General features: G+C 40.1%; 4 protein-coding genes and 2 long non-coding RNA genes across 10 annotated transcripts; 4 read left to right on the top strand and 2 right to left on the bottom strand.

The window, feature by feature from the left end:
* The first annotated feature begins 27,630 nt into the window (after nucleotides 1-27,630).
* On the top strand, nucleotides 27,631-47,735 carry slc37a4b (solute carrier family 37 member 4b). 2 transcript variants are annotated; one of them, XM_031311055.2, is made up of 10 exons: nucleotides 27,631-27,869; nucleotides 29,225-29,759; nucleotides 31,762-31,994; nucleotides 37,156-37,402; nucleotides 41,646-41,798; nucleotides 42,600-42,685; nucleotides 42,780-42,893; nucleotides 43,542-43,607; nucleotides 46,553-46,691; nucleotides 47,315-47,735. In XM_031311055.2, exons 2-10 carry the CDS (start codon nucleotides 29,612-29,614, stop codon nucleotides 47,479-47,481), a joined length of 1,353 nt encoding a protein of 450 aa, XP_031166915.1. In that variant the 5' UTR covers nucleotides 27,631-27,869; nucleotides 29,225-29,611; the 3' UTR covers nucleotides 47,482-47,735. The 2 variants fall into 2 exon arrangements, with proteins under 2 accessions (XP_031166915.1, XP_031166916.1); XM_031311056.2 differs by lacking the exon at nucleotides 27,631-27,869 and adding an exon at nucleotides 27,915-28,030.
* Nucleotides 47,736-51,837: 4,102 nt separating this feature from the next.
* On the top strand, nucleotides 51,838-52,856 carry LOC116058180. The gene is made up of 2 exons (XR_004106977.1): nucleotides 51,838-51,886; nucleotides 51,919-52,856. It is a non-coding gene; the product is annotated as an uncharacterized LOC116058180 (long non-coding RNA).
* On the bottom strand, nucleotides 52,191-55,459 carry si:ch73-1a9.3 (non-histone chromosomal protein HMG-like). The gene is made up of 6 exons (XM_031310888.2): nucleotides 55,219-55,459; nucleotides 53,664-53,681; nucleotides 53,461-53,490; nucleotides 53,323-53,364; nucleotides 53,129-53,236; nucleotides 52,191-53,036 (listed from the first exon to the last, which is right to left on the bottom strand). Exons 1-6 carry the CDS (start codon nucleotides 55,234-55,236, stop codon nucleotides 52,989-52,991), a joined length of 264 nt encoding a protein of 87 aa, XP_031166748.1. The 5' UTR covers nucleotides 55,237-55,459; the 3' UTR covers nucleotides 52,191-52,988.
* A 21,269-nt stretch (nucleotides 55,460-76,728) lies between these two features.
* Nucleotides 76,729-90,588, top strand: igsf5a (immunoglobulin superfamily, member 5a). 3 transcript variants are annotated; one of them, XM_031310886.2, is made up of 9 exons: nucleotides 76,729-76,963; nucleotides 77,683-77,764; nucleotides 80,078-80,386; nucleotides 84,156-84,446; nucleotides 87,944-88,063; nucleotides 88,222-88,246; nucleotides 88,376-88,470; nucleotides 88,633-88,697; nucleotides 89,634-90,588. In XM_031310886.2, exons 2-9 carry the CDS (start codon nucleotides 77,698-77,700, stop codon nucleotides 89,724-89,726), a joined length of 1,065 nt encoding a protein of 354 aa, XP_031166746.2. In that variant the 5' UTR covers nucleotides 76,729-76,963; nucleotides 77,683-77,697; the 3' UTR covers nucleotides 89,727-90,588. The 3 variants fall into 3 exon arrangements, with proteins under 3 accessions (XP_031166746.2, XP_035864903.1, XP_031166747.2); XM_036009010.1 differs by having other exon boundaries at nucleotides 80,075-80,386; XM_031310887.2 differs by having other exon boundaries at nucleotides 76,730-76,963; nucleotides 80,075-80,386; nucleotides 88,388-88,470.
* A 7,141-nt stretch (nucleotides 90,589-97,729) lies between these two features.
* Nucleotides 97,730-120,448, bottom strand: LOC116058179. Its single transcript, XR_004106976.1, has 4 exons — nucleotides 120,438-120,448; nucleotides 112,455-112,461; nucleotides 100,770-100,774; nucleotides 97,730-98,119 (listed from the first exon to the last, which is right to left on the bottom strand). It is a non-coding gene; the product is annotated as an uncharacterized LOC116058179 (long non-coding RNA).
* Nucleotides 106,141-139,210, top strand: pcp4a (Purkinje cell protein 4a). 2 transcript variants are annotated; one of them, XM_031310889.2, is made up of 4 exons: nucleotides 106,141-106,382; nucleotides 131,121-131,172; nucleotides 135,701-135,724; nucleotides 138,060-139,210. In XM_031310889.2, the coding sequence occupies exons 1-4, from the start codon at nucleotides 106,374-106,376 to the stop codon at nucleotides 138,191-138,193; spliced, it is 219 nt and encodes a 72-aa protein (XP_031166749.1). In that variant the 5' UTR covers nucleotides 106,141-106,373; the 3' UTR covers nucleotides 138,194-139,210. The 2 variants fall into 2 exon arrangements, with proteins under 2 accessions (XP_031166749.1, XP_031166750.1); XM_031310890.2 differs by lacking the exon at nucleotides 135,701-135,724.
* The last annotated feature ends 4,969 nt before the right edge of the window (nucleotides 139,211-144,179 follow it).

Raw genomic sequence — 144,179 nt, 5'->3', positions numbered from 1 at the left:
GGGTTTTTTCTCTTTTTTTTGCCTTGTATCACCATTATCATTGTTACTAGTAATACTACTGTTATTACTTATAATTATTACTATTTGTTTGGGTGTTGAGTTATAACTGCAATTGCCATTACTACTGTCTTTATTTCCTTTCCTGAGCAATGCAGGGTTGGGTTTGGGGGGTTAAAAAAAAAAATGTTAAAATGACATGGTCTTTTGTTACACCCTTGTGTTATCACTTCTTTTATAAGAATGTCAATAAAGAAATTGGTTAAAACCGCATGCGTGGCATCTTTAAAATTGCACCAGCCTCATGTCACCCTTCATTACCAGACAACAAAAACATACAAACCCTGGAAGCGTCTCTCATCTTCAGCCATCTTGGTCCTTAAGTGTCTTAAGTTATGCACATGCTCAAATTGAAAAAGCACCCCCCCGACCCTCTGCTTTTATTTCCACTTCCTCCCACGCCATAAGGAAACAAACAACCTTGTGTTTAATAATGAGAGTAGGAGCGAGAAGACCTTTATCTCGGGAGGAGACTGCGGAAATAATGGCAGTAATTAACTGAGCGTTACTCCTCAGTAAGACCTACTGAGAACTCCCACAGTCATTCCAGTGTCTCAAGACTCAGCCATTGGTCTCACCAAATATTCTAGTGGGTCTCAACAGAGTCCAGCAATATATGCTTTTGTTCTAAAGTAACTTCCTCCTTTATAACAAAACCATTGATTAAGCACACTCGTTCAAAAAAACGGTATTGGTTTAATTCAAAATCCATCTAGAATGGGCGTTGACATTGGTCGCCTGGTATTTGCTAGGGGTGGGACTCACAAGAGGCCTCAGGATATGATATCATCACGATACTTATGTCACGATGCCATATTATTGCGATTTTAAACATATTGCAATAATCTCCGATATGTTGCAATTTATTACCTTTTTTCCAACTTCACATTTTTCCCAATTTCAAATGATCTCCAAAAGGAAAACTTTGTCAACGTCTGTTTTATCTAAAAAGATACATTTCTCTGTTTGCTCATCTTACTTCAATTTTATTGCTGCAAAATGGGACTGTCAAGCAGACAAACTGACCAACACATATATAATAGATTGATACTTTGCGTCTGTATATAGATTTTTTTACCCACACCCCGAGTATTTGCCCGGCTGCGTCATATACCTCTATCATCAGGCATCTGTATGTTTCATTTAGGCAACAGACACAATGTCGGCGAGCACTTTGTACTCTGGATTCTTCAGGACTCGCTGCCACTGTGGGTTACCGTCAGCACAAATCACCGCCAAGACAGACAATTTACAAGCAACAGTATTTATTCTGACTGCTCACACACTTTTAACATAGCTTTCCAACCATGAACCGTGCGCCTCTGTGTGCGCGGCAACTGTCAGGCACACAGCCCGTTGCTCACAACTTTTTAACAAAGAACAAACAAAACAATATCTCACAGTAAAGCCCTGCATTTCAGCCCGTCCCTGATGGAGCCCGACGTGTGTGTGTGTGTGTATATATATATATATATATATATATATATATATATATATATATATATATATATATATATATATATATATATATATATATATATATATATATATACACACACACACACACATACATATATATGCCCCTTGGGTCGGGCTTCGGACCAATTTTCACATCAAAGTTCACACACGGGCCTGCATTAGGCTCCTCCTTTATGTTTTAATTAATTAAACTAAATACACTAAATAAACGAAATTGTATGTAATTTAAATAAACTATGAGGTTGGTGATTTCAAAAACAAAGATAGAAAAAGGTTTTATAACTTATCACACTGACACAAAGACAGCTCACACACACACGGGATGTCAAACCTCTGGACTTTTTACTGCTAATAAACGTTTAAACTAACATTTTTATATGCCTAAAGTGTTTTATATTTATGGGTTACTTACTGTAAGTGTTGATTTAAGAGGCTAAATTGATCAAACAAACAAACAAACTAGGGTCGGGCCCGGGCCTGACATCTCAGGCCAGGGCCGGGCTAGGGCCAACATTTTAAAGGCGAATTCCGGCCGATTTTTACCTGAATCTTGATTGCTAGTCTCGCTCTGATGTCTCAGAGTACTGTTGATAGGAAAAAAAAAACGACCAAAATCGGTGCTAGCAAACTGGAGTTGCTGCAGCTAATGGCCAGTGCTCCCACTTAGCTAAAATGCCAGTTGTGGGGGCATGTTCTAATGAGGCCTTTGTGCCTCTTAACAGACACAAAATGCAATTAAAATTTCTGTGCAACATGATCAGGGCCCTTACGTGACAACAAGATGCGTTTTCAACTCAGACATTGTGAAGAAGCCGTTTAAATTCAAAGTTTGTACTGTCGCCTACCTTGTCTCTGGTAGCTAGCTCGGCCTGCTAGCTGCACAGCGGAGTCTGGGATGAGGGGGTTCAGCCAGGTTTCGGTGATAATCATCACGCAGCAGTTCTGTGTGTAGTTGTTCGTTGCTATGCTGAGTTCCAGCTCATCCATTTTGCGTGCGATGGATCTGGTGTTGGTGAGTAGGAGGCTTGGCAGTGGAGGTACAGTGCGGTAGTTTCCTTAGCCGGGCTAGCAGGCCCGACCGGCATCCTCGCTTCTGCTTTCTCTCCCGTCGCCGCCTTCGAGACATCTGGCAATCAAGATTCAGGTAAAAATCGGAGTGCTCCTTAAAGCCCATGCAGGGCTCTATCTCACAGCCTAGTGTCCTGTCTCTGTGTGCTGTAGGGGCCAGCCCGCTACTGCATATAAAGAGAGAGTGTAATTAGTCCAACAAGAATCAGCTGAGACAATTAATTCACCTGGCGCTGCTCTCATGATCTATCCCCACACGTCTTTCCATTGCAGCTGATTGCAGACCACGGCCACCTCCACAACAAGAAGTACATTTTTCTTCTTATACCCCGTTTACACGAAGGGAAGACCCAGATATTTTCCTGCAGTTTGGCCTCTCATTTACACGAAAACCCCATTTTTATCACAGAAAACGATTATTTCTAAAAACTCCGGCCAAAGTGGAGATTTTGGAAAACTTCGTTTGCACATTTGCATGTAAACTGAGACAAACGGAGGTTTAGGCAGCCGAGAGAGAGAAAGAGGAAGTGATTCGTTGCTGTTGTTGCTATTTTCGGGATTGTGATTGGCTAACATGGGCTTGAGCTTCTCGTTACAATGCCACCTACAGGTGTGGCATGCTCTTAACGACATTGACAGCATATATACACAGGTACATGTACACGAACACTTTTCTGAAAACTTAGAGGTTCTAAATGTCCGTTTATGAAAATAGCCGGCCACGTGTAAATGTAGTCTTATACTTAAAGTAAGTAATAGGGCCTAATTCGATCCTACAGTGTGATTACCCTGAACTTGCTTTTTGATCATTACAAATAATAAAGCAAAATGTTAATCTTATAATAGAAGATATACTGTCTCTTGCATCACATCAATTATCAACAGGTAAGTAAAACCTGAGGAGGGTTATTTTCTTTCTGTACCTGCCTTGACTGCCTCTCACTTGGAGTTAAAATCCCTCAGACTAATGTAATAAGCTTTAAAACAACAGTCTAAAAAAACTTTATTTCCCACACTAGGACTCGTACCGCGTTGGACTTGCGACGTTCGACTCGTGCTGGTCTTGGACTCGACAATGGTGGTCTTGACTAGAGCACTGCATTGTGATTTACTTCACTTTCTGTCTCAGTATCCAGTAAAGCTTCTCACAATTAAAAAAAAAATCTATACAGAATTTATCTACATTTTCAACACTTTAATCGTTAAACAGGCATAAAAGGAGACACCTCAGCATCACTGTGGACTCATCAACTTACACACAGCGGTTCATTTAGTGCTGTACAGTGTGAGGTTTTAATCAGCATGAAGAGTAAGTGTCCCAGGGTTCCACTGTGGAAGCCTGCAATAACTCACTATGCATTAATGGATACCAGCAAACGGAGGCGTGATCATTATGCTTTGACAGCTTGCCCATACTCACAGCACATATATTAGATCAGCAGCTTAACACTTTCATCTCCGATCTTTGCCATGACAAATTGCAGTGCACAGCTGCAGGCCCCTTCAATAAGGAAGATAGGATTGAAGGGGCGATTCCAGGATCTTTTAAGTGGGGTGGCACGGGGGGGGAGGGACTGCTTTTAAATATAGGAAATATTGAATAGGATAGAACAACATGATGCGATTCTGCTAAATAAAACATCACATTCAATAGTAGTTTCACTTGTTTTCATTTTAAACAAATTATATAGTATATCTGAATACAATACACATTCTTCTATAGGTTCAGTCTGCCACAAAAAAACTATTCCAGTGCTGGTTCTATGGTGTCAGAATTTCGTCGTCATGGAAACATGAACTGGTCATGTAACAAGGGCTGGGCAATTTGATAGAACATGCAGCCAAGTGACAGTACTCTGATCCAATGGAAATCACATTTTTTTTCAGATTGACAGACAGCACTCTAGCCCAATGGTCCTTCTTGTCCTTATGGACCTTTTTCACAGCAGACATTTTGACTTGTCATAGTAGGAAAAACACAGCTGAAATTGATAACCTTAACGATGGCTCAATTCCATCAAGTGTCCCAGTAAGATATTTCAGTGAGTCAGCATGAACAATACCAGGGCCTCTCCTAAGTGGAATGCAGCCATCATTAATAAACCTGTGCTTTTCCTACTATGACATGTCAACATGTCTGTCGTGAAATAGGTCTATAGACAGTATATGATCATGGTATGAGGATGTAGTATTCAAATATTTTCTCCATCTGAGCTCTGGATATTAAACTTAAACAGCCTATTATTTGCTTTCTTGTGGTAGTAATTCACAAAAAATTGCAGCTTGAAACCTCAGAAGCTCTTTGCAATTTCTGCTTGCAGGTTGGTTTGATACCAGCTTTTGAGCAGCAGGTTATTGTTGACAGGACAAACAGCCCCTGCTGTTTCGTAAATTGCTTTGCTATCAATGTTGAAAACAGGTTCAGAAATCAACTTGACATTTTCCCTCCTACTGCGAGTGGTATTCTTCTGAAACACGTTTATCGTCTACTGTTTAGCATTGTCATCGCCCTGGCTTTCTCTTATTTGGGCTTCCTGGAAACTGTTGCTACTGTTGAAGCCTCACAGCTTGCTCTGTAATTTGTCATTTCAATAGCATCCCTGGACTCATCGATTTGCGTGACTCAACATGCAATATTTTTGTTATAAGCCCTCATGTTGTAACAGATCAGATTTTTTTAACGCAGCTCTGTCAGCATCTTCTTTTAATATGAGAAAAATATACCCCCACAAACAAGCTCAAATGTGTCTTGACTGTTTCATGCTGTGACAGCAGCAGTCTGCCTGAATCTGACTTCAAGTGTAATCAGTCAGATGAGAAAGCCAGCCAGACAAGCTCTCCTGACAACCCTTACATCACTGGCTTGACAACAAACAGATACCGCTCATGTGACGTTTGTTTTCCTCAGGAAATCACACAGGAGGAAAACAACTGAATTATTACTTTGCACAAAAAGTGGTTAAAAATAAAAACCAAGTGGTTGTGGAGGTGGGTGTGGTCTGCAATTAGCTGCAGTGGAAAGAGGTGTGGGGATAGATCATAGGCTCGTTCGAGATGAGCCAGGCCTGCGCAGGCGATCGCTAGATCATTAGATTTGTGTCCGACTTGATCCCGACTTGCTCTGACGTCATGCACACGTCGGCAACAATAACCTCAAAACTCAAGGTTTGAGAGGCAGGCGCCGCAGTTGCTTTCCACCGACTGCAAGACCCAGGCGGACCCAGGGCATGCTGGGAAACGCCTGGCTCTCAGCTGATCTAACAGCAGATTGGTTCAGAATAGACTCAACATGATGACGTTTTATATAAACTTCTTATTGTTTTTGAATCGGAGGGGTTTTAATTGCTATTTGTCTGATTAAAAGACTTAATCTGTACAGAACACATGTAGCGTGGCTGATAGTTACGTTTAGAAGACTAAATCCGTTCAAATTACGGAACATCTAGTCTGTCGTTTATTACCATCAACAACAGATCACATGTAGAGCATTTTGACAGCTACTCTGTCATAATAAAACAATAGTGTACAACTGTACGAGCTGATATATGGGTCTGATATCATTTTATTAAATCAGAATTGGACCTAACAGGATGTGAGTGTTTCTGTGACTTCCTGTTCAGCCTGAAGCCTGCTGGAATCGGCTGGAAACTGTCCGACTTGACTGTGGCTTTTTGTCACCGCCCCCGGCTGCTGCCGCTTGCTCTCGTCCACTTTACAGACGAGCCTCATGAGAGCAGCACCAGGTGAGTTAATTGTCTCAGCTGATTGTTGTTGGACTAATTGTACTCTCCCTACATATCCAGTTGCGTGCTGGACCTTCAGATGACTGCCACACACCACAGAGACAGGATACTGGGTTGTGAGATATTGTATGTATATAAACATAAATACACACACACACACACACACACACACACACACACACACACACACACACACACACACACACACACACACACACACACACACACACACACACACACTTCTCTCTCACTTTTTCTTCAAGAAAATCCACATAACCCAGTTGATCTAATGTCACTGCACCATTCAAAGAATGTGTTGTGTTCAGGACGGTGAGGGCTGTTGGTTTGACTTCATCTTTTCACTGAAGGAGTTTGGAACACATGATCTGTAACATGGGATGTTACAGATAACATCCCATATTTCCACTCTGCAGCCCACTGAAGTCATGGCAAAATCTTCAATCAAAGTGAAATTTCACAGAATGCAGATTAATAATAGTTTGTACTGTGAACCTCTGTTTGATTTCATACTCTGAATTTTAATAAATTGCAGCTGTGTTTATAAAAGTTACAACAGAAGCCACACACACATATTGCACCCTCAGCTGAGTACACGGTGAAGGTTCTCTGCTTCTTTAATGCAGATACACCAGCTATGCACACTGGATACTCATTTATTCATTTATTCATTTAACTGCATAAGTATATCGTGTCCTTCATTCTAACTAATGCAGAGTGATCTTTCTTAAACGGCCTGCGTGGGAGGATTGTGAGTTGAATTTTTATTTAGTAAAGGGTAAGTTCACCCTGAAATCAAAAATACATGTTCTTCCTCCTGCCTGTAGTACTAGTTGTAGATTGTTTTGGTGTCAGTTGCCCAGTGTTGAAAATATCGGCTGTATATATGTCTGCCTTCTCCCCATTTTAATACAACTAGATGGCACTTGGTTTGTGGTGCTCCAAATGCCAAAAAAATACATTTGAAAAACTCAACAGCAATATCCCCTATAACCCCCCCTAAATCTACGCCTATGAGCAAAACTAAGGGCTGGTCCAAGGCAAACCTGACTATAAGCTAAGACCCTAACTATAAGCTTTATTAAAGAGGAGAGTTTTAAGCTTGCTCTTAAGGCCCTGACACGCCAACCCAATAATCGGCCGTCGGACAGTCTGGTGAGGTCAGTGACTCGAGTCTGTTTGGTGTGTTCCGTGCCGTCGTCAGTCGGAAGAGCCGTCGGCCTTCATTTGGACCGATTTGACATGTTGAATCGGAAGGCGGGCAGTCAGACTCAGTGGCCAATCTGATTGGTGGAGCGCTAACCCGGAAATGACATGCGGGATGAGCCTGACTAACTCCTCTCAAAATCTGACGAAAATCTTTTAAACTGACCTTTGTTGATCTGAAATGAAGACAGATTCAGCAACTGCATGGCCTGTTTCTCGCTTAAAATGTTTCGGTGAACTACATAAAATATGAGATCGTATTCCGAACAAAGCCACCATTATGCCCGGTTGTAAAATCTGGGAGCAGCCAGACCCACGTGACACGTTCGTCCAATCAGCTGCCGTTTAGAATTTTTTGGGCGACAATACAGATTAGCGCCTCCTGCTGTTATGGAGACGTATTACGTCTCCCGCACGCGCAGAACGTACGCTCAAGTCGGCATCGCTTCAGTTCGGGGAGGCAGTCAGTCAAACTGCCTTTTCTGCTGACGGTCGGCCCTTCGGGTTGGTGTGTCAGAGCCATTAAATGTGGAGACGGTGTCTGCTTCCTGAACTAAAACTGGGAGCTGGCTCCACAGGAGAGGAGCTTGGTACCTTAAAGTTACACATCCAGTCACATTATCCCCGCAGTCATCGTTCAGAGATATCATTTAGTCAGTATGGAAAGTTTTAAACAGGACATCATGGCTCCTCTGCCTGTAAGCCACTTTGTTACACTCACTAACTGTACTTCCAGGAAAACAAGGGCCAAGTTGCCAGAGGCGAAATAAACGATACTACTGATAATTACTACAAAATTATGTGATTGTGTCCAAAAAAAGCTCTTTCTTGACTTCAATAAACCTACCCTGAAGGCCCATCCTGGCTTAAAAAACATTTCTGAGCAGATGGTTGAGCTCTGGTACTTAGAAATGTGTGAATAGTAAACAGTGAGCATGTCAGTGTGTGGAATAATCAACCAATGTGACTGAATGTGACTTTCCCTCGTGACTATCCAGAGAGTGTGCAAAGTAGTCTTTGCACGGGCGTGAAATACACACACCTTTCATCAACCTTACAGAATGTGTGTCTCATGCATATTCAACAAGCAGTCACCTGTGTGAGTGTCACATTCTTATGATTTCACATCTTCTCACATCCAAGATGTGGAAAAAGTGCCTGAACTGAAATGATAGCTCACTTATGCAGTATGAAGACACATTTTGCTCATTTCTTATCCTGACTCTGAAGCATCAACAGTGGTATTTAATATAAAGGAGACAAATGATCGGTTATGGCATTTAACATATTCATATATTGAATGTAAAGATGTAGGGATTTGAGGATTTACCAGATGTTATGGAACTTGACCTAGGTTAGTGAGTCATCCTCTCATTGTAAATGACATTTAGCTCAGCCGGTGAGTTTGATGGTACACCACTCAGTCTTCCTTCTTCCAGACGACATGTGAACAGCTGTTCCTGTGGTCCATCGACACAAGGCTATGAACAATTATGGATGAGGAAAATTAATGATTGACTTCATTTACAATTTGCCTGTTGTGCCTGGTAGTAAAACTCTAGTTGTTAGCCTTTTAAATTGATCAGAAGACACAATGTTAAAGGACAATTCCAGCACAAAATGAACCTAGGGGGTCTGTTCTCTGGGATATGTTTTTATGCTAATCGAATGTGTCTCTAGCTTGAAACAAGCTAGCGCAAACCGGTTATTAGCTTATAACGCTAGTCTTCGGGGCAGAGAGTAAATTGCTATTTCTACACCACTAACAAGGCTCAAAATAGCAGCACACTTCAACGGTAGCATAATGAGGGTCCCTACATGTAAACCGAAGCATTGAGAACTTTGTAAGTGTACAGGCAGTTTATTAAAAAGATAGATTAAAAAGACTGTACCGTTCACTATACAGGTAGGCGCCATCTTGGGAAAACAGTCATGACCAGTCAAACGACGAACGCCGTGCAACCAGTAACCAGTAACATAGCTCAAGCAGGGCATTTATAGTTCGACTGCTCATGAATGTTGTGAATGGTACAGTCTTTATAAACTATCTTTTTAATAAACTGTCTGTACACTTACAAAGTTCTCAATGCTTTGGTTTACATGTAGGGACCCTCATCATGCTACTGTTAAAGTGGTGCTATTTTGAGCCTTGTTAGTGGTATAGAAATAGCGATTTACCATCTGCCCCAAAGGCTAGCGTTATTAGCTAATAACCTAATAACGCTAGCTTTTTTGGGGCATTTCCACCTTTAATGATAGGACAGCTCAGACATGAAAGGGGAGAGAGAAGGAGAAGACATGCAGGAAAAGCGCCACAGGTCGGACTCGAACCCTGGACCTTCTGCATCGAGGAATAAACCTCTATATATGCTCTACCAACTGGCCACAAATATGGGTTTCTTTTTAACCAAATTACCCAAAAATACAGTACAATTAATGATTGAATTTTTAGTGTTTTATTCAATTTTATAGCATTTGAAAAAAATAACTGACTAAACTTTGACATACACCAGTCTCTGATTATCCATCAACGTGCGCTCCTCTAATATTAGTCAAAATAATTCATAAATTCAGCTTTTTTAATTGAAAAATTAGGTATAATTTCATAAATACAAGGTTTATTGACCATGAGTTCCAAAAATAAGTGTAAAACTATAGTGGTTAGAAGTTGCTGGTAGTGGTGGTGTTAGTGAAAAAGTGTGTCAAACGTTGAAAAAAGCGACAAAAACATTTTTAAAAAAGTGTTAAAAAAGGGACAAAAACGTCAGAAAAAGTGTTAATTTTCTATTTTGACCCGAGAGGACATGGTCGGTGGGAAGACAACACAAGGGTTAAATGAAAAGAAAGTATACCCACATAAAAAGCTGATAGTCTAAGTACTGATAGCCAGACAGAGTCTTCTAAGAGGATGGAAGAATGAAGGGGAGCCTTCAATCCACGAGTGGGCTAATAAGATGGCTATTGTGGCGGCATTTGAAAAGATGTCATAGAAACGGTTTGCCAGGTGAACACTAGAAAATAGGGAAAGTAGCTGAACTTTCTGGAGGGCTCCTAAGAAGCTTTGTGCTGGGGAGAGATGTGTATGATGGGCTTAGCTCTGGGGAGTTTACTCCACGGAGTCCTTATGTTTTTGTTTTTTTTCGCCCAGCATATTTCCTTGGATTAGGATGGCACCAAGATCTTGGGTGCAGCTGTCGCCGTGGTCCTGCTGCACTCCCTGCTACACCCTGCTACGCTCTGCGGTGCCCTGCAGTGTCCTGCTGCGTCCTGCTGAACCCTGCTGCGTCCTGCTACGTCCTGCTATGCTCTGCTGTGCCACGCTACATCCTGTAACGCCCTACAGTGCCCTGCTATGACATGAACTACTACGACTACCATTTGTAGTCACTGTTCCATTATCTTTATTGTGACTATTATTGCCACTGTTCATCACACCCCCAACCGGCACCGTCAGACACCGCCTACCAAGAGCCTGGGTTTGCCGAGGTTTCTTCCTAAAAGGAGTTTTTCCTCGCCACTGTCGCACTAAATGCTTGCTCTTGGGGGAATTACTAGAATTGTTGGGGCTTTGTAAATTATAGAGTGTGGTCTAGACCTACTCTATCTGTAAAGACTGTCTCGAGATAACTCTTGTTATGATTTGATACTATAAATAAAATTGAATTGAATTGAATTATGGTGCTATCACTTATACATATGTTTATGTGGTTTATGGTTTATTCTCTATTTTGTTACTATTTTGTTGTGTGGTCTTGAATATTGTAGTTACGGTGTCATCTTGTCTTGATTTTAGTCTGGGTGGGTGGTGGGGTATGTTTTGTATTTTGTTTAAAAAAAAATGTTAATCACACAAAAAATGTAAAGTAAGTGAAAAAAAGGTACATTCAAATAAAGTAAGTCTTTCTTTCTTTGTCTTAACCACACTTTTTTATACTAATGGCCTGGGATGCAATGCAATTAAATGGGTTATCTTCATTGTGTCACCCTGATATGGATAGACTGTAATACCAAAAGCCTGAAACATAAGAGCCTCCTTAATATTCGTTAGAATTTATTTTGCAAGATTAGCTGATTAGCTGAGGTCGTTTGAACCTGGATCATTTCATTCATTTTTATTCATTCATTTTGATAGAATTAAAGTCAAAATATCTTATATTATGTATTCACTTGTCTTGAAAGACAGATGGTAATGGAAGCTAAATAAAAAAAGTCCCATTAGGGAGGAGGCCCTTTATTTATGTATTTTAAACACATGATGGCACGAGACACAGGGATAGGGATACCAAAGGCATGCATGCACTAACCAAAGGCGCAGTGGAGCATTTTATGTCAGGCAAGGGGCATCTTATCTGAAAAAAGGTTTACCAAGCTTAAAGGAGTAATTTTCCATTTGGGGAAATTAACTTATTTGCTTTCTTGCTTAGAGTTAGGTAATAAAATTGATACTACTCTCATATCTCTATGCTATAAAGCTAGAGCCAGGTGACAGTTAGCTTAGCTTAGCATAAAGACTAATAGCAGATCAAAACAGCTAGCGTGGCTCTGTCTAATGATAAAAAGAATTCTACTCATCATATGTGATGCCTTCCTGGAGACTTCTCTGGTTTCCTGGCAACCTTAAGGTAACGACAAGTGGTCCCTCAAATGCACATAACCCCCTGTAAAACCATAACTTGCTGTCTTTGCACTTCCATTTTTCTAAACATTACAGAAACAAGATAAAATGTATTAATTGATCAGCTTTAGAGGTGCTGGTAGGCTGATTGTTTTTATTATCTTTGTTACCTAGCTGTTTCCAGTCTTTATGTTAAGCTCTGGAGTGAGAATGGGTTGGTATCCGTGTCACATTCTCATTAGGGGCTGAGCCCCCCTAAAGGTTGGATCCTAGAATCGCCCCTGCATGTTATCAACGATCCAATATTATCAATACAAAGTAAAAAATATCATTACATTATTTTGAAATTCCCACTTTATATTTATTCTTTTTATTAAAAAGAGTAGTTTGTTTTTAATTTAAATCTCTGAAAGAGCTTAGTAATGAAATTGTCAAATCATATTTTAGTTGCTTTTTATATATATATTTATATAAACATGTACTGTAATTGATTGTGTTAAATGGCCTTATGTATCGTCTCATGTCGATCGCAGGCCCCTCGCATCGAAATCATACCGTGGCAGACTTTGTGATATCAGTAAATATTGTAAGAATCAATATAATATTGTATGGTGATATACACCCCTGATGTTAGTGAGACGTGAGGGTTTGATATGTGGTGGTTAGTTACAACACTCCTAATGAGAAGAAACTTTCTTAAGCAGCACTTTACTGTTCTCCACATTTCATCAGCTCCACAACAACAACACTTCCTGGTTTCTCACTCACATGTAGCTGAACCCACCAATCAGACGCTAGCTGAACTTAGCCTGAGGTAAATGTGAGGAAAACCACAGAGATAGATTCTGGAGATTGGAAATAAACGCGTAAATACAAACACAAATATGTAAATAGGTAACTGTATGTACATTTTAAATATGCATGTATTTAGTAAGTTAAACCTTAAACCTTACATTAGGTTTGAATGCAACATTTCAATTTAACTTACTTTTCCGATAGTTTCTCACAGAATCAACCTTCAAAAGCTTGTCCATAAATCACTGGTTTCGATCCAAGATACTTATCAGATCTCCTGAGCCAGTATGAACCTCGCAGACCGTTCAGGCCGGCTGGTTCTGGATTACTGGCTGTTCCCAGAGTCAAAACTAAAGACGCCGAAGCTGCCTTTAGCTTCTATGCTGCTCAAATGTTGAACAAATTGCCAGAAGAGCTTAGACTTGAGACAATGCTGATTACTTTCAAAACCCAGCTAAATACCCACATTTTTTCTTTTTCTTTTTTACCATTGCTTTAAATTCATTTGTTTTTGCTGTTTTTATTCTGTGTGCATTTTAATGTTTCTTTTTGTTATGTGTTTTTCTAATTGACTCTGTGCAATCTGTAAAGCACATTGAGTTGCCTTTGGGTATGAAATGTGCTATATTAATTAATACATAATCATTTTTTTGACTTCATGTTTATTTGAATCAGGGCTGTAGTACTACCGAGTCCTGACTTGAGATGCTTTTCTGTTGTCTTGGACTCGTCTTGGACTCGTTGGTATTTGCACTCAGACTTGTCTTGGACTCGGCCATTGGTCTCGCCAAATATTCTAGTTGGTCTTGACCGCGTCCAGCACTATATGCTTTTATCCTAAAGTAACTTCCTCCTTCAAAACAAAACCATTGATGAAACGCACTCTTTCAGAAAACCGATATTAGTTTAATTCAAAATCCATCTAGAACAGGCGTTGTGATTGGTCGCCTGGTATACACCTGGCTGCATCATATACCTCAATCATCAGGTATCAATCATTTTCATTTTGGCCACAGACACAATGTCAGCGAGCACTTCATACTATGAATTCTTTAGGACAAATCATAAGTTCAAGAATGGGAACATTTCCATTTTATATTTGAAGTAAGTAATATGGCCTCATTCGATCCTATTGTGATTACTCTGCACCTGCTTTTTGATCATTACAAATAATAAAGCAAAATGATCATCTTCAATTAAAAGATATACAGTCTCTCACATCACATAAATTATGAACATGTAAGTGAGTGATCTTGAAGAGGATTCTTTTTTTTCTGTCTGGGTATTGCTGTCTCTCATTTGGACTCGGTCTTGACTTGGACTTGAACCTCTTTGCACTCGGTCTCGACTAGACCTGGTCTTGGACTTGTCTTGGACTCGACAAAGGTGGACTTGACTACAGCCCTGATTTGAGTATGCTACGACATAGACATTTGTGCAACAAATCTCCAATGTACAGCATCGCAGCGTTCAAAGCTAGTGCTATAGTTTCCAATGCCCGTCCCTAGAAGGGCTTTTAAACAGTCATAAAAACAAACATTAAAGATTTCCACATTAAAATACATAAAGCACATACACATACAAGACACATCCATCTGCTTGCCTTACCTAGTGTAACCACTTCTATAAATGTCAGCTCACTGCCGCTGGATGGAGAGCGACGTGTTTCATTTGTTAAGTCAAGAAAAAAAGGAGTTCATGTGACATTCACCCTCAGCACTGCTAACATACTCACTGTACAACAGTGTGAGGCGCTGCATGACATGTCAGTCCGCCCTCTCCCCTGACATTTAAAGTAAGCCCTTAGTTTGATCAGTGTAATGGGAACACGCTCTCACTTTGCATGGCAATTATGTGACAATATCATTTCTCTCTGCACACAGTGATTTAGTGCTGTATGCTTTCTAAAACGTGGAACAAGGACACGTTCCTCTCATATACATTCCACTGATTCATAAAATGGTGACTTACAGAGTGCATTTTGGCAGCCTGAAATTATATGAGAGATAGTTATGAATTATGCTCTGTGAGTGTGTGAAAAAAAAGTGGTTCTGCGTGTCTCGAGACGACTAGAAATTGAGCGAAAGCTACTGCACTCTAACACTCTCTGGAGCATTATTCACTTCCACTCCAGTCCACTCTGATTAATCGTCTCATTCGTTTAATCTGTTCTAATTTACATAATAATTGTGCCAGCCTGTGATTTTTCTGCATAATTTAACAATGGTTAACAAATTTATAATGATACAACTATCCGGCAATGCGGTCTAATCATAATTGTGCTTCCTTTTTATCATGCATTATAAGTTGTGAAAATAACCTATCGACAGTCCAGCACATGTCTGATGTCAAGACAGGCTTTGAGTATTACTGGCAGGCATCTTTATATATCACAGCGTCTCACTGAATGCATGGCTGCACTGTCTATGGCAGTCCATCCACACGTCTTTGTTTCTTCTGTCGGTATGAAATTCCACGTTCACACTGAACACACCAGGGTTTAGTAGCTCAGAGAGCTAATACCAAGATCGCCCGTCAGCGTGCTTGTGCCATCCAATTATCCAAACGTTGCTCTGCAGATCCTCAGATTGCTTCTTATAATGCTTGAGAGAAATTGACATTTGTATTCAATTTCCATCTTTACTTGTGTGTGTGTTGCCTCTGCACCTGTGATCTGCTTCCTTACCTGCCATTGGTCTCTGCCCCGCAGCTTTAGGACGGAAAGTGTATTTTCACTAAGGGCCACACTGGAAAATGAGAATCACATCAGGGGCCAGACGTGGAGTTTATTGACATGCTTTTATTTATTTATCGAAAAAGTCAAAATATCTTTGACTGTATTATTGCATAGTCTTCTCACTTACAGTTTGGTCCACATAAAGGCCCCAAAAAGTTCCTCAGCCATCATAGAAAAAGTGACAAAAATTTACACCACATTCCAATCAGGAGAGACAAAGGTTTATTGTACATGAGCATAATAAAGTGTACAGAGTCTTTGGAGATTAGACTCCATCGTTTATACTAATAGTTTTCTTATAGTGGTAGAGAACCTGCATAACCCCCCAATGGAATCCAGACACCGGTGGTGGCGGAGAAGGAGCCCGAAGGCCAGACCGAAGGAGGCTCCGGAGCGGTCAGCCGGAGAAAGACGATGACTGGAGGTGGAAGGGGAGGTGGAGGGTTATACACTTTGCCTGAAACGACAGCTGATAGCACAGGGAGAGAAACAGATTTAAAGCGGGGTTGTGACGCTGTGATTGGCCCTTGGAATTCGTGGCCGATTCTGATTGGTTTAACAGGAAGGTGAACGCCTCCATGAGCTGATCGATTTAGGAAGAGAGCATTGATAAAAAGTTAGGTCTTCCTGAAAAAATTTACGCTGAGCTACATGCTTGACACATGTGGTGTAGGAGCTACCTTTGAGAGATCAACCTCATGCAGAGTCGATTGCACAGTGAGTCCATCTGCCTTTGATGCAGAAGAACGAGGCTTTACTTTTAATAAATATTGCATGAATGCAGATTTATTTGTATTTTTATATTTACTGTTGGTTTGTTTGTTTGTTTATTTGTTTGTTTATTAAGATCCACATTAGCTTCTGTTTGTCTTAAACAGAAGCTACTCTTCCTGGGGTCTCTATTATTTCATAAGAATATTACATAAGCTGGAATACATAAATCCATAACATTCATACTCACACTACATCAGAAGAACAACAAAAACATACATCAAACGTACAACAAAGGGCGCCCGGATAGCTCAGTTGGTAGAGCATAGGTATATATAGAGGTTTACTCCTCGACGCAGCGGCCGCGGGTTAGACTCCGACCTACGGCCCTTTGCTGCATGTCATTCCCCCTCTCTCTCCCCTTTCATGTCTTATGTGTATATGTCCTATCAAAATAAAGGCTGAAAATGGCCAAAAAATAATCTTAAAAAAAAAAAAAAAAAAACATAAACATATGTGCACAACATTCATACTCACAACATGAATAAATACATGAATGAATACATGTGTTCACATGTATTGTTATACATGTGACATACATACATAACATACATAATCATGTATGTCTTCAATAGTTCACAATGGAATGAAAGCAGTAGTCTAGGTCAGTGGTTCTCAACCTTTTGCGTCGCGACCCCCCAGAATAATGAGGTTGGTGTTCGTGACCCCCCCCAACCCCTCGACAACGAGAAAGAGAGCTGCAAACTGGTGTAAACAGCTGTTTCTACGCGACTCCCCCTGCTGATTTTGAGTGATTTTTGTGAATGCTCTAAAAAATAAATGTAAACAAATAATGCTGTGATTTAATGACAGTTTAGTTTAGTTTTAGTTTTAGCAGCTAGCACCTAGCCTTGTCCGATGTGCTCCAGGCTCTGTGGATTTTTGATTTGATTGCGTATGTGACTTTATTTCACCCCCTGACCCACCTTCAGACCCCTCTCTGTGTTCCAGGACCTCCTGGTTTACAAATGAAGCTCTGACACATGAAATGTACGAAACTCACACAGTAATGTTAAAACCATTCCCCAGTTTAGAATATGTTATTTCATTTCTTTCCCCCCAACCATCTGGCGACCCCCAGAAATGATCTCTCGACCACCTTGGGGGTCCCTACCCCCAGGTTGAGAACCACTGGTCTAGGTCGTAAAAAAGAGAAAAAAAGAAACTGAAAAAGTGCTTTCAACAATGTATTTGCATAAACCCACCCCTACACACATTTGAATTTGCATATGGAGAGCATTGTGTATTGTATTGTATATTTGAATTCTCTCTTCTGAAGTCTGCGTCAACTCCCAATTTCCCAAAACACGAATAAATTGAGTGATTTTGAAAACAGATGAGGATGTGTGGCATTTCCTTGACAGTGTCACTGACACAGTGCCTCACAATGTGAAATTATATTTCTGCAGGAAATAGGTGGAGCCCTAGGGGGGAGTCCCTCATTTGTACAGCATACAGCAGGGAGATAGGAGAAAGGGAAGGACGGCGAGTTGTAATGGTTCTGCCAAGTCTTCAGCAGCAGGGCCTGAGTTTGATGCATTAATTGGGTTGTGAAACTATTTCCTGCATGTGGCCTGTCCCTCCTGCTGTGAAACCCTGACGGCTGTTGGTAAAAGTCGATTGAACAAGCTCAGCTTTTTCTTTTCCTAGAAAAAGGTGCTATGATCCGAGACTCCTTTTCGTTCTGTTCTTTTGTGTGTTATTTGAAGCATCAGTGTTGTTCAGGAAGCTTTAGATCAGGGGTGGCCAACAGGTTAGGTATAAAGAGCCACAAAAAAAACCGCACCATAGCAAAAAGCCACACAACACATGCACGTCCACACTACAACAGCAATAGTGTCTTCCAGATCTAATGACAGTCATAATACATAGCAGTTTTCATAGTTTTTTTTTCTCACTTAGATTGACTCAGTGGGAAACCTGACAGTCTTTGTTATCCACAATCCTTTTCAGGTCTTGCTTGAACTCGGTTGTGGCCACTCGAAGCAACTCTCTCACTCATTTGTCACTAAAGGGGCTTTCTGAAATACTGTATGTTTCAGAAAAGTTAAAAACAACAATCAACCAATGACACAGCCCCCAGCCACACAGTAAGAGCCTCACAGGAGCAGGCAAAGAGCCGCATACGGCTCAAGAGCCACAGGTTCGCCACCCCTGCTTTAGATAGATGCAACTGAAAACTAAAACAGTCCCAAATTGTATTCAAATATCAGTGAGTATAATGAGTGTCCATAATTTCAGTTTGATTTGCAGTTAGTGTGGGTATAAATCCTGCCATCTTGCGTGTCTCTCATGCGGCATTTTCCTTTCCATCTATGTCTATTTTGCTAGGGTACCATCGCTGCATCCAGGGCTAAATGTCGCAAAAGATGAACAGAACAGTGCAAGTTAACTTGTATGTTAAGTAGGGCTCAAACGATCATTTTTTTTAATCGCGATTAATCACTGAAAATTGCACGTTTTATCACATGATTAAAATTCTATTATTTTGCATTTCAGAACTGTTTTTAAGTACATATTAACAATGGAAAGCCATTCTTACCAGTGTATCTTGATTGGGAATCAAATGAATGCAAAGAAAGTTACTTTATGAACTTGACTTTAAGATTTGTATTTGTTAATTATTTATTTACTGTAAACAAAAGAAAAATGTGTGACTCTGCCATTATTGCACAATTCCTCCAAGTACCTAACTAAAAAACTAAAAATCCATATCCTTACCAGAGTCAATATAGTGTGCAGTAACTCCTAAATAATGTTGATTACTCACTGACGTCCAGTGATCACCGGTTAATGAGACAGCGTTTGCACTTTGCAGCAGTTCCAGTTGGGCTGCTTTCTCCGTGTCGTACAGGCTGTGTGTGCGTGAAACTACTGTCTCCCTCGACGGCAATGAGACGGGTCAGAACATGCCAACCGTAGTACGTCTTTAAGACCCGAGTCCTCTACGATGCTGACAGGTCTGCAGTTAGTTGCCACCCATTTCGCAAGAGCGGTAGTAATTTTTTGGGGATTTGGTTTCATCAACAGGTCGGTGAGAAGCACTCTCCAAAATAGTGCTTTGCCTGAGCCCACTAGCATCAACCTGAGTCACGTTAATTAGCTCGTAGGTGGTAGCTCAAGCTTGACATGCTTCGGTGATATTTTAATTCGGCTTTACACAATGTGCATATTGCTTTCGACTTGTCTAATGAGCTGTCCAGGAGTTTTGGAAAATAAAAAGCGCCATTCAGAGTTGTGTTGCTGCTGTCTTTCTCCATCATGCCTGCAGCCTGCAGCAGCAGGATGTGTTACGAGGAAGTATCGCAGCTTGATGATAAGTAAAGGTGCGGCAAAGGGTCAAAATAGTAGCCTGTTGCGAAGCCGAGTGAAGTGTAAAATTAAATTAATAAATGGCGGCATGCGATTAATGCAATTCAAAAAAATTTACCCGTTATGCTCGGCCCTTAATCGCATCACGATTAACGCGTTAATGCTGACAGTCCTAATGTTAAGTAACAGACATACTTATTTGAACCCAAACCACAATCTTTACTATATCAAACCAAGTAGTTTTGGTGCCTAAACCTAACCCTAACCAAACAGCGACTGTATCACAACGTTAAAGGTGCACTATGAGGTTCCAAGTAAATACCAAACAAAACAGAGCAAGCTCGCCCCTCCCCCCATGTTTCCGTAACTGTCATAACTGACTAACTGTCACTAAACCCCACCCCCTCCCCCAACCATCTTGTCGGTGATTGGCTGGAGTGGTTTGTTATATTTTGGTGCACAGCCTGTGCCCCTAGTATTTGTTTGACGTTTACGACCTCTGTGTTGTCTCCCGAGACCGGGCTTTTTCACAGTGTATTCAGGGGGCAGGCAGCTAGCGGATCAAGGAGAGATGCCTACGTTTTGAGACAAAAATTTAATTGCGCTGAAACTGTGCAGGAACTCATAGTGCACCTTTAAAGTGGCCATTTGTAACTTTCAGTTTGTGTTGATTCTAGCGGCCCCTTTGGACAAAAGCGGTAGTGTTTTTACGACACCTGCTGTCGTAAAGGTCTTTTCTTTACGGTGCTGTATTGCCCATTGTAGATTACTGAGTTAGCGTTACTGGGACGTCATATAGTTGCGATGAATATTTTGCTCAGACAGAAAACCATTCATTTACAATAAGATAATACGTTACAGATGCATCGTGTTGCGTACGGTAACTTAGCCTACTTTGGATGTATCGTGAGCTAAGCCAGGTAATGTTAATAATGTCACTGTGTCACGAGCCAAAGCATTAAGAGATTGTTGTAGCAACCAACGTAATAATAACTTAGATTCATGTATCGCATTTCATGAAACCCATGGACGCTAGTAGTAAGTAACATTACAGGGGGACAAGGGAAAAGAAAATAGTAAGCTAACACAAACATGGACTAAAAGGAATAAAACCTCCGCGCTAAATGGAAGGGGGACCTAATTTAATGTCGGCTACTGACATATAACGACATTGCGCAATCTGAAGTTATTTTATGAATGAAATAGACACGTATACCTGAGGGCCAATTCAGGGACGTTTTTTAAATGTAATGTTCCATCTGATGATTATAAATGACCTGCAACAGCAAACGAGACTAACAGTGAAAAGAACGCTATTTGTATATAGTTTTTATTAATGCACATTTTAAAGCAACACTAGAGAACTTTTCCCGCTTCGGTCCCCCTACAGGTTGGAAGCAGAATTGTCCCATTAAGTCTCATTGGAACTACAGACCCGCTACCCGATCTGGCAAACTTGCATAGTGCGGTTATAGCCGGTAGAGAACCGCAAAGCGAATGCAGAAGTGCCGTTCACCCTGTTACGAGTTGATGAACCACTGAAACGATTTTGGAAACATTATTTTAAGGTACAAAAAGTTCTCTAGTGTTGCTTTAAGTTGTTATATGGAAATCGTGGAGCTTTCTTAGTTGGTATACTGGGTATACTGCATACCACGTAGACTACACCACTGGCTATAGGACTATGTGTTGAATCATTTAAAACTAGGTTGAGGTGTGTATGTAGGTTGCATCATTGCAATAGTGTTTAAACACGGTTGCCTCCCTATTGACCAGCATATAAATTGTGCATACTGTGTACTCAAAAGAACAAGCACTTTGATGCAATGCAGTACACTCTGTCTCTCTGTGGATAGTGCAGGCTGCCAATAATCAATGCTTCAACTCTGCAGGTTGCAGAGTAGAAACAAGTGTAATGGGATTACCCGGGGTCTTTTAGAAAAGTCAAAATGGTGCTGTCTTCTTGGGCGGAAAGAAAAAAAGAGGGTCTGGTCCACTAAATCACATTTATAACACTGAGAGTAACATTTAAACAAACCTCCTATCCACATGTTAATGTCAAAAACAGAGATAGAAAACCAGCCAATGAGTGATTGAAATACTTTTAATTGTGAGTATTACATAATTGAGCACACTCTATTTACTGTTACCTTGCTTTTTTTTTTTTTTACTTTGCAGTAAAAACCTAACCTGGCTCCGCCTGATGGATTTGCTCGTCATATCCATCTGGGAACTTTCCGTTGGAGAACTTTTGGGAAGGGGTGAAAATACTGGTTAGCTGATTGGATAAACCATCTGTCTATCACCACCTATGTTGGTGATAGACGGGCTAAATCAACCAATCAGATCAACGATATATCAAACTCTTGCCGAAACCAGTCGGGAGAAGAGCAAAAACATCTTTTCCTCCGAGAAAAGCCTCCAGTGCTGTTTTTCGCTCTTCTTCAATGAAGGAATATTTTCTAATTCGGATAAAACTTCCGCGATAGCTACGCTCATCTCATCCGTGGAAGCCGCCATGTTGTTTAGACTGAACAGTCGCTTCTCGTTGCGTCACACCTAAACCCACCTCAAAACCAACGCTGATTGGTCGGTCGTTTGGCTAACGGCTCCAAATTTTCTCTGTCTCAAGATGCCAGACTGATCTGCGAGTGGAAACTGGAGCTCGCGAGATCAGGACGGTCTCACGAGGCTAGTAAAAACCACCAGGTGTAACTTCATTCTCTGTACCACGAATACGCCACCAATTGTTCTGCATCCTACCACAAAATGAAAAACACCACATCTGTTAGGGTTTGAGTGATTGATCAATACAGAGCAGTGAGCCCAGTGTTTGATTTCAGACTCTGAATATGCGCTAAACTGAAAAGCAGCAGAACTCTCAGCTGTGAAAGGCATAACGCCTCACTCTCAAGCCAACAAGAACAAAGAAGGTATGCAGCAGTAGCTCATTATATCAATAGACCTAAAACATCAGGTTGTTTCAACACAGGGACCTCCAGTGTTTTAACAGTCTAACCTGAACATGAAACATGTCCCTCTGGCACAACCCGATACAGATAACACATTCCTTTAGCTCCATCTGTTGGCAGGAAGTGCATGTGCACATACATTGCTGTAATAGAAATGCTTTAGACAAGGAACAAGACATTTCACAGAGGTGGAAAGAGTACAACAATATTTAAAGTAAAAGTACTATTATTTGATGCACTTTTACTCAAGTACAAGTAATATTACTGGTATAAAAATCTGCATAAGTGAAAGTAAAAAGAAGCTAATTTACAATGTACTTTGAGTAAAAGGTGGAGGGGGGGTATACTTTTTTTTTTATATTTATACTTACTTGTTAAAGGCACAAAGTCAAACAACTCAAAAAAGCGACAACAACCTTTAAAAAAAAAAGCGACAAAAAGAAGAAATATGCCAAAACTACATATTTTTTTTACTCAGTAATGGATGTGATTCAAAATGTAGCAAGGAACAATACTTCAAACAAAACATACTTAAGTAAAGTAAAATTACAGATTATAAAAACTACTTTAAAAAGTAAAAGTACACACAAAAACTACTCAATTACAGTAACGTGAGTAATTGTAATTAGTTCCTTTCCATCTCTGGACATTCATTATCTAACCAAAGAGTTCATACAAAGACGAGAACAGAATCCTCCTCTCTACATAGATTTGGTACCAATTGAGCGTACAAAATGAAGAGGCCCTGCACATTATTGCAGCTGATTAGACCTCTGCTCTGGTTAAAGTTAATAGAATAGAATAGATCTTTATTGTCATTGTTTTACAACAACAAAACAAAGTTTAGGAGCTCTTTGGAATGACAATAGAAATAACACATATATAAAACAGCAAAAAAAGTCAAATATAAAAAATCTGGATAAATAAACACAATGGGGTGACGCTATATACAAAAATGAGGTTATTGCACTTTCAGTTCAGTTATTGCATTTTCAGTTCTTAGAGAGGAGGGAGATGGAGGGGAGGGGGGTTGTGCATTTTACTGCATGTGGGAAGAAGCTGTTTTTCAGTGTGTTGGTTCTGGATTTGATTGTTCTGTATCTTTCCTGGGGGCAGGGTGGGGGGGATAAAAGGTGATGTCCAGGGTGAGTGGGGTCCTTTAAAGTACAGCTGGTTTGCTTTTGGAGGCCACTAAACTAAACTCTGTGTTCTATGATAAAGGTATGAGGGTGTAGGACAGTGGTTGTGTAGGGGCCTTCAGATTGCCAATAATGAAAGGTGTTAAGGAATTTTATTTGAAATTGAAGGAATTTGTTGATGTCTTTTGTCAGCCATTTACCATGCTTACTGTACTTACTGTGATGACTCCATCATGGTTAAAAAAAAACTAATTTTACACAGTGACAGTCATCTTACACAAACACATACTAACAACAAAGGAGCATAAATTATATTATCATCATCATCATCCTTATCCACATCATCATCATCATCATCATCATCATAATCATCATAATCATTATCATCATCATCATCATCATCATCATCATCATCATCATCATCATCATCATGACAACTTTGTTGAGTGGTCTGGTAAGAATTACCTGCTGCTGAATGTGGATAAGACCAGAGAGATGGTGATTAACTTCAGGAGAAAGGGAACGGCTCCGCAGCCCCTTTGCATTCTGGGTGGAGATGTGGACATGGTCGAGGAGTACAGATACCTGGGTGTCAACAGCTCGATGGTGTTTTTTGCCCCCAACGGCTCCTTCCAGGCAGCGCTGCGACCGCTACCTCCAAGGCACCTAACCCTAACCTTAACCTTAACCCTAACCATAACCATAACCAGTGCCTAATTGACTTCAAGGCAGCGCTGCGACAGTTGACTTCAAGACACCTAACCCTAACCTTAACCCTAACCCTAACCCTAACCAGTGCCTAATCCTAGTGCCTTCCAGGTAGCGCTGCCTGGAAGGAGACGTTGGGGGCAAAAAACACAGATAAACGTGTCAACATCGACAACAGGCTGAAATGGAAAATCAACAGCACTGTTGTTTCCAAGAAGGGGATGAGCAGACTGTATTTCCTGAGGAAGCTAAGATCATTCAACGTGTGCAGCAGAATGTTGGAGATGTTCTACCAGTCTGTTGTGGCCAGCGCTCTGTTCTCCTCCGCCATCTGCTGGGGCAGCAGCATCGGAGCCAGCGGATCGCTACAGGAAATCATTCCTACCACAGGCAATTAAACTTCATCACTGAGCGTAAGATAAGCCTCTTAGACATCACAACTGCACTAATTGCAACTTGCACGATAGGTTTATCTACATCTTTATCAATACTAGTTAAGTAATTGTACATTTTTATTCCCAATTTGTATATATTTTAAATATTTGTTCTTGTATTCTATCCTATTATTATTTAATGTATATTGTATCCTATTATTTAATGTATGTTCTGTATGTGTGCTGTGTGTCTGATATTTTGCTGCTGCAACACTGTAATTTCCCATTTTTGGGATCAATAACAATCTATCTATCTCATCATCATCATCCTCATCATCCTCATCATCATCATCCTCATCCTCAATAGCCCTGTCGAAAAATCACAGGTTTAAATAATAAAAAATAATGTGGAATTCCATTCAGCTGCTTCAGTTTACTACATGGTGCACTATAAATAGAATATTTGCCCTTCACCATTCTATTTTAATCTCCGAAGTCTTTGTATACAGTGTAGCATACTGACTTTTGTTATGTTATACATAACACCTGTGCTGTTCCTACTATGACAAGTCTGCTGTGACATTTTCCAATAGGAGCAATGAATCATCGATACAACTTGGAGAGGTCAATTTGAAGAGTGGGAAAGACTGTGCAAAGACTTGAAAAAGTGGGACTTAAATCAGCTGTATGTTTTCAGAAATAATAAATAAATCAGCTGTTGAAAGCCACTCACTATTCCCATTATAATTAATTTGTTTAATCCGTGCAAACACCAAAGTGTAAAAATGATTCGCGATGCGGTAAAAAAACCATAGATTGTGCAGCCCTAGTTCCATGTCTGATACAGGGTTATGTTTTTCCTCAGCACTGTTAGCCATCCAATCTCATTAATCCTGCTTTGTGAGACAGGCCCAGATGATGTGTTTGAGGACATCCCACTTTTGAATCCTTACAAACACCCAGGAGACAACATTTGCCCTTTTCTTGCAGTGATATAAGCTTTGAAAAGGGCGTAATGAAGGTGACCTGCTACAGCATCGTTCCAGCTGGCAATGGAAGCTAAAGTGAATCCAACAACCTTGGTTGCACTGTCTCCCTGCTAAAGCTCAATTTCTGGTTTGAGATCCTCTCATTTCAGTGTATTAATACTCAAACTTTATATGTGTAACATATGCCTCATGCATGTTACATGTAACACAATTTAAGTTTGAATGGTTTTGGTCAGTTATTTTACCTTCATTTGGTAGTTGTAATGTGTACATATTTGTCCTATTTTCATATTTGTATGATGTTATTTAATATTTAATATGGTTACTAGGTTACAGTATCTAAGGTAACGTTGGTAGCTACAAAGCCCATCACTGGGGAAACAAGTCAGACCGGGCCTGTATCCCTCAGGTGAGTGCTTGACTGTGATAAAAACTGATGAAAACCTGTCAATAATAATGTAGCCTATATATCTGAGAACAGTAACTACTGTCCAGAGTATTAAGTCTGCGCGCCTACGTAGAACCTTCCTTCTGCTTCTCTCCTTATAGTAGCGTGTGTCGAACACGTTGAAGTGGACAACAAAAGCTTGTCTGAAATGAATTTTGGAATGTTTCTTTAAGGCTGGTTTATGTTAGAGTAAGGAATAATTTCAATGTTTCAAGTTGGGATGGGTATCTGGATTGTTATCTTGTAGAATATGTAGGCCTACATACAGTCATTTGAGTCTGCATGTAGGACTATCCACACCTAAGAGCAGTCATTTCAGTGGCAGTTCAACTTCCTCCAGCCAAACAGAGGAGGGCAGTAGTGAGCAATGTGAGCTAAATGTTGAGATTATAGCCTATGGCAGGGATCTTCAACAGGGGGTCCGGGACCCTTGGGGGGGATCCTCAGAGTCAATGCAGGGGGGCCTCAAAATTATTGTTAATTGAAGTTTTTCCAAAAATGAACATAATTAAACCCGAATCCAACATATTATTAGCAAATATCAATCCCTACTGCTTACTGGATTTGGGGGTGTCATCTCTAAATCACATAAAGTCCCCTAGGTCAGGGATCTTCAACAGGGGGTCCGGGACCCCTGGGGGGGTCCTCAGAGTCAATGCAGGGGGGCCTCAAAATTATTGTTAATTTAAGTTTTTTGAAAAATAACACAAATCCAACATATTATTAGCAAATATAAATCCCCACTGCTTACTGGCCTATAGGTAAGGTAGTCACTAAGGCCATCCACAGATCCAGTTCATCCTAAGGGTTCACTGTGACACATGTATGTTTAACATTAAAACATGATTTATAAAAACCATGCCAACAATTATTAGGCTATTTTAAAAGCTTAGTATTCTATGCAAAACAAGCTTTGTATAAAGGCTTTAGACCGCCCACACGTTATTGTAGGCCCAGTTTAATATGCAACTTCATTTTATACATAAAATGTAGTAGGGGGGTCCCTGCTCCATCTCTCTTTCAGTTAAGGGGTCCTTGGCTTAAAAAACGTTGAAGACCCCTGGCCTACGTTATAGTTTATATCGGTAATAGATCTATTATAATATAATATAATAATAATAATAGCCGACCTAATCTGCAGGGTCAACTGTTTAATTCGAAACGATATTAGTCCATAAAAGGTTCCATGTTGGCTGTGTCGTGAGAAATTACACATTTAAAGTCGCATATTTTAAATGGAGATTGGCGGCGTGAGTGCATTGAGAATACCAGCAGCATGCATCCATAAACCGTGGTGCAACATTAACTCTTTTGCCACGGTGGCTGATTGGCTCGTTTCAGTCACTGTGTCACGGTGACGCGCTCAAGAGCTCCAGATTCATGAACGCGCGCCGTTCTTTTCAATGGATGGGACCAGGAAGAGGGACGCGGATGAAAGGTAACCAGCTAGCTTTACTGGCATTTCCTCATGTCAGTATAGCAGCGAGACGGTGAAGGGCGAACCGCTGTATCAGACTGCATCAAACATCGACGTGTCTTGCTTTTTATGTCGGCATTTGGTCAAATGTAGGCCTGAAGGGCACTCACGATAGCTGCACGGTCCGCCCCATAAATCAGTTCGCCATGAGTAACGTTAGAATGCAAAAATGGTTCTGTTTGGTGGGTTTATCAGTTCATTAGCATAATGCTGTTGTATGCTAGCCTATCTCTGTCACAGGCTTCCTCCGTCAGAGTCCAACTTCCGTATGAGTTGAAGTGTTTACATACATGAGTGAGCTGAGCATATCATCTAACGTTAAATGGACTGGAATGAAATTACGCTACCGGTAATTTGAGGTCCTTGGACTTCCTCCTAACTTTTATTCTTCTAAAAATACAACCTACTAACATTAGGTCTCCTAAGGTGAAGGTCCAGCTGCGTAGGCCACCTGATATGTTCACGGTTGCTGGCTGGAGACCTGCACACAGCCCACGCCAGTTAAAGGAACCAATTTTTATATTGTGACCTTAGACTGAAACAGGTCCAGAATGTCACTTTATCCTGAGCCTGGAACAGATGATGGTCTGTAAATAACAAGGTGGCTGGAGGGCAACTGACCAGCACACAGCATCATAACACCAACATGGAGAAAAGAAATCTGTATCTGAAGAAAAGGTCAGCCACATATTGCTATGAGAACAAAGTTAATACTGTTCAATCATTAAGACAAATCCCTTAAATGTTAACATAGAGTGTCAAGTCTCTCTGTCAAGGATCAGATTTGTAGTGTGTGTGCAAACTAGGGCTGCACAATGTATCATTATTTTTTTTTTGTTTATCGTCATTGCAATATCAACTGGCGCAATAAACGCATCGCGAAAGGCTGCGACATATCGTAATAGACACTCAGAGGTTTTTTGTGTAAGTTGAAAGAAAATATCAGCACTTTGTAATGTAACTGTCATTCTCTTTTTAGTGGTGCCTTTTTTCTATTTAATTCAATGTTTAATTTGTTCAATAAAAGAATGTTTGAAAGGATTTCCTTTTGTTTGTTTTAAATTCAACGAGCAATTGGTCGTATTTTAGCAGAATACTGAAAGCAGCAGAAATGCAGAACTACACTTTAATATCTGTTTATCTATCGCAAGTAATTATCACAATATTCAACGTTATATTACATACTTTCCTCATTTCGTGCAGCCCTAGTGCAAACATAATATCCTTGAATCATCTTTTATATGCCCTCTTAGGCAATTCTAGATTACTTACTTACTCATTACTTATGCTATTTATTATGCTGATTTCATTTTCAGATTGGTGTAAGGTTTCCCCCCTCTGTCATCACTTCTACAAGCAGCAGCCTAACAGACAGACAGACAGAGCATCCACCCTGCCAAGAAGAGTCCTATCCAGAGTGTTTCTCCTCATTGAAAAGATTTAATCAGTGCTGCCGAGCCAATGCGACATCTTATTCCATATTTCTAATGTCCCAGTGCAAACAAGTTCTTGATATCGTTGACTTTTTACCCAGAGCAGTCCAACAACAGCTGCTGATTACAGCGCGGTTCTCAGCTTGCCTGGCTATAATCTAGACGCCGGAGGACCCACTGAAGAAAAGACTCTGAGGAAATCATTTTTGTTTTTTCCTCGTCATCCTTGAAGTTGAGCGCCTTTTTGTTTTTGTTCACACGGGTGCAATCATGGGGGCCACAGGCTACGGTTACTACCGTGTAACCATCTTCATCTGCATGTTCATGGGCTACGCGCTGTACTTCTTCAACAGGAAGACCTTCTCCTTCGTGATGCCCTCTGTGATGGAAGAGATCCAACTGGACAAAGATGATTTGGGTGAGAAAGTAGCAATACTAGACTCTAGAGCTTATTGTTTTTGTTGGTGTGGTTTAGCAATATTTCCTTAAGCTATCATTAGGTCTGTAATGGGGCTATTGTTTGGCAAAATCATTGTGCAGTAATGCCTAAATCGGGGCTTATTTAGCTTGCCAAAAATACACAGTGCAAAGGCATAAGCATGCGGTGTGGCATACTGAACACTACTGGACATAGAGATACAACTGCTTCCAGCCTGTTTAAGCTTATTCACCCACTGCTTGATGATTTAAAGTACGCACACCCCACCTTCTGCACATGCACATGAATGTGTTAATGTCTAATACATTTTTAATATAAAGTGCCATTTTAAAATGTTCTTGTTAATCAGTGTGCCATATTAGCAGCATTAAGCCTGCCATCTACCTAGCCCGTTCAGGCAGTGTTATTTTTGTCCTTCGCGCTGCATTCTGTGAATGATTGGCTAGAAGTACTAGCCAATCAGAGGCAGTGTAGGGAGATTATTAGTAGTAGTAGTAGTAGCAGAGTAGTAGATGGGGGGATAAAGTCAATCAAACTACCGTAAACAACAGGCTGTGCTCGGTCAATGGCTGTGAAAGAGGTACTTTGGCATGCAGATGGGAACATTTCCAAAAAAACCCTCTTTTGCTAGTTGCTGACCCCTGGTCTAATACAATACAGTACTTTGCTATGTGACGTTTCTGTTTAGGCTCACCCCCATCATCAACCAGATTTCTAGTCTACAGCCATGCCAGCAGCTCTGTGACGCTGTGCTTAAACACAGTGGTGCTTTGAGCTAAATGCTAAGGTCATTATACTCCCATGTTGTCACCTGATCTGTACTGGAAACCCATTTTTAACCTATTACCCTTACCTAAAGGCTATCCGGACCCTAACCATTTGAAGCCAAAGGCTAACCTACCATCTACGCACATAGAGCAAATCAGGTTTCTGGTACAATGCTGATGTTTAGAAGCTGTAGTATTTACCATGTTCACTTGCTTAGTTTAGCATTTTGGCATGCTAACATTAGCGTATTAACACAGAGTACAGCTGAAGCTGATTGTGTTTGGTTATAACCCAAAGTATCTGACAATTTAGAATGTTGACCTGACGATAGTGCTGGATGAAAAGTCAGATGGCCACCAAAGTTATTACAATTCATCCTGTGGAGGACATGAATGTCTGAACCAAATTTCATGGCAACCCATCTCATAGGCTAGGTGTAGTAAGAGATATTTCACTCTTAACTACAAATGTCAGCCCCATGATGATGAGGAAAAGTCGGTGAAACACTAAAGTCAACCTCTGGGAACCATGAAATGAAAGTCTGGACACAAATCTGGACCAAAGTGGTGGACTGGCCGACAGTAACCAGCTGGCCTCGCCATCCCTAGAGCCTCTGTTAGTGTGGCTGATAAAACGATGACCCTCCACGATTTTATCAGTCTTTATACATGGTTGGTGCGTTTTCTATTGTCTGTTCTACTACGGAGGGCAACCTTGACACAAGCGGAGGGCGAGCACACTCAAAAAAACACAGCGGGCCTGCAGCGAATAGTTGAGACCGACTCAACTTTTGGACTTGTCAGAGTGTTGTGAGCTGTGGTTTGAGGCGGTGTGAGAGTCCCATACAGGAAACAGGAAACATCACTGCCTCTATCTCTGCCACGAGAACGTTTTAAAACACTATGGAGGGTAAAACACGAACCACAAGCACTGAACTGCCCGGGAGTTTGTGTTATAGCTGAATGTTTCCTGAAACAACAAAGCACTCGCTATGTCTCGCTCCTCTCTTTTCTTTCTCTTTCTCTCCTGTGAAATAAAGCTGCCTTCAAGTGCGGTCGGACACGTCGAGATCTAAACGATCAGACGGAAAACAGTAATTGTGAAATATGAAGTCTACTTGTGCTTTGTTTGGGGGGGGGGGGTTAAGAACACAACAGGACGTCACACAAATGGGTACATTGCTTTAACAGTGCCCTTCATGGTGTCTCTGCAGGTCTGATCACCAGCAGCCAGACCATGGCCTATGCCATCAGTAAGTTCATCAGCGGCGTGCTGTCAGATCAGATCAGCGCCCGCTGGCTTTTCTCCATCGGACTCTTCTTGGTGGGAGGCATCAACGTCGCCTTCTCCTGGTCCTCCACTGTCCCCATGTTCTCGCTGCTCTGGTTCCTCAACGGCCTGGGACAAGGCTGTGGCTGGCCCCCGTGTGGCAAAGTGCTGCGCAAGGTAATCCCGTCCTGCCCGCCACCTCATGCAACACAGATCCCTTATACAGTGTAATGGTCGGAGTAGGGCTGTGCAATTAATCACATTTTAATTGCAATTTTGATTTTGGCTCCTGATGATCACAAAATGTAATAATCGAGAAAAACAATTATTTTCCACATTTATGTTTTGCAAGTAGACTCTTATTTTGTCTTGTGTTCTGATTGGACAAAAAAAAAAAGTTCAAACAGGAAAATGGAGCCTGACCGATATATCAGCATTTATATTAAGCATTTTCCAAACTATCGGTATCAGCATTTATAATGGCCGTTAAATGAATATTTAAAAAATAAAATAAAAATGGATGAAACCCCCTTCAACCATGTTCTGAGTTAGCCTGGTCCTACCAGACTCTGGTACATTTCATTTGTACAGAGAGTCTGGCCTCTCTCCATTGACAAGTGTTAACTTCCTTGAAAGCGGGTACTCTGTTGAAGTTTAAAACTATTGGATCTGCCCAAAGCCACTCTGGATCTGCCATAACCAATTGCTAACATTTGGTCGTGACGTATGTCATGCGCATGTGCAACAAGAGGGGAGACCGTCAAGGCTATTAGCATTAGCACCGCTAGCGATAGCTTTAGCCAACTCCTTCACCACTAACGGAGCGAGCTGGAAAATCAAACTGTTCCCGAACCCCGTGGGGAGGAGGGCCACAACATCATGGCCACCAACACAACTCAGCAAAGATTGTTCTTGCTCGGGCTTTAACTTCTGGATATTCGGCAGCGTTGCTGCCACAACGGACCGAATGGCTTCGCTCGCATCTTTCTAGTGGACGTCCTCAACGTCATTGTTCACTGTACCCATTTGTGTGACGTTCACTGATTGGACCGGTAAATATTTGACCGGAGAAAACCTAAGAATATACCACAAACCCAGACGGAGTTCTGAAGGGAAATGAAAATTCAGTGGAAGTAAGTAGGAGGGCGGAGCCAGGCTAGTTCTGAGTGTTGGCGTTGCATAGTTTGTCCACCAGAGGGCGCTCTACAACGTCCCTGTTGGCAACACTCGTGTTCATATCCTTTGTATATTTATACATTTTATTTATCAGAACTTTAATATATTTTGATGTTCCTCTGTTCTGTTGTGACAATAAAACAAACTAGTTTATTTTTAAACTGCATTATCATATTAGTTTAGTGAGGACTCATAAATAACTACAAATAACTAATGTTAGGGAAATCTCTTTGTTTTGTTACGCGTTTCTGGATTATTATTTTTTTAATATATATCGCCCAATATATCGGAATATCGGATTTTAAAATCACCAAATATTTGTATCAATATCGGCCTTAAAAATCCTTTATTGGTGGGCTCTACAGGAAAAGTATTAAGGGAATACTTTTTTTTTTTTTAACCTATGTTTTTGTGACTAAGTGACTGATGGGAACAACAATCTTTGACATTGGTCCAGTATTAAGCGAGAACGATGCTGTTGGCAGTTAGAGAAACAAGCTTGTATTTACGTTGTAGTGCTTGTTCTGCCACTGACAGACTCAGATTAATATTCAAAGTGTCTGACAACATTATGGAAAGGATTTCTGCGGAGGTCAACCTTTCTGTTAAAGGGTAAGATCATTTTTTTTAAACATAAAAACATCCGCGAAATTGCGTTCACTAAACCCACCAGACTCCATGTAAATAAACAGTAATTTTAGCATCGGAGAATACACTTCATTCAAAGTCGACAGAAACTAAATAAAACTACGAAAAGCCGTGTTGGGTCGTCTTACCACTTTCCCAACAATCACAACTCTAGTTTTGGTTGAGATAAATGCATAGTTTACTGATTTACATGTGAAAATATGTTGGCTCTATACGTGCTAAAAGTGTTGTTGTTTTTTAAATGGAGTCTGGTGAGTTTAGCACTAGTGATCTCAGAGCTGTTTCTGGTTAAACAAAATGGTCTTAAAAAGGTCCATCTCTGAAGGGATCCTTTCCATAATGTTGTCAGACACTTAGAATAACAATCCGAGCCTGTCAGTGGGAAAAACAAACAGTCCTGTTACTCGACGGAATTGTCGATGCACATTTGCCCCATAGGGTTGCAACCCCGGGGTGGGAGCCACCTGCTGCCACACATATTGTGCTCAGCCTGTTGGTTGTTGGGAGGTGTTTCAGAGGAAACCTGTTCCTTGCTGTCAGACAGTGCTGACCTTTGGGCCAGAGGTGGCATTGCCTGGTTTGAGGAAATGTCAGCCTGTGCCAGCTGTCTGAGACACTGATTGTCCCAGTCCAAAGGGGTGATATCAACAGTAGTGGTGGTGGTTTGAGAGATTACAGCGTTGCCTAACAATCTGCAATGCCTCATTATACAAATACAGAGTTTTCCCTGGCTTTGTGGAAGAAGGTGCTCATATTTGGCAGGGGGGTTTAGGCATCCTCCTGTGTCTCTTTGTGGGATTTTGTCTCTTGTGGACCATTATCGTTGGAAAAGCTAGAGCAGATAATAAATAAATAACACTCAAAAAGCTTAAAAGACAGAACATGCTGAAGAAGTCCACTGGGGACCAACTACAATCATCAGATCTGAGAAAAGTCATTCAGTTTAGGTGCTGCACCTAAACCTTATAGTGGCAAGGAAGGCCCTGCAAATAGCTTTGGATCATAAAGGTCTGGTAAATGGTGTGCATTACAGGCAGGACTTTGAAAGCACATACGAACCCCTAACACATCCTGCTATTCTCTGCTCGGAGACAATTTAAGGCTCGTGAGAAGCCACCCTAAACGTAGCAGTGTTCAAAAGGTGGGGAATAAATAGGCTTTGGCATGTGTTCAGCATACTGAAGGGGATCAGATTACAGGAGAAAGTATTTATAGAATATCCTCCGTAGATCTTTCTAAAAGAAAAACACCTTTGTCCAAAGGTGTTTTCCTTGTCTATTGAGAGTTAACGTTAACTAGAGCCTGACTGATATATCAGCGGGCTGATAATAAAGGCATTTTCCAAACTATCAGTATTGGCATTTATAATGGCCGTTAAATAAATATTAAAAAAAAACAAAAAACGGACGAAACACCCTTCAACAATGTTCTGAGTGTTGGCGTTGCATAGTTTGTCCACCAGAGGGCGCTCTACAACCTCCCTGTTGGCAACACTTTAAGTTTCATATCTTAAATAAAATGTATAAAAATACAAACTTATCAGAACTTTCATATATTTTGATGTTCCGCTGTTCTCTTGTGACAATAAAACAAACAAACAAACAAACATTTTTAAACTGCATTATCATATTATTTTAGTGAGGACTCATAAATAACTACAAATAACTAATGTTAGGGAAATCTGTTTAGGTTTTATACGCGTTTCTGAATTTTAAAAAAATATATATATCGCCCGATATATCGGATTTTTAAATCACCAAATATTTGTATCGATATCGGCCTTAAAAATCCTTTATCGGTCGGGCTATAACGTTAACATCTGTTCTCTGTAGCTCCTGTTCCACCGAGAGTGGATCAGCATGGTGTTGAATCAGCCAGTAGGCTGCCTTAAAGACCGTTTTATGCTTCTGCGTCGAATCGACGGCGTACCCCCGCAGACAGCTCTGCGTCTACGCCGGACCCTACGCCGTAGCCTGACGCGCACCTCTCGGAAAAATTTAACTACACGTCGCGGCCACGCACGTCACTCAGCCATGGCTTGGTAGCGTTGCATTTCCCCCGACTCATTTCCTGGTTCTCCTTCTCCATAAACAACATGAAATCAAGGAGAGGGTTAACTTTTCCTACTAAAGATGTCTCACCTTGGTCAGAAAGAACAGGGGAGACACTTTGTTTCTCTCACTATGAAAGTCAGTACTCCCTCCGAAGCTAATCGCCGTCACTCTCTCACTTCTCCCTCTACCACACACACACACACACACACACACACACACACACACACACACACACACACACACACACACACACACACACACACACACACACAGACGCAGAAGCATAAAACGGCCTTTAGTGTTTGCCCAGTGGATTCTAAAGTTACTGGTTACTATGTTGGGTATGCTGTGTGAGGAATGCTTATGGAGGCCTTCAGCTGTATTAGCCTACATCCCTCATGATGTAGGCTAAGAGTGGTTCTGAAACGGAAAAATAAAAAAAAGAATCTGAACAGTGTTGCACTTTGGAAAAATGTGTCACGGATAGAGCTGGGCGATTTTTTTATTTTTTTATTTTTTATTTTTTTATTTTTTATTTTTTTATAAAAAACTCGATTTAAGATTCGATTTGATTTTTCCCCCCCTTCCATTTAAAACAAAATAACTGCGAACTGTAAATATATTTTAAAAATATATATTTATTGTATTTAATTAAAGTAAATCAACATAAACAAAATTGCAAAGGCAAACCCTTTCTCTAACTGAAAAGTCACTGTGCAGTGTGCAACAAAGATTGTTAAACATCCAAATTATTTATACTGTATTTGGATTGAGCTAATAAAACAACAAAAAATCCTGAGGTAACGCTTAAAAAAAAAAAAAAAAAATAAATAAATCTAAAAAATCGATTTTTATTTTTGAAAATATGAATCGATTTGACCTACCAGCTCGATTTTTAAATCAAATCGATTTTTTTCCCAGCCCTAGTCACGGAAAATGTATTTTATCTTCATTAACAACAATTGAATAAAAAACTATTTATTTGATTTTCAAAACAAATCCCACATCAATAATAACCAAATAAATACAAAAAAGTTCTTCAAATAAAAAAAACTAAGACCTAGTGACGTCTGAGGTCAAACAAGTGAATTCTAACGTAAATTACGCCCTAGGCCGTTTAAAAATTGCATTGTGATTTATTTTTTATGTAAACTGGTTGTAATCTTTACACATTTATACTGATTTTTGCATGCATCGTTACATCCCTATAAATGTTGATTATTAGTTCAAACTTTTGTAATGTTTCTGCTATTTTGTCCTTGCCCCAATTTCCTCTAAAAGAAAATTAAATGAAGCGAATCAGCATTATCTCGACCATGACCTGTGGGTTGCTTCAGGAAAGTGCAACATGAAGAGTAACCAACAGTATGTACAATATTATGATTGTTGCGTGCTCTGCCCGCATTGTAGGATTTGGGGATATGCTGACTGTTCTCTGCTTTGTGTCTCTTCCCTATCAGTGGTTTGAGCCCTCCCAGTTTGGAACGTGGTGGTCTGTGCTGTCCTGCAGTATGAACCTGGCTGGAAGTCTGGGTCCAATCCTGGTCACAGTGCTCCTGCAGTACTACAACTGGAGGACTATCCTGACCATGTCAGGCATTTTCTGTGCTGCCTTCTCCCTTGTCTGTGTGGCGTTTGTAAGGAACGAGCCAAAGGATGTGGGCCTGCCCAGCATCGAGGCAGCAGTCAAGAAGGGCGCTAAGGGAGGTAAGAAAAGAGAAGAGTTGGTGAGCAGTAGCGATCGACTGATACTGTTTTTTCAAGGCCGATACCGATTATCCGTAGTTTTTGAAACCGATATTTGGAACCCATATGCATTTACAGAGAAAATGAAAATCTTTAAGTCAAAGTTAAGATTTTGGAATAGGGCTGTCAGCATTAACGTGTTAATCGTGATGCGATTAAGGGCCGAGCATAATGCGTTAATTTTTTTTAATCGTATTAATCGCGTGCCGCCATTTATTAATTTATTTTCACTTCACTTGGCTTTACGTCGTGCCTAACAGACTACTATTTTGCCGTACTTCCTGGTAACACATCCTGCTGCTGCAGGAATAGCAACGCGGATTTCGGCGCCTCATTCTGGTGCCACTGATATGTCTGCTCTTCTCTCTGATGCTCTGAAACAGACGTTACAGGAAACAGAAACACCGCTGCACGTGACGCTAGTTAACACTACACTCAACAGCAGCTAACGTTAGCCTACCGCCAGCTAGTAGCTGGATTAAACACGGTTACAGTGCTGACAGCTAACGCTAAACGGTGTAAAGTGTGACTGTATTTCACTGTAGAGGATTCAACACCGGGATGTAACAATCTGCAGCTGCTGTTGTCGGAAAAACACAGTCGGTGCGTTCAATGAAACTGGTAATTTACAGCCTCGTGGTGCACTCAAAGTTGTTGTTAAATTCAAATGTGTGACTAGATTAAATATATAATCATAATAAATCAAGTTCATAAAGTCACTTTCTTTGCATTCATTTGATTCCCAATCAAGATACACAGGTAAGAATGGCTTTCCATTGTTAATATATACTTAAAAACAGTTCTGAAATGCAAAATAATAGAATTTTAATCATATGATAAAACATGCGATTAATCGCAATTAACTATAGAAATTCAACGATTAATCGCGATTAAGAAAATGTAATCGTTTGACAGCCCTATTTTGGAATGTTACAAACTCCAACACAAAACTTTGTTTAAATGCTTTGATCAATTGTTTAATAAATTAGAAACTTTCAACATAATACCCAGTAACAGAGAGTCAGATAGTGTTGTGGGCGGGACATTATGTCAGACTCAGAGGTGAGTGAAACCGAAGCAGAGGGACAGACACAGAGCTGTAGAGGAGCCAAAGTAGAACACTTTTTAATTCATTAACTTTATCAGTTATCAGGCAAATAAAACGGCGCTACAAGATAATCTGCAAACTGCCAAAAAACGGCGAGCAGGATTACAGTGGGCAGAAAGGCTGAAGATGGTTACCTCAAAGCATGTCATTCACTTGGTGCCATCCCTTTTACATCGAACATCCACAACAGTGGGTCTCCCCCCAACACCCACACTTGGGATATTAGCGATTAGTCAAATGCCTGAGTACCCAGGAGCCTGTTCAGGCTGCAGTGTGTGGAGGTTTATCAAAGCTCCCTGGGACACACTTGATTAATGAGGACATCCCATGGCTCGCGCCATGTACAAATACGTGGCTGATTTAAGCTCAAATACTTCATTGGTTTTTCATTTTCACATTAGAGCTGCAAAGATGAATCCATCGTCAACTATTAAATTAATGGCCAAATATTTGGATTATCGATTAATTGGATTGAGATATTTTTTTTAAATGAAAAAATGTAAAACATCTGTGATTCCAGCTTGTTAAATGTGAATATGTTCTAGTTTCTTCTCTCCTCTGTGACAGTAAACTGAATATCTTAGAGTTGTGGACAAAACAAGACATTTGAGGACGTCATCTTGGGCTTTGGGAAACACTGATAGAATATTTCCCCTAAATTACGCAGGTTAGAGCGGACAGCAAAGGAAAGAGGGCCTATACATTGCGCGATCATGGGGACGACCTTTTGTGGAGTAACAACCAGAACCTCTGTCTTATCAGCATTGAGCTGTCAGACATTTTCTGCTTACCAGTCCCTAATTGCGTTTAGACAGTCAAGAAGCCTAGATGACATAAAAGCCAAACAACGACAGTCCCATTCATACAGGAGTAGACTGGAGGTGTGTTTCCCAAATGACAACCATGATCACTGCTCCCACAACTGTAACCCCCTAACCTGTTATCACTATGCATGCTGGGATAATTACTAGAGATGGTCTGATACCATTTTTTGCTTCCCGATACTGATTCTGATACCTGAACTTGCGTATCGGCCGATACCAAGTACTGATCTGATACCAGTGTGTCATATATTTTATTATGTTTTAACAGCTGTATACTACTATCATCTGTATGGATGTGATATGATTTCTATCTTTGTTGTCAGTCTGGCTCAGGTTAAACTCTTTGTGAAACATGAACAAACACAAACAATGAATGCCATAGAACTTTTTTATTCTCCAGTTTGACAGTCAGTTATAACGGAAAAAGAACATAAATAAACTACTTTAATGTAGATTTTCTTTAGGGCTTTATTATGTGGTATCGGATGAGTGCATAAACTCCAGTACTTACCGATACCAGCGTTTTAGGCAGTATCAGAGCATCTCTAATAATTACTCAGATCAGGCAGAGAAGCGCTGCATCTCATGTCCCTTCCTCGCGTCTTAGTCCCTCCCACCGAGGAAATCATGGGAGACGAGAGGCAACGAGCAAATGTGTTTTTAGCTGGATGAGACGTCCTTTCCTCTGAAGCGTCTCGTGAATTCCTCGGCTGTACCGAGCGGAGTTAGCAACGGCTTTCAGCTGAACGGCTTCCAGGCCATGCTCAGGGCAGAAATAAGAGCTTTGAGACAGCCTTCACCGAGGAGGGACAGAACAACTTCCGGTTCAGCCGAGGAGTCGAGGAGCTATCAAATTTGGGCCAGAGATGCAGCTTAGGTCTTTGATGTTTCTGATGCTGACATCAATAATGTCCACCAGGCGGAGCAGTTAGGACCTCACAATTGACAACTGCTCTGTAGTCTATTTGTTATTTGAAAAGTACATAATACATATCAAATCTATCTTGCCCCAGCCTTTTTAACGTTTCACCAAGAGAGACTGTTACAGAGGTCTAACGTATTGCAACCACATACCGATCTGCCACCAAATATTTTGTCAAATGTGCGGTTGAAGTGAGTTGATGAGCATTTATTCATTTTGGCCTTCTATTTAACAGCATATTAACTTGACTTAACTATTTTACCAACAATATCACAAGACTTTAGAATACCATTTTGTTTATAGCATAGATGCTTTACAATCATTGGATCTTTCAGAAATGATGTACAGTATAAGCAGTCAGATACCAACATCAGCAGATAAATACCGGACACACATAATACTGATTTAGATGGGCCTGGACTACACCATGTGATGGGCATGCTGCTGTATAATCAACACATACTAGTGCACCTACTGCATACTGTACTGCATTTATATTGACCCATTGCTGATTTCTAGATATTTTAAGTGCGTGAACGTATCTCCCTGTCTAAGGCCTCTGAATTGCCTCCTTAGTATCGAAAAATGCCTTGTCATTCAATACCAAATTGCAATACTTAAGGAGTAAGTCTCGTCAGCGTCAGTGAGCCAATAAGCATGCAGCATGCTTCTACCAAGATCTGATAATGCACATACACATCGTAGAAACACGCAGGAGAAACTCTACGTTGCACAGAGACGGGGCTCACGCGTTTGTGTTGTATTTTGACAGGCTTGATACAGTGGTGGAATGTAACTAAGTACATTTACTCAAGTACTTTACTTAAGTACAAATATGAGGTACTTGTACTTTACATAAGTCTTTTCTTTTCATGCCGCTTTCTACTTGACGGAGCAGATTAACAGAGCTGTTTTTAATCGTTTTCTTTACTTTTAAGTACTTTAAGTACATTTTCCTGATGGTACTTACATACTTTTACTTAAGTAACCTATTTTCAATGCAGGACTTTTACTTGTAACAGAGTATTTTTTTTACAGTAGTGTATTAGTACTTTTACTTTAGTTAAGGATCGGAATACTTCTTTCACCACTGCTTGACTGCAGTGTGCGTCACATAGGTGTAAGGGAGACGAAAAATTGAAAAAGATTTGGAAATTGTGAGAAACAAAAATAAAAACTTGATTAAACAAGATTTGTACTGTAATGTTTGTAATTTCTTTTTGTCAAAATGGATTTTAAGTATCCTTTCGGAACCGGAATCAAATTGACGATATCGGTACCGGTGTCGGTATAGATTTTTTTCCTGTGATGATACCCAGCCCTGTCCCTGTCTGTACTTGACCTCCCCAGGGACCAGCGAGAGCACCCTGAGGGAGTTCCTCCTCTCTCCGTTCCTGTGGGTGCTGTCTCTGGGCTACCTGGTGGTGTTCGGGGTGAAGACGGCAGCCACTGACTGGGGACAGCTGTTCCTCATGCAGGAGAAAGGCCAGACTGTTCTCATGGGTATGCACTTTAGTTGTCCATTGCTTCTCACTAGGGCTGAACGATTCGTCGTTTTCAAATCGAAAATCGCCATTTGAAAGAATGCGATCACCCCATCGTGAAGACCGCGATTAATCAAATGCAATATTTAGTTGAATTTTTGTAACGTTTTAACATTTTTTATTCCTCTTTTTATTATTATATTTACTGTTTTTTGTTTTTTTTTAAGATAAATGCTGGAATAATGTTACATATCACAGATTATTAACATAAATTAGTTTCATTTAGTTAGTTTCAAAAAATAAAAAATAGTTTCATATTTTTTATGACTTTATTTAACATGATGGTAGAAGGTGTAATATGTAGAAGCAGCTGTTGAACTGAGGCAGATCAGACATTTCAGTTTACAGGACAGTACTAATATGTTTTTATTGGAATAGTTTTTATTATTATTATTATTATTATAACTAGCTTTTGTGTAAATGTAACACACAGTGTAAATGTTCTGTGTTTGAATGTTCAATGTTCCACACTTATTAAAAGAAAAACACTTCTATCTATCTATCTGTGTTCTCATCCTTGCATAACAATATAGAGCTGTTTTGGTGGTGTCTCATATAATGCTCCGTGACATGTTGTATCTGTTATACAGGGAATATTGCACTTTAGCTAAACTTAAAGAGAAAAAAAATAATCGCAATATCCGGCAGAAAAATTGCAATTTGATTTTTTTTCCCCCCAAATCGTTCAGCCCTACTTCTCACTGGTTTTCACTTCAGCTTGGCTGCTTCTGTGTACTGACACCGGCTGTGTTGCCCGCAGGCAGCACCTACATGAGTGCCTTGGAGGTGGGAGGTTTTGTGGGCAGCCTGGCAGCGGGCTTACTCTCTGACAGAGCTGTAGCTCGGGTGAGTAACAGGCAGGGATGGATTAGGCAACAATGACCGGGAGTATTGAGTAGGGTTCAGTGTTTCAGTCATCCTCTCTTTTGACTTCCTCCAGCAAGGCCTGAGCACCCACGGCAACCCTCGCCACGGCCTGCTCATTCTCATGATGGCCGGGATGTATGTGTCCATGTACCTCTTCAGAGTCACCATCACACCTGAAGTCCCACAGGTACTTGCAACTTGTTTTGTCATGGTTGTGGTTTTCTGTTGTGGTTTTTCTGTTATTTCTTTCCCTCTTTCCTCATTTGTTCAGTGTCTCCTGTGTTCCTGTGTTCTTTGTTTGTGTTTTCCTAGTTCCATCAGTGTATATTTCATGCTTTAGTTTTACTTTGTAGTGTCTGTTTCTCCTGTGTCATGTCTTTGTTTTACTTCCTGCCTTGTGTGTTTTCCCACCTCTGTGATTGTCTGTCCTGCCCTGATGTATCTCACCTGTTCCTCAGCCCTCATGTCATGTCACCTATCCATCGTTACTACCCTCGTTACCTCGTGTATTTAGTCTCTGTGCTTTCTTTGTCTGTTGTCAGATCATTGTTTGTTACCCCCCTACGTCGCCCTGTTCCTTGTGGTTTTTGATCCCCTAGTCTTTAGTTTTCTGAGTGTTTTGGAACTCCTTTTGCCTGCCTGCCTGCCTCAGGACATCCTTAGTTGTAAGCCGTCTTATTGACTAAATCTTCCACTGCCTCCTCATCTCTGCACTTTAGGGTCCAAGCCTGCATCCCTAGACATGATGTAATTGCTTTTATTACTGTGTAAAAATGCTTGAAATGAACATGCTGCCCGTGTTTGGAAAAATAACGAGCTTATTTTCTTTGCTCAGGAGGCTCCTCTTTGGGTCCAAGTCATTCACCCCGTCTCTGTCCTCATTGGTGTATCAGAAAAAGAGGTATGCTCGAAAATGTTAATGGGGCTCATGGGTATCATATCTTAGTAAGCTAAGCCCTATTCACACGGGACTAGTATTACCTAGGGCAGGGGTCTTCACCGTTTTTTTAAGCCCAAGGACCCCTTAACTGAAAAAGAGATGGAGCAGGGACCCCCCTACTACATATTATGTATAAAATGAAGTTGCATATTAAACTGGGCCTACAATAACGTGTGGGCGGTCTAAAGCCTTTATACATAGCTTTTTTTGCATAGAATACTAAGCTTTTAAAATAGCCTAATAATTGTTGGCATGGTTTTATACCGTAAATCATGTTTTAATGTAAAACACACGTGTCACAGTGAACCCTTAGGACGAACTGGATCTGTGGATGGCCTTAGTGACTACCTTACCTATAGGCCAGTAAGAAGTGGGGATTTATATTTGCTAATAATATGTTGGATTTGTGTTATTTTTCAAAAAACTTGAATTAACAATAATTTTGAGGCCCCCCTGCATTGACTCTGAGGACCCCCCCAGGGGGCCCGGACCCCCTGTTGAAGATCCCTGACCTAGGGGACTTCATGTGATTTAGAGATAACACCCCCACATTTGTGTCTCGTGCGGTGCGTTCGCACGGGATAAGTCAAGTCTGTATTTTATTCAGATTTGCTGACAATATCCCCCACATATGATGTGAAGGCTTTCATTTATAATTGGCAACGCAGCCAATACAACCCTGAATCACAGATGCCGATTCGCACAGGACTAATATTATCGCACAACCGCTGTGTTTGGCGAAATATGGTAGGTTATTTGCACACATTTGGAATTTTTACTTAACAAATTACAGACATGGCAGATTCGCACGGGATTAAGATCACATACGATATCTGCAATTCTTACAAATTACTAGAAGTCCCCATCTATTGCTAGTCCATGCAAATAGGGCTTAGAGACCTCTAGTAATTTGTAGGGGTGGGAATCACCAGAGGCCTCACGATATGATATCATCACGATACTTATGTCACGATACCATATTATTGCGATTTTTAAACATATTGCAAAATTCTGTAATATATTGCAATTAATTACCTTTTTTCCAACTTCAAATTTTTCCCAGTTTCAAATGATGTCCCCAAAAGGAAAACTTTGCCCATGTCCATTTTATCTAAAAAGATATGTTTCTCTCTTTGTTCATCTAACTTCAATTTACAGTTTTTTTTCAACTGCTTACACACAATCTTTTCATGTCACACGATTTTTTAAACCTCTCACTCAAAGTGCAAAACTACACAGCAAATCTCCAAAACCATAAGCTATTTCTCAGCCTTTCACTCAGTTTTCAATTGCATAAAACACTTTTTTCAAAACATTTCACACAATTCTCTACCTAATACACAAAAATCTAACAGGAAGTGACTTGCTTTCCTTTTCTAAACACAGCCAATCAAAATGCCACACTTATTTACCAGGGCACACACACACTCCTCACATGTGCAAACACATTATGTCAAAACTGAACACTAACCAATCACTGCTTTAGTATAGGCCTATTAGATCAAAGGTCAGATTACCTGTTTTGCACAATGGATGCCAACAATAGACAGAGAGCAAAGGGAGGAGGAGGGAGAGACAGGGGGTGATGAGGAGGAGGAGGAGGGAAGAAGAGGAGGAAAAAGGAGAGCCATCTCTGATGAGATCAGGGCTACACTTATTCATCATGTGATCAACCACGGATTGACCATCAGAGAAGCCCATCTTGAGTAGCTTTACAGTGGCGTGCATACTGCATGCAACTATCTAATGACTATTTCAGCATTACAATCAGACTTTGTTTTGCACAAAGTGCATACAATTCCCTCCCCCCAACACACAAGCGCACACACACACACACACACACACACACACACACACACACACACACACACACACATATATTCTTTATTCTAAAAATGATACCTTTGGTTTACATGTTTGTACTTTTGTTTTCTTGTTTCATGCTACTGTATACAACACTGTGCTACTCTTACAAATGTAATGTTTTGCCCATGTTTTACTGTAACATTACATTGTTTTTTTACAGTGCACTTTTCAACCCCGCTCAGCAGATTACTTTCTCTCTAGAACATTGTCATTGCAGATATAAGCCTATGAAAGACAAAAGAGCTTTACACAACAGTGTGTACATGGTATATCCAAAAATGAACTATTATGAAAAAATTGTTTGCCATTTGATGCAAATGCTTCATTTTGAGATGTTTTTATGGTATTTTGAATGCAGTTTTTCATTTTGAAGGAGATGTGAGGCATTTTGCATTTTGTGTGTGCAGTTTTAGGAATTGTGTGTAGAGTTTTGAAAAAAGGAGACATAGTTTTGAAAACGTGTGTAAGCAATTGGAAAAAACTGTAATTGCTGCACAATGGGACTGTCAAGCAGACAAACTGTCCAACACACATATAATAGATCGATACTTCTGTGTATCGATTCAGTATTACCACGGAAAATATCGCGATACTATGCTGTATCGATTATTTCCCCCCACCCCTAGTAATTTGTAATAATTGCGGGGATCGTCTGTGATCTTAATCCCGTGCAAACCTGCCATGTCTATAATTTTGTTAAGTAAAAATTCCACCGCCAGTTACTGACCATATTTCGCCACACAGAGGTTGTGCGATAATATTAGTCCCGTGCGTTTCGGCATCTCTGTGATTCAGGGTTGAATTGCCTGCGTTGCCAGTTGTGAATGAAAGTTTGGACAGTGCCTTCACATCACATGTAGGGTGGGGGGTGATGTCTGTAAATTTGAGTAAAATACAGACTTCACTTCCAGTGAGAATGAGCCGCATGAAACACAGACGTGGGGGGTGATGTCCCCTGGTGATACTAGTCCCGTGTGAATAAGGCTCTAGTAAAGCTTTCATGAACACTGTGTTGCACATTCTCTTACTGTCGTACACAGATCTGGATCCTGTTCCTCGGTGCTATGTTTGGATTCTCTTCTTATGGACCTATTGCCTTGTTTGGGGTGATCGCCAGTGAAAGTGCTCCTTCAAATTTTTGTGGAACATCTCATGCTGTTGTAGCTCTGATGGCAAATGGTAAGCAGTGTTGTGTGTTGTTTTTTTTATGTATCTGTGCTTCACTGCGTTATTTATATTTCTGGAAACTTTCACTTTTACTCCACTACATTTCCTAAATAAAAATGTATACTTTTACTCCGATACATTACTCTAAGGGTCTTCGTTACTCGTTACTTGCAAGACATGATTTTGTACGTTGGGGTGAAAGATTTTTCCTCCCAAAAAATGAAAACTGTGTTTTCCTCTGTGTTGATGTCAGACTTTGAATTTGATGTTTAAGAAGGTGTGGAAACCCTGAATACTACGCTTTACCATAAGAAAGCCACAGTGAAGTTCAAAATCAAAGTTTTTCTTCTAAAAATTAAGGACATTTAATATCAGAAAATTTCTTTTGACACTTAAGTACATTACATATCAGATAAGACTTAATTTAGTACTATTCTAAAAGATGACTATCTTCTACCAAAGTAATTTTCTGGTAAGATACTTGTACTTTTACTGAAGTATTGCGTTCAAGTACTCTATACAAGACTGATGGTAAGCTGCAGATTCACATGAGCAGCAGTAACGTGCTCCACTCACTGTAGTATTCCAGCATTGAAACCCTCGTATGACTAAACAAGCTTTTTCTTTCGTTGCAGTGGGGGCTTTCATGGCGGGGCTTCCCTTCAGCACTATTGCCAAACAACACAGCTGGGACATGGCTTTCTGGGTAGCCGAGGTGATAATGGCCGCCGCCACCGTCGGCTTCTTCCTCGTACGCAACATGCGCACCAAAATGGGACGGATCGCAGTGAAAATGGACTAATGTGTCTTCCCTGAAAATGAGCCGACCGTTGATGTCCTGTCATGTGACGAGACGGACTGTGTTCTTGCACTGTTGACGGCTCTGTGTACAGAATACTGCACATTAACACAACCATCAGTTTGACCAAACACTACCACTGTCGCACAGACTGATCGCCAACATTTAGTTTCTAATTAATTGGGTTGATGTACTGTAGATGCTCAGGGTGGGTGTGAGTCATTTAACAACTTTAGATTCACAATCAGGTACTTTTGTCTCTCACACACACACACACACACACACACACACACACACACACACACACACACACACAGCTTTTTCTTCTTTATCCGCACAACGATAGTAGATGATAATTGATTATCACAAGATACTCTGGCTACCACATGTACATTTTGGTATATGAGAAAAACGCTCTGGGTTGTTGTCATTAGTTTAAACCAATCACAATAGTTTTTGGACGCAGCGACGGTGACTCTGCAAAACCTTCTCGGGAAGGAACTTGTTCTGGTGGAACATTTGCACCCCGCAAAAGAAAACGCCACATATAATATTAAATGAAGCTAACTTCTCACACAATACAGTAACGTGAGCTATTTAAATTAGCTGGATAGATGGTTTAAAGTCATCTGCTCATTCGTCCACAGCATTCCCACCAATCGGTCCCAAAACGTCCCCGTTAAGAGAGGAAATGCCGTCAACATATTCTTTGTAAATCTTTGCAATCATTTCCCGAAAGAACCAAGCAGGCCTGCCTTGTTGCACCGTCCAAATTTCCATCCAAACTTGCCATTTTCAGCGTGTAACGTTAGCTTGATAGCTCGGAGGGTCTTCCTCATCGTCAAGTATGAAGAAGAATGATCTCCCGTTGATCCAGACTAATCACGAGCTTCACAACAATCACAATCACAAACACTTGAATGCTTCCACTTCATCCTAGAGGCAGTTTTCATGTAGAGACATTTACAATCGGCTGTATACTAAAAAGAACATGGACACGGACATATGTAAAGGTTCGAGGGGATTTTGTTGAGATAACGTGGGTGTGTGCTGCTCATAGACCTTTTTCACGGCAGAGAGTAAGAAAAGCACAGGTGTATTCAAAACCATTACTGATGGCTGCATTCCACTTAGGAGAGGTCCTGGTATTGTTCATGCTGACTCCCTGAAATATCTTACTGGGACACTAGATGGAATTGAGCCATCGTTAAGGTTATCAATTTCAGCTGTGCTTTTCCTACTATGACAAGTCAAAATGTCTGCTGTGAAAAAGGTCCATCAGATACCTTGCCTTCAGTGGAGGTCAGTTCTCTTTAACTTATTGAATGTTTACTGATGGGCCTGTATATTATAGACTATTATTTGTCTAGGTATTTGTGCAGATGTGGTAGCATGTATCATGGTCATTTTACTAATACCTCATATTTGTAAAAAAAAAATGCAATAGGCTCATTATTTCACTAAAATGAATTGGAGAGCATGTTATTTTTATACACAGTTGTATGCTACATGATCCAGAACTCCTTAGGCCTTGTCCAGTGGTGGAATGTAACTAAGTACATGTACTCAAGTACTGTACCTAAGTACAAATGTTGAGATACGTTACTTGAGTCTTTTCTTTTCATGCCACTTTCTACTTCTACTCTGCTACATTTCAGAGAGAAATATTGTACTTTTTACTCCACTACATTCATCTGACAGCTTTAGTTACTTTACAAAATAAGATTATAGCACACAAAATTGTAAATGAAACTAGCCAACAATATAACGGACTACAACTCCAGCTGAAATGATTAGTCCATTAAACACACAACTGTTTGGATCCTTTACACTTTCTACAATGGGAGGATTTTTCTACATTTAGTACTTAAACTTTTAAAACTTTAAGTACATTTTCCTGATGATACTTACGTACTTTTACTTAAAGTGCTCATATTATGCTCATTTTCAGGTTCAGAATTGTATTTAGAGGTTATATCAGAATAGGTTTACATGGTTTAATTTTCAGAAAACACCATATATTTGTTGTACTGCACATTGCTGCAGCTCCTCTTTTCACCCTGTGTGTTGAGCTCTCTGTTTTAGCTACAGAGTGAGACCTCTCACTTCTGTTCCATCTTTATTGGGAGTCACACATGCGCAGTAAGTACTGCTAAACCTATAACGTGCACAAAAAAGATATATAACACAATAAAGGAAAGGGAAAAAGCCAAAAAGCATAATATGAGCACTTTAAGTAACATTTTCAGTGCAGGACTTTTACTTGTAACAGAGTTTTTTTTGTTTGTTTTTTTTTTTACAGTGTGGTACTAGTACTTTTGCTTAAGGATCTGAATACTTCCACCACTGGCCTTGTCAGCTTTTGTGATCGGAGATGTTTTTAAGGATTGATTAACATTAAACCTGTGCTACAGGTGTTCTGTCACTGCCACTGTAGTTGTATACAGACATTACAACACTAGATTGTGTATTAACGTTCTCATCTCAAAAACCGGAGTTTTGTCATCTCCAACTACTGGGATTGTAAAATGGACTTGGAAGGGTTAAGGACATCTAATAAACTGGCAGTAGTTAAACTTACCAGCGGCATCCTTACTGTGAGATTGTGTCCCTTGCTTAGGCCAATTCTGAAAAAGCTCTGTGCACTAAATATGCTTAAACATTCCCACAGCTGGAAGAAGAATGTCTGCTCCTGTCACACCTATGGCTAAATGATAGGTGCACTTCTTTTTTTTTCTCAAAACAATACTCACATGCCCAGAAGTGAAAAGATTCCTTTTTCATTCAATTCCAACGTAAGTGATGCGGGACAAAATCCAGTCCTTGTTATGTGCACAAATTGGTTAGGGTTAGGAGTTATATAAATCATGAGTATCTTACACCTATGGTCATGAAGGCTGGGTCATGACCGAAAGAACGAGATCCAGGGTACAAGCGGCCGCAATGGGTTTCCTCAGGAGGGTGGCTGGCGTCTCCCTTAGAGATAGGGTGAGAAGCTCAGTCATCCGTGAGGAGCTCGGAGTAGAGCCGCTGCTCCTTCGCGTCGAAAGGAGCCAGTTGAGGTGGTTCGGGCATCTGGTAAGGATACCCCCTGGGCGCCTCCCTAGGGAGGTGTTCCAGGCACGTCCAGCTGGGAGGAGGCCTCGGGGAAGACCCAGGACTAGGTGGAGGGATTATATCTCCAACCTGGCCTGGGAACGCCTCGGGATCCCCCAGTCGGAGCTGGTTAATGTGGCTCGGGAAAGGGAAGTTTGGGGTCCCCTGCTGGAGCTGCTGCCCCCGCGACCCGAGACCGGATAAGCGGACGAAGATGGATGGATGAGTATCTTACAAAGGTACAGTATTGTTACTACAAAGGTTTGTCTTTGTGTTACTCTGCCTTCACTGCAGCTCAGCTTGCAGCACAAAGACGGATGTTTAATGGAAAGTCTGTAACTGTGGGAGAGAGACTGACTCACACTGCTGAATCCTCATAATAGCTTCAGTTGAGAATGCATGTTTGCATGTATCAAAAACTGGGCATTTGATCCCCCATTACTTAAAATATAACCGCATTAGGAAGGGATCTCTTCACGTTTTCATCAGCTGTAGTTACAGGTTACAGGCAGTCATTTTAGTTCTGTGTGCAAGTGGTTTAAGTAAGGTGTGCCGTGTTTGAGTGCTGCGTGAAAACGCGAAACCATCGGACAGCTTCACCGGGAAGACGAAAAACGGTGGAAAGAATCTTCTACGTTCTCTGCAAACCAATCACAGCAGAGCCGGAAGACAACGTGCTACCGCTATTACATCGGCGACACGTCAGGGCGCACGGCATCATATCTGTTTGTTTACCAACACAGAGGCTAAATATACTTTTTTTTTTTTTTTTTTTTTAAAGGGACGTAAATGCATCTCGATATGAGGACAAGTACAGTAAAAGGCAGTGCAGCTGATAGAGCAACGGTCCAATGAGAAGCTGTCCATGGTGCTGAAACTATTCTTTCATCTGTTTTTATTGGGATCGGTTGTAAAAGCCTCAAAACCATTACGAATGGCTTAATAAATGACAGGGGACATTATAAGGGGTTTACAGGAATAGTTAAATAATTCACGTGTTTGTTTAAAATCGTGCTTCTGATTATGTTTTTTTTAGTCCTCTGAAAGTGCCACACCATGGACTGACATCAAAACAAAGGCTTAGCCTATATGTGCCAATGAATGAAATGTTATACTAACATCCTCCAGTATGTTGTACTTTGGGTCCCTTAACCAAAATAACCTTAGTTTTAGTCTTTATATATATATATATATATATATAGAGAGAGAGAGAGAGAGAGAGAGAGAGAGAGAGAACCACTATTAATAAATATAACCTACTTTATGGCAGTATATCAGTCTTTTTCCCCCCCAAAGCCTCTGCAAATTATTTGTATGCCTTCTAACGTTTTCAGAACAATGGAGCACCGTCAAGCCTTTTTATTTAACAGTTAATGCTTCTACAGTCTTGTATCAGCAACCTTAATACTTAAGCAACTTTTTCAGAATGAAACGGCGTGCTGTAACAACTACCAACAGAGTTTTATTGGTTCGTTGATAACAATCATTACACAGGTACATCTATAAACAAATAAGGAACTGCACACTTGTACTTGATACAGAGATCTAAAACCCCACATGAATATTGCTACTGCTGGTATGCATTTGACATCTCAAATAAATGTACAGTTTGTTGGTTGGCCTTTAAGAAGCCAGTCTCAACAGGTTTCTTTTTTATGATTACACACCCCTTTAGCTTGGCTACGAAAACAAATTCCATTTTGACCATCCTTACAATGTACCACTACACACTGCATATAGAAAGATTGAAAACCCTTTTCACAGCAGCTTTACAAAGTTATTGCAATGCTATCACAGAACAGAGACACAACCAAACTAGCGACGCACAGCTCCAATAAGGAGAGCTCCAGTAATAGGGATTTTAGCTTTATTGATCAGATTCATTAAGAAAAACGGCATGAGTACAAGAGTTAACATATAGGAACAAAGCTTACAAACATTCTAAAACACTGTTCTTCATTATAAACAATAAAACAATGAGTTGCCCTGTGACTTTGTCCATCCCCACCCCGGCACAGATTACATACACTGTCCCTTATAAAGCATATGGAATGTAGTCCACGCAGACAAGCTCTTCCGGTTGTTGCCCCAGCTCCTGTGAACGATGTGCTTGCGCGTCGACACGGTAACCTGTCCCGCACCCTCCCCTCCTTCACATTTAAAACTGAAATGAAATCCACCGACAGTAACAACAATGACCGCAACTTTTATGGCGATGCAAAATTGTGGGATGTGACGAAATTCCCGACTCCAAAATGACTTCTTTTTTGTTTTTTTTCATTAAAAAAAAGTGTTCTCTACAATCAAACTACTAAAAAACCTGTATTTAGAAAATAGTTGATAAAAATATTCCCCTGAATTGTACAAGAAAAGAGGTACAGGGAGCACTGGTAAAAGATGTGGTTGGAGAGATGTTATTCTGCTGCCTCATCTTTTTCTTCAGCTGCGTCTGTAGCTGGTGCCTGGGAAAACAAATGTGATAGCGTCAAAGTTGAATCGCCGAGGAGTTGAGCTTGATTTTGCACGTTTATATATCTGATGCCGTGAGCCTTACCTCTTCCTCGGCTTTGGCTTCGCCATTCTCAGCGGGGGCCTCTGGTGCTTTCTCCTCAGGCTTGGCCTTCTCCACCTCCTTTGCTTTCTTGGGCTTAGCAGGTGCCTTCTGCCAAACAAAAAAATATTAACCACGTTAGTCCCTCAGTCGACATGTTGACAGTCTAATCACAAGTAATCAAAACAAGGTCCTACCTTTGGCTTAGGTTTGGCCTCTGCCTTTGCAGTTGCAGGTCTCTGTGGGGACAAAAAAAAAAAAAGCATGGTCAGCACTAAGAATGCAGTTTACAGCATGCATATTGTCTAGCACACTCTGGGCTCGGCTCTACTTACATCGCTTAACCTTACAGATCTCCTCTTGGGCTGCAGAGAGAGTGAAACAGGGTGATTACTTTTAACATATCAGCCAATATGGCTCTCACTGATGGGGTGTTACTGACCCCTGGTGGGTGAACAGACTAACTGTCTCCTTATTTTATAAATGAAGAAAACACAGATATGTTACAAATATGAAAATATGTTGAATCTTTCCTTACCGCTGATTCTTCTCCTGTCTGTGAGAGCGAGAGAGAGAGAGAGAGAGAGAGAGAGAGAGAGAGAGAGAGAGAGGAAAAAAAAAAAGGAGAATATCAGGTTATGGAAATTGTCTGCGTTTTAATGTGTGGGCTTTAAGTATTAGTTATTATGTAACTCAAAAGTGGGCGTTTCCAGACTGAACATTAGCCTATGGCTACACATCCAGCTGCATACATGATTTAGTTTAGACCAAGCGCTGTGATTGGCTGAGATTTGTTTAAAAAATCTTGAACAATGGAAGAGATAAAAAAAATCAGTACCCGTCAAAGACTCACTTCTCAATCAGCCTGTTTACATATCTAATATCCTATATCAACTAGGAACATTACTTAGCAACATATCAAAAATTGCGGAACGTTTGTCTACACACAAACAATAAAACAAGAAGGGGAAGTGTCCTTTGACCTGCCTTGGCTACGAAAGGCGTCTGGAATGGAATAACATAGAGATAGTTTAAACCATAAACAGCGTCATGTGCTCGTGCTCTCCCGGTCTACTGTAGAACTCCGGTGGAGGAGGGGGGCGGACTCCGCCTCCTCGCGACACATCCATTCATTGGTAATAAATGGGATTGCCAGTGTACGGAAAAAAAACCGAGCGGTGTAGTGAGCGTTCCCGCCATGAATTTGAAAAGAGTCACTCCGAGATGCTCAGCGACACTGTCAATCTGGTAGCAGAATCTACTAGAACCCCCCAGCAACAAGAGCAGCGCTTTGCTGACGGAGGCTCACCATTGCATAACCTACCACTGGCCTGAGCCGACAATACACACAGAGACACTCCGATAACACGACGAACGCCTTCCAAGAAATGCATTTTCCGCGGTGAAAATAAGGGCGGCCATGCACGAACAAAAACACACATGCACGCTAGGTTTAAGAAGCAGAGACGTTCGCATTATTAGCATAAAATTACATTTAAAAAAGGGTTTTGTTACACAAGAAAGCCGTAAACAAGTATTAGTGCCCACACAAAAATAACAACCTTAACATTAAAGCCAAACTCCCGCAGAATAACGGGAATAATATAACGTTTTCAACGTCAGTCCCATTTTTCTCTCAGGGAAACTTTAGTATCCAGCGTGACGACCCCCGTAGGAAACAATCAATATGCCGCCAACTTTCTCTGCAGAAAAAGCAATCCATCGTCAGAGAAAACGACCCTGCTTTGTCCTACACTGCAAATAGCCTAAATGTAAGTCTATTTAAAACACGATTGCATTTGTAGCCTACATGTCACCATTTGCGGAAAACCCCAGGCACAAAGATAATCACTGCACGAGAGATATGACCGAGAATCAGCCACTTGAGACAATCAAAACAGACGCTACATAACAACTAAAGTCCTGGCTGCAAGCCGCTACATTGTTGACATTCACCCGGAACAGAAAACGGACATTTGCAGCAACATTTTAACAACTCTGACCGCAAGCTGTAACAAGCCCATCTTACAAATTGCAATTGTGGGTTATAAATGCTGTATTACTGAATGCATAAAAGACGTCGGTCTACTCACTTTGCTCCTTTTAGGCATGGTTGGTTTGTGTAAAAGAAAACAGAGCTAAATGTTACTCGATACAAGAGAAAATACAGTATATTCTGGATAAAGCTGTACCAGTCCAGTCTAATACAGCGCAGCAAGACGTTAATGTTCCATTGGAAGAAGAACTAGCTCAAACCGGATTGGATTCTCCCCCTCCCTCCCTATTCAAACCGTTATAGTTCCTGCATGATTGACGGGGCTATACCCCGCCCCCGCTGCCCGCTGATTGGACGACTCGGTGGTCAGCAACACGATTTGAAATCTGTACTCTTACCTGTGTGGATACGTCACACGTCAGTCAACAGAAATGGCGAGCTATTTGTCTTTCTGTGCAGCCATCTGCTAACAAGGCAGGCAGGCAGAATTGTCATTTAATCTGCCTTCCTTCCAGCTCGTTCTGAAATGCTTGTATTTCCCACTAAATGCTACATTTTGACACACGTTTGAGCATTGTGGATAGCATAAACACAATCCCATTTTGCGCCTTTAACACGAGTGACAAAAGAGAATGTGGCTTGTGTATTAGCAGAAGATTGGGAGAGGGGTGTGTGCTCCCCCAGCCAAGTCTTTTGTATTTTAGCTGGGGAAAATGGCGACAGGGCAGGAGACGTGTGGGCAAAGCTCTTAGCATGTGTGCGCTCTTGTGCAACCTTCTCTTCGTGTTGTCACCGTCGTCCACTTGCTCCATTGTGAGTGTGCAGTCCAAACATGACTCCAGTGGAAACAACCGCGGTGGCGCGCCAGCTTTACAAGTGTTGGAAGTCATTTCAGACATTACAACACGGAGACTTCCATTCATTTCGCCCCTGGGTGAACGATAACAGTGTTCCCTCCTTTTTCTCCTCTGCCCCGAGAAAACTACAACACGGTTATTGTTGCAGATGTTCTCAGAATATCATTTATTTCTGGCTATCTTTCTTGCTTAGGCTACTCATAAAATAATAATATGTTAATACTAATCATACAGTTAATACAGGCTAAAATTATTTTCTCCCCTTCTATGGGAACTGTACCAAAAATAGCCATTATCATGTGTAGGAGATATTGACTTATTTAGCACATACTTTTGTCAATAATTTCTCTATTTATTTTGTATTTGGCTGGGAATGAGGACAAATATGAATTTATGTAATAAACCTTATTTTTATTTTATCCTCAGCTTGTGACATTTGAAAAAAGTGCCCACCTAGAGCTCTATTTTTATTTTTTTAACATTATTCAGCTCTTTTGCACTGTATTTCAAGAACAGGAGAATAGAGTAATTAACCAACTGACGATAGATAACCTCTACATTAGGGTATTCCCTTGCTTTGGTCGAAGTGTCATTATTAAAATGTTTGGCATGTTAGGATATGATTAGGCCTATGTTAATAATGACTTTTAGTATAGTAGGTGAAAAATTGAAATTGAACCTGCAAAACCATCAGAGATTAAATAATCAAGTGAAAATGCTTCTCTTCTTTGGTTAACCACTTGGCTTTTGAAATGATCCCTCCCTGCATTCTGGACGGTTTAACATCCTGTTTTAGCAGGAAATACATCACATTATGGAGACAACATGCTCTCAACAATGAGCTTATTTAAGTAAATGCACTTTGACACAACAGCATTTAGCTATTTGTATTGCAAATCAGGCAGGAAGAAAGGAAGATGCGGTTGAGCAGACTACATTTTTCTCAATGGGAACAACACAAAACTTTCTTAATTCAAACTTGGCTGTTCTTCTGACTGGATGAGGTGATATATAAAGCCCCCCTCCAGGAGCGTTTTAAAGTATGTAAAAATACTCTGCTATGGTTCTTTTAAGAATAGGTTGGATGCATTTTGCCTGTCAAAATGTGTAATGTATAATTATAAAGCTTTTCAGTAATTTATGTAACTTATTTATGAATTGTTAGAACATTTCAATCATGAAATTAATGTGTTTTATGAAAACATGTTAAATATATAACATGTTTTCATATATATATATATATATTTGTTTTGTGTTGCTTGAGTCTGTAATAGAGGATTTTATATCCTGTACCAGAAGTTTTTTCAATAAATTATGGTTGATATTTTGTTTAACATAGTTTTTCCACATAAAAAGTAAAAAAAAACTCTGAAAAGGAGCTTGAAGCACATCTACTCTTTCTCGTTGAACATTTCTGGATCTGGCCTTGCCCACTACCGCTACTTACGCTATGTTCACCGGTGAAAGAGCAGCTCACATCAAGATGGCTAGAAACATCGAAGAGATTCATGCCGAGTTTAGACAGGATGGACAGGATGCAGAAGCGTGGCGAAGCTCCGCGGGTGGCTCATGATCTGCAGCGATACTTTGGGCCTCCTGTGTGAACCCGGCGTCAGTCAGACACTAGTCTCGCATTGCCAGACCTTCCTTCGCAGCGCTGCGGAGGAGGGTCTGGCTAGTCCACGCGGCATTCCGGGATGGGAGAAAAACGTGCTCTGGTTTGGTGCCGCTGCAAAATAGCCTGGGAAGTCTGGGAAACCTAGCTTATCCGGTGTACGTTTAAATCTCAGATTTCAGGGAAGTGCACAGACATCTCCCCCTTCAGGAGAGGAATGTGAAAACACCTCTCTAGTGACAAACGTTGCACAGATACAAGTCAGTAAAGTCAAAGTTAGATATTTTAGGCAACATAAACATAAGGCAACACATTTTGAGTGGAGGGGATCTTTAAAACGACAGGTTACTGCAGCATTCAGTCCACTATTATTGTTTTAGAAGATGCTTATTAGTGCTGGGTATTATTAAAGTGATACTGTTACGAATAGAGTACCTCATTTGGTACCTTCTACTTCATTCAATACCCGTCATGTGAATGGAAGTATTCAGTCGCATAAAATGCCACCACCACTCCAACCCCATCCAAATGATTTTTACACAAATACATATTTGAAAGTATTCAAATGTGCTCGACTTCACCACAACACAGACTGTATGGGTCATAGCTGCTGCAGTATTGGGCCAATCACAATTAAAGTGAAGAACGCTTGCGGGGATTGGCTGCGAGCAAAACCATACAAATTGTATTGTTTGACTAGAGAAGTTTCCATACTATTGAGTACTTTTTTTGATTTTAATGTTTATTTGTATAGCAACAAGTATGAAGCATAAACCAATTCCTCAAACCACAGCATTTAAACCCTAAGCTTATTTGCAATGCCTGTCCCTAGATGGGCCTTTACAATAGATACATACATTAAAACGCAAAATGAAGAACTCAATAAGAAAATAGCCTACAAAGAAAACAATACAGGACAGACTAATACCATAAAACAAGAAGGACCAGTTAATTCATGACTACATGACTGCTCCCTATTTTGGTTGACTACCGATACCCAGACCTAATTCTTATTGCATTTCATTTTCATAAAGCCATATTTCTTTTTTTCTGAAATATGGCTTGTTTAGTGTTTATGTAAAGCAGTGATTGTGTACTAAGAAAGAAAATAATCCTTTCTATAGCTAAGACAAGCAGGCCATTGTATCTTTTTAAACAAAATTTACACTTGAAAAAGAAATTTGCATTTGGCTCGGTCACCTCCAAGTGGTCAACAATGTCATGTTATTGGTTTTAGGCCATTTGTTTTCAAGTAATTCCATACAGTAATACTTTACTCACGCCTACTTCTTTTCATTGAATTTCCCCAAGAGTATTTAATGAAGTACCTTTTGAAGGTATGTTGAGCTATTCTGCTGCTACTGTTACATCAAGCTCTTCTGTCTGACAACATCAAACCAACAGGCCTTATTCACTGTAAACTGGCATTTCCTGCAGGGACGCATTTGACAGCAGTTTGTGAACACACCAAATGTAATTTTGTTTGGAGTATCCTTCCAATTTCACACCTGTCTGTGACATTTTACTGCTAACAAATTCTTGAATACATACAGGTCATATTCCAGGTGCTAAATTATAAAACTCGGCTGGTATTGGGCTTTTGTTGTTGGCCACCAAGGAGTCATCAGACACAAGGTTTCACAAGATATTGGGAAGGCGTTTTCAAGTTCCAGCTTGGATAAGTTACACATTTTATAGTTTAAATACACACGCTTTTTTTAATCATATAAATATCATCACTGTCAATACAAATCTATGCACACTGTATATGCTGTATGTACTGTCCTATCCACCTACCTCATGTATATATAGCAAGCTGTATCATCCCATATTTATTCCACCTCTCTTTGCCAAACAGCCATACCCTACTGAAGGCTGTATACTTTTCATGTATTGAGATATGGAAATGATACTGCTGCAAGGATTGTTATGGCACACCGTTTTAAGGATTGTTAATTTTAATTAATAGGTCAGACATTGACACTGTAATGGTTGTACACCGACAAGATCTCTTTTAACTGAAGCTAATGTGTGGCAACACATTCCAGTTTTTACTGTACTGCTGCCCTCATATTAATCCATTTCATGAATAAACCAAAATTTTCATATAAACGTGAGGAGGAAAAAACAGACTTCAAGGTGTGATGTAAAAAAAATACATTAATCTACAAATAGTGGGTTGCATAGCCAGGCGTCATTTATGGGGGGATAATAATCAAAACTGGGCTTTCTTTTCAAAGTTTTTGTTCCTTTTTTAATAAAGCATTTTCAATGTTTTTGTCGCTATTTACGACATTTTTCCGCTTCTTTAAACGTTCCTGTTGCTTTTCTTTTTAGAGTTTTTGTCGCCTTATTCAATTTTTTTTGACAATTTTTGACGTTTTTGTTGCCTTTCGGCACTTTGTCGAGGGTTTTTGTCACTTTTTTAAATTCACAATCTCAACCCCCCCAATGTTGAACCCAGAGTTACGCCCTTGGTGGGTTGCAAATTTACAGCAGAGACAAGCGGCCCATCCCCCTGTTGGACACCCTATAGATTCACACATCTTGTCCAAATAAAAGCTATCTGCCTGCTCCCCGTGAGCACAGAGGTGTAAACAATTAGGCCAAATCACATGCGGATGCTTGCTAGGATTATTATGTTAATGACATTGGGGCTTTACTTCACCCCACTGGTCCACTTAACTAAACGGGGTAACTCATGAATGAAGTGCCTGTATCTCTTGTTGCCTCTTAAAACAAAAGGTGAGCGTGCTTTTCAAATGGTGGCTCCGACCCTGTGGGGCGCCCCCTCTATTGTCCTACATTCTGTGGTCTCTGCTTTTAGAAAGCAGCTGAAGACTCACCTGTTTGAACTGGCCTCTGTCTCATCATTGTAATTTGGTTCATTTATATTTTTATATCTATTTTATTTTATTCTTTTTTATCGCTTGTTATTTTTACAGTTTTGTCGTCTTACTTTTAACAGTCTTACTCTTGTGAAGCACTTTGTGACTTTGTTCTTTTAAAGGTGTTGTATTAAAGGTGCCCTGCCACACGTATTTCATGACTTTGTGGTAATGTCTGAAGTTCTGTCATGGACTCTATAACATTTTTTGTGGAAAAAAATGCCTTGGTTATCTTGTTTCAAGCCATTCTAGCGTGGTATAGAAAGCCTGCAGGAAGATTTGTGCCAGTTCTCATTAATATTCAGTGAGCTAAGCTGCTTGACTCTGATTGGCTAACAGCTAGTCAAGGAGAGCCTGGCTATCAGCATCCTTTACCCAGCGCAACTGGGCGAGCTCATGAATAGTAATGAGCTCAGCCAACACCACGTCAGACTGACCAGCTTTTGTAACTGGCCTGATTTCTCTGCTTATTTCTTTTCAGTGGCTAGAGCTGACAGAGGAGGTAGCAGTTCATTTTAGAGGTTAGATTCTCTGCCCGAGCCCGAACCCGACCCACGGGCTGGGCCAGGCCGACATTTCCCGCCACTATCCTCGGGCCGGACCGGGCCCTTGATCAAGCATTTGCGTTTTTTTAAACATTACTTTATTAGCCTAATTGGGTGGGGAAGAAAGCCATAATGCCATAATCATGCGCAGCGTCTCCTCCACTCGCGTGCATCACACCGGGCCTGCTGTGCTGTATGGTGTAGCTTAACATGGAGCTTGAAGATGTAAAGAAAAAAATAAAAACAGGAGAATTAGCCTACCTTTGAGCAAGTTTGGAGGAAAGTCGGAGGTATGGAACCATTTTAAACAAGTCGTGGGCAGTGACAACATATGTGTTGGCTTTGTCGAGTGCATTAAGTGCGGTACGCTGCTCGCCTATGACAGCAAAAAAACGGGGACGATGAACAGACATATGAAGTAGGCTTGCCATGGCAGAAAAGATGATAATCAGCCTTCAATGTACTCTTTTGTTACTTCTCCAAGCATCCATCCATCTTCCATTCATCTTCGTCCGCTTATCTGGTCCCGCGACTTCTCCAAGCATACCCCTTCTAAACATATTTCTGCAGTTCAAACAACTCGGAATTGTAGTTGAGACCGTCAGTTATAATGGCCAATGTATTAAAAAAATTGTCTGGTTTAAATCGGACTCGGGCTCCTAATTACAGTTAATGTGTTGGGCTCGGGTAGGGTCGGGCTTGATTTTTTTGGGCCCGATCTAAGCTCTAGTTCATTTTCACATTCATGACATAACACAAACACATATGGACTTAACATATTTCAAAAAATGCAAGTAAAAACGGTTTTGTGTGGCAGGGCACCTTTAAATGAACTTGTATTGTTAAAACAGCTTTAACGAAGCATCTGAAGTTTGCAACAGAATCATCCTCTGTAGTAAAAGTGTAAACCTTGATAACAGCAACCAGTCCCGCTGGTTGTATAGACAAACACAAGGTTTCTACCCCATGTTGTCTAGAGCTTCAGGGAAAATACAGAGCAGGGGACCTGTCTATCACATTTGTATGTAAGCTCAAATTAAATGAAAAATTACATTTTGGAGAAATTTCCTTATGGCACTGATGTGATATGTGATAGAGAAATAACTGTCAGGCCCAGGAATACTGTATCGTGTATAATAGCTATTGTAGAAGAAAATGCATTACCTAACATTTTTAGTCTCATTTTATCCAAATATTCTTCCTGTTCACTGATCAAGTTCCTATCATTTTACCTGCTCAACAGACTTTGAGTGTCTCCTGATTTAATTAAGTCTTTCTGCCTTATTTCTCTAGCCTCTGTGAGTGAGACCTTTTTATCTAGAGCCCAGGTCGGCTCCTACAGGAATTCACACCTTAACTAATCAAAGGTCCTTTGTTTTTCAGTAGTTTGAGCAGATGGTATAGGGTTAAAGCAAATCTACTCACATAGTCTTGTGAGTGACTGTCTTCTGAGCTTTTGTTTATTCTGTTGTTTCCCGTTTAGCTTGTATTAAACCCTGGCTAGAAACTCTTCCCTGGTCAGAAAGAATTCATCAGCTTCTTGAGAGCTTCTGTCTCCACTGCGCAGTGAATAAAACTCATCCGGACCAGCCACTTAAGCGGATCTGAGAGAACTTTTCCTTCCACGCTACGGAAGGACTTGGGCTTCGTAAAGCCTTGTGCAAGCACCACGGTTGTAACATTTTAAGCCAGTTGTGTGCAGTTCCAAGTCACTAGACACCATATCCTGATGTAAACACACAGAAACCCTGTATTATAAATGTGGAATTAGCATCTCTGCTTTCTATTTGTGTTGCTACATGTCTTATCCATTCAACTCATGAGCAGAGAATGACATATAATACACACAGGGGTGGAATGTAACCAAGGACATTACATTACTTACAGTACATTACTTGAGTATTTATTCTACTTTATACTTCCACTACACTGAGGCAAACAGGCATAAAGGGTAACCAATAGCATTGATCTATGAAAAGAAAATTAACCAAATATGGAGATGCAAGATTTCTGCCCGACAGCGACAAAATTATGCATTGTTACAGATGAAACTACTCCAAAGTATACAAAGTAGTTAAAATGATCTCCACCCTGAACTACAACACACACAATGCAGCATACGTATTACAGTAAAGCAGCAGTAATGGTGATACAATAATATAATATGTGTAATGATATAACACTGTGGAAGTGACTATTTTTTTACCCTGTGATACTGTGCGTTTGGCTCATAATACCTCTGTGATTTTACTGAAGTCTAATGTTGAATGCAGGAGATTTACTTGTAATGGATTACTTTTACATTGTGGTATTTCTACTACTACTACATAGTACTGTACAGACGCCCTCTAAAAGGGTCAAATAAAGATACAACAGTGGACAGAATGTGGCACAAGGAGCTGACAGTACAGATCCATTTTTGCGACGCGACTGAAGTGTGATGTCGCAACATCATACATCCATGGTTGATGCTCCACGCCCCTGACCAGCAGCTGATTGGACGAACGCGTCACGTGGGTCTGACAATAGTTCACCGAAACGTGTTTCTGAAAACATTTTAAGCGAGAAATAGGCCATACAGTTGCTGAATCTGTCTTCATTTCAGATCAACAAAGGTCAGTTTAAAAGATTTTCGTCTACTTTTATCACGTCGCGTTCAACGGATTCGTTTGCATAAAGATGGGCATCGGCCAGCTTTTTGGACGCACAGCATTTTTTCAAATGCACAGCATTTTTTCAATTTTTTTTCAAATAAAAAAAAAAGAAAAATATTCCCAGGATGCTTTGCGGGTACGTTAAATTCGCTTGACGTCACCCATAGGAATAAAGTGGAGCCCGGCGCGACAGAAGTGGAGCACGGCGTGACAGAAGCGTTGCACGGCCATGTGGATCCGCACCGTGAGTTAGCCAGGTAAGGACAGTAAATATCTGATTCTATGTAGTCATGCATGGCATGGATCATCCTTGTGGTCAGAGCAACACGGAATCTGTTTTTCTTTGTAGCAGGCAAAATTCTAAACAGAGGAACAGGGCACAGCAAGGTTTCTGTGTGTGTGTGTGTGTGTGTGTGTGTGTGTGTGTGTGTGTGTGATCTACTCATTTAAAGTAGCTAAACATCACAAACCAGTCCACATACAGACATACACATACACAGATACATATACTGGACTCTGAACTCCCTCCTTGGACTCCGGTCACTTATTGTTTATTTCAAATAATGTGTAAATATGTTTGTTTATGTTTATGTATGCACCAACCACCATGGCAAATTCCTTGTAAGTGGTACTTACCTGGCAGTAAATCATTTTCTGATTCGGATTCATTTAAAAATGGTCCCTTACTTTTGCACTATTTCGAGTGTATTTATTGCGTTGTATATATTTCTGATCTTTTGTAGTTATTGCACTGTGAGTCAGAGAGAAACGCATTCTCAATTCCTCTTGTATGTCTTGCACATGTTGCAGAATTGACAATAAAGTTGACTCGACTTGATTTTATACGGTCCAGAACAGTATTTAGCACATTGTGTGAGGCACAGTGCACTTTATACGTTTTTTAATCTTGCACCTTAACATTTTTTTTATGTTTTTTATATTCTTCTCTATTTATTTTAACTTTTCAGAGTTTATTCTAGCTTTATTGTATTGTTCTCACTTTACTGGCAACAGGAAGTAAGCCCTGATGAAAAAAATCATTAGATTTACCTGAAATTTCCATGATGTGGTTTAAAATGATATACAGCAACATGACGTATAAATAGTGTGTGTTCTCTAACGCCACATAGTGGACAAAGTAAATGGTGCAGAATTTGAAATATGTAATTTCTAACGCTATGCACTATATGGAGGGAATTCATTTTAAATCTTGTGTGCAGGTCACTGAAATACACGGCCGCGTCCACTGGGAGGTGCCAGCATGGTCCCCGACGTGCACAGAGTGCGAGGGCCCGTTCCTTTCTGCTTACAGCTTTCATTTTTGTTGTTGTGTAAGGAAGTCTGGCAAAGTAAGCTATGTATTGCATGGTGTATGCTGTCTTTACTGTGCATAAGGGATCAAACGTCTTCAATCTTCTTGCATATAGTTTGATAATGGAAGTTCTTCCACCACCACAGAACTGAAAAGCAACTTGCAGAGCTGTTTGCCTCTACATTTCTCTCTTTTTTTTGTACAACTGGCTGTGCAGGACATGGAAATCAGCATGTTGTCCTGCAGCCCTCCGCAGGAGTCCCTGTGTAAAGATACTGTATACATAGATGGCAGAAGGGCAGAGAGAGGGAGGGGGGAGGGTGTTTGGTGGGTCTCAGATAACAATGCTGTTGTTGTGTTGGGTATGGGGGAGCCCCTTCATCACAGCTGCTGCCTGGTGCTGTCCTTTCCCTCCTTTTTCACTCTCTTGTCCCCCCCGCCCTCCCCTAAGAACACTGGGAGGAGGGAACAAGGCCACAAGTGACTCCAACAACTTCTCATTCTTTGAAAAAGGATAGTTTTAACTCACAGAAGGAGGGGATTTTTTTATTTTTTATTTTACCTTTGTTTTGCCAGTACATTTCCCAATGAGATTCATCTCTGTTACAAGGAAGAACAAGAGAACGAGAGACTTAAGCGTGATTTATGCTTGTGCGTCGCGCCGTGGTAGGTACGTGGAGAAATGGACCCCTACGCTGCAGCCTGACGTGCACCTCTCGATAAACGTAATTACACGTCGAAGCACGTCGCTTGGCCGTGGCTTGGTAGCGTTGCATTTCCCCCGACTCATTGCCTGGTTCTCCTTCTCCATAAACAACATGAAATCAGAAAACACAGAGGAGACACTTTGTTTCTCTCAATATGACTCTAGACTCGCTCTGAAGCTTATCGCCGTCACTCTCTCACTCGCTCTCCCACACACTCCCCACACACACACACACGCCGGCCCCTCTATTCTCTTAAAGACATCGACGCACACACCAACGCACAGGTATAAACTTAAGGCCACTTACGTAGGCTATGGCTGAAGCTCTGCGCGGAGCCTCCACAGAACCATAAATCACGCTTTAAAGGTGCACTAAGCGATGTTGGGTGATGTCACTTCTTGTTGACGTTCGAAGTATTGTCAAACAAAACGAGACTAGCTTGCCCCTCCCTCCTCCTCATCCAGTCCCCTCTCCCTCCCTTCCGTGCTTCCGTGCACTAACCCCCCAACCCCCACCCCCAACTCCTTCTTGTCGGTTATTGGCTGGAGCGCTGTTTGTTATGTTTGGTGGTGCAGGTTGGCGCAGTTTGTTTTTGTTGGCGTTTGTGGAGCCTGGGCTATCTACAGAGACCGTTGTGTTTTACAGTGTGTTCAGGGGACAGGCAGCTAGCAGATAGTGAGGAGATGTTTGCTGTATGTAACAAGAAATGTTACTAAAAAACGCGTGGCATCGCTTAGAGTACCTTTAAAACAAAACCGCTAATTATATCAAACAATGAATAATCAGTATTCAGTAACAGGACATGTGCATTGAGTGGTCAAATAGCCCTTAATCCTGTGTTTATAATCTTCCATGCTAATAAAATAATCTAGTTTAAGGTTACTGTGGAGCTCACACCAAGATGATGCTGCAAAAACTTTGAAAGTACTTTCCCCAAAACACAGTACGGGTTCGAGGAACGACGTTCATCATTTGTCCGTGTGTCCAAAGGTTGAAGCTACGGCTTAGTTTCAGGCATCAGAAGAGAATAAGGAGGCAATTTGTGTAGTAGGGTTTGATTTGATAATGCAAAGTAACCTCATGGTTTTTGTTTGTGCGTACAATTAATGAAAGAATGAATGGAGCAGTACGTTTTCTCAGAGGTATAACTGGAACAGAGACGTGATGGTGTAATCCTTAGGGCAGGGTGACAGGATGAAGGTAAAGCTGACCTCATCCAAAGCCTCTTTGACAGATGGTAAATTGTTCATTTATCTTTCACTCACACGCACGCACGCACGCACGCACGCACGCACGCACGCACGCACGCACGCACGCACGCACGCACGCACGCACACACACACACACACACACACACTGTTACTGTAACAAATACTCTGTTACAAGTAAAAGTTCTGCATTGAAAATAAAAGTATGTATCATCAGGAAAATCTACTTAAAGTATAAAAAGTAAAAATACTTAATGCAGAAAAGTCCTCACATGTGTTTTATGTGCAAAAATCTTAATTTGTAAAGTAACTAAAGCTGTCAGATGAATGTAGTGGAGTAAAAAGTACATTTCTCTCTGAAATGTAGCAGAGTAGAAGTAGAAAGTGGCATGAAAAGAAAAGACTCAAGTAAAGTACAAGTAGGTCAAATTTGTACTTAAGTACAGCAGTATTTGAGTACATGTACTTAGTTACATTTGACCACTGAAACACACACATATGCTAAGTCTTGTGTACCAGGAACAGGTGGGACTGGGCAGCTGTGTTGTGCCCTGCTGCCCTGTAAAGCAACCATTGGTCACAGTGGGTTAGTATGTGACGCAGGCAGGCAGAGAGATGACGGAGAGGACAGTGAATGGATCAGCCGAATGTAAGGAGAATCTGAGTCACATTCTCTCTCTCTCTCTCTCTCTCTCTCTCTCTCTCTAAGTGGATTTCTCCCATGCGGTGAATGTAGCCTTCCCATATGGAGGGCGGGTAAAGCCAGATTACACCAGTCAGTGTGGGAGAGAGGGGCTGCAGAAGAGTTCACAGCATGAACCCACACATGGACAAGGACAAGTGTTATGGTTCAACTCTACACAGCAGCTATAGTAGCCTCTTGTACAATCAGTTGAACAGTAGTAATCTCTCTATGATGATTTTTGTTATGAAATAGATATGTAACAGTTCAAACCATATATCACCAAAAACAAACTAAACTTGCAGAATTAAAAAAAAATTTTAAAGGACGAAATGTCAAATGTGAGATTGGTTTAAAGATGGTACTTGTATGCCATTACAGATGCAACATTTACTTATTCAATAAACAGCTACTTTCTCTTACATTTCTTATACATCATATTAGACAATTATTATTATTATGGTCTCGCATTGCCAGACCTTCCTCCACAGCACTGCGGAGGAGGGTCTGGCTAGTCCATACAGCATTCCGGAATGAGAGAAAAACGTGCTTTGGTTTATTGGCATTTCTTTAAACCAATCACAATCGTCTTGGGCAGACAACGCAACGGGCCGCTGGAAAATAGCCTCGGGAAGGAACTTGTTTTGGTGGAACATTCAAAAGTTGTTTTAGTCGTGCAACAGAAAACTCAGATTGGACAGATAGTCTAGCTAGCTGTCTGGATTTACCCTGCAGAGATCTGAGGAGTAGTTAACCATAGTCCCCAGAAATCCACCGAAGTTTAGAATGCCAACACAAAGAAAGAGGAAGGTAATGGACATCCAGACGAAAATGAGGGACGTCCGGCGGAACTTTGTCGATATAGACTATGGTTGCATTAATATCTCAACAGCAATTTCATATTGTAGTTGGTCGAGGTGGAGCTAAGTGCCTTTAACAGTCATTTCCATGGGACAGAGGGTGGCGGGTCGCCCCAGCAGTGGCTACACCGCTTAATACGCTCAGTAACAATAAACCTTAGTCGGCTTGCACCATTGGTTAGCCAACAGCTGACACAACAAAAACAAATCCCACAATGGCAATTAATGCATGCTCTGAAGGCGTGCCTTTTTGTATGGAAAGCATTGCATTATAGGGTCATATCTTATTCTCTCGCATAACGGGGCAATTGAATGGAACTAATCTGTGGCTGCAAACAATGAAATGAAAAACAATAGGCTGGCCGAGAAGTCAAAGAGCCAACACAAAGACGAGCATGCGTGATTACTTATGAGCGATGATCTCTGACACGGGGGGGGGGGCTCTGGTGGCAGAAGAGGCCTCTGAATGACTTCCAGCGCGGGCCATATGCAGGGGATCAGAGGGACTGCTGGGGCTCACCCTCCCCCACTATCTACTTCCTGTTTTTCATGGTTGTCTGCTCGCTTCTGCGTATACAATACCAGCTGTGTCTGGAGACATTCCAGCCTATACTATACTGCAGCCCTCATAAAATCATGCATGACTGTTGGCCAAGAGGAGCCTAGAATCAGAACAGAATGCACTGCTGCATCGTGGGACATCTGCTGATTAGGAGGTTGTTCCACTAAAGGCCTTTCCAAATGCTTTGGCTGCTAATTTATGTTATTGTTAATGTTAATTAGTTCTTCTCCAGCTCCAGCTTTTACACTGGAAAAAGAGGGAACTGCAGACTAGTCAGACTGTATGTATGTTTTTCTTTGTTTTTCAAGTTTGAGTAGGTGTTCTGGTATTTTTTTATTATTATTATTGCTTGTTATTCTGTGTGGATGTTGTGTGTCTTATACCTGCTGCTGTAACGCAGTCATTTCCCAGTTTGGGATTAATAAAGTCCATCTATCTATCTATCTATCTATTCATCCATCCATCCATCCATCCATCCATCTATAATCTGTATTATCATACAATGTAATAATTCTAATAACTAAAAACATACTTATTCAGTCTGGCTTGCACGTAATGTCTTATAATTTGATTGTTTTGGTGTTTATACTTTATACTTCATCCATATTTTCATGTGTCTTAGTGTGCATTAGTCTTACGCATAAATCTACTTTTTTAGTTTCTAAATCTTTTTTTCTCTCTGTTTTTGTCTTCTCTTATCCAACCCTTGTACAGAACTTTGAATTGCATTTTGTTATGTTTGAAAGGTGCAGTATAAATAAAGCTTGATTGATTGATTGAATAATGTATTAGCCTATACCATAGAGCAGGATGGTCGTTTTATCTGCTACATATTTGAAATGTTCAATATCATGTTATGGGATTTTGAAAATATTTTAGAGACAGCCAGAAAAGACAAAATATTACATTCATTTTGACAGCCCGATTCCAACATCCAGTAAGTGGTGGAAAGGAACAGATTAATTCCAGTACTGTACTCAAGAACAATTTTAAAGTAAATGTACTTGACTTAAGTATTTTCACTAAATGCATCTCTTAATATTAATAATATAAAATATTATACATTTTACCGCTTTACATTTATCTCACAGCTGTCGTTACTTTGCAGAGTAAGATTTTACACAATTTCATTCGTACAAAATGTTGGCACCATGTATATGCCTGAATGTTTTGTGAAGAAACAGATGTAAATAACATAGAAATGCATAAGTGGATTTTACAGTAAAATGTCCGGCGCATACATAAAGTATACATTTCTGCATGAATAAAACCCAGCTTTTTGTCTCAATATGATCCTACAGTGACATCTAGTGGCTGAGATGAAAAGCACCAGCTTCTTATGAAAAGTATTTTGCAGCTCAGTTTGCAAAGTGGATCAGACCTACAGCGACAGCAGCCTGTGTTACACACATGTGGTACACACATGTATTCTATATTTTTCACAATTCTATACTATGTATGCAGGGTCCAAAATTAGCACCATCTACTAACCAAATGCTGGTAAAATATGCAAGTGGCTGGTAGATTTGCTTCACTCACCAGCCACAAAAACAACTGTGATCTATTGAGTGGCTGGTAGAATTTAAACATTCACTAGCCATTTGGCTGGTGGAAAAGAAGAATTTTAGACCCTGCATGTTATATGCCTGATGGACATTTTTATTCTCTACTTGTATGTATGCTGTACATTGTTTTTCAAGTTTGAGTAGGTGTTAGGGTATTTTTTGGTCTTCTCTTACTTCCTGCCTTGTGTGTTTTCCCATCTCCGTGATTATCTGCCCCTCCCTGATGTGTCTCAACTGTTCATCAGCCCTCATGTCACCTGTCCCTCGTTACTACCCTCGTCACTTTGTGTATTCATGCTACGTTTACACGTGGCCAACTATTTTCATAAACGGACATTTCAACCTCTCCGTTTTCAAAACTAACATCGTGCACAGCTGTCAGTTTTCAGAAAAGTGTTCGTTTACACGTACCCGTGTATATATGCCGTCAAGAGCATGCCAAACCTGTAGGTGGCAGTGTAACGAGAAGCTCAAGCCCACGTTAGCCAATCAGAATCCCAAAAATAGCAACAACAGCAACGAATCACTTCCACTTTCCTTCTCTCGGCTGCCTAAACCTCCGTTTGTATCAGTTTACATTAAACGTGCAAACGAAGATTTCCAAAATCTCCACTCTGGCCGGAGTTTTTAGAAAGAATTGTTTCAGAGGAGAATTCTCCGTTTGCGTGTAAACGAAGGGCACAAACGAAGGGAAATGTCTCAGTTTTTCAAAATAATCATGTACGTGTAAACGGGGTATTATAGTCTCTGTGCGTTCTATGTCTGGTGGTGTTTCGTCATCATACTTTTGTCGAGAAGTCTCTGCCTGTGCCAGCTGTCTTCTGTGTTCCTGATGTTTCCCCTTGTTCCTGGAGTTTTTCCTGAACGTCTGTGTTTTTGGATTTTACCTGTGTCTTACATGTTCCTGGTGTACTTCCCTTGTGTTTGGACAGTCATCAGCTTATGCGTTTGTAAGTTCTCGTTGTTATGGAGTTATATTCCTATCTTTATTCAAGAGCGCATTCTTTCAATGTGAGAGCATTTCTCACTGATATTACGTTCAGATTTCGTAATAATTTCCCTCAAAACCTTGCTCTCACACTCAAATAGTCACTGCTCGTGCTTGGATTTGCTCTGCTTGTGCTCAAACTTTCTGCTTGGTCTCAGATATGTTGTTCTTTGGACAGATTTCCTGCTCTCAGCTTTGGCCCTTCTCCTCGCACTCAGGCTGATTCTGCACGCTTACAAATCTTCTCCTCACGGATTTCTCCTGCGCACTCAGATTTTTTAGTGTTACAATCCTATCAAAATTCCCCAACCAATAGAATGCCAGGTGTAGTGTTGACCAATGAAATGATCCCTGCCCCTTTGAGGGTGCGTTTGTTTTACGTTAGAACGTTTGTTGCAGACAACTGTAACCTTTGAAGTGGGACATATCAAGTTAGGTCCACAACTACAAGGCTGAGTAACATACATTAAGCACGTAACATATGGCGCTAGCATATAGCCTAGCTTGATGTTCATAAACAAATAGATTTTCTTTATAGTTTAGCTAGATTGAATGACATATGACTGACAGTATGTGTGTATTTACAACTGGTATTTAATGACCCCACTTTGTATTTTTCCTTGTTTGGTTAAACATGTTCCTGGGGATTTGGCTAATTTCAGACATGTTAGAGCCAATAGTAACACCTAAACTGTAATATAACTGAAAAACAAAAGAAAATGGATTGTTTGTATCAGTTTTTGCATCACTGTTGTATGTTTTTCAGATATTGTTCTAAATTCTTATAACAGTATAAAAATAAAATTCATTTCAGTCTGTATAGAAAGTTGTAAGTACAATTCCACTACTATAATAAAACACTATTTAAAATAGCAGTTATTTATTTTTACCCTAATGAAATCAATACAAAGTAAACTGAACAGAAAAAAAACAAGTATTTTGTTTCAGTTTCTCTTCTTCCAGGTGGGGCTGAAGTACCCATGTTGAGCTGTATCACAGCTGCACCGTGTGCATGGACCAGTGTTGTATAACCACACTACTGTGTTGTTCCAGTCAGTACATTACTCCAAACGCAAAATCCCTTTGGTTCCCCTTGTACTCACCTGTGTGCAGAGGGCAGACAGCAGTGGCACAAACCAAGAACGTTGGCAAGTCTGATAATATTGTAATTGTAATTAAAATACTACAACTACACACACATCATGTTACATACACTTATCATTTCTTTATCTTGCTTAAATTCACAGGGTGCACAACCAGGCCCGGGAAAGAAAATTACCGTGATGTCTACAAAACCAGAGCAGAGAAGGTAAGATAGTAATGATGTTAAAGAAAGGTATGTACACCTAATATGTTATGTGTTGATGTCTATGAATTTGTCTTAAATAGGAGCACACTATACAAAAACAACAGTGGAGAGTTGCTGGATCTGCCTGTCCTCAAAGTGCCAGAGATCTACAAGGACTTCACCTGTTTCTGCACCATCACCTGCATAATCCAAGTGATAAAAGAGAGAACAAACTTGTGTTCTCTGCTTGCATGAATAGGTGCCTGTAATGTCTGCCAACATATACAATCAATTCAATAAATGTTGACAAGTTTCACTGATATGTCTTAAATCATTGTAGTTTTTCCAGAGCAATAAGATACAGATTATTAAAGCCATGTTCATATTTGCAACAAATTAAAACCCTGATCAAAGCAAATAGGTTTTTCATATTCTGTAACCTTTATACAAAAAAACAGTACAATTAAATTTACCAGAGCGGACACTTGCAGGTTGTTAAATGGCTTTAATTTACCTTGTCAAAACAATTCATAAACTGCACAATATTTGACATAAAACATAAAAAGCGTATGGCTCATACTACTGTGAAGCAGTACACTTTGCCTGTAGGATTTACTGTAGCAGGAACATTGATATTGGCAAACAGATGACCCAGGTACACGTGAGTTTGTGAGCAGGGTTATGATATGAACTAAAATAAAGACAAGATAAGCCTAGTGTTCACAAGAGGGATAATTCAGGTATTGCAACACAAATTAAGAATACTTACATTAAATAGGAGGTATATACAACTAGTAGAATATAAATTAACTATATAAGAGTAATTAAGGCAAAGTTATGAGGTAGTGGCAAGCTAAAGTGACGTATAATCAATAGCAGGGAGTCAACAGTGTACATCAGAATAATATATACTGTGATTAAGTAATGATACTTAGTGTTGTCTGTAGACTACTAATATAACAAAACAGCAGCAGGGTGACTTCTAGCTTTCATGGGTTGATGATAAGACACTGTGCTGCTATGATGCAGCAGCTCAACAGTGGTCGAGCCCTTCAGGCCCAACTGGAAGAAAAGAAAGTAAAACAAAGTACTTGTTTTTTGTGTTCAATTTTCTTTGCATTAATTTAAAAAAATAACCACTATTTAAGGAGCAAATAAGAAGACATAATTTCTAGATCTGTTTTTATTATAGTGGTGAAATTGTACTTAACACTACAACATTTTATACAGACTGATTTGAATCCATCATTTTCGGACTAATGCTATATGAAGGAAATGACTAAATTCTGATGAACAACACATAACATTGATGCAAAAACTGACACAAACAATCCAGTTTCTTGTGTTCTTTCAGTTATATTACAGTTTAGGTTTTACTATTGGCTCTAACATGAAATTAGCCAAAACATGTTTAACCAAACGAGGAAAAAAACAAAAAGTGGGGTCATTAAATACACACATACTGTTCGTCACATGTCGTTCAATCTAGCTAAACTATAAAGAAAATCTATTTGTTTGAGGACATCAAGCTAGGCTATATGCTAGCATGTCTGAAATTAGCCAAATCCCCAGGAACATGTTTAACCAAACGAGGAAAAATACAAAGTGGGGTCATTAAATACCAGTTGTAAATACACACATACTGTCAGTCATATGTCGTTCAATCTAGCTAAACTGTAAAGAAAATCTATTTGTTTATGAACATCAAGCTAGGCTATATGCTAGCGCCATATGCTACGTGCTTAATGTATGTTACTCACCCTCGTAGTTGTGGACCTAACTTGATATGTCCCACTTCAAAGCTTTCTCCCGTTTCCTGATGGGTGCAGGTGAAAGAGCGTCGACCATTCTGTGCACATTGTTGACATATACTAATAATAAAGCGATGGACGACAGGGGTAAATAAACTCGGTTACAGTTGTCCGCAACAGACGTTCTAACGTAAAACAAACGCACCCTCAACGGGGCAGGGATCATTTCATTGGTCAACACTACACCTGGCATTCTATTGGTTGGGGAATTTTGATAGGATTGTAACACTAAAAAATCTGAGTGCGCAGGAGAAATCCGTGAGGAGAAGATTTGTAAGCGTGCAGAATCAGCCTGAGTGCGAGGAGAAGGGCCAAAGCTGAGAGCAGGAAATCTGTCCAAAGAACATTGTGAACTTGTGAGAGCAAGGTTTTGAGGGAAATTATTACGAAATCTGAACGTAATATCAGTGAGAAATGCTCTCACATTGAAAGAATGCGCTCTTGAATAAAGATAGGAATATAACTCCATACTTTGTGTTCTTTAATAAACTCCATCATACTGTACCTACTGTGGCCATCTCCTCGCCTTTCTGCATTTGGGTCCAAGTCTGAACCAAGTTGTGACAATATGTGTAATAAAAGCAACAGGGCCACCTGTCTCACTACGCAGTGTTTCTGCTGAATAGCACTGTAATAAATGACAAGGAAGCTGTGATCACTCACTCAATTTGAATTAACTCGAGCAACTTCCAATAGTTGCTGACTGAGGTATCACCCCTAAAAAAACTTAAAGGTGCTCTCTGGAGTCTTGGAAACAATAGTTATATTTACATTCAGTGTATCTTACCAAACTGCATTGTGTGTATTCTTGAGGCCTAACACACACGTCGTCATGCTTTTATTAAGCCAATTTTTAAAGGTCCAATGTGTAGGAATTTCTCCCATCTAGCGTTGAGACCATATATGCCATCAACTCTCTCACACCACGCAGTTCAAAGTACGTATTACAGCTACGGTAGCCTTCACGCTTCAAAAAGCCGGTCTCTTGCTCTTTTCAATATCCTTTTTCTTTGCCGGGAAGCTACGATACCCATTAGCAGCATTAGCAGCACCTGTGAGTTTATCATGTGACAGTGAAATGCGAAAGGCGGAGCAGTATGTCCTGTATGTCCCTTACCGGCTAACATATTTCAAGATGGCGCATGAATATGGAGCGTCTACCCCAGTTCATGCGAATGCAAATGTAAAATTTCAAGCCAAAAGGAGTACTTGGAATTGATGGTGGAGGTAAATATTCATAAAAAAGGACAAGTTTGTGAACGGGCAACACAGATTTTGATAATGAACAACTAAACACATTACACACTGGGCCTCTAAGAAATACTTTAAATCTTGCATTGTTTACATCCATCTTGCTTGCTTAAAGTCTTCTTCCTCACTGCCTTTGCTGGCACATTCCTATGCGTTTGTTGTGCATTACTGCCACCAGCTGTCGACCAGGAGAACAGTACGAAGCAAAGGGAAAGAATGTGTTTGTGTTGTGTGTGTGCTCACATGTGCACATACAAACAGAGACTGTCCTTCCCTCGAAGAAAGGCTCCCAAAGGTAATTTGTGCAAGCAGCAAAATTCAACCTATATTGACGTTTCTAGTCCCTGCAGGTACCTACATGACATTGCCTTTTTCTAACTGAGCCTCACCAACTTCAAACCAGTGAGATAAGGACAAAGAAAAAAGTGAAATTTGAAACTGACTTTGTCAGAAAATGCTGTTCATAGGACTCCATCACTCACAGTACAAGAACGAATTGGAATGCATTTGGACAGACTCTTTTCTCTTTTGACTGTTGTCTTTTATTTCACAATTTTCTTAGTTTAGTTTATTCCCTCCTGTTTTACTTCCCAACTGGAAGTGGACTGTTAATCCCTTTTTTAAAAGAATTACATAAAACAGAATGAATTAAGAATTTAGGTAGAAAAGGACATTTTGCAACAGGGTCATGGTGGAAAAGATGTACTCCAAAGCATAAAACGCATACACTATATTTCACAAATTAGAGTATCGGGCAATAAAAACAGACTCAAGCAGACTGACTCACAAACACCCAACCACGGAATAATCTATGTGTGTGCTCTGCCAGCAGGGGAAAATGTCAGCTTCACACCCACAGCCACACAGATGATTACTCACTGGCTGGCAGGTATATGGAGGTGATAAGGGCTGAGAGTCAACGGTCCGACCTGAACCTTGCTCCCTGGGAGAGTTCCACCGCCTCAGGAGGAGTCCTGCATGCTCACCTGCTGTTTCAGGAAATGAAGCTTTGATCCATTCCACACAGCACAGCGGGAGCTCCCATTGCAGTAAGTCTGTTCAGCTGAAGGTTACTTCTGAGGAATATTTATTTATAAAGGCAGAGACTTACTGATCTACTGAGACGATTTATAGTATAAGAGGCCTATGTCTTGATATCAACGGTTGCAAAGTTGTAAAAGCGTGACGACAGCATCTACCACGTTAAGTACTTTGCAGGAAGTGAGGAAGTAACTAGAACAGAAGGGATACAATTGGATAATAGAGGCCTTTCTAATTTTTTATTTCCGATACATTCATTTTGTGTGAATGAATGATGGAATTATATAACGCTCTGACCTGCTACCTTCTCTTTGTGAAAAACAGAAATATGAAACAAGCATGTAGAACAACGCAACAGTTGCAATGCAACAGTTACTTTGTATGTATATATTAGTTTTTCTGTATTTATTTCATAGTAATGTTTAATATGTTTGTTTGTTTTTAATGTATGCACCTTTCACCAAGGCAAAATCCACATAAGTGTACTTATTGTGGCAATACAACCTCTTCTGATAAAGTCTTCTACTGTCACCTTCACTAACAGTAACCGCTCACATCAAATGCCTATTGACTGTCCACCTCCAGCTTTCATTTGTGTTCATACGAACCAAGATGGGTGCACACAAAGATGGGATTTATTATTATTTTTTGGGGCCTTTTCTGAACACGTTAGAGAACAGTGGACTTGCTGAGCATTCTCACAGCTGTCTCTCTTTCGTCTTTTCAGGAGAGCAACACTAGCATGACTGTTTCCTGGAGATCACGGCCTAAGCTCTTCCGCATCTGTTTATTACTGTGTGCAACCGGAGGTCAGCATTCTTTTTTTTTTTTTTCAATAATTATATGTAAAGTCTGTACAAACCCGTTGAACTGGACAGAAGTTAGAAACATTAACATAAAAGTAATATGTTTCTGTGTTCTTGCAATTTATTCAATTTGTTGTCCAAATACTAACTGAAGTATGACTTATGCCCAACATAGTGTTTATGATAATACAATTAATATATTTTACTCATGTGCAGAGCCTTAATAAGAGCAGTTTTAGAGAGCTTTGCTTAAATCCCCTAGATAACTCCTGTAAGAATAAATCAAGTGGACCAACAACTGCAAGTGTGACTTCAGTAATACTGTCTTTTAGATGTTAGCTGGAAATGTTTCGTCTGTCCTGAACATTTGCTTCCAACATTTTTGTCAGCTAATAGTTACGTGAATGATTTTTAAATCAATTTGCAAATCGAGTCAGAAGTGTAGGGCGAAGCTCCTCATCACCTTTTTAGTACTTTTAAGGTAACACTAAAGCAGTCAGAGGTTTATTTTGCTCTTAATAGTTATTAATCATTAGCCTACAGTACCCTTGGTGCTGCCTTTAAGGAAAAAAAAACTGAACCAAACCACACGATTGCAAATCTAATCATTCCCATGAAAATGGAAACAGTCCTGCTCATTTTAGACACATGTAACAGCCTGACAGAAGGACACAGAGGAGCGGTTTTACTTTTAAAAGAATGCAACAATAGCAAGAAAACATCCAAGGAAACATGCTCAAACTCTGGCTCAGCTGTAACGCTCGCCACGGGAAGGATCAGTCCAGATTAACGCTGTGTTTGAGTTTCAGTGTTGTCAAAAACCAACAAAACCCAGCCAATGTTGCTTGTAATTACGTTGAGCAAACTCCAACATGTCTCTGGCACTGATTGGAACAAAGAGTGACATGTGTCGCAACAATATGCCGGCCTTCCCTTTGTCCTCAATCAAGAGGTAGGCCAATGTTCAGTGAAACTTGTTTATTTTGATTTATTTGTAGTTTCTCACATTGCATTCCTTTGCATGATTAACTACATGTAATGTTTAACTTTTGCAGTGAACACCTGCAGTGTGCTGCCTGCCCATCACACAGAAACCTGTAGCCTATCGAAATTCAACTTGGACTGCATACAAATATTTTTAACCGTCAATAAATCTGAACTCAAAAAAAAATATTTGTTTCTTCCTCAGGCAATTAAGTCCAGTAATTGTATCATTGAGCCTAAAATGAATATTTAAATTGCTGATATTTTGTGGCCAACAATAAAAAGAAACAAAAAAAATCACACAATCAAGCAATTATTCCAGCAATTACAAAATCTTTGCATTATATTTTTCAGTGTTCCTTCTATCAATAATACAAAAATAAGGAGTCACTAATATTTATGAGTTGAAATAAAATAAATGTATTAATGTATGTTTTGTGAGAGCTAATATAATGTGATACTCAGCAGCACCTTATGTATCGCTAAACTAACTGAACATGAACCTATCCAGTACTGCACATAGGCATGGCATGAAGGTAACAAATCTGTTTAAACAGCAACATCCGACAATATTCAGTCATCACAGCACACGTGACAATTTTCAGAAGAGCAAAATGTTCATTTAACTCTCTGAGGACGAAAGACGCTCCGGCGCGTCTAAACGATGTTCGACAACATCTACTCAAAAAGCCACATTACAAAATTTAATTTCCGATCTTTATTTACTACTTTAATCATATACGTATAACCTACGACTTTGGTAAATTCATTTCAAGCACCGAAACAATTCGTACAACACATCATGAGTTGTTTTCATAAGACATTTGAGGAATTTCAAAGAGCCAACATTAACGTTTCAGCTTTAGCGCCAAATTATCTCTTTACACATTGCTCTAGAAAAAATGTGGGCGCCACTATATGGAAAGCTGAGTTTGTTCTGAACATTTTGATATGAAACAGTTATATGCAAATTCCTTAAAAAGGGAAATAAATTTAAGAAGATACGTGAAAATGCCCTTAGACCTCAGAGGGTTAAACCCAAGTCAAGTCTTATATAGTTGATACAAGATGGCAAGATGCAACTAAAGAGGCCTGAGAGATGCAAAGACTGTCTCTTTCTTCTGTTCTCCCTACACTCTCAGGGATATCGGATTGGGTGGGGGACTGAATACCCAGGGCCCTCATGTGAGGAGGGCCCAAAAAGATGCTAGAATGAATAGCTGTGGATGTGGTGAGGGGCCTATAGAAAATGCCTTTCTACAGGGCCCAGATTGTTGTGCTACGCCCCTGAATTATTCCTGACTGACATGTCGTCTGGTTTCCATTCAGCAGTGTCAGGGCTGTTCCAGCTGCAGCCACTGAAATCTAACGTGCTCCAAGGCTCCGACGCACGCTTTAATGCCACTGTGCAAGGAAACTGGCAGTTCATGACATGGACGTTCCAAGAAATTCTGGTTCTCTCCTTCTTTAGCAACGGTGACATAACTTCATCCAAAGAGCAGTTCTCTGCCAGATTCTGCTCCGGTGGTGACACCAGCTGTGTGGAGTTCAGCATCCATAACGTTAGCCGCAATGAGTCTGGGCCAGTCATCTGCATCGTGCTGGGGGGGAGGTCAGAGACAGCACAGCTGGAGGTACAAGGTAGGCTCATTAACACCTAGCTGATGTGATTTATAGACATGCACCGTCTTCAACTCTTAAATCTCTGGACTCAGTCTATCACTCTGCCTTGAGATTCATAACCGGTCATGCCTATGGAACACATCAATGTATTTTTCTATGAAAGTATTGGGTGGTCTTCTCATGATACTCACTAATATCTCTTTATCCATGAGGCTCTTATTGGAAAACCTTTGTACCTTCGTACCTTCCAGAACCTCTCTGTTACTCAGAGGGACAATAACAGACTCTCTCTGCTCACTGGCTTTTACTTCATGTTCCCCGAGAGCTCGCTCTGAACTTGAAAAAAATGCTTTTAGTTTCAGTTCACCCGACTCTTAAAATCAACTCACTTGTGCCTCTTGGACAATTTAGAAATCTGATTCTAAACCTGCAAACTTCTACTTGTAACTGCTTTGCATCATTGCATTTTCTTTTGCATCCCTATTATCCTAATTGATTTAGCAAAATGAATTGAAGATCTAGCATTTTTTTACATTCTTTCTATTGGTGATATTGAACAAGACTGAACAAATGTGCTAACAAATAACATCATTTAACAATGACAAGAGAAACCAAACACAGGGGTCAAAGTGGTATAAAAACACACCGTAACACTGAAGAATGAAGTTTAATTGAAGAATGATTGGGATTGTGTGGGGAGGAGAGTGAAAGAGGAAAAGGACGAAGATAGAATTTAAAAATACAACACAGAGACTTAAACTATAATTAGTAAGTACTATGCCTTATTTTCTTCTCTTTATTTAGCTAATTGAACATCTATCATCTTGAATGACTTGGGGCAAGGTGGTGTTTGGTATTGTGAGAGACCCATGTTGCTTTGTGTCTGTCCTTTGACTTGACTTTGAGTTTGAAACACTCCCCTCAGGCAGTAGATTTAGAGTTAAATTTAGAGCTAAATTAGTAAAAATTCTTAAATTCCCCGTGCAATAATTCGGCTTCACTTGCACATGCAATTTAGAGGTTGTTGTTTGTAACATAGTACACCCAACTCACGATTCTATATGATTTTAAGTTCATGCGATTTTCTCAGGATTTTCTTTAACAGAATGAGTTGCAGACAAATTTGTAAGTTTATTTGATTAGGACAATGCACATTAATCAACATTTCTGTGAACGTGCCAGTGTTAGCCAGTCGGCTAAATTTCAACTGTAGTCCTAGTATGCATGTCTTTATGGTGGGAAGAAACCACAGCACCTGGAGGAAACCCACACAAACACGGGGAGAACATGCAAACTCCACACAGAAAGGCCCAGAACAACCTGGATTCAAACCCAAAACCTTCTTGCGGTGAGGCAGAAGTGTTAACCACTGAGCCACCGTACTGCTTTACTGAAAAAGTGCAACTGAAATAGTATTTTATCTTAAATAACAAAAATTTAATTTAATATTTTTTTTTTTTTTTTTAAACAAATCCCGCATCTAAATAACTAAATAAATAGAAAAAAATCTCTTCGTATAAATACATAGTAACGTCTGAAGTCCAAGAATTGAAATCAAAAGTCGACTACGTTTCCCATCTGGGATATAAAGTAACTGAACAGAACTAGTGCAAAAAACAAAAACGAGAAGAGGGTTCTCTCAGCGGGGCTGAGATATATGCACACCATCCTACTTATGTTCTAAAACTTATTTTTAATATCTACATTCACTCTATAAAAAGCTCTCAGTTGTGAGGGAGGCGTAGTGACTGTGATGTACTGTGGAGGGCAGCAGTGAGCTCCAAAAGAATACCTGATGAACACGATGACCACAACAGCTTTGAAGCCAGAATACATCAGGGTGAAAATAGTACAACTTTTACACCAAACTTAGTGGATGACGGTATTATATAAGTGCTTAACACACACACACTCACACACACATTTACCTGCCATCCACTGCTGGTAGCGTGATACTACAGAGCCAGTCTCTGGCTCATTATCCCTCATGGAGAACCTATGTCCATGACAGTCAATTTACAGTGATTTTCATCCATACTAAGACAAAATATGGAAACATGCAGGGAACTCTACTTTAGAAATAGCTCAGAGGATAACAACTTTTATTTCAGGGAGAAATACAATTAATTCCATTTAATTGAAATTGTATTTGTATTGAATAATTAAAATGGTAGCTATTGTTGCTTTGCTTCTATAAAGAGGGAAGTTCAGTGGGAGAGTCAGTGAGGACAGCCTAATACAACTATGACAGACTGTATCACAGAACTGGAATTTCAATCAGTAGAGACTTCATTTAAGAGTGTAATAACTTTAATTAACATGGCACTTAATAGGTTGATATGTTAGTCTTTGGAGATTAGACTCCACCGCAATGTGAAATTTATAAGGGGTATAGAGGCCATGCATACACAGGGATATCCCCCCCCCCTCCCCCGTCTAGACACTAGAGAGAGAGAGAGAGAGAGAGAGAGAGAGAGAGAGAGAGAGAGAGAGAGAGAGAGAGAGAGAGAGAGAGAAAACACTATGTGACAGAGCATGTTTTTTAAAGCAGTATGGGGTGACTTAAAACTTTCAAATTAATGTAAATTTATATTCATAATAAATAATGATAACAAAACAAGTCAAACTCACCCAAGCTTCAAAACTCAACCATAATGTGTTTTGAGACCGACCTATATATATATATATATATATATATATATATATATATATATATATATATATATATATATATATATATATATATATATATATATATCTCAAACTCCATACAATAGCTTCAGGAAAAGAGCAAGACCAGTCAAAGTTCTACTGGAAGTACACCTTTTCTACACTTTTGGGGCTGCCATGAAGCTTGCCAAGATCATTTATGTTTCTTACTTTTCAGCCATTTCCTAGGACGTTCTAATGTTAGCATATAGCTCTGAAGCCAACAACCTAATGGAGACACTACTGAGTAATACACATCATCATCATACATCAGCATATGTGTTGATTGATGATATGTTAATCACAAAGACAATAAAATCATTCCAAATCCAAAACGCCTGGATGAATGAAGAGGTGAGGGCCCTAACCAGAGCCAAAAAACCCTGCCTTTCGGTCAGGTGACAAGGAAGCATACAACACCGCCAGTGTGAGACTGAGAGCTGGCCTCGAGGAGGCAAAGCAGAGTCATTAGGAGAGACTGGAGAGAGACCTCAACACCAACAACACCAAAGATATGTGGCGGGCGAACCAGAACATACAGGAGCTTTGTAGCCTGTGCGTGAGGCCACGTTGTTAGACCTTAACACCTTTTATGCTCGCATCAATGAGTCAAATTACAAATCATGGTTTGTGCACAGCCCAGGACCGGAGGGCTCTGCAGCTGGTGATTAAAACTGCCCAGAACATCATTGGTACCCACCTACCAGCAATCATTGATGTCAGTGAGAAGAGGGGCCTGTGCAGAGCCCGAAGGATATTAAAAGATAATACCCATCCCAGGAACAGCCTGTTTACCCTGCTGCCGTCTGGCAAGAGATACAGAAGTATCTGCTGTCATACCAGCAGACTACAGAGCAGCTTATTTCCTTAGGCTGAATGGCTCCTCAACTCATCCTCCATAATCCACTATAAAAAAAAACCTGTTTTTTTTCTTCCTGTGAAGCATAAAGGGACTACAACTTGCATTTTGTTGTGCAACCCTGTGTTGTAAAATGACAATAAATGACACTTGAATATGTTCTCATCACTCAATGACTGAATCCTAAAAACATGCTGACTTCCTGTTTTCATTTCTCAGAGCGCGGTACGGTCAACATCAAGGGAGAAAACGTGACCGTGATACAGGGCCAGCAGGTGGAGTTCCTGTGTGTAACATCTGCTTGGTACCCCACACCTACTGTCAGCTGGACCTGGAATGGTCAAGCTGTAAACAGCAGCCTGTACAACACCTCCAGCATGGCTGATGGGGATACCTTCAACTCCACCAGTGTCCTGAAGTTTCAGGCAGAAAGCAACACCACAGTGGAGTGTCGGGCGACTGTGCAGGCACTAACAAACCCTGAATCCAGCTCGGTGTTCTTAGTGGTTGGTAAGAAGAGCTTCCACAACTTTTTTTCTCTTAATGTGTCTGGCACAAAGCCTCTTCCCTGTCTGCCTCTGGGCTCTTCCATGTTAGAACATTTCAAAAGTCCCGTTGTTTAGTTAGTTGGCCATTAAACAGAAGTGTAGGATGTGAAAATGTTGTTCTTTTGGTTGCCTGGGGCTAGTCTCAATAATAATACTACTGTGAGGCTGTACATAGGCACATGTTGATGTTTAGCAGGTGAACATTTACCACAGACTGATCTCATGAAGTGGTGTATGTATGAAAAGCCAATTCGTATGCCATTATTGGTGTGTTATTGTGGTATATTTCAGTTGCAGCACTGCTGTCGTTGTATGGAGAAGGAACTTCGTAGACACTGCTCTTGATTATAAAAAGGTTTATTACAAGCAAAGATTCAGCATCAATTTAACAGACCCATGGATATCTGGAGAGACGACCGACCCAATCTACAAAATTTGCCGCTCTGACTTTCCTTTGTGTGAGCAACGTATATATCCTATGCATTGTATCAACATAGGGCGTGATATGTGTGAATACATGATTCGACCACAGAACTGAACTGGCCAATCCATGCCTGTTATCTGGCACAACTCCAAAAAAGGTCTGTCTTGGGGGGACCTCTACTCATGTTAACATTTTCCAGATGTTCTCAGTACATGTAGAGTAAGGTTCATGCATCCTCCTTATACCAACAACTTAGATCACAATGGTAAATAGTCAGATACCACATTATCAAGACGCATACTCGCTTTTTAGCGTGTTTATCAACGCCGTTTGGCCTCCATTGACTTACATTACCTTACGATTGTGTGTGAATTTATGCCGTAGCGAGTAGTATGAAAGGGCGAAAATCTGCGTTGGTCGGGGTGGAGGATGGTGTAAAACACAGGACTTTCACCCAGGGTACCGGGGATCGTGTCCCGCGTGTCATGTTTCCTAAACTCAACCGTCGCTTTCTTCTCTCGTGTTTTCGCCACGTGGTGTGTATGTTTACGTCTGCTGTAAACAGCGGAGACATACATGCAGATAGCTCAGAATGCGTACAGATAACACGCCACTTGGCTTAAGAAAGTGGGCGTGTGTGTTTATGCGAAGTCATGATGTCATGTTGTTTACCAAGTTACCCTTGTTAGTGTAGCATGGTAATATGTGCTAATTAGCACTAAACACAAAGTACAGCTGAGGCTAATGGGAATGTCATCAGTTTTGCAGCTATTTGGTCAGAAACCAAAGACAAATTTGAATTCTGACTTGGTGATGGCGCTAGATGAAAATACAAGGCACCACTGAAGTTATTACAATTCATCCTGATGAATGTGTGCACCAAATTTCATGGTAATCCATCCAAAAGTTGAGATATTTCAGTCCGGGCCAAAGCGGTGGACTGACCGACAAACCAACATTGCAAACCCTAGAGCCATGCCATGGCTTAAGACTACTCCATTTCATTTCAATTAACCTTAATTTCTTAATATAGAAAAAAAGGATGAAAGTTAGACATATTACTGCTTTGCCTGATCCAAAGACTGTAAAAATAGTTGACGTAGCGGCTGTGACGTTACCCATTGGTTTGTGGACTGCCATTTTGAAGCCTTGAGTTTGGCAATTGGCGGACGTGAACATTTTTGGACTAGAGGGTGGAGATGGGGAGGATGACGCGGCCAAGCCAGTGTTTATGGTTGCAAATGGTTTTAAAATAAATGGGACCAAAATGTACAAAATGAACATCATGCTGTATTGAAGAAGACTTGAAACTAGCGATTGAGACCATAAAGTAATTATGAAAATGTTTACTGAGTTAATAGCATAGACAGTATATAAGAGTGGACCAACAGATCCCGTTGCTCTGGACGGAGACCAGTGAAGGCCATTAGAAGCACTTTTCCGGTGAGCGCTGAGCGTTACTGCGCAGCCTCCAACTGAGAGAGACGACGTAAATGTGACGTGAGCAACCTGTCTGAAAGTTGGAAGTCTTCTGGTAGCTGTGCCGAGAGAAATCTCAATCATTCCCAATCTAGCAGAGACGGAGAGCGTAGGTATATGTAAGGAGATAACATAGGCACAGGCTAATTATTGCTAACTAAAATGCTAGTTAACATTAGTAATTAAACTTAAACAGCTAATGTAAGTCGAAACTGCCTGAGAGCTTCTCCTGTACTGTACGGTAAATCCTCTACTATGAGACAGTAAGTCCCGTGGTTATGACACAATCGTTAGCCTATTTTTACTAAAACGTCTGCTACGGAGCCATAACGTGAGTTACAAAGTAATGGAGCCTTTTATACATTGTCGTGTTTCTTTAGAAATAAACAATGGACAAATAAAGTCTTTAAACGCTTCAGATGTAAAGTTATTCGCTGTCAAAGTGACGTCAAAATGAATGGCAGTCAATGGGATGCTAACGGGGGGTGAGTGCTTATTAGCATCAAAATGGCGCCATAGGAGGTTCGGGTTGTGAGGAGACACTTACCCCCTTGGGTAATAGATCAAGTGAGAAGTAGAGTCATTTTCCATAGACTTCTATAGAAACAGACTTCTTTTTGCAACCATGGAGTCGCCTCCCGCTGGAAATTAGACAGAATGCAGCTTTAGCATTGGCTTTACTTTTAAGGCCCAGAAGCTTCGTCCCATTATTTTTACAGTATTTGGCCTGATCTCAGATGATGTGATTTCTTTTAATATCTCTCTGCTGCATTCATTTACATTTCTATGTCCATGTCTCAGAAATGACCGAGAATCCACAAATAGACCCTCCCTACTCCTGAACATAATGACCTGTGTGACTGGAGAATAATCCGATAAAACCAGCTTTTAATTGAATAAAAAACCCATTTAACACATACTGTATAGCAATCACATTAACAGAACAAACCCTGAGTGTAAGGTTTCAACCAGGACCTGCACACAGACAGCATGGATAACATGCTGTCCACGATTGAGAAGCAGCTTGACAAGTAAAAGAGTCCTGCAGTAACCTGCACTGTGGAGGGGAAAGAGAAAGCCATTTATGATGCATATGAGGAATGTGCTTTATTTGGACAAAGTCTGGATGGGAGACATACGGTATATAAATGATAAGGGGTTATGGAGGATGAGAGAGGCTTTGGATAAGCAGCAGCCTCAGTGTCTGTGACTGCAAGCTGCAAACCTCAGTATGGCCCATGTGAGATATGCTAGACTTAATCTCTCATTGGCATCCTCTATTCAGGCTGTAATGATGATATAATGATCCTTCTCGACAAATTTCACATTTGAACAAAATGTATTAGAGAAAATAGCAATAGAAATGTATGTCCAACACAATTTCAGTGCTTTCTGTGTTTTCAGTGTAGTTACATGCAGTGTGTTTTCAAAACTTGACAGTGGGTATTGTGCTTCTTTTCTCCTTTTGGTTGTGTTCAGTCTTTTCAATTTGAGAGTTTAATTTGACAATAATAAGCTCTTAAGTCTTTGAGTGCTGGTTGTCCCTTCTGCAACAGTTCCCAAGCCTCCTGACTGGACTGTGCTGATAGCTGTGGTCCTGTCCTTTGGAGGTTCTGCTCTGCTGGCTCTGCTCATCATTGGAATCATCTTCTGCTACAAACGCAGGAAAGAAAAACGTAAGGCCCTAATTATATATCAGTCCAATACAACTTGCACCGTACAGTATGTCCAATACCCCAAATGAAATCAAACACACTGACATACGTATAATCCTCAGCAAACAGTTACGTAAATCACACTTACATTAACTAATTTATCTTACAATCCTCTCCAGAAACCAACTACCAAGATGAAATGAGGTAAGAAGCCACAAAACATGATCAATATTTTGCCACTACTTCTTAATTCGACCTCTACATAACAGCACCTGCTTCTGCATGTTTCTACATCCAGTGAAATCCTCTGTTGTTCTTTATGTTTGTGTGTAGCAAAAGGGTGAGGACACAGAGCCAGCTAAGTGTTGTCAACGCAGCAGGACAGGGGGTATATGAGAACACTGGATATGTGTCAGAGGATCAAACAAGTAAGACTAATAAGTGCATGTACTAAAAAACACACAAACTTTAAATGAAAATCTTTGACAATTTAGCACTATATCACTATGTGCTACCATGCTGTCCCAAGCCATTATCTACTTAAATAATACTACATGATACATAAATTCATCTCTCTCCTCTGTTCACAGGTGTCGCTCCTAGTGAACACACTGACAGTGGCTTTTGGCAGCCAATTGGCTCCAATGTTAATGAGGTAGGGCTGTGATGTTGTTCAGTGGTACACAATAAGCATAAGATGAGCAGTAGAAAATGGTCACAGTTTTTGTGCATTACTATAACCAAACTGCGACCGTTTCACCATGTTAACGACGTGTTTAAAATCGCAAACGTTACGTTCTCTGGTTTAGATATGAGGACGGAAAACGCTCCTGTGGGTTGTAATAGAGGGTATGGGAATAAACAACAGATATCGTTGGATGGTTGGAGGACTTGTTGTTCAATCCCTAGATTGCTTGGAACAAGAACAAGCTTGGATTTGTCATTTGAAAAGGACACTTCATCATGTCGCTGTTTACATGTCAGTCATATACCATGCACAATAAACAACAACTTATGATGTCATGCCTGCACTTTCCCACACTGCACCCATACTGCCATACTCCAATCATAGCTCTCAGTAAATAGAGTTTTGAGAGAAGGCTTGACACACAGTTGGCATTCAGAGTTCCCTTGTGCAACGTTAAACACACACATCATTCCTCTAAGCTGTATGCTCTACATGTTTTTAGGAAACGTGAGAGGTGGTGACTTACTAGATCACTTTGCATGGCTCTTACAAAAGAAATGCCTGCCATTACCAGCCATGGGAATTTATTATCTTTAAATATAAAGATGTTAATCATTTGAAGTGGCATTTATCAGGCATGAATAATTCATTGCTTGATCATTCAACTCGTTTCAGTAATGAATGAGCTACCTCATAAAAAAATATAGTCTATTTTTCGAATCCACAATTATAGTAATTATGAGATGATTGCCTTTTCAGTGGAGCAATAGTTACACAGTTATATAATCTTTGATTAGAAACAGCAAGGCTGGTAAAATATGAGTCTACACTGTTTTAACTGCAAATCATAGCTAAATTAGACACGCTATTAATGTCAAATGTGTTTTGCTTTTGATTTTTTAGGTGCCTGTGTACAGTATTCATGTAGCAAATGACTACGATAACACTGTGGACCAATCAGGCTTCAGGAAACACAGACATGTCACCATTGTGTAAGGACAGACAGAGGACCAAGAAGTCTGCAAAAGTTTAGGAGTTTTTGGAATGAACTTGCACAGCACCTCAAAGCCTTCTAAACACTGGAGAAAGTTGTGAGGAAGGACTGAATCTGCCCAAACCAAAGACTGATGTACTGCAGTAATGTCCAGGATGTTAGCAGAGGAGACATGGTTTTCCTTCACTGCCTGTATAAAGCTGTATTTGCAGAACATAAACTTTAGAAATCATAGGAAATATATTAGAAAACCCATTTAGATTGCAAAATCCTCCTCAGTGCAACAGGAAATACGTATCTGCTATATCATCACAGAGAAAGTGAGCACAATTAGGATTTAAATGATGATTGAAGCTGTACCAGCACAACCTGTTCTGGTTGTTCTCATATTTGATTAACAGGACAGAGGCTATATTTTTGTTCAATGGTTATGGCAGCTTATACTAAGCCATATATTTTTTTTATTGGCGGTGTTAATTCAAATGAAATATTCAAAAGGGACCATTTTAAACCTCCTTTGTTCTCCCACTTCTGTGAATGTCCTAAAATGTAATCTTCCTTAAAGACACTTTTTTTAGGATGTGATAAAACAATGAATTAACCAGTAAATCCTTTAACATACAGTAATATACTATACAAAGTCACCATGAAGTGCATTTTTTTTTTATATGTATAAATTGTTAGCCCGTCAGCAATGTTTTGTTTGTAATTTATTCTTTCTGTGCGATATGTCTGCGCACACATGTATACATGTTGAAAATATAGGCCATTTAACTTTTACTTTTACCAACACTTTAGCAAATTTTTGTCACCTATAAACTGTCTGAATGGAAATATAACGTATGGTATTTCCTTGTCATCATCTTGCACAGTGTTTTTGTGGCTCGTGCACTCCTTTCTGTTCTGCATTTACACAGCCAGGGCTGTGTAGGAACACTGGGGATTTTATTTTTCAGCGCACACAGAAAATAGAGAGCTAGGTGACCGTGAGGAGATATTCGCTGAATTTGACAAAAAAGTGTATTGGATTAACATCGCTTACTATACCTTTAAGAATATATCAAGGGTTAAAGGACTTATGTCTCAGCAGGATTTGGAAAAACTTGTCCATGCATTTATCTTTAGCAGACTTGACTACTGTGACGGTTTCTTTACAGGTCTCCCTAAAAAAATCAATCAGACAGCTGCAGCTGATTCAGAACGCTGCTGCTCGAGTCCTCACTAAGACTAAGAGAGTGGATCAGATCAGATCAGACCTCTCTGGGTCAGGTCTTCTTTCTGTCCCCAGAGTCAGAACTAAACATGGAGAAGCAGTGTTCAGTTTCTATTTTGATGGTGCCTTTTTAAAGTAATTGTTCCTTTCTGACACTGCACTGTAACTTTTATTTGTGTCTTATGCCTGTCTTATTCTATTTGAGCACTTTTTACATTCTCTTTAATGAATTGTTTTTCACTGCTCTTTAATTTATTTATGCCCTTGTTGCTGAAATGTGCAATATCAATAAAGTTGCCTTGCCTTAGTGAGATGGACTAGATACTGACTGTTTCTGTCAGATGGAGTGGGATGAGCTCTTCACACATTGCTTCACACCAGGATTTTTTTTCCCGTCACAAAGCTACTTTTATTGAATACATATGACCTGCCTCCACCTTACTTTATTTTCGTCCCTGTCATGACTTAAGTTTGTAAAGTTCTTGGATTAATTTACTGAAGTGCTTCAGTCACATATAGTATTATCTCCTCAAGACAAAAACACATATATTCAATTGTTTGATGTGTTATCCTCCTGCTAGCGTTAGCACCCAGGAGGCTGAAACCAGGCAAGTTTTAAACGTGTTATTAGCCTCTTAACATGTTCGAAATGTCATTACAAGTGCCTACCCATGTGAGGTAATTTCTTCCGCGTGAACACAGTGAATCTGACTGCAGTAGATGTGAAAGAAATGCATAAAAGTCGTACTAATTCAGCTCTGTTTAGTTCCGGTGTTGAGACTGTAAGACAAGTGCTTAGGGACCGTCTATAAACTACAACACCGAAAAGCGATACAAAAAATATTTTCAAAAATAGGCATATGCTTATTTTTTAAAAGTAAGTGCTGTAGTACAACTAGCAGGAGACAAGTTATAATTGAGGTAAGTTTGGAGACACATACCTTATTTAATCATGAAATTAATACATTTTTATTGTATCTCTTCTCGGTATTGTAGTTTGTAGACGGTCCCTAAGTCTTGCCGTCTCAACACAGGAACTAAACAGAGCTGAATTACAAAAACTTTTATGCATTTCTGTCACATCTACTGCAGTCAGATTCACTGTGTTCACTCAGGAGGAATCACTCCACATGGGTAGGCACTTGTAATGACATTTTGAACATGTTAAGAGGCTAAAAGCATGTTTAAAACTTGCCCTGTTTCAGCCTCCTGGGTGCAAACTGTAGCAGGAGGATAACACGGTGTAGGCAGCACCGATTGTTTTCGCACTCCAAATTTACAAACAACAGAGCTACGTGTTGAAATCGACCGGAATTCTCCTTTAAAAAAACACTTATGTGAATTAAATCAGTAGAAATCCAGTGGAAGTTCTTATTTGAATTGTGGAGGCATGAGTGCTTACTTTATTAATTACTTCGGGACGTTCTTACTTGAATAAACAAACTAAGTTCTGTACTGAATAATGATTTACGTATGAGAGGTAAAATCATTACATTTCCAGTGGAAGTTCTGTCTTGAAATCTTTGATAAATAAAGACAATATGCTCTGTACGGAAGAAAGTATTGATGAGAGTTAAATCCTCAGATTTTTTTCTTTATTCATAGACTTTACAATATTCAAATAACATAAGAAAAACTGGTCAGAACTGGGAGTCTTCTGCAGTCGGTGATGAAGGGTCACATAAAGACAGTGTTTCAATTTAAGGAGTCACAAGCCAAAAAGGTTGGAAATCACTGATGTAGAACCATAGAAATAAAACGGATAGAAATGCCATTGAACAGTTTGCCGTGGTGCCGAGGCCCGACGCAGCTCGGGAGACATTCTCGGAGCTGCAGGGAGTGAGGAGGAACAGTTAGACCTAGCAGTAACGGGTCAGCAGACCCAGCCCTGCTCATTCTCTGTAACCAATGCAGCTTGAAAGCATGGCGGAACCAGCAAGTCAGCCAGGCGTAAACTTGCTAACTTTGCCGTACATCCTCGCCACATTGTTCACAGAAAACGAGCCGAACGAAGCTGTCACTCATGTGGGGATAGCAATGTGCCTTGTGTGGATGAAGCATGAAGTTAATGTGCCTCAATTTGTGGCTCCCTCTCTGCCTCGTAATGTTACTGCTCCATTGCTCGTTTGTCCGTTACTGCTTAACCTCTCCTAAGCGACTTTCTGGAAGTCAGCTTTTATGGAAGTTTATACGTTACCATGGCAATGGCACACATAAAAATGGCTGCCTCTCTGACCATTCTGCTACGTTGATTTGAATGGAAATGGCCTTTCTATCCATTTCATTTCTATGTGTTGAACACTGCAAGCATATCTATTATGGGATTGCATTCTATACTCAACTCTTTAATGCCATCAGTAGGTTAGATTCAGTCTGACCAGTCAGCATGGTTTCTGCGTTGCTAAGCCAGCTGAACACAGATGACTTTTACTTGGCGAGGAAACAAAATGAAGCTGGACTTGTTGGCCAAGATGCAACAGCAGGGTGCAAACTCAGCCTAGCTGAGCTTTAGGATCAGATACAAGCCAGAAATGGCATTTCTTACTGTGGATCAATTATGTGATAACATGATGTTCCTTGTGTAATGGCAGAGTTTCACATTATCAGGCCTAGCTGATTAGGTATTTCATTTAATTCCTAATTGGATTTAATGTGGCCTTTTTTTTCAAATAGCCACTGCAAGTCTGAGTGGACATCTGAAGGGTCTGCCTCTTGGGTATAAGTTTGTGAATGAATGTTTCAGCCTACATAAGTTGTAGAAACCTTGAGGCTTATGTTTGTCAGCCAATCAGCAGATTCATGAGTTCATTTGGTTCCTGAACTAAGAAGTTTCACAAAATGTCCATTTGCTCAAGGCTTACCAAAGGACATGGACAAATCTTTTCTTGGTAGTCCAAGAGTTCCTTGAATGGATCCTAAAACATTTCCATTGACATGAGAATCAGTTTAATTTCAATATTATTTCATTTACGAGTAGTTTTCCAATTGTGTAAAGATGACAATAAAGACAACAGAAACAGTTCGATGGACTTTTTTTGATGTGATATAGATTATTGAATGTATTTTTGAAATGAGTTTACCATTGGTATAAATTTGATATGGTTCACTTGTTAGCAATGCTTATTTTAAACAAATACAGAGCAGTATACAGTATATTTGGAGTTGAATTTGTTGGCCACCTTATGAATGTTAGGCACTCTCTTTTAGCTCCATTCTGGTCTCCACCAACTCCTGAGAAAATATACCTGGCTTTTCTGCTGCTACATACTCCACCTAAGTCCTCCAACCCATATGACCACACTCGTTTGTTTCCTCTAATATGACCCACAGGCGCGACAAAAACCTAACCAAAACTAATTGGTTAGGTTTAGGAAAAGATCAGAACTTAAGTTGTAAGAATGTGAGGTAGAACATCACAAACTTAATGTAGTTGCATATGTAACTTAACTTAACTTAACTTAAATTACTTAGTTAAAATTATATATGCACGTTAACATAAGTCAACATTGACTTTTAGTTCCACACGGGACATGAACAGCGGACTCCTCAGTGTAAGTCCTTTGTTTGTTTGACTGACCCATCCATCCAGCCCAACCTCCTCCATAGGTGCTTTAGGGTTAGGGTTATAGGACTTTGTTACTTTTTTACGTCACCTTACTTCCTCTTTTGCTCCAGTCATAATTACTACAGCCACTAGAGGTTGCAGCTACTATGAATATGGGTCGTAATAAGCTGCTTGTACAAATGACCTATGTGGATGTTTTTGGGGGAGGACAGTCTTGCTCCACTATCAACTTACTAACTTTGTCTCTCTGCTGTTTGGTGCTGAGCAGGTAGTGTGCAGTCAATTTATTAGCTTTTTTTCTTCAGAAAATGGCTGCCTGCTGCATCTAGAAACAACACTGATGAAAAGATGAGAGTGAGCCAAACAGTAAAGTTTCGCGCCAGAAAACCAACACAATGAGCTAAAATAGGCTGAAATGCTTCACAGGGCTGAGGAGAAATGCATATTTGGCAGATAACTCTCTGTGGGTTTGTTATTATGAGCAACCCACGTAGGCATTCCATTCATTGTTAATATACAAAGATTGATTATAGCATGGGTGGATGGATGGATATTACAGCTTTAAGAAATAATTGTATCTTGGCCACTTTAACTGCTACACAGCAACCCGGACTTTGACAAGTGGCAGAAAATGGATGGATGCAGGGTGACTACGTGGCTTGAGAAAGGTCCTTTTGAAGGAAAACGTCGACCAATAAACCAATGCAGAGGGAATGAAAGTGTTTGCAGGAATTGTATTTTTTCTTTGGAAATGGATACATGGACTTACCATCATACAATTTGCAGTTCTGCAGGCATGTCCAATGTTTTCCATATCTGTGTCTGGACAAATGATGGGGGTGATACACACACAGTGGAGCGCTGAAATGCTGAGGATGTTTGCCTTGACGGGGAGTGATGCTCTACTCTTACAGCCTGCAGTAAGAACCCTTCGAGTCTGGGAAACCCAACACTAAATCCGATTACCTGCTCTGTTTGTGTTTCTATATTGGAAATCACATTAGTGCCAGTAAGCATCTTTTACATGGGATAAATGGCATGAACCTGAAAGATCCTCTCATATTTTATTATCTCTTCTAAGAAACTAACATTGTTTGATATTGATATTACTTCAGGTCAGATGATATTGATATTACTTTAGGTCAGGTGTTCTGTGAGGTGATCGGTCGTCTATTTTGTAGGATGAATTGTCGCGCCCATTCTTGAGAAGGTGTTGCCTGGTGAATGTAAGTCACTCTCTTTTAGCTCTGTTCTGGTCTCCACCAACTCCTGAAAGATCCTCTTACATTTTATCAACTCTTCCGAGAGACTAACATTGTTTTATATTACTTCAGGTAGCCGGTTGGGTTTTCTGTGAGGTGAAATCAGTAGTAGCTTATTTTGGCTTTTTTATGTCATTATTATTTACAGTATTTTAATTTGATCATGCTTTCAGCAAAAAAAGAAACTGCTCTCTTGGCTCTTATAAAGACTTACTTCAGCAGCAGGCTAGCAGTGGCTGAAAGAGTTAATGAATAGAGCTAATAAAATGAACGAATAGAGCTGTGGTAATGACTATTGATAAGCCATATACAGTATAGTGTGGCTTGTCAAGGCCTGCTGGCTTTCAGGGCCCTTCACTAAGCAGTTTTACCATTACATAAGGAATGTCTAGCAAATTAATCTCCCAAAGCAGACTTCAATCACCAAATTGGCTCTGTGCAGGGAGCCGGGATGGCATGACTGCCTCCTGCTGGCATAAGCCACAGCCTGCTGGCATAAGCCACAGCCTGTCAGAACACACAATGCAAAGTGCTGCATGTGGACTGATGATTTTCTGTAAGTAAAAGCAAGGGGTTGCAACTTTAAAATCGTTGCCTCAGCTGTAAACCATTTATCTGGGCAAGACTTCTGTTCTTCCTTCATGCATGTTAGATTAACAATCTTTATTTTTAAAAGCGTTCATATTCTTACATTAAGAACTGTTTTATTTTGTAGTATTTCTGTAATAAATCACATCGGCTGCAATGATATCGAGGGAAATGGCAAAACACAAAAACAAAAGGTTGGTTGGTTGATTAAGGTTGCTATGGAGATGTTTTTACTTTTTTAGGCTGCCCAAGGATTTGTCTCAGGGACAGAGAATTGCAGGGTAGCATTGACGACACGTTAACAATAGTAATTCATCACTACATACAGTACATAGTTACAGCAGAAATGCAGTGTGGAGATTTCATTTGTTATATAATCAGGATTGACTGAAGTCAGCACAGATAAAAAGGAATAGAAATGTGTGTGTGTGTGTGTGTGTGTGTGTGTGTGTGTGTGTGTGTGTGTGTGTGTGTGTGTGTGTGTGTGTGTCACAAACCATCAGCTATTCTTTTTTTAATACTTTTCTTCTTTTGTTTTTTATTTCAGGTGGAACTCACTGCATCATGCTGTGAGGTTATGCTGATTTATCATATTAGCAATACAAATGAGACTGATTTAGACCTTACCTCACACAGTAGTTTGATGCACTACTCAAAACTGCCATAACAAAGTTCCCTTTTCTTTTCTTTTCTTTTTTTTTTTTTTTTTTTTTAAATATGCCTCTTCCGAGAAACAATACCAAAAATAGAAGGTCTGAAGGTAGCAGCTATTATCTATAAATGCTTCAGCAGCATTATAAGAGCCAGAATGAAGTGGCTGGGTGACGGACAGGGAGAAAGAGGGGGTACTTACTATGCACCTAGTAATGGATAACCCTGCAACTTAGTGTGCACAGAGAGAGCATAGCTGAGTGCTCACTTTGTCAGATTGGCAATGTTCTTCAGTACAGGGAGGCAGTATAGGTTTGGAGTTTAGAAACAGTTTGCAGATTTGATTCTAGAAGCCAATAAGCTCATCAATGGCTGCATCCAACTCTCTATACAGAAACAAGCTGTGAACACAACATCGACATATCGTCACCTTTCGTACACTTGAATGTAAAGATACGTTCTAGACTTTTTTTAGTCTTTTTCTTTTTAACTATCATGCACGGCTGATAGAACTTCAGAACCAATATACAAGACTTAGTAATGTCTATGGAGATTAATTTATGCATCCAGGTAATTGTAGTTTCAACAAAGCTTTAATTTAAAAACACTGGATTAAAAAATATAAAATATGAGACGTTTCAGTGTTTATCCAAACACCTTCATCAGTTGTTTAGTGTGCACAGGAAGTAACTCTGGCCTTAATACACAAGGCAGTCACATGATCTCATGGCATGAAGTCAACTGACTGTCTATATCCTGGACAGAGAGGATAGGTGGTTTGAAAGAGGCGTCAAGGAGGCCATATTTGTTAAAGTGGAGCGACCCTCTTTAAATAGGGGAGGTAGGCTGAGACATCATTTGTCTTCAGCCTACAACATGGTTCTGAAAACCATTCCCAGGCGCTTTACAGACATACCATCCTGCGCCACCTCTTGAGCAGGGGGAGGGGCAACATCTGAAGCTGCTGGGATACCATCTTCTCTGGCAAACACAAATGGACTACATTTTAGCAGTCATGTGACTTCATCCCATGAGCTCATGTGACTGCCTTGTGTATTAAGGCCAGAGTTACTTCCTGTGCACACTAAACAACTGATGAAGGTGTTTGGATGAACACTGAAATGTCTTGTATTTTATATTTTTTTTAATCCAGTGTTTTTAAATTAAAGCTTTGTTGAAGACTTAGTAATATTATTTAAAGCTTAAAAGTTTCAGACTTCAGGTTGTCTTATGCATCTTTTATGAACTACAATGGACTGAATTAAGGTTGATATGGCAAACTTACAAACAGCATACAGTTTCCTATATGCACATGGAGTAGACGGACAGAGAGTTGTGTTTCTGGCCACCTCATACCGTAAATGTAAGCCCAATATTCACTCTCCTCGTAGCTCTGGTCTCTATCTGTATCTCTTGGTCTCCACTTACACCTAAGAAATATATCTATATATCTAATCTTAGCAAGCATGTGAGCAATGTCTGTGTTAAAACAACCCAAGGTGCTGGACTGGTGGAGACTCATTAAATGATATGAATAAAATCCAGGAAGTCCAGTTCGAAAAACAGATCTGTAAATGGCTTATCATCTGCCAAAACACTGCACAGCAGTTTATAATACTCAGTGTCACGTTGTGGTTTTCAGTTGTAGTTTTCAGTTGTAGTTTTCAGTTGTAGTTTTTCCTGTTTTATTGTTTTTATTCATTCCCTTTTTGTGTTGTTTCCCTGTTCGTTTCATGGTTGTGTGTTACCCATGTTCTCTGTTTTGCTTTCCTTGTTCTATCCCTGTATGATTCATGCTTCAGTTTCCTGTTTTACTTTGTAGTGTCTGTTTCTCCTGTGTCATGTCTTTGTTTTACTTCCTGCCTTGTGTGTTTTCCCGCCTCTGTGATTGTCTGCCCTGCCCTGATGTGTCTCACCTGTTCATCAGCCCTCATGTCACCTGTCCCTCGTTACTAGCCTCGTTACCTCGTGTATTTAATCTCAGAGCTTTCTTTGTGTGATCGTTGTCTTTACTCCCTGCGGTTCCCCCCCGTGAGTTGCCTCTTTGCAGTTTATGCTTCACTTAGCTTTCGGTGTTCCCAGTTTGTTGGTTTTTGTTTGGATCTTGGTTGCCAGTTTTTTCCTGCCTGCTTTAGGACACCTTTTGTTTGTAAGCTATTTATTTGTTAAACTTGAAAAATCGTCCTGCTGCCTCCTCACCTCCATACTCTACGCTTTTGGGTTTAAGCCTGCTATTCCCTAGACGCAACACAGAGACGATGATTTTACTCTGTAAAGTTATCGACAAACTATTCTATCTCTTGTTGCGACGATCGTGAGGTAAACAGTAGAAACAGTGGATATACCAGGAATGTGCGACTGCATGTATATGATTGGCCACCGAAGCGCAGTTGAGCCTGGTTCTTTTTTGACTGAACGACACTGCCTTTTTTGCAGTTGCCTTCAGCATTGCCCCCCACCCCCCCTGCTGCATCGCTGGATTGGCTCCATTCAAATGAATGGCTTAGCTGCTAAATGCTCGTCTATGTAAGTTTGCCTGTCTGCTGTTTGGTGCTGAGCAGGTAGGCCTGGTGTACAGGGTTTTTTTTCTACAAAAATGCTTCTATAAGAGCTGTGAGAGTCAACCAAAACAGTAAAGTTGCAGGCTGGAAAACCAAAACAGTGTGCTGAACGACACTAAAAAACTCTGTAGCGCTAAAAAGAACTGCAGAGTTGGGTGACAATTCTGTGTTTGTCACTACGAGCAACATCTTTCACCTTTGATCCTTTGTTATTTTTAAAAATATGGATTATAGCTGCTTTAAATATCCAGGTAACACTCTGTGACAAACTAAATCACAAAAAAAACACTTCCTTTATTCCACTGCAATCCAACAGTGCATATGAATATGTTTGCAGTGCAACACAATCTGTTAAAGGCAGTGGAAACTGTGTAAAGTGACTGGTCAGTAATCCTGGAGCCTTTCTCCTCTTTGAAGTCTGACAAAATGCCCCTGAGCAGCTTGAAATAGAATAACTTCTGCTAGAATGCAAAGCATCAGTCTTTCTACATGCTTTAGACAAGCAATGAGTTCAAAGACTTAATATCAACCAAAATAATATTACGCTTTCTTTGCCTTAGGAACTGATTATGCTTTGTATGCACTCTTCTTCTACACATTGCTGTGCTACAGCCTGCACTGCAAACTCATACAGCACTCTGTCACGTTACGTAATTAAACCCTAGGTTTACATTGGCTGAAGAGAAGAAAATAAAGCTCTTGTTAAATGTGTGAATGAAATATTAATTAGAGAATAATGTGAGGGTTGTCTGTACAACGTGGATCACATGAAAAACTGATAAATGGGCGTATAACTCGCACACACTATCCCACTCTGAGAAAGTGTGTCCAATCTTTTGACTGGTACTGCACAGTATATAACAAAGTAAAAAAAAAAAAAAAAAACTGCTCAAGACTTGAGCTTTAATTCAAGTAGCTGATAGGATTCTGTGTCTATGGGCAATCTAAATAAATCAATGCTCAGAGAGACTGGCGATCAATTAGGCCCCAAACATGGATCCTGAGGGACACCGGCTCTGCTGGATCTCTAAGCAGCTGAGCGCTCTGATTTAAAATGTGACAGATTTAGAGTATGCCCACACTCAGCCTGATTAATGACTCACAAACACACACATGCACAAGCGTGGAAAGATGCCCTCCACTAAATCAATAAAAGCATTTAAAGAGATCTGCATTTGGTTTTGGTAAGGACGCGTGAAATATACTCTGACTATACTGTAGTTTTATACAGTACATCCCTTAAATGTTTTTATCATATGAATGTAATTTCCCCTTACAGGATCAATAAAGTAGGTCTTAATCCTATTTTATGGGTACAATAGGATATAACAGTGAATTTAGATCCAACCTGATATTGCTTATTTCTCTGTGCTATAGAACTCTAGGTGCCTTTAAGGAAATAAAAAGAGCATAGTGTTGCACTGGGGGACATATCCTTTCATTATGATAAATATGGCCAATGTTGTTTATTCCCGAAACAGCTCAGCATTTTTATTCTCTGGAGAGTAGAGAGTCCTCTGGAGAGGTCTTTAATTGGATTTGCTGATAAGAATAAAAAGATAATCTAGCACCGTGGATTGAGCTCTGCATTCTGACTTGGCCACTTCAGGACTTAAACAGCTGCTGTTCTGAAGCAAATCCTGTGATGCTTTGGCTTCATGTTCGGGGTCATTGATGGAGAATCAATCTACTCAAAGTGGCAGTTCTCTTGCAGACTGCAGCAGGTTTTCCTTTCTATCTTGCAGTATTCACTTCCCCTCTACCAGGACAAGCCTTCCATCTGTGGTGGAAGAAGTATTCACATTGTTTACTTAAGTAAAAGTACTAATACCACACTGTAAAAATACTCTGTTACAAGTAAAACACCTGCATTGAAAATATTACTGAAGTGAAAGTATGTAAGTATCATCAGGAAAATGTACACAAAGTAAAAAGTAAAAGTACTCAATGCAGAAAAATCCTCACATTTTTAACATTGTATTTTATAAACTACATGTTTTTTGTGTGCAAAAATCCTAATTTGTAAAGTAACTAGTATCTAAAAATGTCAGATTAATGTAGTGGAGTAAAAAGTACAATATTTCTCTCTGAAATTTAGTAGAAGTAGAAAGTTAGCCTGGCCTCAGTTTTCATTTTCCTTCACTACTCCATCTGGGTTTGTGGTATATTCTTGGCTTTTCTCTGGCCAAATATTTGGCGGTCCAGTCAGCGAACAGAGGAAGTGGCTGAGAATGATGATGTTGAGGACGTGCGCTAGAAAGATGGGCGCGAAGCCATTCGGTCCGTTGTGGCAGCAACGCTGCCGAATATCCAGAAGTTAAAGCCCGAGCAAGAACAATCTTTGCTGAGTTGTGTTGGTGGCCATGATGTTGTGGCACTCCTCCCCACGGGGTTCGGGAAAAGTTTGATTTTCCAGCTCGCTCCGTTAGTGGTGAAGGAGTTGGCTAAGGCTAACGCTAGAGATGCTAATGCTAAATATAAGCCGATAGTTGTCGGTCTCCCCTCTTGTTGCACATGCGCATGACATACACCACGACCAAACGTTAGCGATTGGTTATGGCAGATCCAGAGTGGCTCTGGGCAGATCCAATAGTTTTAAACTTCAACAGAGTACCCGCCTTCAAGGAAGTTAACACTTGTCAATGGAGAGAGGCCAGACTCTCTGTACAAATGAAATGTACCAGAGTCTGGTAGGACCAGGCTAGTAGAAAGTGACATGAAAAGAAAAAACTCAAGTAAAGGACCGTTCGGTATTTATGGAATGGACCATAAAGGGTCCATTCCAGGGGAGGGTCCAACATTTTTTAGTCTGGGCGGGGGGGGTCACCCAACTTTTGTATTCATGAAAAGAGCAAAATTTCAAAGTGGCTTGTTTGGTGCATATTTATCCATGTAGCTCTCAGTCTCGGCCCCCTAGCAGATGGTTCTGACCGCATACGCGGAGTTTGCTGGGGGGGGGGGGCAGGAGGAGCACACCGTTTGAGCCCCCTGGTGGCTCAAACGGGTAATTGCATTGTTTCAAAAATTAGTGGAATAATTACGTGACCAGATATTTTATAAATATCTTAAATAACACAAAACAACTAAATGGTGGTAGGTAATACATCAGATTTCATATACTGCTTTAGTAAAAAAATATTACCTGGCTGACGATGGGAGCAGCAGGACGCAAAAAAACGAAAGTTACTGTTGCACTAGTCTGGACATCTTGCCGTGCCAACCTTGCAATAAAGGTTTCCTAAATGCCATGTATATAAATGTGATGTCAGCTTACTAATTGATTGCGAGTTTTGTGTAGATTTGGATTTTTATACGTTCATTCCACTTTGTTTAAACGGTGAAGTGGAGAGGCCTCGTTCACCTGTTTGGAGCTGGCTGGTGAATATGACGCTCGTATAGGCCTTGCTGGATACACCATATTATTTACCTTTTTGTGGATCTACTGATCGCTGTGGATTATTTTTTTTCCGTGTCGTTGGATTACGGCAAAATACGGAAAAAATTTCTCAACGTGTCTTAACGTTTTATGGTGAGTTTGGAGAGGCATCTCAACAGACTGTAGGTCCAACACTGATTGTTCACTGTTACATTTTAGTTGAGTTTAAGCGTCTGTCTATTGCGTTCCAAAACAGCCATGCCGCGATTGGATTTCATAAGGGTGAATTGTTAAATTGTTACAATGTAATTTAAAATCTGCTTTAAAAATAAACATATGTGTTTTGGAATATAATGTTCAGCTTCGGCACCTTTACCTATGTGCTAAAATATACAATGACGAAGCCTAGTGACAAGTCCATAGCAACCAGTGTTGAATTGTTATTTCCCAGTGTCCTTTGCTGAATGGTCTCAATGTTTTATTGTTTTATTTCATATGAATACTAGTTTACTAGAGGAGGAACTTTGTATTTGAAGTAATGCAGTAATGCATGAAGTGTGCATTTAGTTTCCATGCTTATTGTGTTTCCACAACAATATTAGTGAGTAAATCTACTGAAATGGCCACCACACCATAACAGAGGAGTGGGATGTGTAAGATGAGAATGCAGAGGTTAACTCCTGTACGCCATGACTGTAAAAATCAAATAGTATCTATACTTCTTTGCTAAGTGCAAACTTGCATGCAAGGGGAGGGTCATGCCTCTTTTTCAAATCATTTTGGAGGGTCATAGTAAAATTATTACTGACGAGGGGAGGATCAAGTCTTTTTAGGTTAGAGGCCACAAAACTCCTCTGGTGGCCCCTTAATTAAATAACAAACAGTCCCTAAAGTACAAATACCTCAAATTTATGCTTAAGCACATTTCACCACTGCTTTCCAAGGCGTGCTGCTGCATAGATCATCATCATCATCATCATCATCATCATCATCATCATCATCATCATCATCATCATCATCATCGCTTCCTTCTTCTTTGTGTCCGAATCTCCTACATGCCTTCTGACAAACACCTGGCCAGAAGTCACGTGAGTTCTTTGCAACAGCCTTTAAGCTGCAGCTGATGAAGCACCCAGGCAACAGTTGTTATGCACAGCATCTCCCTCCTCTTATCGTATCAGCCGTGGAACCCTCTAGCCAGTGCTGCAGTACTCCAGGTTGGTTTTGGTCTCAAGACCACTTTTAAAGGTCTCGTTCTCGTCTCGGAATCAACAGCATTTTTACTTGGCTTCATCTCGGTCTCAGATAAAGAGAACTCCAGATTTTATTTCAGGATCGGTCAAGACCACAACTGCTGGGATATCACTAAATTGCCTGTTCATTATCTGAATAATGTGTTGACATCATTACTTTGATTGGATATATAACTTCCTGCTTCAAATGCAACCAATAACTTGGCAAATATTTTAATTAGAAATTTGTTACTGTTAACCCCCTCTCCCTGCCCTCTTAACATGCATTTCACCCCGTTAGTGTTTGTATTTGTTTGCTCATAGAAGACAAAGGGAAACACCTACACATAAAATCTATCTCTGCAATCCCTTGTGATTATTTTATCAAGGCATTTCTCATGATACACTTATGGCAATAAAAGCGTTAAATGAAGAAGACTTTTAGTTTGTTTTCTGTGGGTGTTTTTTATGGGTATGTTAATCTTTCAGATCAATTTGGAGAGTGCCTATGGTTACCATGTTTCACCTTATATCATCGCATACAGTGTGGGACTGGTCTTGGTCTTGACTTGGTCTCGCCCTGCCTTGGTCTTAGTCTTGACTCGGTCTTAGTCTTGACTCGGTCTTAGTCTTGACTCGGTCTCGCCCTGCCTTGTATTGGTCTTAGTCTTGACTCATTCTTGCCCTGCCTTGGTCTTAGTCTTGACTCTGTATCACCCTGCCTTGGTCTTAGTCTTGACTCGGTCTCGCCCTGCCGTGGTCTTGACTCGGTCTCAATCCCTCAAAGTCTTGGTCTTGTCTCTGTCTCGATACACTCTGGTCTTGGTGATGACTTGGTCTCGATTAGGTGGTCTTAGTCTATATCGCCAACGTTACATTTCCGGGATTGCTTTGTTGTCACTGGAAATTCAGTCGAAATCCGGAGTAAGGTGGTCTTGACTACATCACTACCTTTAGCTTTGTCACAGTGATCAGACATCTTGGTGGCCTCCTTCACTAGTGCCCTTCTCTCACACGTGGTGGACCACCTGCATTGGGAAGATTCCTTTTTAAAATTTGTATAGACGTTACTGTTCTTATATCTTTCCCCATCACCTAACAGACATGCCAATGATTTGTTTGGAATGTCTTTGTTTTTATGATTAGCTGCGCCAGGGATGATTGAATTCTAAAAATCCTAAATATATCCTTTGTGATTCACAGAACTAAAAGAAGTCCAAGGGAGGGTGAATACCTTTTAAAGACATGTCGTCAGTTTGTGTGGGGGATGCCTGCATACAGATGTCCAGAAACAGCAATATGAACCTCTGACTAATTTTGTGGACTATTGTAGGCTATATACGGGTTAAAAAATAAACATTTAATGTGTTTGTTATTAAATATATGTGCAGACTGTGCAGAGTATTTGTTCATATGAATGCAGTCGTTATTCAACGGGGAATGTAGATATTTCATTTATTGTGCTTGAATTTAATCAGTGGTGGAAGTAGTATCCAGATCCTTTACTTAAGTAAAAGTACTAATGCCACAGTGTAAATACTCTGTTACAAGTCAAAGTCCTACTTTGAAAATGTTATTTAAGTAAAAGCATCAGGAAATGTAGGCTACTTAAAGTAGCCTTTTTAAAAGTTACTCGATGCAGAAAAATCCTCGCATTTTAGAAACTGGAAACAATCCAAACAGTTCTGTTTTTAATGGTCTAATCATTTCAGCTGTTAATTAATAATAAAACACCGGATTTTATAAACTACATGTGTTTTGTGTGCAAACATCTTAATCTGTAAAGTAGCTAATAACAAAAGCTGTCAGATGAATGTAGTGGAGTAACAAGTACAATATTTCGCTCTGAAATGTAGCAGGGTAGATGTAGAAAGTGGCATGAAATGCAAAGCCTAAAGTATGTCAAATTTGTACTAAGACAGTACTTGAGTAAATGTACTTAGTTACATTTCACCACTGCTTATATCTCTCTGACAACACAAACAGGAAACAAGCCAAACATGGCAGATTATTGAAATATAAATCCTGGTCTACATTGTAGAGCTATGAACTAGAGACAAGGAGCCCCGTGCCGATTGGTCTGATGGGAGTGTGGAGAGGAGAGCGCCGCTATAAAAGCAGAGTGAGAGCAGAGCGGCTCGAAGAGAGAGAAGACTGTAGCCTTCCTTCAGTCACAGCACAGAGATACACACAGCGCAGCCATGAGTGAGGTACGTGCTTCTTTGTACTCTGCTTCATGTTCTCCTTCAGCAACTCTGATTTTTCAGCACTTTCTTCTTAACGTCGCGCTTTGTTCAACAACCTGAACTTCTGATAACTAAATCTTTGATTTGCATACCTGTATAGAGTCGTGAAATGTAATGTTGCCTGCATAAACGAGTTACAGTTTATTTAATAATAATAATAATAATAGTTTTTTTGCACATCACATTTTCTGCAAAATTGAACCTAACAGTTACCCACTGTGCACAAGTCAGCCTACTCCTTCTGTGTTTCTGTGATGGTGACTGATGTGCAGTTGCACTGCTGACTGGCCAACATACTGTACATTAAGGACTGTGGGAGGCAGTAAATATGAGTGCTTGAAGTCATGATAATATGAAATACAAACTACATCCCTGTTGGTAAATGGTTTAATGTAGCTTTAAGTCTGACATTTCAAACTAAAGCTCAATCCAGCATGAACACATGCCCGATGAAGCAGAGACGGTATTGACCTACACGGTTAGTCTAAGCATCATTTCATGAGGCTGAGCCATTACAACTTGTGTGGACTTCAGATAGGAGGGGGGGGGAAGGGAGGGGTTCTGATAATGTCAGAGTGGGGATTAGAAAGGACCCCCGCAAGACTCTTCTCTGGAAGATGATTCACTGGTAACAAGAAAATCCTGTAGTCACTGAATTATTCAAGGTTTGCTGCTATCCCAGAGTAGAGCTGGCCGATATGGACAAAATCCAATATCACAATATTTTTGACCAAATACTTCAATGTCGATATTGCGGCGATATTGTAGGGCTGATTATTGGTGCTTTCACGAAATAATAACACAATCAGAGTTTTGATAAATAATCACCAATAATGGGGATACAATGACCAAGTGGGGAAAAGGCAAACAATAGAACAGCTAGAACAGTCTGGTAAGTTAAAAAAATGCCATCACTTTACTGTAATGCAGCCTTTAAAAACAGGAAAAGACAACACTTACGATATGAAAAATTCAAGATGATATCTAGCCTCACATAGGCTATCGATGCCGATATAATATGGATATACTGCCCAGCCCTATCCCAGAGAATAAAACCTTCTCACAGTGTGCACGGGAGGGAGCGCTGGCTCCAATAAGACCTTATCACGAGTTGGCTCACCCCGAGGAACTGGACTGACTGAAAGCACACAATTCATAGTCTGTATACCTTTATCTTGCTGTACATGTTGGATTGTGTCTAGTGTCACATTGCCAGACCTATCTGCACAGCTCCGTGGAGTAAGGTCTGGCTACCACAGATACATTGTGGGATAGGAGAAAAAATCACTCTGGGTGTTTGCATTTCTTTAAACCAATCACAATCATTTTGGCCGTCGCTAAGTTCTGGACGCAGCGACGGTGGCTTTATAGAATAGTCCAAGAAGGAATTTGTTCTGGTGGAACATTTGCACCCCGCAAAAAAGAAAACGCCACATACAATATTAAATGAAGTTAACTTTTCACACAATCCAGTAACGTGAGCTATTTAAATTAGCTGGATACATGGTTAAACCTCATTTGCTCTTACCAGTGTATCGCCGTGTGTCACATATTCTTTGTAAATCTTTACAATCATTCGCCGAAAGAACCAAGCAGGCCTGCCTTGTTGCACGATCCAAATTTTCTTCAAAACTTGCCATTTTCACCATGTAGCTTGCTAGCTGGAAGGTTGTTGTTGTTTCCCGAAGCGAACAGAGTTTGAGACAGCAACACACAGAGAGCAGAAGTGAGGTACGCGGCGGATGTCAAGTAATTATTCTGGCCATGCACTTCCGTTGATCCAGACTAGATGGTATCCAGTCCTGGTAGCATGTACTGTATTCCTCAGTTGGACCTTTATTCTAGTTCCAGTAAAACCTGCTGAGACATTCCTCAATAATATGAAATAAAGTAAAACAAGTTGTAATTGTTTGTTTGCGTGTAAACTGCTATGAACACCAGCTGCCACTTCAATCCTTATGAATTCTTTAGTGCAGACTTTTTGTACACTGTCACACACGCAAGATACTGTCATGTTGCTGACTTCTCCCCTCCCCTCTGGTGTACTGCTGTACAGAGCGGATCTTATAAATAAGACATTACATACAGGAAAACTCAGTGAATTCAGTTGCATCTCATGTCGGTGATGGATTCAAATGCCTATACTGTAATAGAACCAAGACGAGAGGACGTTGCTCTGAATGAATAATTAAATAAAAAATCAATGGCAAGCTCCGTCTGCCTCCACACTCCACTGCTCTGGCTTACCTTTATTCTGCTCAGACTCACACAACGTTTTTATGGTTCCTTTGTGCTCATCAGGATACATTCTTATTAAATCATTATGACGTTCCCCTGTCCAGGTTGGAGCATTTTCTAGACAGAAGAGAGAACTCTTGCTTAATTACCACTCCCTGCCTGTCTTCAAAGCCTGAGGGATTATTTAGTCTCTTTGTCATATAAAAATATAATAATACATTGGATTTATGTAGTGCATTTCAAAGTACTCAAAGACACTTTGCATAGGACACAAATAAAAACAAGTATTAAACATTTTAATAAAGACAATAAGAGTAAAATTGCAAGATAGATGTGTGTGTGACAGCGTGTTTTAGGTTAAATATTGGATAGCTTTACCTCTTTGAAACCATGTAAAAAAATAAATCTAGTGGACTCTTTTGGTGGAACTGCTAATAACTCAGAAATGTAACAAAGTGGCCCCCAACTAAATGCTGCGTTTTTTGTAAGGGGCCAAAAGGATTAGGGCTGTCCTTGACTTAAGAAATTCTCCACTAACACTCAAATGATTTTGTCGACTGATCTGTAGTGTCACTACAAAAAATCATGAAAAGATTATAGTATCTTGTTTCTCTTGAACATTGCTAATATTATCTCAGGCAAGTACAGACTGTGTATTATCTATAAAAGCCCACAGCCATGTTTTACTGTAACTGTATTACAACAATCCACTCAACACAAACTGCTTCACAGCCAGGGAGATCAAATACTATAAATCACACACAACGTATGTATAGTATATACATGTATAGTTGCTTTACTACTTGCTACAAATCAATCTTATTGCCAAATTAATTGTTTTATTGTGCTGGGATAATGAGGCTGTAACCTCATCCTAGTCTGTGTTGGTACTGCTGCAGCTGATTTTTTTTTATTTTTTTTTAGCTGTGTCCATAAACATCAAGCGATTTGAGGTTCCTGTGGTGAAAGTAGCTTAAATGGGTGGTCTGTCGCCATGGTGATGAACAATTCTGCATTCTCAGACTGCACTATCTAGCAAATTATGACAAAATGGAGACTGACATTAACAACACTTTGGAGTTGTGCGATCAATTTCAGCACAAACAGTCTCACGTAGGCTGCATTTCTGCCATTTGACAACATATTACCTATTTGTGTAGATAGTTCTCAAAATCATTGCCATCTAATGCTGATTGTGATATACAGTAACCTATGATAATCATCATAAAAAAACGCCCACATAAGTCATTTTTTCAAGCAGCTATTACAACTTATATTTACATTTCTAGTGGTGGCGCCCTCTAGTGACCGTAGTAATCATGACAGGAGCAAAGCAGGATGTTTAATTTGAACCCAAACCATGATATTTTTTCCAAACTTAAACCTACATTGTGTAATTTTTGGAGTTGATTCTTAGCAAAAAAACCTTGTTTTTTCACAAATATGTGCTCATTCACGTGTAATTACTTCCACCAACTAATCAAAGTATTCTCGTACGCGTAGAATCTACCATTCAGAATCATTCAGAATACATTCCAGTGACTCAGTCGAATGACGGCCGCCATGTTGCGCCTCCATTTTTAAAATACATTAGCCAAAGAGGGACATACCTCCGCCTTTCGTGCTTTTACACTCAGTGGCACCGTGACGAATTCCAGGGGGAGATTACTTGCGACTGCCGGCAGATTTGAAAGCCTGTTGAAGATGGAGGATCACACCTATTCTCGAGGACATGTAACGGAGTCGCCAATGAAGCGAAAAAGAGAATTAAAACGACAATGCGACAGGCAAAGCAACAAGACCAAAGTTAATATTAGAGTGGCTAGAACAGCTGCGTGTAAACGATGGAGATAGTAAGAGCTAATTTCGGGTTCGGCCACCGTAGGAGTTAAAACGCGCTTGGAATGGGAGGGGCTAGAAAGTAATATTCAGTTGGTTGTCATATACAATTTCACCGCTAGATGGGAGAACTTCTTACACAGTGTAGCTTTAACTAAGTAGTTTTGGTGCCTAAACATAACCAAATTGCGACCGTTTGACAACGTTAACGACGTGTTTAAAACTGTTCCTGTCTGGTTTAGATGTCTGGACGGAAAGCGTTCTAATGGGTCATATAAAGGGTCGGAATAAACAACCTATATCGTTGTATGGTTTGGAGGACTAGCGGAAGCCTGAATCTGAGATAAATTGTGTTGTTTTGACTTTTAAATAGCAAACAAGCATCTTTTTCAACCCATGTGATGTGAATATTCCAGTGTAACACAGTGTCATTAGTGCCTGCTGTTTGGCTCGCAGGATGATCTGGAGACTTACTCCTCCTCTTTTTAAGCCTCAGGTTGTTCAACAAAACTTTAATAAGATGGCACTCAGTGGAGAGGCTCCAGCCAACTGTGTGTGTGTGTGTGTGTGTGTGTGTGTGTTTGTGTGTGCGGTTGCCAAGATATGTCAGTTCCACTTTTCAGATTTTCAGGGAACGATAATGATTTCTTCCGTACCCCATTACCAGTTAGTTTCACACCAAAATTATATCTGTCTAGATCACCTGCAAAACAACTAAACTCAGTTAGTTACATTTTTAATCATCGACTCTGTTCTGTCCCTTTTTTGGCCATCAGTGAGAGCACTGGGCTGTGAGGAAGTCACTGTCAGTCAGTCGTAGTCAAATCGCCTTGGTAACATGGTTGGTGAACAGCAGTGCAGCCTGTAGGGGCCACTAGCAGGGCTTTAAGACTCTCATTGAGACTCATTGAGAAGTGTATCTTCTGACTGATACAAGTTTAGAGTGGTGACTTTACATTCACTCAGTAAAGTAACTCATTCATCAAAGGCTTGTCATGCAGAGTCTCATCTTAGATTAGCTGGAAATATTTCCTCAATTTTTTAGTTATCTGCATAAAATCTGTTTGAAAATGTAATTATAGAGGATATCTGCTTTAATACTGCCATAGGCGACCCGTTCTTCAATCAATACATCAACATTTAAGTCTCTTGACATTTGGTCTCTTGTGTTCACCTACACCGTACATTAATTACAGTGAAAGGGATGGCTATGGTGGATACTTGGCAAAGCCATTTGTTTCATCATCCAAAGTGGACTAGAGCTCTTTTTATTGAATTAATGAGATAAGAGTGTTAAAAGTTGCTGATCATGGTAAAAAAAATGGACAGCAAGCTGAGATGGGGAAACGTGGTCGGAGATGGATTTCTTTAAAACTCCCTTTTGTTGACTTTAAGGAACACGCCGACTTATTGGGACTTTAGCTTATTCACCGTATCCCCCAGAGTTAGATAAGTCCATACATACCCTTCTCATCTCAGTGTGTGTTGTAACTCTGTCCGACAGTTCCACCGGTAGCTTAGCCTAGCACAGATCCTGGAGGTAACCGGCTCCATCTAGCCTACTGCTCCCAATAAGTGACAACATAATGCCAACATTTTCCTATTTACATGTTGTGATTTGTATAGTCACAGCGTGTACAAATAACAAGGTCACATGAGACACAGCCATCTTCTAACCATATACAAACTGGGAACTATATTCTAAGAAAGGCGAAGCATTGCTGATCTGCTCGGGGCTTCTCAGGTGCTGCAAAGCATATCACTCCGCCCAAGTAGCAGAAGTAGCACTGCTTCACCTTTCTGAGAATATAGTTCCCAGTTTGTATACTGTTAGAAGATGGCTGTGTCTCATGTGACCTTGTTATTTGTACACGCTGTGACTATACAAATCACATCATGTAAATAGGAACATGTTGGCGTTAATTTGTCACTTATTCGGAGCAGTAGGCTAGATGGAACTGATTATCTCCAGGATCCGTGCTAGGCTAAGCTACCGGTGGAACCGTCGGACAGAGTTACAACTCTCACTGAGATGAGAAGGGTATGTATGGACTTATCTAACTCTGGGGGATACGGTGAATAAACTAAAGTCCCAATAAGTCGGCGTGTTCCTTTAAGACTGATGAAGTGATTGCGATCCGGACAAAAGTGGTGATTAGAAAGAAAAAGCCTCTGCAACTCTGGAGCAAATATTCAAATATCAAATAAGGGTGTTGATTTAATGTGAATCTTTTCTCACTTATTGACCTGAAAAACCCATTTTAATCTTCAATTCTGTGTGATTTGTTGTGAGGCATGTAGACTGACCCTAATCCCGCTTTAAACAATGAACAGAGATTACATTGAAATAATCTGTAATCCATCTAAACTGTAAGCAGGCTTTGGTGGCGCCTTTACTCGCTGTAACCCGGCCTCCGGGGTAATCCTGGCTTCTGCCGGGTTTTGCAGAGAGAAAACGACACCCGTCAGTGAGTGAGAAGTGGGATGTGAATGGTCAACAAAAGAGAAGAATAGAGCAGATTACACCTAAATTACCAAAACGGGATCATTGCTATATTAGCATCATCAGCTTTTGCATAGAACCTCACAAGCTGTTAAAATGTCACACATCATTTCTCGGGGGAATTGCATATAATCTCACAGAGGGAGACTGGTTAACATTCACTGACTGCCTTCTAATACACTTGAGACCACCTTGATTTAATTTGCAAAATATTACATTACACCTTAAAGGAATACTAAGAAAAAATGTACCTGTCAAGTGATGAAAACATACACTATATCCATAAAATCCCTTGTATATTATTGACTTTCTTATAGCATTTAAGGGTACTATGTGAAGCAATTTACATTTATGAATCACTTTGTATTGCCAATGTGTGAACAGTTGTAACTTAAAAACTGAGACCTTCCCTGACTTTCTTGGTTGCCTATAATAGTCTGTGGACTGATTTCAATCGCAGATTGCAAAGCACACCTGACTAGGAGCCGGTTCAGCAAAATCTCCCCCTCCCCAATGCAACGCAACTATTGAAGATCATACGTTGCAAGCTGCCACCAGTGTGCAGAGTCGATGCAAAACAAAACATGGTCCATCAATGTTGTAGTGATGAGAGTTTGTAGAAAAGTACTGTAGGCCTGTTTCAGCAACCCGCCAATGGCAGCTGATGTCATTTATTTTATTCGCCAAGATAGGGTTTTTACTCGCATTTGGCATGTGGCAAGTGCTAATTTTGGACCCTGGGCGCAACTATGTCATGGCAGGCATATTGCTCAGGACCCAAGGAAGCTCAGTATTGAGTGTGAAGTTGTTAGGATGAGCGGCTCTTGAGAAAGCTGCAAGCAGCAGTACCACAGACCAAGCAATCGTCCCGTTCCGATCAGGCACGTTTTGAAAGGCGACTGCACTAGTCTCATTTAAATGAATCAACTTTGAGTTTAACTATACCAGTGAGTAGCTAAATATGATGCCAGGAAAACGTCTTGGTAAACTCGTAGCTGGCTGCTAAAGCCCTGTGCAAAGATCTAGAGAAGCTCTGACGTGTTACTGTCCTCTTATGTCCTCATGCTGAAACCCTTATGTAATCATCTCTAATCTGACGAATAACCATTTTTTTCATAAACTCTATAGTATATGAGCATTACCACAATATTGAAACATTAGCCATTTTTTCGTGCTAGAGGCAGGGTGTAAGGATGGCAATGACAATGTTTGAGCTAACTTTATCAGTCACTTGCGCTTCAATATATTTGTCACCCTAGTAGCCACTACCATTTTCCCATTTTTCTACCGCAAAGCTTTCTTCAAGATTAATGCTACCAATTAAATTGAAGTCTGCTGTGTAACTGACTGACTTTAATTAGTGAACGTGTCAGCATGAGATAAAGATGAGAAGGAAGTCAGCCAGCTTTAATTTTCTAGCTTTTCTGTCTGAAACAACAGCGTCGATGCATGAGAAGAGGACACTGCCACATACACATCTTAAATCTGTTTTTATTTCTTTTACTGGGAACACAGTTTTAAGGTGGACAGACATTTTACAATATTGCACCAACTTACAGTTCACTTATTTTCCTTAAGTGCTGGTGATGAATTGGAATTTGCTTTCGTTATTTTCTATATTGACATTCCCATAGCAGATGAAATAATAATCTGCTTTGTCGTAGACACTTAATGAGTTGACAACTTTTCACAGGAGAACAATGAGAAGTAGCTCAATTCAAAGTCTTTATTGGAATGAATGAATCTTTTGGAGTTCATTAGGAAGCTGTTTCGCCTGAGCAATGGTGCAAAGTGTTGACACCAGAACTGCTGATACTTTGCTGGAATATCATTATTGATGCATTCATGTAATTTATGATTTTAATGTTGTCAAGGAAGGGCTCATTTTAACTACTTAATATACTGTTATGTAGTTTAATTCATAAGAATGCATAACATTTTTGAAAACATATGTTTGACATGTTAAACCTTGACTTGAACAGTAACTAGACAGCTGTCAGATAAATGATCCCAATTTCCCTCTGAAATGTAGTGTAGAAGTATAGCAGTAGAAGTATAAAGTAGCGAAAAATGGAAATGCTAAATGCTAAAGTACTTTAAATTTGTACTCAAGTACAGTACTTGAGTAAATGTACTTGTACTGCATTGTTTTACCGGAGCAACTTTGTACAAGGGCTTTGTTTTAAAGCAACACTATGTAACTTTTAGCTGCAGCTGTAGTTCCAATGAGACAACCTGTAGGGGTGCCAAAGAGGGAAAGGTTACATAGTGTTGCTTTAACAAATGTTTCAGATCACTTATAAAGAAAGTTCTATTTTAAACTTGGTTGTACCTGCGCTGTAAATATCTCACTGTGACGCCATGTCTTCTACAGTGTGTGTGTGTGTGTGTGTGTGTGTGTGTGGTTTCTGTTGCCCCGATGAGGAATTCTAAGTAATGACAACAACACTCTTGGTGCATCCACATGATCGCACACCACCCCCACCCCTCCTCCACGCAGTTGCTAGTAGCTTAAGGAGGACACGGAGGATTAAAAAACATGATGGACTCTTCAGAAGAGGTAGTTTCCCATTGCTAGACCTTCCTCCACAGCGCTGAGAAGGAGGGTCGGGCATTTCTTTAAACCAATCACAATTGTCTTGGGCATCGGATGCAATAACTGTCCCTCTGCAAAATAGCCTCGGGAGGGAAGTTGTGCACAAAAGTTGTTTTAGTCATGCAATAGAAAACTCTGATTGGACAGATAGTCTAGCTAGCTGTCTGGATTTACCCTGCAGAGATCTGAAGAGCAGTTAACCATAGTCCTCACAAATCCACCGGAGTTTAGAATGCAAAACAAAGAACAAAGAAACAAAGAAAGAATATGAGGGACATCCGGCGAAATTTCTGACAGCACTGGAACAATCCCGGGAATTGAAACGTCGTCGATATAGACTACAGAAGAGGTAATTGAAATTTTTATGTCCTCTTTGTCTCCAAAGCTGAACGTTGCTGTTTTTCAGCGGTGACGCAAAACACATCACTTGAGCTGCTGCGCGCTAAAGTCGCTAGACGACACCAGTTTCTGAACATAGCCATACTGAGAAATGCAGAGAGAGTTGTGTGGAGCTGATGGTCTTAGTTAAATTTGTAGCAACTCATTTGGCAAAGGCTTGCATGTAACAGACGTTCATTAATATAAAATAGTTGTGCACTATAGCTTTAAAGGTCCTATGACATGCTGCTCTTTGGATGCTTTTATATAGGCCTTAGTGGTCCCCTAATACTGTATCTGAAGTCTCTTTTATATAGGCCTTAGTGGTCCCCTAATACTGTATCTGAAGTCTCTTTCCCGAAATTCAGCCTTGGTGCAGAATTACAGCCACTAGTGTCACAATGAGCTTTCCTTAGGATGTGCCATTTCTGTGTCTGTAGCTTTAAATGCTATTGAGGAGGAGAGATGGGGGGGCAAGGTGGAGGGTGGGGGTGTGGCCTTGACCAACTGCCATATTTCGCTTGTTTTCAAGCCATGATGTCTCTCTCTCATGGGTGGGCCAAATTCTCTGGGTGGGCAAAGCAGAGAAAGGGGAGGTAACCTTCCTCCTCATGACGTCATAAGGAGCAGATTCCAGATCGGCCCATCTGAGCTTACTTTTTCTCAAAGGTGGAGCAGGATACCCAGGGCTCAGTTTACACCCATCGCCTTTTCTAGCCACTGGGGGACCATAGGCAGGCTGGGGGAACTCATATTAATGTTAAAAAAAACCTCATAAAGTTAATTTTTCATGCCATGGGACCTTTAAAGAAAGGCAAATTGCTGTTCATCTCCAAAAGCTGTTGTTTAACAGTTCCTTAACAGAAAACTGAGTTTGAGCACAGTGTATAGTCCACCATCGTTCAGTAAATCATTCCTCAGCGGTGTCACTCTTCCATGCTGTCGGTTGTTTGCAGTCTGATGATGGGGAAGCTGCTAAGGAGTTGTAGGGGTGCTGGGATGAGCTGTCTGTGACCTAGTTTTGCTGTCTCCTTGTTAAATTGTTAATAGATCCTGAGTGCAGCACGGAGTCTCTCTGGGGAGCCCGAGCTGCCATAAGAACCAAAAATAGCCCCCCCCACACGCTGGGAAGGTAATTTATTTATTTCACCAATTTCCTCCATGTCCACGCCAACCCTTCATGCCAGTGTAGTGTTTTATAAACACATGTGAACATCACATAAAGAGCGGTGATGGAAATGGCACTGATACAACTCATCCTGGACCTGTGGATGCAAATTTGAGCTTTTTGCTGATTGCTGATTCTAGAAAGCAATCCGACAGCTGTATATAATTAATTTGTATTGATGCACTCTGCATCAATAGCATTCCAATTATCACTGTTACTGTTCTAAATCAGTAAAGAGAAAAAATGAAAAATGTAATGAACTCAACTATTAAATGCAATAGCCTACCCAAAATCATGTCCTCTATTTCAATGTATTTCAATCTAAAGCATCACTGAGGATAATTTTAAAGGATGGATACCCAAGATAATGCACTTTAGGACACAGCGTAGCATACGGCCCCTAACCTTTTTTGATCCATATAACCTGTGAGCAGGGCCACTCAGAACCTGGAGACACAGAATTTTCCGCAGAATTTTCCTTAGATTTAACGAATTAATACATAATAAAAAATAAAACTCTGAATGTGAATGTGGATCACCTCTGAAAACTGTAAAAACATCCACAGATATTGAAGCTTGGAGGGCTGATACTGATATTTTGTACATTGAGCATACTACATCTGCTGCCATGAGACAGACATAATTATAAAAACATTCCTGGGTTTTGATTCAGTAGCTCATGGGTAAAACAAAATAACATTTTCTAGTGTTTATCAAGCTTTGTAAACTGTTAGCCAAAGTCAAGCATGGCAGACAGAGCCATCTGCGATGCATACACTGTACAGAAGGACATCATCATTAGCAATGTAATTGCTGGAGACCTCCGTCTCCAGCATATGGGACTGAGAGCAGGCGAACACTGCGCTTCCTCCTCGGGGACCCTGATGGCACGGCATCGCTGCACACGCTGTACACCAGCCAGCAGCACTTTGTTAGCTTCAATTTAGCTCGCCACATTATTGGCACTGAAGGCATGTGAGACCCGTGATCTTCGTCCAGCTTCCTAATGAGAAGCTGTGCTGTTTGGCGGGCCTGGAAGAGTGTCTGTTGCTTCGGGATTTGTGCAGCAGAAATGAGCATAATAGTAATACTATTACAGTCAATGCAAATAAACTGTAGCCTGTGAGCACTACTCTAACTATAAAGCAAGATATGACAGGATTAACCCTGTTGTTATAAATTACATATACAATACAATACATAAAATACTTCTGACTGTACAGGTTACCATAACAATAGACAAGAACATCAGTATTGGACACAGTTTTTTTTTTTTTGGTCCAGTGACAGAGTTTTATTTCCATAGTATCTGCACATAGCAACTACAGTATGGTTAAACTGCTATAATCAGGGGTAAAATTGGGATTTGTTTTTTTTGGGGGGGAAGGGGCTCTGTGGTTTCACGGTTGCCATGGGTGCATGTGTGTGTGCTTATATAGACTACACAATCTGACTGATATCATTTGACAAAGTGTAATAAAATGTAACAAGGTGAGACAACCCTCTGCTCTGAACCCTAAAACGTTTAAACCAAAGTCATTCTGGATACTATTGACAGTGTGCAACAGCTGATGGCGTTAAAATCTTCTTGAGTATCTGTATCAAATATAGGAGTGGTATTGTTACCACTAAAGGAGAGAATAATAAAACACAGTTATATGAATAGAACAGTATTTTTACTTATTACGTTAAACTGGAATTAATTTACATCTTACAATATTGACCCCTAACCCCATGTTTCTCCCTACCTCGCCATCCACCTATCGCTCTCTGTCATCTGTGCTGCCTGTCTGACTGAAAAGTGCACTGAGGTTGCTTCCTCTTCTTTTTTCCATTTTATGGCGGGCGGCAACCAGAGTTAGGGTGCATTACCACCACCTAGACTGATGTCGCTGATCGGCTAGGTAGCTTTTAAAGGAAACCCATTGACAAAAAAAAGGAAACAAAGGGAAAGTTCTGATGTTCGCAAGTTCCTATCTCACCTCATTTAGGACTATGTTTTCTACAGCTACGTAGAAAACATGTTTTAGTCAGTGTTTGAATTATTAAGGCCGACAATAGTGTAAACATTTATAAATGGTTGAAGATGTACTTAGTTAAGTGTCCCCTGAAATACAGTAGAAGGGCGTATATTAACAATTGACCATGTAGCTACTTGTATGTGAAAGGTGCCACTTGTAGTGCTGAAACCAAATCCTCACCCGGCTCTACAGTTCCTCTCAGCTCTACAGAGATTTTCAGATCATCCTTTTGGTTTTATGGCCCGCAGCCGGCAGCTGTTTGCCAACCCATTCACCATATCAACTTTATGAGGTGATAATATCTAAATTTTGTGTGCACAGCTTGTTCCCTCTGTCCCCAAGTGGCGGAAATAAGGCAAATGTTAACTACAGCGCCAAGATGGGTCTTCCACACCCTCTCTAAAGGGCACACTACTTCCTGCTGTGACAGGACAGTGTACAGTATTACACTTATACAATTGTAGTCAGTATTTTGCCTTAAATTTCATTTACAATAAGATGGCTTACATCGTGTTTACAACCCTGTAAACACAGAGCTGGTATGAACTACAATATAATGAGTTCACTGTTTTAGTCTCTCAACCGTGAGTGCTGTTGAGCAAGCTTTTTAACCTTTTTTAACCAGGGTAGCATACATGATTTTTTATAGTTTTGATTGTGTCCTATCAGCAGCCTGTATAGTGCAGCTGCTCACATTCTAACTGGAGCAAACATACAATATCACTCTGAATTTAGTGTCTTGGTATGGGTTACCTGTTGACTAGACTCTATCGATGACGTGTCATTTACGAGATTGTTCAGGTGCCGCTGGAGGTTCCCGCTGGATGTCCCTCACCTTCAACTTTTTTTGTGTTGGCATTCTAAACTCCGGTCTATGCGGGAAACATCCTCCGAGCTGGAACCGACAATCAAATTGTATTTATCATTTTTTAGAATAAAATTCTCATCACACACTCAACAACCATTTTAATTCCTGAGCTCACCTCCCTACGTGCACATGTTCCACCAAAACAAGTTCCTGCTGAGCCTGAGGCTGTTTTGCAGAGGCACCGTTGCTGCGTCCACCACCCAAGGCGATTCTGATTGGTTTAAAGAAATGCCAATAAACCAGCTCACGTTTTTCTCCTATCCAGGAATGTTTTGGTGGACTAGCCTAGCAGCGCTTTGGAGATAGGTCTGGCAATGCGAGACTACCAGTTGACAGATTTAGAATTTTACTGCAATACTACACAGCAAAAGCTGCTCTAGAAAGGAGAGGATGGTGGGATGTATTAACATTTTTAAGTCTGCATGAGGCATTAGGCTGACCCCAAATGGCAGCAAGAAGTATGAGGACATCAGTACACAGAAAGCAAGTGTTGAAGCCAGCAAACACAATGTATTATTCTTAATGGCAGATGAAGGTAGAATTCAGACATTTTTAGACAGTTGGTGCGTTGACCTGTCTCTGTATGTGGCAATCACCCACTGCTTTTGCTAAGGTGACTGGATATATGGGCCATTAGCACTAGCTAATCACAGCTGAATACTGGACTAGGCTATATGGTGGCTTCCCAGTGGACTTGTAGACCAGCTTGTTGTGAGTTGTAACCCCCCTCTGTTTAGGAAACAGTTGTGTGTTGTAAATCATCACATCTGCAGCACCAGTCACCTAACCTGACGTGCCAGTTAACACAGAACCATCTAAGAAGCCGTCATTGGAAACTGTTTGGAAAAGGGAAGGTACTTAGAAAAAAAAAAACCTGGCAGGTGATTGGATGAACCATCTGTCTACGTACGCTATTGATGTTTTGAGCGAACAGTCGCGGCCGTGACACTGCCAGTAGCTCCTCACCGGACACTGATTGGTTGCAGATTCTCGTGTGATATTGCGATAATTCAGCTGCAGTGCCAGTGCCACAATACCCTGAAATTAATTCTGAGGGAAACGCCACTTTCACAGTAATGGGATGCTGTTCTGTTGTGGTCACATTAGCTGATTTAGGCTGATACAGTGGTGGTATTTTTTACAAAACCTGCTGTTTAGGGCATCTTTAAAGTGCTCATATCATGCTTTTTGTCTTTTTCCCTTTCCTTTATTGTGTTATATATCTTTTTGTGCATGTAATAGGTTTACAAAGTGAAAAAGCCCAAAGTCCACCCCAAAGGGACTTACCATCTCCAACAGAAAACACTGTTCACAAACTGCTACAAACAGCTCTATTGTAGTTCAGCCTTTACTTCCGTGACAAACGTCACTTTATAACACATGTTATAATGCTCACCTAGCTGCTAGCATGGGTTTATCGGTGTTTTAAGGCCCCAACGTCTCGGCACTAGGATTAGGCAATGGTTATGGTTAGGGTTAGGACCTTGTATTCCTCCTCCTGACCTCCTGGTGTGGGTGTAGACCAATGGTCCTCTACAGCTGTGTATCGCTCCATATTCACTAATACACTCACACTTTAAAAACGCAATCAATTGTTCATTTTCAATTCCCCTCGCATTAAAATCGTGCAAATTTTCTAAAATATGTCACATTACAAAAGCTAAAACTTTAGAGGGCTTCACACATTAGAGAATTCCCATCAAAATGATGAATGAGAGGGTCAGCTGTCATTGGAGCACATCTGAACACCTCTCTCTCTGTCTGTGGTCGTCCACTTTCCATTAACCCTCACACCTGTCAGCTGTGACCTGGACTTCATCACATATCTGTCTCATTTAAAGGATCACACCTTGGCCATTAGCACTGGCAAAGGAGCAGGTGCTACAGGAGCTTTATTGTGGTATATAATTACAAAAACTAAAGAAGAAGATAAATTATAGCACTGTCAGAAATACCACACTTAGAAATGCTTTGTAAAATGCTTTACAAAATATTTTAAAAGCAGACAAGCAGACCAAATCAACAGCAGTTTGGAGGTAAAAAGTATGAAGAATTTTGAAAGTAGGTGAAACTATGATTAGAGGCAAGTCCCAAATCAGCTTTTTTTAATGGTGATCTGACAGATGAGATTTGGCCCGGCTAAGCCTCTCAAGCAGGTTACTGTGAACTCTCAGAGCATTGATGGCAGAGGACTCTTTTTAATCTACATTTGGGAGGAGTCAGTTTGGACCTAAATATTTTTAATCTAGGCTTTGGAACAGCCAGTAGCAACCTGCTGGGTTCACACAAGGTTAAAGGACGTTTGAAGTAAAGAAAGCATCCATTTGTTAAAGTGCTCATACTATGCTCATTTTCAGGTTCATAATTGTATTTAGAGGTTGTACCAGAATAGGTTTACATGGTTTAATTTTTTAAAAACATATTTTTGTTGTACTGCACATTGCTGCAGCTCCTCTTTTCTTTTTCTGTGTTAGGGTCTTTGTTTTAGCCACAGAGTGAGGCATCACACATCTATTCCATCTTTGTTGGGAGTCGCACATGCTCAGTACCTAGGTAAGGACTACTAGCCAGTCAGAAGCAGAGTATGAGGGCGTGCCATGCTAGGCCCAATGGTGTTTTAAGCCCCCAACGTCTCCTTCCAGGCAGCGCTGCGACCGTCGACTTCAAGGCACCTAACCCTAACCTTAACCAGACAAGGACAAAACAGCAATGATGGTTATTTCGATGGCTTATGCGAGTAACGCAAGGCCAAAATTTCCTTTGCGTTTGGTGTAGTCTCGCAATGCCAGACCTATGTCCACAGCGCTGCGGAGGAAGGTCTGGCTAGTCCACACACATCTTGGGCAGCACCAAGCGCCGGATGCTGCAACAGGACCTCTGCAAAATAGCCTTGGGAAGGAACTTGTTTTGGTGGAACATGTGTACGTAGGGAGGCGAGCTCTGGAATTAAAATGGCTGTGTGTGATGAACATTTTACTAAAAAAAAAGATTAATATGATTTGATTGTCGGTCTCGGAAGATGTTTCCTGTTTTGCCTTCAGGTTTAGTGAATTAACCCCCTACCAGCCCATTTAAATTTCTTTTAGTTTGAAATGCACTTTGATCCAGAACAGGAAGTTAGCCATTTTAGTTTTTAGTATGCAGCCACATTTTTGCTGAGTGGACTCAAATCCTATCTGCTGCAATCCTTTTGGTTTATGCCTTCTAAAGCATTGTCTGAAAGTAGTAGCACAGACCATAGAACAATATCTGGACATTATTTTTGCAATAAATATTTTATAAAGCCTAATTTCTGTAAGTTAGTAAATTGTAAGCTAAACCCCATGTACTTTAGCAAGTTATCAGCTTAACCGCATGCCATGTATACTGTGTCACAAACCGGGGCCGCACGGCCATGACAAAAAATAAGGAGATGCACTCAACAAACCCAATTAACTAATAATGTATTAGTTTAAATCATAAAGCAAAAATAAACTTAAACTAAGAGTGGGATGTGTAACCATACTTAAATCACTATACAACTGATGCACAGTAGCTATGTGGAGTTTATACTATTAGTCAGCTGCAAATATGGCTTGACCCCAAAAAAATTCTAACAAAAGATTTCTCAGTGGTTTACAGTAGTATCAGATGTACTTAAAAACATCCTAAAAGTTTACCAAAGTTTGACTCCAAGAAAGGCCCCATTTTCAAAATGGCGACCGTCAGGTCCTTAAAATGACCATTACTCCTTTGTATTCCTCCTAGACCAGGAATACTGGTGCCTGATACATGTTTTGCCCATGTACTATTGTAATTAGCATATTTGCATGATAGAGAAGTGATTACAGGTACAATTGAATTTTAAAGCAATTGGTTACAAGCATATTTAATGTGAAAAATAAGGGCGAATACAATAACAATTTTATAATACAATTTCAAAGTAATTGCATACTTTTCATATCGTTTTGCCCAGTGTTAGTGGTTTCTGTGGTTCATAACCATTCTTTTGATTCCAACAAAGAATGCATACAACTGTGTGATACTGTAAAATTAGTCAAAACAGGGCTGCCACACTCAGTACCGCTAACGAAAGTCACAAATGTAACTACGGTTCTATGAATCTTGGATGACCGCCAGAGGCAGTGTTTCACACTGAATATATTCCATATTGCGCTTGTGCAGGTTGAGTATTTATATCAACAAAGTCACTTGTGACCTCGGGGTGACCCTAGCCAAGGTATTAAGTTCCGGTGTCACCCTGAGCTCATTCCTTCAGAATCTTCTCCCGTGTTCGCAAGATTCAGAGTGACCAAGAACTCTGGCGGTCATCCAGGATTCATAGAACTATATTTACATTCGTAACTTTCGTTCTATTTCATCCTTACTGAATGCCAGAGGCAGTGTTTCACACTGGATGACTCATATCAACAGAGTCACGAGGAAGCCTGCGTACCCACCACACAAGGATGCAGCAGAGGCCCTCAGCCGGAGAACCACGCCCAATGAATGGGGGGGGGTGGCATCATTCATCCTGCAATAACGTGAGAACGTGCTTGGCGATGCCATGAGGCCGCAGCACATATTTCCTCCCAGGGCACACCTCTCCAGTCGTCCACGACGTGGAGACACTCCTGGTAGAGTGACATGTCACTCCAGATGGTAGGGATTGACCACTTGCTTTGTATGCAGAGGCAATGGCCTCCACAAACCAGTGGGAAAGGCGCTGCTTTGATAGACCATAGCCTGTCATACGACCACCATAACAGACAAAAAGTTGCTCAGACTGACAAATTCAGATGGTAGTGTCAACACAAACCTTAAGGGCCTGCACTGGGCATAACAGACTTGACTCATCCCCTCCTTCTCCAGAAAAACGTGCCAAGTGGATAGGCCGATTGAGGTGTAAGCGTGCCAGCATATTAGGGAGGAACGCCATATTAGGTCACAAAGTGACACCAGAGCCATCCAAGTACCACCTCAAACAGGAATCACTCATGAGCAAAGCAGGTAGCAGGCCAACACGTTCCACGGAAGTGATGGAAAAGAGAAACGCAGCCTAGGCTGACAACTACCTCAGCTCTGCCTGTGCCAATGTTCAAAGGGAGGCGAGCATAGGACGTCCAGCACCAGGGGCAGAACCCCTGCAGGAGCCCAAGGGGCACCCGAGGGACGCAACCCTAGAGCCCCAGTTAAGAACCAGGATACGACCAGTGGCTCCCCACAGTGTCATTGTCAACCGCAACATGCTGCGAAATGGCAGCTCCACAGACTCTTAGGGTAGGAGGTGACCATCCACCATCCAGTAGGTTCTGCAGGAACTTAAGGATGGAAGGCACAGAACAATGCACTGGGTATAAGTATGAGCCGTACACCACCCAGAAAAAAGTTACCACCTGTTCCCGTACTGCAGACGGGCAGACAGTGATCTAGCATTCAGGATAGTATCTCTGACAGGTCCTATGCAATCTGTCAACAGCGGGTCAGGCCCCACAGCTGAAGGCGACAGGGGTCCATATCTGGATGAATCCACCACTCCTCCGGTGGGGCTCTTGACGAGAGAGGAAGACCTGGTCTAGTGCCCCCCTGGTGGTATATGTGAAAGACTGTCAAGGTGTAGTTCGACCTAATGAGCATGTGCCTTCCCCACAGGTATGGCAGGAAATGCCGTAGAACCAGGTGCACAGCCCGTAGTTCCATCACAATGATGTGCTCACGGGCCTCATGAGCCGACCACAGGCTCTAAGCCATCCTGTTTAGCCACACTACGCCCTGTGCCACTTGGTAACCTAGTGGAAACCATTCAGCCATCCCTTCAGGGGGCGCAGAGACAGAAAGCCCAAGGGAACGACAGCCGAGGCAGCTGTCAACTTGCCCACGAGGCAAAGAAACTGGCCGTAGGGAACATCCTGCCCCCTTATCGTTCATGCTCTGAAGCGATGGACAGGCCCACATAATGACACCGTTTAGAGCCCCACCGATGAAGGTTATGCGCTGGGAAGGAGTCAGAGAACTCCTTTGAGGTACACCGTGAGATCCAGTCGGGCCACTTGTGAAAGAAAGCGAGACGCGTCCTGGGCCGCCCGAAGCCGGGACTGCACACAAATCAACCAGCCACCTAGACACGGCAGGATCCTCATGCCCTGCGACTGCAGGGATGAGAGGGCTGCTGCAACGCACCTGGTAAATACCCGTGGAGAGAGGGAGAGTCCAAACGGGAGGACCCTGAAATTACAATGACTGACCAGGAAGGCAGAACGAAGACACTGCCTGTGGTGAGGCACAATAGGAACAGGAAAATAAGCATCCATCAAAAGGATGGATGTGAACCAGTCCTCTTTGGCAACAGCACGAATAACATCTGCTGTGCTCAACATGTGGAACGGCAACACTTTCAAAAGGTTGTTGAGTCCCCTGAGACCCAGAACAGGGCAAAGCACACCACCTTTCCACTGGACCAGAAAATAATGTCATCTTGACCTGGCTGAAGGTTGGGGGCTGGCTTGTACCCTTGAGCTAAGGTGGAAACCACCCAAGGAACAAAGCACAGGCTGCCCAGCAGGAGTGCTGCTGCTGGGAGAAACGTCCGAAAGCCGGCCCCAAGGCTACAATTCCCCTTGGGGGGGGGGGCGACGAGTAGGCTCCATGGCCTGAGGCTGTGAAGAGAGCAAGCGAGTAGGTACGCAACGTAGCAAACAGGCCTCTCATTGGGGCGCTGAGGCCCATGGTGGCCCCCCAGGGTAAGCCGGTGATTGGAAGCGATGACGATCTCCTTGGCCGGCCAGTAGGGGGCATGTCCCCGCGAAGACCAGTGAACTGCCGCCTGGTCTGACCAGCCTGGACAGTCCACTCAAGCACCTGTAAAGCAGCCGAGAGGGCAAGCATGAGGTGAGAGAGGAAGTTACCAAAGCGCAACTTTGATGGTGGAGTCATCTGCAAGAGTTTTTGCCCAGTCTTTCCGTTTGAAGTATATTCCAAAAACGGGTTTTCCAATCATCTTTTCAATGATCTCATTGCCAACACTCTCAAACTCATGCACATTCACCTCCTCTTTGGCAACAACACCAGTTACAATGTTTCTCAGAGATGGGTCTGGAGAGAATGGTGTGCAAATCCTAAGCTTTTCCTTAATCTTTTCTAGATCAGAGTGATCTCTTTTCATCCTTGCTTCTGAGGATTCTCTGTGCTGCTCGCTTGTCATGTAGGTGAGGTCATTGAATTCCTGCATGGCGTTTTTGTATTCAGATGTGATGGGTGTAGGCATGGTCCTCAATGCTCACATTTCTTCAGTCATTCTACTTCCGTGGGTCAAGCCTCCACTGCTTTTCAAGGATCGCATTAATGTCTGCTCGATGACAAAGTCAGAGCTAAGGCCTGCCCAGTACTGGTTGCTGTGGCGGATCACATGGAATACCCCTGGAAAACTTGTCATATACATCAGGGTGTCTGGTCTCGAGTAGGCACATTTCTTGGAGGTAGAAATATGCCGATTTCAGGTAGTTGCAGTGCCCAGTGGTGGCAAATATTGGAAGACAGTCCAACATTTTAATGAGGTAAGCAATATCAAATGTCAGTATTCTCTTCCACCATCTTCTGAATTGCTGAAAATTGTGAATTTAGTTTTGTTGAGTTTAGTATAATCCCACCTTTTATACTCAAACATCTATAGAGGATGCATTACATATGTATTACCTTATTCAAATTGAAATGAGTGACCATTTTAGAGGGTTCACACACAGGCCTCTCTTTGGGCTATTTAAGAGTTGTTTATGATCAAAGTTATACAACTCCAATTTAAGTTACTTTTGGGTGCAATAACTTTTACATTGAATGTCAAGTCCATGTTTTAGCAAAAAATGGTACGTCTTTGCTAGGTCAAATAATGAATAAGTTAGGATATTTTAAGGGCTTCCTGCCCATCTCGGACGCCATCTTGAAAATTACCCCTTTCTAGTGGTCAAATTTTGGTAAACTTTTAGTATGTTATTAAGGACACTTAATACTACAAAAAACAGCTGAGAAACCTTTTGTTAAAATGTTTTTAGGGTTAGGTGTTTTTTTTTTTCTTTTCATATATGCAGCCGCCTATATAGCGTATACTTTGATTGTGCATCTTGCTTATTGTATATTTTTGTTTGTGTTCAACAGTTTCACTCTTATTCATACTGTATATGACGGTGACACCAAATAAATCACCAGGAGCTTGGACACTATATCCTGACTCCCGTATTCATTTGAATGGAGTTTGGCTTACTGCTGAATTTTGTACACACACACACACACAAGCAGAGCAGCATATTTCCCGAATCGACCGGAGTTTAGAGTGCACAAAGAAAGCGGAAGGTGAGGGACATCTGGCCCAAAATGAGGGACATCCGGCGGAATTTCCGACAAGATAGGGACAATCCCGTGAATGACACGTCAACGATATAGACTACATTTGGTGTGAACGCAGCATTAAACACATTACTGTTCAAATGGCCACGACTTCCAGTGCTGATTCTGATTCTTCAGTTGAGTGATACATTCAGTCTGTTGCTAGCCCAATATGTTATGTTCAGTTCAGTACAAACCTCGGTCTTTAAAAGCACTGTTTACAAGGTTAACCATTACCATCAGAGTTATCAGATTGTGATTGTTTCTGTGGCTTTCAAGGTCTTTAAATAGACTTTTAACGAGGAGGCAGGCAGCACTGTGGCCTTAGAAAAGTTACATAATGTTTCAGTAAAACAGAAAGTTGGCAAAGTGTGATGTGTATTTATTCTCAGTGAGATCTTTATCATTTCATGAAGAACGTATGAAGAAAAACCTTCCTGCCAAGGAGGAAACATGACGCTTTTGCTTCTGACAGTTTGTCATGAGTTTAGGTTTAGGGGCTGTGCTGTGCTTTATTTCAGGAAACATCATTCAGCTGTGATATCCTACAGTGTAATTGATTTGAACTCACACAAAAAAAGGCAAACATCAGCACTGCTGCTCCCGCTCAACTACTGTTTTCTCTTTAACCGTTCAAAACTCCTATTGAGGTTTTGAGTCCTTTTGTTATGTAAATATGCTGCTGGCAAACAGAGCGACAATACCTGCTCAACTGCTAGAAGTGAGCAAGTGATGGGAATCAAGCAGTGCCAAGCTTGAGCAAAGACCGAGATGGGCCATGGCAAACATCTCATTTGAAATTCACTCACTGCTTCAGAAAATCCTCGTATGAATTTTTATGCAAATGCTCATTTCTTCTCGCTGTTCCCTCCATGTTTATCAGGCACATGAAAGCAAAGCATGTGCTGAAATAAGTGAGATAAAACCTCCACTAGAAAGGAACGCTTGAGCAGAAAAGGGAATAGTGCGGGAAAAAAGTGGTAATGTGTGGAGAGTTATCCCATTGCACATTAGGACTGGAGCTGTTATGTAAGCTCTGACTGTATCCAGGCAGAAATAGAAAAAAGGAGAGTCTGAGAGAGAGGGGGGGGTGGCGATGGTAATGATGATGATCTAAGTGCTGTACAGGGAAGAAAGGAAGAAAAGACGAGCAGCAAAGGATTCACTTCCTCAGTGTTTGTATGATAATATGATCACTTTATAGTTGTCTTCCAGTCACAACTTTTGAGGTTTGAAGTAACAGTGTGGCATGACTGATACAGACTCTTAGAGACAAAAATAATCGTACTCTGGATACTTTTATCACAAGCCAGCAAACCACCGACACATATAGCACAACACCTCCTCTTAGCGTGATCAGGGAGATTTTTTTAGCCCTCTCAAGAAGTCTACAAATATTTTGTAGCTGAATATGGAAGAAGTCTAAATGTTTGAACTTGGATTAGCTCCTCTCATGCAGTATTTGTTGGTGGGTCTACACTACAGCCATGGTCCATCTCTTTAAAGTTAATTGTTGGGATAGTTAAAGCTAAAGGCTAAAGCAAGCGAGAGGAAACGAGACGACCAAAGAATAGATGTGAAAAAGAAAATGGAGTCCAAGGACAGCAACGAGAATCACAAAGTTGTGAGCTGCAGCTGGTTTTTGATTTCAGCTTATAGTGTATTTGTCTTCATTTCTCGACAATGTACCGCATCTTTCAACTACACACCGTGACAATCACTCAAACACTGTTGCCCTGCTCCCTGACGCCTGGACGCTTGCGTCCTGGTGGGTGGAGGTGTGATGTATGGCGCCATCACTGTGTGGCACTGCTCCTGCCCCGCTGAATACCTCAGCACAATCAAGCAGTTGAGAGTGAGTGAGCGTGGTGCTGGGAATCCCAGCGGCATTGACTCACTTTGAGTTCTGCGTGTAAACAGAAAAGACAGATGGCCACGCTGCCAAACAACAAGTTCCTCTTCCGCTGGCTCTCGTGATGGCACACGGGGACATAGGAGGAAGGTGTTGGGTTTCTTTTGCCAGTTTTATTTTGCTTTGTTCCCACTTGACTCACATACATAAACACTGCTTTGGCATTTGAAGTTCATTGAAGGCACCGGTTTAATAATTTGGTTTGGGGCAGATGAATTTGCGAAATATAATGTGCTCTAAATCAAATCACACCCACAACACTTACCTGTATGAATTATGCTCTTACGTTGATAACACATGGGTCTTGGTAAAAAAACAGGATGTTAAGTAAATAATTGGAACATGTTAAAATCTAAATGATGCATCTGCAGCAAACCTTCTCGCACACACACGGTAGTGGAAGCTGAGTGCATCTTGTAATGCTGCAGAGCAGCACCAGCCTGTCAGGGGAGAACAGTCGGAAGCTGTTAGAGCCGACAGAGTGAGCGTGCCTTTCCAGCAGAAACATCCATGTCTTATTCCAGCTGCCCTCATACAGAGCAGAGGCTGTCCTGCAACATGTTCAGTGTGACTGGCTTTAGTGTGACGATAACTTTAAGATGCTCTCTTTGTCGGCAACATAAGACGTTAAACCTTTGTTATCAACAAAGATCTTGGAATATAAATGTTTAACTTGTACTGCATATAATCAGTTTGTAGAATAAATAGAAATGAACAAAATCTAAAAGGGAGAACGTTTGTAGTATTCCACTTTTGACACAGGGTGTTTAGTCATCCTTAAAAAAAAAAAAGTATGATTATGTTTTTCTCTGTTTGCTTTGCAGAGACAAGCATCTGGAGCAACGACTGGAAACAGCAAACCATCTGCTGGCCAAGGTATTTCATCATGTTCAGTTTGAAAAGTACAGCCATGCAGAACACAGAATGTTACTAATGTGCTCTTGTTTGAATGAAAAGCACAAACTAGAATGGACAGCTCAGTTATATTAAATCAATATTAGTATAGGTCAAATCAAAACTCTAATTCTACAGTTCCTCTGATTGTAATTTTGAATTCGAATAACATAGTTCATTAAGGAAATTGATTTAAATATAGACCCTAATCAACAAGTAAATGTAAACGTGACCTGGAGTGTTGTCTGACTTTACTTTTATGTATTATTAGTATAATTAAAAAAAGTGAAAAATGTGTAAAGTTAAAATGCATGCATTTGTTAACAGAAAGAAAGGAGTCTGCCAGGGGTCAATCCTCAAATCACATTTATTGTATTAATTCACGTGATCTTTAATCAGTCAGCTATGATTGTAGTTTTCATCTGTTTGCAGATGACACAATTATGTATACATCATTCAGACATGGTTTCATGCCAAAAAGCTTCCTCTTAATGAGAAGAAGTTTGAGTCTAAACCACTTTGTCTATCTGTCCCGACATAAACTGGTATGAAGAAGAAAAAAACAATGCTCTATTTCTTTGCTTATAATGTTTACATTTGTAATTCTGAATTAATGTCATGCAAATTATTTTGTAATTGCTCTTTGTTTCTTTTCTTCTTCGTTACTGTGTTTTGTGTGCAGTGTGCACCTCCTAATAGTTGGTAAGATGCAATCAGGACTCTGTTGAAAAAGAGATGTTGCATCTCAAGGGGCTTATCCTGCGAACAATACACTTGTTCAGTTCAATCAGTATACCTATCACACTTATTTTTTCTAAAATGTCTTAACATCCCCAAATGTATTGCATATCATATTAAGATCTGAGAGAATTTGACAGAGAAGTTGATTTGAATATCTCTGTTGTGCTTTTGCATAAGAAACATCATATACCACAGGGGTTATGGCGATAGAAAGGTTTCCTCTACCATGGTAACAATTCACAGGACAGAGACCTACTTTGCATACTTATTGTTGGCATAATAATGTAATCCAACTCCCTTAAGCTATAAACCGAAAAATTAAGCTTGCGGTACTTGGTAGGATCCTTTGAAATTCATAAATGATGTTAAATGCAGAACTGTCATCCTGGCAAAATTGAAGTATGCTAGAACAAAAGCCTGTTTCTAATTAATCTCAGAGCAGGGAATCATGTTTTTTCATGACCTCAGCTCAGGTGAGACGCATGTAAATTAGTCTGACATTTCCTCTCTGGCTTGCAGAATTAACAGATGTTAACCGTGCTTTGGAAAAAAAAAAGCTTAATGTTGTATGTCATGAATGTACATTTAGCAGGTTGTGTTGTGTTACCGGTTTTCCAAGTTTGAACCATGCAAGCAGATACTGTGTATCTTTTAAGTGCTTTTTGCAGTCTGCACAAAATTAGGTTTCATGGCGGCATATCATACAATACACTGAGGAATCACTGAATGTAATCTCCTCCACTCCTTGAAGTCAACCTTCTCCTAAAACAATGGATGCAGCAGGTTAATAGCAGCCCATTCCCCACTAAATGGCTCCACAGACCCATTCTGCACATAAAGCAGCTCTATGTACCTGGAGACCACATGTCACCTCTGTTCTCTCTCTGCGGCTGCTGATAACACTGTTAAGACACCGTGTTGAAATGGATTTCTGTCCCAACTTCTCGGATGATGATGAAGTGTATTGCAGCTCAGGCTCAGTCCGCAGGGGAACATCCGGCAGCGATCGGGAGGGATTTTAGGCAGCTTAATTGAATTTGATAGAGTTGGGAATTTCATTAATTTGACATTTTCACACTTTGAACCTCTTTCCTATGTTTTTGGTTTAGGAAAGTTACTGAACTCCAATTCACTCGAAAAAATGTACAGTTTAGGAAAGCTACTTTTCAAGATATTTTGATTTTTTTCTGCAATTCTCAACACATTATCACAATACTAAACATCACAGTCACAATAAAATATAAGAGAGATGGCAAAAAAAAAGGTCATACAAAAATGATTCCCTTGTCAGTAAAGATGTTAAACACATGTATACATTTTACACACATGTAAAACATACTAAACATACATACCATACTATTGTGTACAGGCAAATCCACTGAAATTTCAGGACCCCTCCAGTGTAGTACGCCCTTCTTTTTTTGGATCAGCTCACTGGGCCAGCTCAGAGGCACCCATAGATCCATATAGCTGTTGCCATTCATTTCCTTTTAATTTGGAACTGAGCCTTTTAAATTTCTCTCTACCATTGTGTTACAGTAGGAGGTTTTTCATAGAACAGTATGTCTTTCATGCTATAAAGAAAGGATAGATCTACGTGAGTCCAAGGTTTCCTCTGAAGATGCAGGCCCAGTAAAATTACAAACATTGTGCTTCAAAATGAAAGAGTAACGCTTTAGATTACAACTCACAATTGTCTAATATTTGTGTAATTAATTGTGTGCTCCTGCTGTACCATGGTAACCCCGGGTACCTAATGGTAGGGGTAACAAATTTGTGTTTTGAAGGGACCTAGAAATAAATAAAAAATGGGAGTCATTCAACTGCTCGGAACAATCCTAATGTTTTATTCTCTAGCAGCAAAAATACTGTACTACTGTATTTGTACTCCTTTTAAAAAATGTCATTTTGCAAAGTAAATTTTATTAAATTTAAAAGTACAAATAACTAATTTCATTTAATTACAATTCCAACACTGTTAACCCATTGCTCTAATTTTCCTGTAACAATATTACTGCACCCTGTAATGTAATAGGTGCTAACAATTTAAAAAACACACTTTAATTTAAATACCACTTAAACACAATGTTTTCCCTCATTCTCTAACCTCTTGTTGTGTTTCCTTGTACTTACATATGGTATCTTTCTCTGAATGGGGAACTGGTAAGAATTGTATTGGTACCCCATACGTAGTAAATATCCTGACTGTAATTTTAAGGCTAAAATCTAATAATAAAAAATAAAAAAAACAGTACTAATCTCCTGGCTGTGTGTGGCCAGAGCGTAGTTATATTTGATCAACTCTAAAAACAAATGATGCATGTAAGTTCCAGCTGTCAATTTACACTTAATACACAAATCATATCTACTAGGATACATTTTGTTCATGATGGGGTTCTGTGTTGCCTATGTAATATCCTGTATTGTATCTCTTTGAATTTATTAAAAAGAGATAGAGAACAGGAGTCCCAGTAACATTTTTCAAGTCTTTCCATTGAAAGATGCTTCTTTTCTTGTTTCCTGTTGGGATTGACTGAGAGGGCATCCTGTCTGTATGGAAATAAATAACTTAGCCTTTTTCTGTAGACACAGCAGCTCACAGTTTTGAAGGGAATCAATATGTTTCTTTTCCACTGTTTGTTGTAATATATTGGAGTCTAACCTGTGGTTCAGTAAAGGGGTAATCTCGCTTTGCCAGACCTTCCTCCACAGCGCTGTGGAGGAGGGTCTGGCTAGTTTACACAGCATTCTGGGATGGGAGAAAAACGTGCTCTGGTTTATTGACATTTCTTTAAACCAATTACACTCGTCTTGGGTGGCGCTGAGCTCCGGACAGAGCCACGGTGCCGCTGTAAAATAGCCTCGGGAAGGAACTTGTTTTGGTTGAACGTGTGTACGTTCAAAAGTAGTTTTAGTCATGTACCAGAAAACTCAGATTGGACAGATAGTCTAGCTAGCTGTCTGGATTTACACTGATCTGAAAATTGAATTTATACACAATTTGACATTTCTTTTGAGACAATTATGTAGTTGAGATGTGAGTATAGGATTTATCCTGGTGATAACATGTAAAGTTCCCATAGTCCTCACAAATCCACCGGAGTTTAATATTCCAACACAAAGAAAGTGGAAGGGGACGGACATCCGGCCGAAAAGAGTGACATCCAGCAGAATTTCCGGTGGCAACGGAGCAATCCCGGAAGTGGAACATTATGGATATAGACTAGTACAGGGGTGTCAGACTGGGGCTGGAAATGGGACTGAGTACCCGAGGGCCCTCATGTGAAGAGGGCCCAAAAATATGCTAAAATGAATAGAAAATGCCTTTCTACAGGACCCAGAATTTAGTGTTACGCCCCTGGTTCAGTATCCATAGTCATTGCTTGACTTCACAGGTCACCCTTTTGTGGTATAGGTGCTCAGTATCCTTTAGACCGGGCCTTCATCAATCATTGTCCATATACTCTTAGGTTGCTCTAAGTCTTACAGGAGCCAATTTGAACATGACCTTTCCCAATCCTCTTATGGAAATAATGCCATCATTCATTGTGGCAATGTGATTCATTCATGCAGCAGCAAAACACATTACTGAAACTGTGATGTGCAGACTTATAAAGTCCTACGCTCTCTGTGGAGTAAAGGGCATTGACCCTGTGGAGCGGCTGTCATTTTGTGTGTGTGTGTGTGTGTGAGAGAGTGACAGAGAGGTTTGTGTGGCTTCTGCAATCATGAAATATGAATTTGTTTTCATTGCCATGTGTCATCCAAGGTCAACAAAAGGTTCCATCTAAACGTAAGTGTGCCGTTTGGAAAAATCTTTGTCTATGCTAGAGCACAGCAGGTCAGCACAGTCATGCACGGAGCACTGTACTGCATGACAACTGTGTTGCTCGAATAAACAACTGACTGTGTCACACGTCATAAAATTGAAGCTTTTCACTTGTTTTAATCTGCATGTTAGGTGTTTGAGCAGTCAGCACTGACTTGGCTGGCTTCAGTCTTCACTCACTATTTACTTCAGCACCGAGGATGTGGCTTTGCTGTATATGATGTCTTTGTGAGATACCTTTGAATCAGCAGTGTATCTTTTTCTTCTCATTTCAACGAGGCATGTCTTGTTCTCTTCACACATGAGGATAGTATACACTACAGTAATAAAGAGCTTTTTTTGGATTCCCCCCCATCATTTAGTGTGTTGTATAGTTGTTTGTGTATGTAATAGATGTATAAAGTACAAAAAACACATTTCACTCCAAATTGAGTTTTCTCTCCCACAGACAGCACTTTTTCTCAACTTCCTGAAAAGCCTCGCCCACATTCCTGTTTGGAATTCCTCAATTAGTGATGTCATTGATTGAGAAAGCCAGCCCAGTTTTTCATATGCGCTGCCCATAGGTGCTGCCTGAGCAAGCACAGCCCACCTAGTGACTGGTTTGAATTTGGTTGACCAATCACAACAGAGTGGGCCAGCTGACCAATCAGAGAAGACTGAGCTTTTCAGGAGGGTGGGCCAATAGCTCAGAGTATGAACAGAATGTTTAATTTGGAGGAGCTGCAGCAATTGGCAGTATGAGAAACGAAATGATTTTTGAACATCAAAGCATGCAAACCTATTCTAGTATACCCCAAGAGTACAAATATGGTGCTGAAAAGGAGAATAATAGGGGCTCTTTAAGAAAGAAGTTTGACTATTAGTCTGCTGCTATTTATAAATGGAGGATAAGAGGAGTTTGTCTTCTGTCATAAAAGATCATTGTGTTCTCTATCAGACTGTGGAGAGCAGTTCACCTTGTTTGTCAATGTGTGGGCTTCTGGACTGTCCTTTTTATTGAATGTCAGACATCTCTAAAGACATTTAAAGGTCCCATGGCATGAACATTTCACTTTATGAGGTTTTTTAACATTAATATGAGTTTCCCCAGCCTGCCTATGGTCCCCCAGTGGCTAGAAATGGTGATAGGTGTAAACTGAGCCCTGGGTATCCTGCTCTGCCTTTGAGAAAATGAAAGCTCAGATGGGCCGATCTGGAATCTTCTCTTTATGATGTCATAAGGAGGAAGGTTACCTCCCCTTTCTCTGCTTTGCCTGCCCTGAGAGAATTTGGCCCACCCATGAGAGAGAGACATCATCCACACCCCCATGCTCCACCTTGCCCCCCCCATCTCCTCCTCAATAGCATTTAAAGCTACAGACACAGAAATGGCACATCCTAAGGAAAGCTCATTGTGGGACTGGCTCTAGTGGCTGTAATTCTGCACCAAGGCTGAATTTCGGGAAAGAGACTTCAGATACAGTATTAGAGGACCACTAAGGTCTATATAAAAGAGACTTCAGATACAGTATTAGGGGACCACTAAGGTCTATATAAAAGAGACTTCAGATACAGTATTAGAGGACCACTAAGGCCTATATAAAAGAGACTTCAGATACAGTATTAGGGGACCACTAAGGTCTATATAAAAGAGACTTCAGATACAGTATTAGGGGACCACTAAGGTCTATATAAAAGAGACTTCAGATACAGTATTAGGGGACCACTAAGGCCTATATAAAAGCATCCAAAAAGCAGCATGTCATAGGACCTTTAAGTCTGATATGAATGGGCTTACTCTTTAAAAACTGCAACAGAGAAAAAAACTGCCAGTAAAACGTATTTTCTCTGCATATTTTATGACTCCATTTATTTGTTCAGTGATGTTTATGTGAAATAATTTGTTCTTTTCTAGGCTTCCCTTCCCAGAATTTACCCTCTGTTTAGTTAGGCAAAGGGTTTTCTGAGTTTTAGTGTCAAATAAGTGTCTAAACTCAACAATATAATCTATCAAAATTAAGGAAGAGATAAAAGAACTTATTATTGAAGTCTCTTCTCTGGTAAACAAAAAAATAATACTGTTTGAATATGGGTTAAATTAATTTAGAAACAGCCAAAAAGTAATTTAACTACTTGAATCATTACGCAAATGTGAATGTAGTTGAACTAGCAGCAATTTACTATGAATAGCTAATGCATGGATGGATGGATGGATGGATGGATGGATGGATGGAGTATGAATAAGAGGTTTAGACTCTCACTCCTGAAGATTTATAAAGCTGCTGACACAAATCAATCCCGCCACCCCTCTCCACAGATGAAAAGAACAAGAACAACCTCCCCGAGGACTTTGACATCGACATGGAAAACCCGGAGACGGAGAAGGCCGCTGTCGCCATCCAGTCGCAGTTCAGAAAATTCCAGAAGAAGAAGCAGGATGTGAAGTCATAGAGCGGGCGCTGTCAGCTGCCTCGTCACTTGATGTGGGCCTGGTTTTGCATGTCATCAAACTGCACCGTCATGAACTGAAAAGGAAGGGTGGGGGTAGGGGGGCGGGGTGGTCTGGAGCTAAATAGTATCTTTGTGAAAGTCTGTGTGTAATTACTAACTTATAATGATATATACAAAAATAATACATTATCAAATGATGGGTGTACTGTATGTATTTAAATCGGTCCTATCATTTAGCATATTTAGTTTGTTTTTTACTTCAATGACACTTGCAGTAGAGCTTTATGTTGTAATAGTTTTTCTTATGTCACAATCAGTGTATTATACCCATGTAAAGTTAACAGCAAACTAAACGTCTTCTCATAAATTGTCAAAAACTGATTATCTTTAATTCAGGGGGAATATAAAGCCACATGCATTGCTGTGATTGCTTGGGTCATGATTTCATTGACAGTCTCAGCAAGGCGTCATAATCAAACGATATTGCAGCTCTACTGGAGCTCCGTTAATGGCATTTCCCTCTGGCTGGGTAAAATGATCCCACACAGTTGCCAGTGCTTTTACGCCGTATGACTGATGCTTTTAAAATCAAATCAATGTCTAATTTGTATTGGGTCTCCCCTCCATCACTTCTGTTCACCTGATGACATGAACCTCTCTGAGCTGTCAGCTTTGTAGAGACTGTAGATGTTGTGCTTGTGATTTGATTCCATTCGTGTCTCTTTCCTTGTTCTTGTTCCAACGTGATTTTAACAATCACTGTTCAGTTGGCTCATACTTGTTAACTGTACAAGCACACACACTTATGCATGCAAGCTTACACAGTTACACACACACACACACACACACACACAAAAATAAATAAAAACATTGTAAAGGAGTGCAAGTTGATTTACTTTCTACCAAATTGTTCCAGTTAGTGGATGTGATTGAAATGAGTCATATTGTCCATTACTCTGTACACAGTATGTGCAGCATGTGAAGTAGATCATAATAAAATGGATTTATTAACATCTACTACGATTGTTTTTTTTTAAGTCAAACAAAAGGTTGCATACATATTTTGGATTATTTAGCTGAACTGGCCTTGAACTTGCAATGAACTCATTCTTCTGTTTTCTAACATTAAATCAAATAATTAAATGAATGGATGAAACACAGACCTGGTATATATTTTTCAAAAGTGGTGATATCCCATTACGGAAAACTATTCCACGGGGCTTCCAGGCCTATTCCTGTGTCTGAGTCGCCTCAAGTTGATATTGTAGGTTGAAGATACAGAAGGTGGTGAAAACACTGCAGCAGGCCCTGTGATGAAGGTTGGCTGGGCCCCCTGACACATGATCCCCTATTATCGTATCTAACATGAGAACCAGAGAGTGCATATAATGATCACAGAAAAAGATTGTAACATTCAGCAGTACATTTCTTTTCACTTAACTAACATTTAACTTAACTTCTAAAACTTCTTAAACATCTAAAACAGAGGTTGATAACAAGCTATGTATTAGATAGTAGTAATAGATATTAAAGGGAACACAAACAACTTTACCTTCCAGCAGCTCCAGATTCACTGACTGAAATGGGTCTTTACGCAGATGCAAGGCTGAAAGTACAACACCACAGGTTACTTTAATTAGCCAACTAACAAAAAAAAGAAAATCTCCTCCACACTGGCAGTTAACTTACTGAATCTTCTCAAGGGAAAGCAGTCCTGCAGAAATGTTTCAAATATTCTAACTGCTGAAGACATTTTTTTGAAATTGCTCTCTTGTGCCTGCCAGAATACTATACCAATTCAATGTAAACAAACTTTCAACCTGAGTCACAAATTGGGTAACGCGATGCCCAAATATCATTTTATTTTCTCAACATGATATTACTGACCTGTTTGATTCCAGAAAGGAGGATGAACAATATCATACAGGATATGATGTCCTTGGTTGCATGTGGCTTCTTTCCCTCCAATACTTCTGGTAAAATGAAAATACTCAATAATGCCATTGGATCTTACAGTAGTGTACTGTTCGATGTTGTAGCATTAAAATGTACAGTACTTTTTAATAAAAATGGTACTTTACTGTTAGAATGTGACTGCATTTTTACAGCAATTTATTACAGTGTGCTGAATATTATCATTTTGACGTTCACATAATCCTTTTTACAACATCCAGCATATTGTCTACTGGATTTTAAGTCTGTTTTTTTTTAACAAAGTAGCTTGTGCCTATGATACTTTTAAGCCACCAACTGTCACATCTTAGGTCTCAAAGCATCCAGGAGGACCTTGGGAAGTCAGAGTCAGAGAACAACTATCCGACTAATTGTCTTCAGATAGACGTCTAAATTCATCCGTTGCAAAAAAGTGTCTTGTTCTTGACTAATTGGTTATGAATTCTGAGTAACTCCAGCAGGAAATGTTTTCCTGCAAGAATGTAACAGTTACAAGAACATTTTAGTGTGAACATTTTGCAAAGAGTGTAAAAAAACATCTCAGAGCAGTACAAAGCTGAGTTGCTGTAGTTTATCAGCTCTTCTGCTAACTCTCAGGCTCAGGATAGTTTCTCTAGACTGACGATGTCCTCGCTGCTGTACTTCACTGTAGAGATTACTAAATCAGATCTAGAAGAAATCCCTGAAGACCTCCTGTCAATAATCTAACTAGAAACTGCATTTCCTGCAGAAAATGCACATGAATGCAGAAAAGTTTGGTAAAGCTAAACTGGATTGCTAACTTAACTGAGTGAGAAGGTGAAATAATAAGAATAGTTGGAAAAGTGGGAATGGTTTTAATTAGTTTGAATATTGTTGAAAAGTTGAATAACACCATAATGTAAAAAAGATGTGGAATATTTAAAGGTTTTTTGAAAAGCTAACGCTAAATTAATTTTTGGATTTAAAAGTTCAATAATGCCAAAAGATGTAAAACATTGTACGGATGGTATTTATTTTCTAGCTAAAAGTATGAGATGTTTAAAATAGTATAGTATCTCTGAAAAAAGTCATAAAAAGTCATAGTATAGTATGTTGAAAAAAGTGCTAAAAAGTCATAGTATGGTATGGAAAAAAAAGTCATATGAAAGTCATGGTATAGGCATGTCGAAAAAAGTCAAAGTAAAATATGGCGAAAAAACTGATAGCATGTCGAAAAAAGTCAAAGTAAAATATGGCGAAAAAACTGATAGCATAGTATATTGTAAAAAGCCATTAAAAAGTTATAGTACTGCATGTTGAAAAAATTAATATTATAGTATGTCGAGAAAAGTGATAAAATGTCATAGTATAGTATGTCAAAAAAACTCATACTATAGCATTTCTAAAAAAGTCGCATGTTGGAAAAAGTCATAACATAGTATGTCAAAAAAAGTGATAAAATGTCATAGTATAGTATGTCGTAAAAAGTGAGAAAAAGTCATATTATAGCATGTTGAAAGAAGTCATAGTGTAGTATGTCGAAAAAAATGATAAAAATGTCATACTATATTATGTCGAAAAAACTCATAGCATAGTATGCTGGAAAAATTGATAGAAAAAGTCATAGTATAGTATGTCGAAAATAGTAATAAAAACGCATGTCGAAAAAAGTCTTAGTTTAGTATGATGAAAAACGTGATTAAAAAAATCATAGTAAAGTATGTTGAAAAAAGTGCTAAAAAGTCATGATATAGGAAGTCGAAAATAGTGAATAAAATTCCTAATATATTATGTCGAAAAAAAGTAATAAAAAGCCATAGTATATTATGTCGTAAAGACTCACATTATAGAATGTTGAAAAAAGTGATAAAAAACGCCATAGTATAGTATGTCGAAAAAACTCATAGTATAGAATGTCGGAAAAAAGAGATAAAAAAGTCATAGTCTAGTATGTAAAAAAAAGTCACAGCATAGCATGTTGAAAATTGTCATATTATAGTATGTCAAAAAATTGATGAAAACGTCATAGTATAGTATGTCGAAAGAAGTCATAGGATAGGATGTCGAAAATAGTAATGAAAACTCATAGTATAGCATGTGAAAAAAAGTAATAAAAAAGACATAGTGTAGTATGTCGAAAAAGTGATAAAAAAACGTTATACTATAGCATGTCGAAAGAAGTCATAAGATAGTATGTTCCAAAATTGATAAAAAAAAGTCATAGTATAGTATGTCGAAAAAGTCATAGTATGTTGAAAAACTTGATTAAAAAAATCATAGTATAGCATGTCGAAAAAAAGTGATAAAAAAGCCATGGTATAGTACTTCGAAAAAGTCATAGTATAGTATGTCGAAAAAAGTCATACTATAGTATGTCAAAAAAGTGATGAAACAGTCATAGTCTAGTATGTCGAAAGAAGTCATAGTATAGTATATCAAAAAAAGTCATAGTATAGCATGTAAAAAAAAGTCATAGTATAGCATGTCGAAATAGTGATAACAAGTCATAGTATAGTATGTCGAAAAAAAGTAATAAAAAGTCATAGTATATTATGTCTCATATTATACTCATATTATAGAATGTTGAAAAAAGTGATAAAAAAACGTCATAGTATAGTATGTCGAAAAAAGTCATAGTATAGCATGTCGAAAAAAAGAGATAAAAAAGTCATAGTATGTAAAAAAAAAAGTCACAGCATAGCATGTCGAAAATAGTCATATTATAGTATGTCAAAAAATTGATGAAAAAGTCATAGTATAGTATGTCGAAAGCAGTCATAGGATAGGATGTCAAAAAAAGTAATAAAAAGTCATAGTATAGCATGTGAAAAAAAGTAATAAAAAAGTCATAGTGTAGTATGTCGAAAAAGTGATAAAAACAAAGTCATTCTATAGCATGTCGAAAGACGTCATAATATAGAATGTTCCAAAATTGATAAAAAAGTCATAGTATAGTATGTCAAAAAAAGTCATAATGTATGTTGAAAAACTTGATTAAAAAAATCATAGTATAGCATGTCGAAAAAAAGTGATAAAAAAGCCATGGTATAGTACGTCGAAAAAGTCATAGTATAGCATGTCGAAAAAAGTCATAGTATAGTATGTCGAAAAAAGTGAAAAAATGTCATAAAATAGCATGTAGAAAGAAGTCATAGTATATTATGTCTAAAAATTGATAAAAAAAAATCATAGTATAGGATGTTGAAAAAAGTGCTAAAAAGTCATAGTATAGCATGTCAAAATAAATGATAAAAAAGTCATAGTCTAGTATGTAAAAAAAATTCACAGTATAGCATGTCGAAAATAGACATATTATAATATATCAAAAAATAGATGAAAAAGTCGTAGTATAGTATGTCGAAAGAAGTCATAGTATAGGATGTTGAAAATAGTGATTACAAAGTCATAGTATAGTATGTCGAAAAAAGTAATAAATAAGTAATAGTATAGCATGTCAAAAAAAGTAATAAAAAAGTGATAGTATAGTATGTCGAAAAAGTGATAAAAAAAACGCCATAATATAGCATGTCGAAAGTGTCGAGTGTAGTTTGTCCAAAAATTGATAAAAAAGTCGTAGTATAGTATGTTGAAAAAATTCATACTATAGTATGTCAAAAAAGTGATGAAACAGTCATAGTCTAGTATGTCAAATAAAGTGATAAAAAAGCCACAGTATATTACGTCCAAAAAGTCATAGTATAGTATGTCGAAAAAAGTCATACTATAGTATGTCAAAAAAGTGATGAAACAGTCATAGTCTAGTATGTCGAAAGAAGTCATAGTATAACATGTCGAAAAAAGTGATCAAAAAGTCATAGTATAGTATGTCGAAAAAAGTAATAAAAAAGTCTTAGTACAACATGTTGAAAAAAGTCATATCATAGTATGTCAAAAAAGTGATGAAAAAGTCATAGTATAGTATGTTGAAAGAAATCATTGTATAGCATGTCGAAAATAGTGATACGAAGTCATAGTATAGTATGTCGAAAAAAAGTAATAAAAAAGACATTATAGTATGTTGAAAAAACTCATAGTATAGCATGTCGAAAAAAAGTGATAAAAAAAACGATAT

This window comes from Sander lucioperca, chromosome 13, assembly GCF_008315115.2.
Source record: "Sander lucioperca isolate FBNREF2018 chromosome 13, SLUC_FBN_1.2, whole genome shotgun sequence".
Classification (NCBI taxonomy): Eukaryota; Metazoa; Chordata; class Actinopteri; order Perciformes; family Percidae; genus Sander; species Sander lucioperca.
Note: the sequence above shows the minus strand (reverse complement) of the source record. Positions and strands in the feature narration are given on the sequence as shown.

Excerpts from the sequence above, each read along its gene's own strand:
- si:ch73-1a9.3 (XM_031310888.2), bottom strand. Across the intron at positions 53,237-53,322 it reads AGGCCAAACCTAAGCCAAAG|AAGGCACCTGCTAAGCCCAA; the intron begins GTAGGACCTTGT and ends TTTGTTTGGCAG. Across the intron at positions 53,037-53,128 it reads AAGCCAAAGCCGAGGAAGAG|GCACCAGCTACAGACGCAGC; the intron begins GTAAGGCTCACG and ends TTGTTTTCCCAG.
- igsf5a (XM_036009010.1), top strand. The coding sequence starts at position 77,698 with ATGACTGTTTCCTGGAGATCACGGCCTAAGCTCTTCCGCATCTGTTTA. Across the intron at positions 88,247-88,375 it reads AACTACCAAGATGAAATGAG|CAAAAGGGTGAGGACACAGA; the intron begins GTAAGAAGCCAC and ends GTTTGTGTGTAG. Across the intron at positions 88,698-89,633 it reads TTGGCTCCAATGTTAATGAG|GTGCCTGTGTACAGTATTCA; the intron begins GTAGGGCTGTGA and ends TTGATTTTTTAG.
- slc37a4b (XM_031311055.2), top strand. The coding sequence starts at position 29,612 with ATGGGGGCCACAGGCTACGGTTACTACCGTGTAACCATCTTCATCTGC. Across the intron at positions 29,760-31,761 it reads ACTGGACAAAGATGATTTGG|GTCTGATCACCAGCAGCCAG; the intron begins GTGAGAAAGTAG and ends GTGTCTCTGCAG. Across the intron at positions 41,799-42,599 it reads AGGCCAGACTGTTCTCATGG|GCAGCACCTACATGAGTGCC; the intron begins GTATGCACTTTA and ends TGTTGCCCGCAG.
- pcp4a (XM_031310889.2), top strand. Across the intron at positions 131,173-135,700 it reads CAAACCATCTGCTGGCCAAG|GTCAACAAAAGGTTCCATCT; the intron begins GTATTTCATCAT and ends GTGTCATCCAAG. Across the intron at positions 135,725-138,059 it reads ACAAAAGGTTCCATCTAAAC|ATGAAAAGAACAAGAACAAC; the intron begins GTAAGTGTGCCG and ends CCCTCTCCACAG.